Raw genomic sequence first — 103,432 nt, 5'->3', positions numbered from 1 at the left:
ACTACCCCCCCCCCCCCCCCCCCCCCGTTTTAAAATAAAACCCTATAACAGAATGTGATAAACTTACCCATCGTGCACAGGAGGCGGGCATTCAGGGTGCGCCGTCTTCTTCATCCACGCCTCCTCTTCCTGCGATGTCCTCGGGTTCCGTCTTCCTCCGGCACTCGCGAACTGACATTGCTAAAAAAAAAATGGCCTGGGCGCATGCGCAGTAGCATGCTGCTTCTACTACGGCTGGAACCAGATGTCTTCCAGATTAGTTGCTTCACTCAATTCTTCCAACTGAGATTCAAAAAACTCTTCTAACATTGTCACATAACGCTCAGCGCTGACAGTGACGGTTCGCCCATTGTCCTCGAAAAAGCAAGGACCAATAATCCCAAACTGGGATACTGCACACCATACAAGGCCTGAGTATCCACAAGCATAAATGCAAACATCTCCAGGCCAGCAGTTTTTAGATGAGGCTTTTGAAGGTTTGGGCATGTGGTTAGCTTGCGCTGTACTTCTGCCTGCAATGAAACACCTGGGAGATGGGGAGTGGCTGGGAAGGGGCGCATGATGGTGCAGTCAAAAAGGGCGGATGAGGGTGAAATCCCCAAAGTGTCAGAGACAGATGTGTAGGTGTCAAGGCTGGTGGTCTGGACTGCAGCACCAGCACTGTAAACAGTGGAAGAGGCAGTGTCGGCAACGTCTGGCGACGATTGTCCTGCGTTTGCTCTCTCCCACTGAGCCCAGGGCTTGCCTTCCAAATGACAGCGCACGCAAGAGGTGGTAAGGTTGCTCTTTTCAGAGCCCCTACTCAGTTTAGACTTGTAAGGTGTGCAAACCGCACTAAACTTGTCATGTAACTGACATGTAAATGATGGGTCTATCCATTGGCCGTTCATTTTGATGAAAGTCAGCCTGTCAGCTGACAGCCAGCTGTGCTTATCCGTGATGATGCCACTGGCTGCACTGAAAACCCTTTCCAATAGCACACTGGCGGCAGGGCAGGAAACCTCCAAGGTGTATAGTGCAAGTTCCAGCCACAAATCCAACTTGTAGACCCACTAAGTGTAGGGCGCAGAGGGATGGGAGAGGACAGGACTGTGGTCGGCCAGGTACTCCCACAACATGTGCCTATTCTTGTCCCTCCTGGTGACACTAGGCCCCTCAGTGGCGGTAGTTTGGCCAGAGGGTGCCACTAGCCTCCTGTGTGACAATGATATCATCTGCCACTTCGTCATCCTCCTCCTCTTCTTCCTCTGTCAATATACACTGTGAAGCGGAGAGGAGTGTGCACTGACTATCGTGCTGGGATGGTTCTGCTCCTATGCCCGACTCCTCAACGTACATTGCATTATCCCTGATGGTGATGAGGGATTCTCGCATCACATACAGGAGCGGGATTGTTACACTCACTAGTGCGTTGTCACAGCTGACCCTCTTGGTGGACTCCTCAAAGACACGCAGGATCTCGCATAAGTTTCTGCCAACATGGGCGAGTTTTGCGCGAGTGACTAGTACACAGAAAATCTTTGGCCTTGCTGCCTTTGGACATGCCTCTGCCTTGAGCCACCTTTTTTCCTGCTTAGCTTGCCTCCACATCTACACTGCTTTCCCCCCTAGATATCACCCCTGTCCATGACTCTGCCTCTAGCCACCTTTTTTGCTGCTGCGCTTGCCTCCACATCTACACTGCTTTCCCCGCTATACATCACCCCTGCCCATGCATCTGCCTCTATCCACCTTCTTCTTCCTGCTTAGCTTGCCTCCATATTTACATATAATTTGTGCGATTTTTTTGCTCTCCTGTACCAGAACAAAGGATGAGATTTGATAATTATACCGGGGATCGAGGATTGCAAAAATCCATTATTGTTTGCTCTCAATGATGTGAACTATACCTTTGTCTCTTGAAAAGCAACCTAACATGAAGTCAGCCATGTGTGCCAGTGTGTTACTTGGCATGAGTTCTAATGAGCTTCAAACCAGCACAGTTGGGGAATCAGGGTGGATTGAGCCTCTAACCAGCAGAGTTTGGGGGAATTAGGGTGGATTGAGCCTAGTAGGAGCAGAATTGTGCAACGCTAATGGTGGAGGAGTATGAGGAGGAGGAAGAATTGTAGAGGGTGAGCACACACATGAAACTTCATGTCGGGGTGCTTGACACTGCAGGACATGAAAATGATGGGTCTATCCAGTGGCTGTTCATTTTCATCAGGGGCAACACTGTCAGCTGACAGCCGGCTGGGCTTATCCGTGATTATACCACCGGCTGCGCTGAGGACTCTTTCCACGCTGGCGGCTATCGAAAGGACCTCCAATGCATACAGTGTAAGTTCCAGCCACAAATCCAACTTAGAGACACAATAAGTGTAGGGCACAGAGGGATCGGAGAGGACAGGGCTGTGGTCGGCCAGGTACTCCTGCAAAATGCACCTATACTTGTTCCTCCTGGTGACACTAGGCCCCTCAGTGGCGGTAGTTTGGCCAGGGGGTGCCATTAACGTGTCCCAGACCTTGGAGAGTGTGCCCCTGGTGGGTGTGGACCGGATGGCAGTTGTTAGCCTCATGGAGGAAATCTCCACACCATCGAGGGATGTTGCCAACAGGGGCCAGTTTTGCATGTATGGCTAATACACGGAAAATCTTAGGCCTTGCTGCCTCTGGCCTGGCGTCTGTGAAGCATCTGTCCCGTGCCTCTGGATATGCCTCTGCCTCTAGCCACCTTTTTTGCTGAAGCTCTTGCCTCCACATCTACACTGCTTTCCCCCTCAGACATCACCCCTGTCCATGCCTCTGCCTCTAGCCACTTTTTTTCCTGCTTAGCTTGCCTCTACATCTACACTGCTTTCCCCGCTATACATCACCCCTGTCCATGCCTCTGCCTCTAGCCACCTTTTTTCCTGCTTAGCTTGCCTCTACATCTACACTGCTTTCCCCGCTATACATCACCCCTGTCCATGCCTCTGCCTCTAGCCACCTTTTTTCCTGCTTAGCTTGCCTCTACATCTACACTGCTTTCCCCGCTATACATCACCCCTGTCCATGCCTCTGCCTCTAGCCACCTTTTTTCCTGCTTAGCTTGCCTCCACATCTACACTGCTTTTCCCGCAATACATCACCCCTGTCCATTTCGGGTCGGTGGCCTCTTCGTCCACCAATTCCTCTTCCAATTGCTCAATCTCCTTTTACTGCAAACCACACATAACCACAGCTTGCCCTGATGTCAACTGCGTCTCGTCATCATCACTGAGGCCCAGAAATGTCGGTTGCGGGACAACAACCACAAAATTGGCAGAAAATGGCGGATGCTCCAGTATTTGGGCATCAGGACACACAAAGTCGTCTGGTAGCTCCTGGGATTCAGGAAGTGGTTCAACAGAGGGAGAGATAGTAAAAGGAACCGAAAATAGATCCTTGGAGGGGCAAGGGTGGGATGACTCTGTTGGGAAGACTCGGCATGTTGGGAGGAAGGAGGGGCAGACTCTTGGGTATGAACACAACTGCAGTTAGTGGCTGACTGGCTGGTGGAAAAGCAGCTGGAAGCATTATCCGCTAGCCATTGTAACACCTGTTACTGGTGCTTGGGCCTGGTCTGTGTTGTACCCTGCACCCTGCTTAACATATGGTATACTGTTTCAGCGTGTGGTGACCTCGCACAACACCTAGTGCTTCAGGCAGATGTAGGCGTTACTGGAGTGTATTAAGGCTAGCAGCAGCTACTGTAGACTTGCCAAAGTGGGCACGCAAGGGCAGCACTTTCACCAGTAGCTCTTGTAAATTGGGGTACGTTTTTAAAAACCATTGCACCACTAAGCTGAAAACGTGGCCCAGGCATGGATCGTGTTGGAGGCTGGCAAGCTCCAGAGCCGCTACTAGGTTCTGGCCATTATCACACACGCAAACATGCCTGGACCCAGGTGCAGCGGCGCAAAACACATTGCCATCTCATCCAGGATGGCATCTCCCCATGCCAGTGTTGCCGCGTTTCCAGCTCGTAGCTGGGGTCGATTTAACGGTGGCGGCGGCAGTGGACGAGGGTGGTGTTTCAGCACTCCTGCCAGGAATATTGGGCGGGGAGACAAGGCAAGCCGCCACAGTTTGCGACCCGGTCCCAGCCTCAACTACATTCAGCCAGTGTGCCGTTATTGCGAAGTAGTGTCCCTGGCCGCATGCACTTGTCCACGCGTCGGTGGTCAAGTGGAACTTTGTGCAAAGCACAGAACTTAGTGCCCACCTGATGTTACGGGACATGTGCTGGTGCAAGACTCAACTCACCCCAAGGGCCAAAAACACTGCTGGTGAAATTTTCAGTTCCAAAGGACTATGTGTTTAGATTTGGCTCAGTCACAGCTCCAGAACATGCCTTGAAAGGCAAGGTTTCCTTTAGTGTCTCCATCTCAACAGGATGATGATGAAGCTTGGTTAAATCTGGTGTCGGAAGGGAAAGTGGTTTCTGATCTACATCTAAAGTACTGGAGCATGTTGTTTGGACTATTAACACCTGATCAGAACCCTGTAGAGGTAATGTAGAGTCCGATATTAGAGGACCATTACCGCTAGTAGTGGTTGCAGCCAATTCTCCCCCTTTGCGGTCCTCTAAATAAAAGTTACCCCCAGGACTTGATGCCAAAATGTTATCAATTTGACAGTCAAAATCAAGGTCATTGTCTGGGTCCTCAGTCCAATCCACTGCATCAATCCAACGCAATGAGAGTGATGGTTTTGGAACCACCGTTTTAGGGGCTAACAATTTTAAAGGGGTTAACACTCTGCTGGTGCAAGGCTCAACTCACCCACAGAGCCAAAAACTCTGCTGGTGCAAGGCTGAACTAAGTTAAAGGGCCTCAATCTCTGCTGGTAGCTCAGCTTAAGGGCCTCTAACTTATTTTGGAAGGGCTCATGTTAAGGGCCAGAATAGTGAATTTTGGGAAGGTCTTACCACATCACACACACACACAATGACAGTTCAGGGTGGGGACTGAAGGATTTCCCATTGCCTATTCCATCTGTGGTTGTCATGGGCAACGTGATTTAAAGAGGTGCTTGGTAATGTTTCTTTATCTTAAAATTTGGGTTTCTGTCCATACAAATGGGGGAGGAAAGAAGGTTTCCAGGTATTTTCCCACTTTGATACCGAGTATTTTTTGACTGTGGAAAGTGTGTAGTTGTTAGGCTGTGATGTTGGGGTAACAGAGGGACTTTGGTGTGTTAGATACCCCCAGACATGCTTCCCCTGCTGTCCCAGTTGCATTCCAGAGGTGTTGGCATCATTTCCTGAGGTGTCATAGTGGACTTGGTGACCCTCCTGAGGCGAATTGTGGGTTCTCTTGAAACGAATGGGTTTTCCCCATAGACTATAATGGGGTTCGATATTCGTAATAGTCGAATATTGAGCGGCTATTTGAAACGAATATCGAATATTTCACTGTTCACTCATCTCTATTCTCCAGCAGTTGCCTTTGGCGTATGCTTGATGGGTCTTCTTACGAGATTTTCTATACACAAGGATGATATATTGGTGTGTTAAATCAATTTTATTTTTGGATAAGAGACATTTCTTAATCATCACTTGGAGATCTGAATTAGTTTTCCTTTGTCTTGTATGACATGACTTTCCTTTCTCTGTAACTTGTATTTTTTATACTGTTAAAAGTAGATGGAGAGAAGCAAATCAAACAAATGAGTCACAGATATTGAACTTGATGATGTATTTTTAGAAGACCCCCTTGTGTAACAATAACTGTATCTAAACTTTTCCAGTAATTGTTGACTAGTCCTGGACATCAGCTTGATGGAGTTTTAGCCCATTCCTACATACAAAGAAGCAATAACTCTGTTACATTGGTGGGTTTCCTCCCATGAGCTGCTAGATTCAGGTCCTTCCATAGCATTTTTATTGCATGAACATCAGGATTGTGACTTGGCCATTCCAAGATTTTAATTGTATTGTCCTTTACCCATTCTTTGGAAGAACAACAAGTGATTATGAAGATAATCTTGTTTCCCTTAGTCCTAACAGCGGCACAATGTGGGGTATTTCTGCCCCTGTGTGCTGGTAGGACAGGCGGATTTTTAATTAGCCAATCAAAAGCGTGGCTGGCCCTATAAGAGGGCACAAGAACCTCCCCTCTGCGTGTCAATACAAAAGTACCTCCATATTTATACACAGTTTTATACATAAGATATGATTCCCAGGGTGGGAAATCTTGTGCCGCTGTTAGGACTAAGGGAAACAAGATTATCTTCATAATCACTTGTTCCCTGTCGTCCGTACCAGCGGCACAATGTGGGGATATAGCAAGTAGGCCCAGAAGATGGGCGGGATTATTCCATGACAGAGCTCAAAATGGTTTGGGCAAAGGCAGAGGAATCGGACACCCGGTCCCTCAGGCGGTAGTGCCGAATGAACGTGGACTCAGATGCCCAGGAGGCAGCTGCACAAATCTGATCCAAGGACAACGCACTCCTCTCAGCCTGAGAGGTGGACACTGCCCTAGTCGAGTGGGCATGAAGAAAAGGTGGGACCGGACGCCCTTGGGCGGTATAGGCGACTTTTATGGTATCGGAGACCCAGCGGGATATCGTGGCCTTGGCGGCCTTGGCGCCTTTATTCTTCCCCGTATAACTGATTAACAGGTTTTCGGCCTGCCTAAAAGGGCGAGTACGCTGCAGATAAATTTGCAGACATCTGATAACATCCAGCCTGTGCCATCTTTCCTCTTCAGATGAAGAGGGGAAGGGAAAAAATGCTGGAAGAGAAATAGTTTGGTTCCTATTTGCAGCGGATGGAATCTTGGGACGAAATCCTGGGAGGAACCTAAGCTGCACATGGTCCGGAAAAAATATAGTATATGGCTCCTCGGCAGACAAGGCTTGTAGCTCACTAACTCTTTTGGCAGTTGTAACTGCCAATAGTAGAGCCATTTTGCCAGTTAGTAACTTAAGTGAGACTTCTTCCAGGGGTTCGAATGGTTGGTCGCAAAGAGCGTTCAGGACCGGAATCAGGTCCCATTGGTGGACAGGGGTGTTCACCACCGGTCTCAGCCTAGTTGCCCCTTTAATAAAGGTGCTCACTAAAGGATCCTGAGACAAACGCCTCCCCAGATAGGCGGACAGGGCCGCTACGTGTACTTTGAGTGTGGCCGCAGCCAGACCTCTGTCTAGTCCGTCTTGAAGGAAGTCCAGGATCGCCTCAGTCGGGGGACCAGTGGAGTCCACTTGATGCTGCAGACACCAGGCATTAAAGATGTTACTAATTCGACGGTAATTCCTGTTAGTCGAATCCGCTCTGGCGCTGGATAGGGTCTTCAAGACGGCTTGTGACAGTCCTCTATTCCTCAATAGGGACTGGTCAACCTCCAGGCTGTCAGGTTGAGTCTCCTCAGATCCTGGCATCTCAGCTCTCCTTGGGTTACCAGATCTGGGAGAGGGGGAAGCCTCCAATATATGCCCTGACTCATTAGTATGAGCTGAGCAAACCAAGCCCTTTTTGGCCAGAACGGGATTATGGCTATTCCCGAGGCTTGGTCCTGTCTTATTTTGATCAATACCTTCGGTATGATTGGAATTGGAGGGAATATGTAAAACAGCCTGAACCTCCATGGGATGGACAGGGCATCCACTGCCAAGGGATTGTCCTCCTGGTATAGGGAGCAGAAGGTCCCTACCTTGGCATTGAGTCGGGTAGCCATTAGATCGACCTCCGGGAGACCCCATCTCTGGACGATCTGTTGAAAAACGTCTGGATTGAGAGACCATTCTCCTGATACGGTAATACCCCGACTCAGATGATCCGCTACTATGTTCAGGGAGCCCTTTATGTGAACAGCGGATAACTGGGCTAGGTTCTTCTCTGCCCAGGCAAATATAAGATTCGTCTCTCTCAGTAAGGTTGGTGACCTGGTGCCCCCTTGTTTGTTTATGTAAACTACCACCGTCATGTTGTCTGACCTGATCTTGACAGACTTGCCTCTCAACTCCGGGGCAAAGTGCACTAGGGCCAAGTACACAGCTCTGAGTTCCTTGAGATTGGAAGATCCCAGCTCCGGACATCTCCATCGTCCTTGTACAGTCCTGTCCTGGCAATGGGCTCCCCATCCCCACTGGGATGCATCTGTTGTCAACAGGGTCCACAATGTTGGGACCGTGGACCTTCCGTCTTTGAGGTGTATCCACCATCTGAGGGAAAGACGGGTAGCGGGAGAAAGGCAGATCTTCTTGTGCAGTCCCCGTGGAGACCTGTTCCAGGTTGTCAACACTTCCATCTGCAGGGGACGCAAATGCCATAAAGCCCAAGGGACTGCTCTGGCCGAGGATGACATTAGGCCGAGGACCCTCATGGCGGTGCGGATAGTTACCCGCCGGGTGTGTAATAGAAACCGTGCACCGGCCTGGATCCTTTCTTTCCTTGGGCTGGAGAGGAAGATCTGCATCGTTTCTGAATCCACTATGAACCCGAGGAACTTCCTCCGTGTGGAAGGAACGATTTCGGACTTCTCCCAGTTGATGATCCATCCTAACTCTTGTAGGAAACTGATGGCAAGGTTGAGCTGCTGGAGGAGAGCAGCAGGAGACTGAGCTTTCAGAAGCCAGTCGTCTAGGTAAGGAACGATGAAGAGGCCCTGTAGTCTGAGGGCCGCAGCAACCGGAGCGATCACCTTGGTAAATACCAGGGGGGCGGATGTGATGCCGAACGGCAGAGCTGTGAATTGAAAGTGCTCCCTGTGGCCGGCCATAGAAACGGCAATCCTGAGGAATTTCCTGTGGGAGTGAGCAATAGGGACATGAAGGTAGGCGTCCTTCAGGTCGAGGGTAACCATCACGTCTCCTGGCTGGAGAAAAGCAGACACGGAATCCACGGTTTCCATACGGAATGACCTCTTCTTGATAAAGCGATTGAGATACCTCAGGTCTATTATCATTCTCCAGCCCCCGGTGACTTTGGGGACCAGAAAGACGGGGGAGTAAACTCCCAGACCGAGATCTGAGGCTGGGACCTTCTCAAGGGCGCCTTTGATGACATACTCGGCGACCAAGGCCTCTAAACTGGCCTGTTGGGAAGGTGGAAGGGTTCTGGTGACAACAAACCGATCTGGAGGTGGAAGGTGGAATTTGATAAGATAACCGTGCTGTATAATTCTTAGCACCCATGGATCTTGAATATGGGTGACCCAAGCTCTGAAAAAAACTGAAAGACGTCCTCCCACAGGAAGGGGGGCCACAGGGAGCTGCCCCGCGTCAAAATTCCGGCTTCCTCTTGGTGTCCTCCCTGGAAGCACCACGTCCGGAACCTCTAGGACGATATCTGGGACGCCTTTGCTGGGTTGGGCGTCTATAATTAGAGGCGGAACCTCTGCCTCTAGAGGGGGCACGTCTGCCCCTGGCAGCTTGAGGTAAGGACTTCCCCTTACCTTCAGCTAATCCCTCTATGATAGTATCCAAGCCCTGCCCAAATACTCTTCCTGGCTCAAAAGGGAGCGCGCAAAGAGCAGCCTTGGATGCAAAGTCTGCACGCCAAGGCTTTAGCCACAGGGGTCTGCGGGCCGCAGTGGACAACGCCATCGACTTGGCTGAAATTCTCAACTGATGGCGAGAAGATTCTGCCAAAAAATCTGCGGCCCTATGAATATTCTTCATGGAAGCCAAGATGTCATCCCTGTCCACACCGGAATCAATATCCCGCTCCAAGGTGGCTAGGCGGTTACGAAGAAAATCGCCCACAGTGGTAGAGGCTATGGCTACTGAGGCTTGGGCAGAGGAAGCAGAATAAACCTTCTTTAGGGTGGCGTCAGCCCTGCGATCCAAAGGATCCTGAAGATTTGATCCATCTTCAAGGGGCACCAGGGTTCTACGAGACAACTTCGCCACGGCTAGATCCACCTTCGGGGGAGGCCCCCAGGAATCCCACTGAGTTGAATCCATAGGGAACAGGTGCTTAAAGATCCTGGATAATGAATGTCCTTTTTCTGGCTGCTTCCACTGCTGCACCATGAGGTCGGTCAGCGTGGCGTCCGCATGGAAGGCAATATGTCCCCCAGAGGCAGACGTGGAGGCTTCCCCGTCAACATCTCGGCCCACTGTAGACCGGATGGACTTCAGCAGCCTGCCTGTTTGTTCATAGTGGAACACAGGTCTGCTGGAAACTACAGAGTCGTCCTCGGAGGAAACATCCTCTGCCACCCGTAGATGTTCCAGGGGAGGGAGGGACGAGGAACGATGCTCTGTGCATGGTTTCTTGGCGAGCTGAGACAAGGTAGACTGTATGCCTTTGAGGGAATCATCCTACAAAAATAAAGAGAGAGTACAAGCAAGGGAATTATCCTTACCCAAGCGATGCCCAACTCACCATCTCCTTGACCCAGGCCATCATATCTCTAGGAGAAGGCTCCTCAGGTGGGGGGCCTCTGCAACCACGACAACGGGCCCACTCATAGCCTAAAAATAATAGGCGGGTTATAGGGCCGGTAGTACCCCAGAGGGATAACCTCTTAAGCCGCTACCTACCATCAGGGAGCGGTGTGTCACAGTCAAAACAGGAAAGGTGCTTCCTTTTGGCAGTAGATTTCCTCCTATAATCCCCAGGGGGGGTAGTGGAGGAAGACATATCCTACAGAGAGACCATAGACCATGCAAAATTGTCACCAACATATTCTACCAAATATCAAAAGAAGGGGTAGATCTTACCGTGTCCTAGACCGGACAGCAAGGTGACAAGAAACTGAAGGTTTGGTTTGGAGGCAAAAGGAGACTTGAAGCTAAGCAACAACCTCTGATGCACAGCCTTCCGCCTTAGAAAGGAGAAGGTAACTAATAACCGGCCGGCCTGACCTTTAACCCGGCCGGCCGGAAATGGGAGGGGCCATAATCACATGTACCCTCCAGGAAGAGAAAAAGGTTACCCCCCCCTCTTCATACAGCCCCAGCAGGGGCGCCTACCCCCTCAATTCCTGGCCCGGACGTGAGTGCAGGCTAGATTCTGCAATAAGCAGAAAGCCGGAGTAAACATCCTTCGCCGGCGCCAGGACTTTCAATGGCGCCGCTATACTTCCGGGCACAACAGGAAGTGTGCGCCCGGCAAATGCGGACGCAGGAAACTCTCCGCCGGGAACCTAGTTCCGGCAGAGCACGTCCGCGAGCGACAGCGAGAGAGCCCCGCGGCAGAGTGCCGGGCCAACTCACCAGCACGAGATGTGCTGACAGGTGAGCCAGAGGGAGAAGGAGGGGAGGGAGGGAGGGAGGTAGGAGGGAAGGAAAGGAGCCACGCAGGCTAAAAAAAAAACTTTTTTTCCCCAGACAGGGGAAGGAACCTTCAATCAAGAAGGTCAGAAACTGAAAAAAGAAGAATTATGCTCCAAAGGTAGGTAACCCATAGAGCCTAAAATAAGAGGACACAAGTCCTCCCCACCTGTCCTTGACCACACAGGACAGAAAAAAACACGCAGAGGGGAGGTTCTTGTGCCCTCTTATAGGGCCAGCCACGCTTTTGATTGGCTAATTAAAAATCCGCCTGTCCTACCAGCACACAGGGGCAGAAATACCCCACATTGTGCCGCTGGTACGGACGACAGGGAACTTGTGTGTTTTGGGTTGTTCTCTTGCTGCATGATCCATTTTCTTCTGAGATTTAGCACCTGCTAAAGATGTTCTGATATTTTCCTTTAGAATTTGTTGTTATAATTCAGAATTCATTGTTCCATTAACCCTTTCACTGCCAAGAGTTTTGAGATGGACAAATCAACATTAAAAAAAAGCATCCAACCCCCCCCCCCATACCTACCGTATATACTCGAGTATAAGCCGACCTTTTCAGCACATTTTTCATGCTCTCCTCGGTTTATACACAGGTCAGGGTCCACAGAGCACAGAAAACTGGAAGGACCTGGAAGGGGGAGGTGCTTTAGTGCTACTGCTCTGTGATTGGTTTGTCATGAGGTCACGTGACTGATGTTATCAAAGGTCCTGTAGCCACTGGTAAGTAACATCTGCAGATAAGGTTGAGTCTAAATCATAGTAGCTCCGCCCATACCAGAGTCCAATCACATGGTCATGACGTCATCAGTGGTCCTTTAGCACACTAGGATTTAGCATCTACCCTGCAGTGAGATGGATTCATTGTGTCTTATGGAAGATGTCTGTTGTATGGAGGAGAGGAAGCTACAGTAACGTGACACACACAGGGACCTTCCTTTAGTTACTCTGCCTAGTAATGTCAGGCATTTGGGGTTATTAATTTAGTTTCTGTAACTCCATGTGCCGCACATTAATAACAGTTAACCCCATCATGTCCCTCATATTAACCCCTGTGTGCCCCCTATAAGGATTACTAATATGTGAGACACATGAGGGTACTAATGAAGGACCTTAATTATGAAGATACCTAATTGTTACCTCCATATGTCCTATATATCAGTAACTCTTATGTGAGGCACACAGGGGTTAATGTGAGGGACATGATGGGGTTAACTGCTATTACTATGATCCCCATGGAGTTACTGAGCTGCAATGCTCATGACCAGACTCTTTATCTGCAATGGTGGATTCCCCCCCCCCCCCTCAGCTTATACTCGAGTCAATAAGTTTTCCCAGTTTTTTTTGTGGTAAAATTAGGGGTCTCGGCTTATATTCGGGTCGGCTTATACTCAAGTATATACAGTATATATTTTCTTATAGTAGACACCTGCAGCATTGTCAGAATGCCACTTGGTATTGTATACAAACAGGCACCTTCATGCAATTTTGATTTAATGTGAATGTTTTATGAAAAAATGCAAATAAATGTATATTAGTTGCTAAAAGCAGAAACCAAACAAAAAATTAAATGCACAAAACCTCCTAAAAAATCACCAGACCTGGAAGGAACAAAAATCTGCTTTGAAGCTGGAAATGTTAAAAAAGTATCATCCTATAAAATGTAGGGATTACACACCGTGAAAAGTAAGTGAACCCCTAAACCCTATATATTTTTGGAAAGTAGACAACCTGAAGATTACATATGTCTCAATGGGTCATCAATAGCCACATCCACCTTCATGCAACTTTGTGACAAACACAAATAATTTTTTGAAAAAAATGCACTAAAACACATACTTGCACCTAAAACTCATGTTCAATCTCAGATTCATATACAAAATACTTTTATAATAATAGGAACAATAGAAGAAGCGTGGGGTGGGTACTCACCAATCTAGTCCAGAAATCTTCTTAAAAATCTATTCCTTTATTAGGTTCATTTAAAAACATTATTTAAAGCCTGTATAAGTCGTATAATGGCGGTATTGCATCTAAGGCTTGAAAAAGCGTTCAGGTGAACGCGAAACGCTGTTCCTCTCTTTTTTTCACCTAAAAATGCTTTTCCTTCCTCCTTAATTTGTTTTTAAATGCACCAAATAAAGGAATTGATTTTAAGAAGATTTCTGGACTACAGATTGGTGAGTGCCCACCCCACACTTCTTCTATTGTTCCATACAGTACCCTGCGACTTTTCTTGGGGTATGTTGAGCACCACCTGCATCTTCTGATATATACTCTTGATTCAGTTTAAAGAACTTTAAACTAGAGTATGTTGGCTTCTTTCTGTACGTATTGAGAACTAGCAGTGCCATTCCTTTTCTTCCCTTTTTTTGCTTGTTCATTTAAAATAATAGCTTATGGTGTATACAATGTGTATATATACTATATGTACTGCAAACATCAACTACAACAAGAGCTTGGACTCCCAAAAGTCTGAGGAGAATCTCATTTTTAACATGATACCAAGCACTTGATGATAGAACTTATAGTTTTGGAGCGATTCACTGTTGAAACGCTGTCGGGAATTGAGATCTGCAGTTGGATCTCAATGCCAAATAGCGTTTTCAACAGTGAATCACCCCAAAAGTAAAAATCCTATCATGAAGACCTTGGTATCATTTTAAAGATGAGTTTCATCAAGATATGTTCATGCAGTCTAGAGATATTGGCATTAGTAGAGAGGATGTAGTAGCTATGTCCTCCGCTACTGAAGTGCCACCCTGGGAGCATGTAGAGCTGACGTCCTTGGCAAAAAAAAGGGTTAATGATAATGAGTTGTCTTGGCCCAGATACAGAAAAAAAAAATCCCAAACCATGATCCTACCACCACTGGTTTCATGATGTAATGCTTTATTTTGGCCTCATACATACACACAACATTGTTCCAAAAGTTTTCTTATTGATCAACGATTCATGGGGAGGTCTTAAATTACCTCCATTGAATAAACTCTGGGGTAGATTTAACCAATAAATAGTCCTAAACCACAGTGTTTGATAAATCCGGTTTATTGTTAAGACTGTCTAGTCTAACTCTACACTGCTTAAAATTTCTTGGCACATGAAGTCACAACTTAGGACATGGCCCTTTCCCCACATTTTCAAAATGAGAGAGGCTTCTCCTCTGTGTGAATTCTGAGATGTTTAACAAGATTTGATTTGTCTCTAAAATATTTCCCACATTCTGAACATGAATATGGCTTCTCTCCTGTGTGAGTTCTTTCATGTTTAACAAGTTGACCTTTACTTGTAAAACATTTGCCACATTCTAAACATGAAAATGGCTTCTCCCCCGCGTGAATTCTCTGATGTATAACAAGATCTGATTTTTGGGCACAATACTTTCCACATTCCGAACATACAAATGGCTTCTCCCCTGTGTGACTTCTTTCATGTGTAACAAGTTGAGATTTACTTGAAAAACATTTCCCACATTCTGAACATGAAAATGGCTTCTCTGCAGTGTGAATTCTCTCATGTTTAACAAGATCTGATTTCTGGTTAAAGCATTTCCCACATTCTGAACATGAAAATGGTTTCTCACCTGTGTGAGTTCTGAGATGTCTAACAAGATTTGTTTTGGTTCCAAAATATTTCTCACATTCTGAACAAGAAAACGGCCTTTCCCCTGTGTGATTTTGGTAATGTATAACAAAATCTGATTTCCGTCTAAAACATTTCCCACATTCTGAACATACAAATGGCTTCTCTCCTGTGTGAATTCTGAGATGTCTAACAAGATCGGATTTTTGGTTGAAATATTTTCCACATTCCGAACATACAAATGGTTTCTCCCCTGTGTGATTTCTTTCATGTCTAACAAGTTTTCCTTTGCTTATAAAACATTTCCCACATTCTGAACATGAATATGGCTTCTCCCCTGTGTGAATTCTCTCATGTATAACAAGATCTGATTTTTGGGTAAAATATTTTCCACATTCCGAACATACAAATGGCTTCTCCCCTGTGTGAATTCTTTCATGTTTAACAAGTTTTCCTTTGCTTGTAAAACATTTCCCACATTCTGAACATGAAAATGGTTTCTCCCCTGTGTGAATTCTCTGATGAACATCATAATCTAATTTATGTCTAAAACATTTCCCACATTCAGAACATGAATATGGCTTCTCCCCTGTGTGAGTTCTCTGATGTATAAGGATATATGATTTTTGTGTAAAACATTTCCCACATTCTGGGCATGAATGTTTTTTCTCCCCTGTGTGTAGTTTCTGATGTCTAAGAAGATGCGATTTTTGGCTAAAACATTTCAAGCATTCTGAACATGAAAACGGCCTCTCCCCTGTGTGAACTTTCTCATGTTTATGAAGACTTGATTTGTCAATAAAACATTTTCCACACTCTGAACATGGATATGGCTTCACTCCTGTGTGAATTCTCTTATGTTTCACAAGATCTGATCTCTGGTTAAAACATTTCCCACATTCTGAACACGGATATGGCTTCTCTCCTGTGTGAATTCTCTCATGTTTAACAAGATCTGATCTCTGGTTAAAACATTTCCCACATTCTGAACATGGATATGGCTTCTCTCCTGTGTGAATTCTCTGATGCATGATAAAATATGATTTTCTTATAAAACATTTCCCACACTCTGAGCATGAATATGTTTTCTCTCTGGTGTGTTTTCTTTGATGTATATCACTGCTCTGGCTCTTGTTTTGCTCCTTAGTCAGTGATGGATCAGAAGATCGGATTTGTATAGAAGGATCAGATGACAGATCTTTGCTGTGAAGGGCTGAGGGTATATCTGGGATAATGGCTTGTTCTTCATTTGTATCTTGTGTGGTACCACCATCATCTGCATTATATTCTGAAGACATGAGATGTTCCTCTGAGGTCCTGGTACAGTCATCTGCCAAGAAGAAAACCGGATTTGAATTATTTTTAAAATAACATTTCTAAATAATAATTTCCATAAAAATTACAAAATATACAACAAAACTGAACTAAGTAGTGACAAAACAGATGACAATCTATCAACAGACCTCAGAGGAAGGACCAACAGATGATGATGTTGGGCCTCTCAGAGTGCTATTAGGTGGTGTCCATCTCACACACTCCCTGACTACTCACAGGCAGATTTGGAAACATCCAACTGTGTCATCAATCTTTCTGCTTATGAACCAACCAAAGCAGAACTTGGGGTGCTTTCTAAAGGACTTGCATTTTGTCCTTCTAAAGCCCTAGTTAAAATAGAAGTATGTAGTGACATGGATAAATACTTCAGGAGACAGCGCCTGAGGGAATATTTTCATGACACAGAGGAAACGCAACCTACTCCTGCAGATGGTCTAATCTTGGAAAAAAAGGAGACATCTGATTGGACACCTCCGACTGGACGTAATAACCATCTGGAAATTACATAGAGTTTCAGACACATGGTCAAATCCACTATCCTGGACACAGACAAAAGACGGCCGTCTAACATCAGTGCCCAGGAGAGGAGGGCCATACAAAATCCCTGAGAAATAACAGACACATCATCATTAAACCAGCGGACAAAGGTGGCGCAATAGTCATGATGAACACATCAGACTAAGTAAAGGAACGACATAGACAGCTGATTGATACGCACTATTACCCCAAATTGGATTCAGAACCTAGAGGAATACTCCAGAGAACTAAAAAAGATCATTTCCGGCCTATCTGATGGAGCCAAAAGCCTAAGTGGCCTCATACCAGCAAGTCCATGGACAGGGACTTTTTATTTGCTTCCAAAAATGCATAAGCCTGGAATCCAGGGAGACCGATTATTTCATGTGTGGGCACCCTCACTGAGCAAATTTCTAGATGGGTGGAGGGTATTCTTAAACCCTTAGTGAAAGATACAGCCAACTACCTTCAGCATACAACAGATCTATTGAATAATCTATCAACCATAGGTCCCCTTCCAGAGGGAACCATCCTGGCCACCATGGCTGTAGAATCCTTGTACTCCAACATCCCACACCAGGATGGTGTAAATGCCTGCCCGGTCTTCATGGAAAAGCGAGGTATGAATGCTGAAGCTGTGGTGAAACTCACAAAATTCATCCTCACCAATAATTACTTCTCCTTTGGTGACTGCATCTATCTACAGCAGACCAGTACAGCAAAGGTAAGCAAAATGGCGCCACAGTACGGTAATCTTTTCATGGCCAAGCTTGAGAGCGACTTCCTATCCACCTGCACCACCAGGCCTCTGGCCTACTATCGCTTCATTGACGATATCCTAATCCTTTAGACTGAGTCTGTGCCAAAACACTTCGGCAATCAAAATATATCATAATATCATCAATGACATGGAGATTTGGGTTTTAAGGGGGGAATTTCAAATCTAAGAGAGACAGGAGAATATGGGAATATAAACTCATGACCATTTTTGACACATTCCAGAGGGGGTTAAATCTGTCACATGGATTTATATCCTTCTACAAGAGCTAGACTAATCAAGGGGACCATAAGACACAGAGGGCCGTCCTATGAACTCAATTTGTTTTTTTAACTTCTCTATTTATTTGTGTGTACTGCTTTCCATCACCTGTCGCCTTTATTCCTGTGTCCTCTTGTATATAAATATGCATGCCTTCAGAAATTGTGTCATACCATGCCTGAGGAAGAGTAGTCTCGAAAGCTTGCAATCTGTCATCATTTTTGTTAGCCATTAAAAAGGTATCAACTACTAAAGACTCTCAATTTTTATATTTCATGTCCACTGGCTAATACGGTACAAAGATTTATTTTTCCTTATCATAGACAGGACATAGGGGAGGGGCAGCATGGTCATGTATGATGGCTTTGGAGCAGCTGTTAGGGATTGTTCACACGGGGCAAGAGGGGGCGGATTTTGGCGCTGAATCCTCTTAAAATCTGCTCCCTCACAATAGAGGTCTATGCAGGCTGCCAGCGTTCTTTTTACCACTAGCGGTTTGTCCCTGATAGCGCAAAAAAGAAGCGAGCTGCCCTTTCTTCAGGTGGATTCTGCAGCTGATTCAGCCCCGGCGTCCGCCTCGTGGCAGCAGCCTCCGGACTAGGCTCATTCATTTGAGTGGGAAGTCGCGACTGCCAGAAACTGCGACAGATGTGGCAGGCGCATTTTGGTCCTATTCTTCCCGTGTCAAAATCAGGACCAAAATACACCATCCCGTGCCCCGTGTGAACAGGGCCACGGCTGGATTACTTAGAGACATGAGAAAAATAGGACAAGACCTTTATAGTTTATACTTAACCACTTCAGTACCGGGCCAATTTGTGGTCCAGGACCAGACACATTTTAGGGTTTTTTGTATGTGCGGTTTTGATGGTTTTAACATTTTTCTCATACGTCTCAGTCAACTAATTTTTGCATCTTTTTTCGGGGACACATAGGGCTTTGTTTTTATATTGTCTTTTAGTGGTGACTACTCACTTGGGCAGTCACCTGTAGGAATCTCCTCCTTACACTCCTCATCACCCCTCACATATGTCTCCAGAGCATTAATGTTGTTCAGATCTTCACCCGGATACAGAAGCTGTGAAACAAATATTGTAAAAGTCACCAGATGGATGGAGAAGTCACATGGGATGTTTTATAGGAGAAGAAAAGATCATTCATTATCATGACCACCAAAAGTGACAGCAGGAGTTATCTGACCAAATAGCTGCAGGTCTCCTGGATAAATCCACCATGTTGTCATCTACCTGATCATCCTGGAGGACATTTTCTTCCTTACAATCCTGTGGTAGAAGAGGACTGGGACATCTCTCTGTTGCTCCACTGTTCAACCAGCAGCCTCCATAGCCAGAAAACTGTGAGAAGCTCCAGACAACATGTCATGTCTATGGTCAGCTTTATCCTGCCATCTCCACCTTTCTCATTACACAAGTAGAAAACATCTAATACTGTGGGATAAAACCAGACTGACCATGAGACCTTCACAGCCCTTCTACAGGGCAGAGGAAGATCTCATGTCACCTTATCTCCATCTACCTGATCATCCTGGAGGACATTTTCTTCCTTACAGTCCTGTGGTAGAAGAGGACTGGGACATCTCTCCGGTGATGTTCTCTTACTGGATGGAACTGGAGGAAACACATACATGGACTGAATTCATTCTTTCCATACAGATAATGAGAGGCCGTGTGTATTTAGTCATGTCTATTACCTGCTGATGTGAGGGGCTGCTGATCCTCCATCATCACCTCCTTGTACACATCTTTGTGTCCTTCTAAATACTCCCACTCCTCCATGGAGAAATAGACAGTGACATCCTGACACCTTATAGGAACCTGACAACACAATGATACAGTCATCAGCAGATCCCTTCATAGCGCTCCTGTATAATGTCCCAGCATTCCCAGCAGTGTCACCTCTCCAGTCAGCAGCTCAATCATCTTGTTGGTGAGTTCTAGGATCTTCTGTCTATTGATCTCCTCATGTATCAGGGAGTGAGGTGGAGGCCCCGGGATTGGGCTCAGGGTTCTCCCCCATCCTTCAGATACAGGAGCCCGACAGCGCCCACTAGAGGTCTTCTTCACTACTGTATAATCCTGTTTATGGAGAGACACATTAATAAATATCACTCCATCCATTCCCAGAGTCCCTCACCTCTCCAGTCATATCATCTGTTATTACTATAGATAAGAATGCTGTAATGTGACATCATCAGAATCTCTCACCTCTCCAGTAAGCTGGTGCAGGATCTCCAGGGTGAGGGTTAGTATACTTTTGGCCATCTTCCCTCTGTCTCTATCCATCCTTTATAGGCTAATTAGAATAATGATCTTATATAGATGATGTCCACAAGATCTTATACGTTTGGAACCTGAATGGAAAGCAGAGGAAAATCACAGAAGCTGCCACTATGTAGATACAAAGGTATACTGACACATAAAGCAAGAAGTCTACAATGCTAAATTTACATAAATAGATAAACAAGTCTGAATGTAACACAACATTATCCCCTACAAGCGGTGCAGACCAGTCACCACCATAGTCCCCTCCTCTACTAACCCAAGGAGATGTAAAGTGAATGACAATACCACTAACTTCATACAGGCTCAATATCTTGACAAACAGACAAAATCCACGATCAATAACGGCTCATCCATCTCACCAGGTAAGGTATTAACCCCTTTCCGACATGCACCGTAATAGTACGGCGCATGTCGGGTCTGTAACTATGGCGACCGCCTGGGAGCCGGGCGGCCGCCATAGCCGCCGGGTGTCTACTGCTTTAAGCAGTAGACAACCGGCTCTAATGCCTCCGATCGGTCCCCGGACCGATCGGTCCCCGGACCAATCGGAGGCATTAACCCCTCTGGCGCCGCGATCAAAGGCGCCGCCATTTTGGCCGGGATCGCCGGCTCCTGAAGCATGCTCCAGGGCTGACGTCCCATTGCCATGACAGCCGGGAGCCTTGTACAGGCTCCAAGGCTTGTCTGCAAATCCTTTCTTTTGCAGGCTGGTCTATGCAGCCTGCAAAAGAAAGGATGCTTTTTGCAATGCATTGCAATGCATTAGCATTGTAATGCATTGCATTAGTGATCAGACCCCCTGGGGTTCAACACCCCTAGGGGGTCTAATAAATGCAAAAAAAAAATAAAAAATAAAAAGTTAAAAAAAATATAAAAAAATATAAAAAGAATTAAAAGTTCAAATCACCCCCCTTTCCCTAGAACAAATATAAAAGTAGTTAAAAACTGTGAAACATATACATGTTAGGTATCCCCGCGTCTGAAATCGCCCGCTCTACAAATCTATAAAAATATTTTTCCTGTTCGGTAAACGCCGTAGCGGGAAAAATAGTCGAAAGTGCCAAACCGCCGTTTTTTCACTGTTTTGATTCTGATAAAAATTTGAATAAAAAGTGATCAAAGCAATAACATTTCCCGAAAATGGTAGAACTAAAAAGTACACCCGGCCCCGCAAAAAAAGACGCCCTATGCATCCCCATACACGGACGTATAAAAAAGTTACGGCCGTCGGAATATGGCGACTTTTAGAAAAAAATTTTTTAACACCGTTTTGGAATTTTTTTTAGGGGTCAAAATGTAAATAAAACCATATAAATTTGGTATCCCTGGAACCGTACCGAAACACAGAATATAGGGGACATGTCATTTTGGCTGCACAGTGAACGCCGTAAAACCAAAGCCCGTAAGAAAGTCGCAGAAATGCATTTTTTCTTCAAATCCACCCCATTCTGAATTTTTTTCCTGCTTCCCAGTACATTATATAGAATAATTAATGGTGGCATCATGAAGAAAAATTTGTCCCGCAAAAATTAAGACCTCATATGGCTCTGGGAGCGGAGAAATAAAAAAGTTATGGGGTTTTGAAGGAGGGGAGTCAAAAACGAAAAACGAAAATCAAAAAATGCCATTGGCGGGAAGGGGTTAAGGGCCCATACACACGGCCAAAGTCTTTGTGTCTGTGTGACCCGGCCCATCCATAGTATAGGTCAGTGACGGATGACACAAGGATACAGATCCGCGTGTTCTCCGCACTATTGCGTGTCCCTGCACAGATGTGTGTAGTAACCACAACATTACCGTTACCGATGGCTGAGGTTATTCCCTGCAGCAGCATCCGGAACCACTGAGAGGCGACCCCAGGTCAGAGAGATGGCAGTGAAGGGGTTAATGATACGTCCATGTGCAGCTGTATACTGTATATAGGGGAGAGGACACATATATATACACACATATGTAACCCCCTCACAGGAGTTACTAATGGTTATTTGGCCATAGAAGTGCCTTACATGTTATGATAGATTGTATGTGTTGCCATGTTTATTCTGTATTCATTTGTGTAATGTTGTTCAGCTATTGTTCTCTGGTTTCACTTGTCCTAGTGAGCTGTGGTCTCCATACCAACACACACTATGGTGGGTGGATCTGTAGCTGGAACAGGAAATAGTCATAGCAGGGACAGGAAGTAGTATTCTGTAAGCAGCCGGGGAAGGAGAAGTGTGGCAGTGGCCATCTTGTGTGTCAGACACTGTGCTGTGAGGATTGCCACAGCAGCAGCAGGGCAGAGAAGCTGTGACAGCGCCCCCATCACTATCAGTAAGAGGACAGGATTATATCAGGCTAAGCAGAGCTATAACCCTGGCAGCCTGCACCAACCTCTACAAGGTAACTGAACCCCTGCAGTAGACCAGAATCTGGACCTGCAGACATCTTAGACTCTCTGCTAATACATGGGAAGGTGTCATCCAGCTACAAGCCCCTGTGCCACAGCTCACTGCTACAGGACAAGTAACCAGCAGATTCCTGTTACAATAAAGCAGTGAGCACTTCTACTGATCCTGGCCTGGACATTGCCTTCCTCGCAGCTAAGCCCTGGGCAAATGCTCTTTGTTGGAGTAGAGCACTGGCACCCACATCACCATCTCCAGCCCAGGGACCAGCGGGTGTCTCATTACTCCAACTGGCGTCACATCTAACTGACTCTGCCTATTACCCTGTGCACCTCTCCTGGGAGTTCTGGTGCCTATAAGGTCATCGTGACAGTCCAGCTTCCTGCACGGTTCTCCTGGGTTGAACGCAGTTGGCGTCACAAACAGGATTGCTGTGCCATTGAAAAAGAAGGGAGGCACTTGAGCTGCTGGCAGGAAAAAGGATCTGTGACTGCGACATTGTGCAATGTCGCCATCTTGGCCCTGCATCGCACGCTATTCCTGAATCTACAGCACAGGCAGCTTCTTTAGGAGCAAAGAAAAAAGGGATTTTGTCAGTTTTAAACACCAAGGATCCAGAAATGAGGAAGTGTAGTGTTTCAGCCCCCACAGCTGCAGTAATGCCAATCACAATGCCTTATTACCCAGGCGTGCCATGGCTGCCACTCTATGTAGGCGAGCCAAATACCCTAAAGGACTTTAAAGAAAAGATGCAAGCAACTTTCAAAGTTTATCCCCTCACTGCTGAGCAGAAGGTTGCTATGTTAATGGGTCAGATGGGAGGAGCAGCCCTCCATGAAGTTAAGTCCTGGGATGTTAAGGAGAAACGAACTGTTAAGCAAATATTTGATAAACTGTGCACCATATTTGAAACTAAGACTCAGAACTAAAAGCTCGGTTCTTTAGCCGCAAGCAGAACGCCGGTGAAAGTTTTAGAGACTATGCTCTGAGCTTGGATGAAGCTCTCCGCCAGGTTGCGCAACTAGATCCTCATGAGCTTCACAATTATGATCGCACACTGAGGGAGCAATTCATCGAGGGTGCTACACCTGATGCAGTTAAAATGCAACTACGTATGCTTAACTCTCAAGACCCTGACCGACCCTTCAACCTATTTAAAGAGACAGCCATCCAAATCCTTAAAGTGGACACAATGCCAGAGGAGCAGCATAATGTGCCCTCAGCTTCTACAGCACCTCTGCCCTGTCTAATCCAACAACCCATTGCTCAGTGCGCACAGATCCAACCTTCTAACTCCAACATTGAACTCCAAGGACAAATCGCTGAACTTTCAAAGAATCTAATTAAGCTTTGCAAAAAAGTGGATGACCTTCAGCCGACACCACCGAGGTCTCCATCATCCCGGCACTGGCAGGAACCTTCGCCACATCAGTATTCACGCAGACCGTTATTCCGACCCGGTTGCAGGGTCACGGACCAGTTTGATTCATCCGGAAGGCCCATCTGCCGAAGTTGTCATCTACCTAGACATGTTGAACGAGAATGCTAGCTTTTAAACTAGGCCGTCCTGGGGCAGAGGACCTACCCCCAGGAGACAACCACCACCATGGTCCACTAGCACCTGAATGGGGCCGACGTTTCATTGGAGACCGTCCTATCCTTTCCATCAATATGAACAACATCCCACTGACTGCTCTCTTGGATACGGGATCACAGATGACCACCATGCCCCTTGCCCAGTTTAAAAAATATTGGTCTCGAGATCAGCTACAACCATGCAATCCTCATGAGCATGTGACTCTAATTGCCAGCAATGCACAAGAACTTAAACAGGTGGGATAATTCCTAGCCACCCTTAAGATTGGCAAAACCGAACTGAGGGATCAAGGGATTGTCATTGTGGATGTTGCCAAAGACAGAGACACTCCCTCCATCATTATTGGGACCAATGTCCTAGTTAATTGTTTTGAAGAACACCATTGCTGCCTTGTCTGACACTCTTCAAATAGCTGCTCCAAAAGAGAGACACATCTACCATAAGGCCATTAAGGTTTTGGTCCAACAACAACAGGTCCAACTTTCCCAAAGTGAGATCGGAAAAGCTAGGGTGACTGACGCTAGACCCTTCATCCTACCACCTGGTCATGTGATGATGGTCTGGTGCCGGGCCAGGTTTGTTGTCAAAGGCAAGGATTACTCCGTGCTCATCGAGTCAATGCCTATGATCATACAGTTATTGCTGCCCGTAGTTTGGCTAAGGTGACCCATGGACGAGTCCCTGTACAATTGTTGAACTTTGGGGATTCTGAAGTTACACTACCTCGGTATACAGTGGTTGCCAAATTATCCAGAGTTCAGGATGCCGATTGCCTCCAGAGAGTCCATTGTGAAGCTCAGACCACCAATTCACAACCTACAGATAACCCCACTGGGGAGCAAAAAGAATGGTGGCAAGAGATTCACCTTGGAACCCCTGAGATGCCTTCATCTCAGCTGGAAGGGGTATTGCGGGTAGTTCACGAATTTGAACACATTTTCAGCAAGTCCCCTATGGACTTTGGGCATGTCACTGCAGTGGAACACACAATTCAAACTGGTGATCATCCTCCCATCAAGGAAAGACATAGGCCCATTCCCCCAGCACAATACCAACAAGTAAAAGGCTTACTCCAAAACATGAAGGATTCCGGTGTCATAAGGGACAGCCGAAGCCCTTAGTAGTCGTCAAAAAGAAGGACGGTACTATTCGCCTTTGCGTGGATTACCGCAAATTGAATGATATCACCCACAAGGATGCGTATCCACTGCCCCGGATAGAGGAGTCCCTTGCAGCTCTTCAGTCTGCAGCCTACTTCTCTGTCCTGGACCTTACCAGTGGATACTGGCAGGTCCTTATGTCCCCAGCTAATGCTGAAAAAACTGCCTTCACAACACCAATGGGTCTGTTTGAATTTGACCGGATGCCATTTGGGTTGTGCAATGCGCCTGCCACATTCCAACGGCTCATGGAGTTCTGTTTAGGTCATCTAAACTTTGAGTCTGTCCTGTTATATCTGGATGATATAATTGTTTACTCCAGGACATATGCAGAGCATTTGGATCACGTTGCGAGAGTGTTTTCAGTCTTTGGATTGCTATGGTCTGAAACTCAAGCCTTCCAAATGCCATCTCCTAAAATCTGAAATCCAATACCTGGGACACATTGTGAGCGCTGATGGGGTGTCGCCAGATCCTCAGTACACTGAATGGAAACGCGACTGGCCAACTCCTGAAACGGTAAAAGACATCCGTAGATTCCTTGGGTTCGCCGGTTATTACCGCCGATTTGTAAAAAACTTTGCCCGGATTGCTGCACCCTTACAGGCTGTACTGGTAGGTCAGCCTACCACCCAATCTGGTAAGAGTCCAACTATTCAATGGACCCCTGAAATGCAAAAAGCATTTGATGAATTAAAAGCGGCCTTAGTCGGTCCAAATGTCCTTGCTTACCCTGATTACAGTAAACTGTTCATTCTGCAAACAAACACAAGTAAAACTGGACTTGGTGCTATCCTTTCCCAGAAACAAGAAGGTTTGATTAGACCCATTGCATTTGCCAGTCGTTCACTTTGGGTGACTGAATGTAATGACTCTAACTATAGCTACTTTAAGTTGGAGTTTCTGGCCTTGGTTTGGGCGGTTACCGAAAAATTCCATCATTATCTCACCGCCACTCCTTTTGTTGCATACACAGATAATAATCCTCTGACCCATCTTAGCACTGCCAAATTGGGAGCAATTGAGCAGCGTTGGGCTTCACGTCTTGCCAATTATCAGTTTACCTTAAAATTCCGTGTAGGGAGAGAGAATGTTAATGCTGACATTTTGTCTCGGTTACCCCAAGAGTCAACTAATGACCTAGATGACCCTGACATATGGGAAGAAATTGAACTCCCTGACTTCTATGACAAAGTCACTCAACGTGTTAACCAAAATGTCCGGACCAAATATTGTAATCTTCAGACCGTGCACGTTGAGCCCCTCCATCATATGGATTGGGAACAAGTCCAAAAACAAGATCCAACATTGCAAAGATTAAAAGACCTTTTAAAAGATTCTAATTCAATAGGTCCAGATAATGCAAGCCCTGAACTTCAAAGTCCCTGGCGAAAGCGCGGTCGTTTAACCTATCTGCAGGGAAAACTGGTCCGCCGTTATGTAAATCCTCGTACCCATGAGCGAGTGTTTCAGATTGTGATACCAAGACAAGACGCTCCTTTGATCTTGGATGCGTATCATAATCAGTCAGGACATTTCAATGCCCAAAAGACAGAACGAACCATTAAGGATCGTTTCTACTGGGTGGGAATGCGCCCTCAAATTGAACAGTGGTGCCGGGATTGTGCACAATGTGCTTTGCGGAGAGGATCTAACCAACCGGCCCCTCTACAGGGCATTGTCACAGTCAGACCACTAGAGTTGGTAGCATTTGACCACGTCAAGTTGACACCAAGTCGGTCAGGTTACACTTATGCACTAACAATGATTGATCATTTTTCAAAATTCATGGTTGTAGTCCCAGTAAAAGATCTCACTGGTAAAACAGCAGCTCGGGAATTCCAAAGACATTTTGGGCGACCCTACGGTTATCCTGAAAAGATCCTTACTGATCAGGGTCCTGCATTTGAGTCAGAGCTTTTTCAAGAGTTCTGCAACCTCTATGGGTGTCAAAAGATCCGCACTACAGCCTACCATCCCCAGGGTAATGGGCTTTGTGAAAAAGCCAATCAAATCATTATCAACATGCTGAGAACAGTTGCCCGTGAAAAACGATCTGAGTGGCCAGAGCTATTGCCAGAGATCACTGAGATCTAGAATAACACCAGACAGGATTCCACAGGGTACACTCCTGCATACCTCCTTAGAGGACAGTTAGGACAGCTCCCCGCTGATCACCAAATGGGAGTGATTACAGAGGTTAGGTCCCCACCTTTACCAAATGACACTTGGGTATGAGAAAGACTAAGGGTTTATAGAGATCTTCAGGAACTTGTGTGTAAATCTCTGGACCAGGCTAGACACAAACAGGCTCTCCAGTATGACAAAGGAGCAAATGCTCAACCCTTGCAACCTGGAGATAAGGTCCTAAAAAGGCGACATGTTAGGCATCATAAGTTAGAGGATCGTTGGGAAGACAAAGCCTATGTTGTCCAAGAGGCACCACATGATAACCCTAAAATGTGTAAAATTGTTCCAGAGGATGGAGAAGGTCCATCGCAGTTAGTGTCTCGAGATGATCTCAAAGTCTGTCCCTCCTCTTATACAAGTCCTAGAGTGACTCGTTGGTTACCGGCTACTCCACACGCTCTGTCACAACCAAGATGGACATTACCCTGTATACCCATTTCTGGCCAACATGGTAAAGAATTAGGACTTGCTCTGGCTTCCCCTAACTTATTCTTCTTTGTGAGACCTACGGTTACACCGTTGCAAAGAGAGACTCCTTCTGTGTCAAGGGAAACAAGTGACTCCATTTCCTTAGAGGACTTTGTGTCAGAGACTCCGGATACTCAGGTACTCCCTGACAGAGAGGAGGCCTCAGAGCCTGAAACAATTTCTCAAAGGAGATCCCAAAGGGTAAACAAGGGTAAACCCTCAGTTCGCTACAGCCCTTAAAGGAACTTGCCAAGATCAGCCATAGTAGACTGTGCATTTCAGCTGATCATCTGCCTTGGAAACTTTGTTTATCTTCAGTTCATCAAATAAGCCATATACCTGGTGCCATAGTGGCGACACCATGCTTGGACTGCCCAAAGTTCTACCTCTATTTTTCTAATTTGGTTCTAACCCATTTAACGTTTATTCCATTTACTTTGGACTATGGGATATTTAAGCCATTGACGGTTTTCTGTGTTATTGGTAGCCCGAGGAGGTGCTACATTCAAGAAGGGAGAGGTGTATCCCCCTCACAGGAGTTACTAATGGTTTTTTGGCCATAGAAGTGCCTGTTACATGTTATGATAGTTTGTATGTGTTGCCATGTTTATTCTGTATTCATTTGTGTAATGTTGTTCAGCTATTGTTCTCTGGTTTCACTTGTCCTAGTGAGCTGTGGTCTCCATAGAAACACACACACTATAGTGGGCGGATCTGTAGCTGGAACAGGAAATAGTCATAGCAGGGACAGGAAGTAGTATTCTGTAAGCAGCCGGGGAAGGAGAAGTGTGGCAGTGGCCATCTTGTGTGTCAGACACTGTGTGCTGTGAGGATTGCCACAGCAGCAGCAGGGCAGAGAAGCTGTGATAGCGCCCCCCATCACTATCAGTAAGAGGACAGGATTACATCAGGCTAAGCAGAGCTATAACCCTGGCAGCCTGCACCTACCTCTACAAGGTAACTGAACCCCTGCAATAAACCAGAATCTGGACCTGCAGACATCTTAGACTCTCTGCTAATACATGGGAAGGTGTCAGCCAGCTACAAGCCCCTGTGCCACAGCTCACTGCTACAGGACAAGTGACCAGCAGATGCCTGTTACAATAAAGCAGTGAGCACTTCTACTGATCCTGGCCTGGACATTGCCTTCCTCGCAGCTAAGCCCTGGGCAAAAGCTCCTTGTTGGAGGGGGAACTGGCACCCACATCACCATCTCCAGCCCAGGGACCAGCGGGTGTCTCAGTACTCCAACTGGTGTCACATCTAACTGACTCTCCCTATTACCCTGTGCACCTCTCCTGGGAGTTCTGGTGCCTATAAGGTCATCGTGACAGTTCAGCCTCCTGCACGGTTCTCCTGGGATGGTCCACCTGTGCAGCTGTATACTGTATATAGGGGAGAGTACACATATATAGACACACATACCTCCACCTGTGCAGCTGTATACTGTATATAGGGGAGAGTACACATATATACACACATACCTCTACCTGTGCAGCTGTATACTGTATATAGAGGAGAGTACACACATATATACACACATACCTCCACCTGTGCAGCTGTATACTGCATATAGGGGAGAGGACACATATATATGCACACATACCTCCACCTGTGCAGCTGTATACTGTATATAGGGGAGAGTACACACATATATACACACATACCTCCACCTGTGCAGCTGTATACTGTATATAGGGGAGAGTACACATATATACACACATACCTCTACCTGTGCAGCTGTATACTGTATATAGAGGAGAGTACACACATATATACACACATACCTCCACCTGTGCAGCTGTATACTGCATATAGGGGAGAGGACACATATATATGCACACATACCTCCACCTGTGCAGCTGTATACTGTATATAGGGGAGAGTACACATATATACACACATACCTCCACCTGTGCAGCTGTATACTGTATATAGGGGAGAGGACACATATATATACACACATACCTCTACCTGTGCAGCTGTATACTGTATATAGGGGAGAGTACACATATATACACACACATACGTCCACCTGTGCAGCTGTATACTGTATATAGGGGAGAGTACACACATATACGCACATACCTCCACCTGTGCAGCTGTATACTGTATATAGGGGAGAGTACACACATATACGCACATACCTCCACCTGTGCAGCTGTATACTGTATATAGGGGAGAGTACACATATATAGACACACATACCTCCACCTGTGCAGCTGTATACTGTATATAGGGGAGAGTACACACATATACGCACATACCTCCACCTGTGCAGCTGTATACTGTATATAGGGGAGAGTACACATATATACACACACATACCTCCACCTGTGCAGCTGTATACTGTATATAGGGGAGAGTACACATATATACACACATACCTCCACCTGTGCAGCTGTATATAGGGGAGAGTACACATACCTCCACCTGTGCAGCTGTATACTGTATATAGGGGAGAGTACACATATATAGACACACATACCTCCACCTGCGCAGCTGTATACTGTATATAGGGGAGAGTACACATATATACACACATACCTCCACCTGTGCAGCTGTATACTGTATATAGGGGAGAGGACACATATATATGCACACATACCTCCACCTGTGCAGCTGTATACTGTATATAGGGGAGAGTACACACATATACGCACATACCTCCACCTGTGCAGCTGTATACTGTATATAGGGGAGAGTACACATATATACCCACATACCTCCACCTGTGCAGCTGTATACTGTATATAGGGGAGAGGACACATATATATGCACACATACCTCCACCTGTGCAGCTGTATACTGTATATAGGGGAGAGTACACACATATACGCACATACCTCCACCTGTGCAGCTGTATACTGTATATAGGGGAGAGTACACATATATAGACACACATACCTCCACCTGTGCAGCTGTATACTGTATATAGGGGAGAGGACACATATATATGCACACATACCTCCACCTGTGCAGCTGTATACTGTATATAGGGGAGAGTACACATATATACACACATACCTCCACCTGTGCAGCTGTATACTGTATATAGGGGAGAGTACACATATATACACACACACATACCTCTACCTGTGCAGCTGTATACTGTATATAGAGGAGAGTACACACATATATATACACACACATACCTCCACCTGTGCAGCTGTATACTGTATATAGGGGAGAGTACACATATATACACACATACCTCTACCTGTGCAGCTGTATACTGTATATAGGGGAGAGGACACATATATACACACATACCTCCACCTGTGCAGCTGTATACTGTATATAGGGGAGAGTACACATATATACACACATACCTCCACCTGTGCAGCTGTATACTGTATATAGGGGAGAGGACACATATATACACACATACCTCCACCTGTGCAGCTGTATACTGTATATAGGGGAGAGGACACATATATACACACATACCTCCACCTGTGCAGCTGTATACTGTATATAGGGGAGAGTACACACATATATACACACATACCTCCACCTGTGCAGCTGTATACTGTATATAGGGGAGAGTACACATATATATACGCACATACCTCCACCTGTGCAGCTGTATACTGTATATAGGGGAGAGTACACACATATACGCACATACCTCCACCTGTGCAGCTGTATACTGTATATAGGGGAGAGGACACACATATACGCACATACCTCCACCTGTGCAGCTGTATACTGTATATAGGGGAGAGGACACATATATACACACATACCTCCACCTGTGCAGCTGTATACTGTATATAGGGGAGAGTACACATATATACACACATACCTCCACCTGTGCAGCTGTATACTGTATATAGGGGAGAGGACACATATATACACACATACCTCCACCTGTGCAGCTGTATACTGTATATAGGGGAGAGTACACACATATATACACACATACCTCCACCTGTGCAGCTGTATACTGTATATAGGGGAGAGGACACATATATATACACACATACCTCCACCTGTACAGCTGTATACTGTATATAGAGGAGAGTACACACATATATACACACCTACCTCCACCTGTGTAGCTGTATACTGTATATAGGGGAGAGGAGGAATCCTGTTGGAGAAAGGACCTGGAGATGAGATCATGATCATGTGATCAGTCACAAGCTTGGGAGGAGCCAGGATTCAGGCTGTGCTGCTGGAGGAGCTACAGGACCTTTGGTGATGTCATGACCATTGTGGGAGGAGTCAGGCTCCAGTCTGTGCTGTTGGAGGAGTCTCGGCGTTTTGTTTTTATGCCTTCCCCGCCAGTATGTGAGAATATCATCAGGGACCAGGACCATTGGGAGCCGGAGGATTGTCATCAGGGACCAGGACCATTGGGAGCAGGAGGATTGTCATCAGGGACCAGGACCATTGTGCCGTAAATGATTGCTGATACTGAAGAATTATTAAAAAAAAAAAATATATATATATATATATTCACACACACTTGTGATGCCATAATATCGCATTAGATAGAAGTTATCTACAAGTCTGTGTATACCTATATACTCCTAATTAGTGATTGTAACCATATGTGGTTCAGATCCAAAATTAATTTTGGATTGAATACATATGTTACAAATTGGAGTTTGAATTGTTTTAAAAACATAGTTTAGAATACTGTCAGGGCTCCTAGGAACCTATCTATAAAACATAGTGTATGACACTGTCAGGGCTCCTAGGAACCTATCTATAAAACATAGTGTATGACACTGTCAGGGCTCCTAGGAACCTATCTATAAAACATAGTGTAGAATACTCTTAGTACTCCTAGGTACCTACCTCTAAAACATAGTGAAGAATACTGTCAGGGCTCCTAGGAACCCATCTATAAAACATAGTGTATAACACTGTCATGGCTCCTAGGAACCTATCTATAAAACATAGTGTATGACACTGTCAGGGCTCCTAGGAACCTATCTATAAAACATAGTGTATGACACTGTCAGGGCTCCTAGGAACCTATCTATAAAACATAGTGTAGGACACTGTCATGGCTCCTAGGAACCTATCTATAATACATAGTGTATGACACTGTCAGGGCTCCTAGGAACCTATCTATAATATATAGTGTATAGCACTGTCAGGGCTCCTAGGAACCTATCTATAAAACATAGTGTATAACACTGTCAGGGCTCCTAGGAACCTATCTATAAAACATAGTGTATGACACTGTCAGGGCTCCTAGGAACCTATCTATAAAACATAGTGTATAACACTGTCAGGGCTCCTAGGAACCTATCTATAAAACATAGTGTATAACACTGTCAGGGCTCCTAGGAACCTATCTATAAAACATAGTGTATGACACTGTCAGGGCTCCTAGGAACCTATCTATAAAACATAGTGTATAACACTGTCAGGGCTCCTAGGAACCTATCTATAAAACATAGTGTATAACACTGTCAGGGCTCCTAGGAACCTATCTATAAAACATAGTGTATGACACTGTCAGGGCTCCTAGAAACCTATCTATAAAGCATAGTATATAACACTGTCAAGGCTTCTAGGAACCTATCTATAAAACATAGTGTAGAATACTCTTAGTACTCCTAGGTACCTACCTCTAAAACATAATGAAGAATACTGTCAGGGCTCCTAGGAAACCATCTATAAAACATAGTGTATGACACTGTCAGGGCTCCTAGGAACCTATCTATAAAACATAGTGTATAACACTGTCATGGCTCCTAGGAACCTATCTATAATATATAGTGTATAGCTCTGTCAGGGCTCCTAGGAACCTATCTATAAAACATAGTGTATAGCACTGTCAGGGCTCCTAGGAACCTATCTATAATATATAGTGTATAGCACTGTCAGGGCTCCTAGGAACCTATCTATAAAACATCGTGTATGACACCGTCAGGGCTCCTAGGACTTTATATAGCCCATTTCTAATTCTCTAAGGCAAGCAAAACCAAAGTAATGTCATATTAACAGTAACATGTATGTTTATGGAGAAATGGATGGTAGGCAATGGATATAACAGATGCAGCAGAGATGATTCCTGTGGACCAAAAAGAGGAGACTGAGCCATCCCAGAAAATAATTACATCATCAATGTACCGAAGCCATAATATTATATGGCTTGTCCACTCCTCCATTATCTCTGAAAACACCAGGCGCTCCTCCCACCAGCCCAGGAACAGGTTTGCATATGTTGGGGCCACTGGGCTCTCCATGGCTGTTCCCCTGAGCTGGTGGAAGAAGCGCCCATTAAACACAAAGTAATTCCTTTCAAGGATAAACTTCAAGAGACGAAGAGTGAATTCGTTATGTGCTATGGAGTGGTTACTAGAGTTGAGCTAGTACTGTTCGGATCAGCCGATCCGAACAGCACGCACGCATTGAAATGAATGGAAGCACCTGGTGCTTCCGGTTTGACGGCAGCCGGCCGCTTAACCCGCCGCGTGCCGGCTGCGTGCATTGATTTCAATGCGTGCGTGCTGTTCGGATCGGCTGATCCGAAGAGTACTCGCTCAACTCTAGTGGTTACTCCTCTGGTCCAGGTAATGCTGAATAGCCCCATACCTCAACTCGTGGGGTATAGAGCTATATAGGGCTTCTACGTCTAAACTCACCACCTTTGTGCCAGGAGGTAGGACCAGATCTTCTATCTGCCTCAGGACGTCCATAGTGTCCCGGACATAGGAAGGCAACGCTAGGACAAATGGTCTCAATATTACGTCCACATATGTACTTATGTTCTGCATCACACTTCCTATGCCCGAGACTATTGGAAGCCCCTTCAGCAGGTCCACCCCCTTATGGACTTTAGGTAGCGAGTAGAACGTGGCCACCTGAGGTTTTGTGGGTAACAAAAACTGGTGTTCCGTTTTTGTAATTAAACCATTTTCCAGGGCCTGGGATAAGATCCCTGCCAGCTCTCTCACGAAAATATCTGTTGGATCTTGATCTAGAATCCTATAAAACTCCTTATGTTTGAGGATGTCCTCACACATGCCAACATAAGTAACTCTGTCCATTAGGACGATGTTACCCCCTTTGTCGGAGGATTTAATAATAAGGTCTTCATCAGATTCTAGATCTCTTAGAGCCCTCATGTGCGTAGGAGAAAGATTTTTTTTGTCCTTTTTTTGGGGCTCAGGTTTTGGATCTCCTGGATGATTATTTCCTCAATGGCATCTATATGTCCCGTATCAAATAAAGGGGGGGGATTTAGTACTTTTAGATCGAAGGTTGGTGTGTGCCAGCGGCACTTCTTCTCCCTGCCCCTCTCTATACAGATCCTCCAGAATCTCCAACCCCGGTAGGTCCACAATGCTCTCATGTATTTGGCCCATCTTAGTTTACGGCAGAAAAGATGCATGTCTTTAACCCAATTAAACTCAAACCCATTTGTTGGAACAAACGAAAGTCCTCATTGTGCTATCTCCTTGTAGGCTAGCTAGACACTGCATTGTAGCAGAGCCAGGCATTACATCGCCTTATTTAGGTGCTACAGAGCTGTTTAGTTTTCTTGCAGGCTAGCTAAACAATGTATCGCTCGATCTAATTATCTACCACAATATTAGTTTCCTGAGGATTCCCTTCAATGGGAGGAAACGAGTACAGACGAGAGGCAAGTTTAGATAAGGGTTGGTTCACACTAGTGCTTGTATTCCGTCCGCAAGTAGTCCGCATGGAGACCCACCCGGACAGAATGCAATCGCAATTGCAAGCGATGTGCTTGCAAAGCACATGGAGTCCATAGACTATAATGGGCTCCATGTGCTTGCCGCACACGAATGAATTGTTCGGGAAGTGCGCGGCAAGCACACGGAGCCCATTATAGTCTATGGGCTCCATGTGCTTAACTGCACAGCGCTTGCATTAGCATTGGTATTCCGTTGGGGGGGGGGGGGGTCTATCAATTAGTCTCTCGATAAGAGACTAATTGATACATACTATATCTAGTCCAGGCAGAGCCTTCACTTCACACGGGGCACTACTTAAGTGGAGAGATTAACATCAGTCCCTCCGTATTATGTCTCCCTGTTTGGAGCCATACCTTTTTTAGACACTGAGATGTAATCAATCTGTGTCTCACTTTGGAGTTGGCAACTCCTACAGCATTTGTACATGTTAACCATTTGTGTTTACTATATCAAACCAATGGTTTCTATGCATCCTTGAACACACTTAAAGGGAGGATTGCATAATACTTCTTCAACAGTGTGTACTTGGAGCTAACGAATGTGCTAGTTCTCTAGACTTCAGGGATATACTTCAAGAATTCTTTACATTTAGATTGATTTCTATTTACAATATAGGACTTTGTATACAGAGAATCGTAGTCAATATAGCCAGTAGTGGACTCTATCTAATTATGTTAGGTTCACTTTAAGTCTCATTCATGAGAAGAGGAGGCACATTTTTTATTATATATATTTTTGTACCCTGGGTTTTGTATTTTAATATCAATAAAGGATTGGTTTTATTTTTTGCCATTAATTTGGGATTTATAGCAACTTGCCTCTAAATACCAAAGCAACAAACTTTTCCAAAATCTGTGTCAATCTCAAGACGTTGGTTTTGACTGTATAACAGTGTGTTATATGAGTGTCCAGAGGATTGCCTATTTTAGTCAAAGAGCTTACCCACGTAGTTTAGTTTACCTTACTTCCTATGACAATTTTATGAAGCTGAACTTGGGGGTTCAGAGCTGGTTCTGACCCTGGGCCACATGATTGGGACCAGCCCATCACTTCACCCAATCTCTCCTCTCCTGTGAGGGCTGGCTGACTAATGCAAACCCAGGAAACATGTTGGGTTCCTACATTACAGTGTCATATATGCCAAGGGATGGACACTGACTCCATGAAACTACAATGGTCCTGTCCTGTTACTTGTATCTTCAGGAATGAAATACCCAACCTTCGTTTTGCGGTGAATTATCTCCAGCAGTTACCTTTGGCGTATGCTTGATGGGTCTTCTTGCAAGATTTTCTATACACAAGGATGATATATTGGTGTGTTAAATCAATTTTATTTTTGGATAAGAGACATTTCTTAATCATCACTTGGAGATCTGAATTAGTTTTCCTTTGTCTTGTATGACATGACTTTACTTTCTCTGTAACTTGTATTTTTTATACTGTTAAAAGTAGATGGAGAGAAGCAAATCAAACAAATGAGTCACAGATATTGAACTTGATACTTTATTTATAGAAGACCCCCTTGTGTAACAATAACTGTATCTAAACTTTTCCAGTAATTGTTGACTAGTCCTGGACATCAGCTTGATGGAGTTTTAGCCCATTCCTACATACAAAGAAGCAATAACTCTGTTACATTGGTGGGTTTCCTCCCATGAGCTGCTAGATTCAGGTCCTTCCATAATATTTTTATTGCATGAAGATCAGGATTGTGACTTGGCCATTTCAAGATTTAAATTGTATTGTCCTTTAACTATTCTTTGGTAGAACAACTTGTGCGTTTTGAGTTGTTCTTTTGCTGCATGATCCATTTACTCCTGAGATTCAGAACCTGCTAAAGATGTTCTGATATTTTCTTTTAGAATTTGTTGTTATAATTCAGAATTCATTTTTCCATTTAAGGGGTTGTCCCATAACAAGAATCCTATCTATACTGCTAGTTTATGTGGATTTAAGACTTTTCCTAAATACATTGCTTTATCAAAACTGCTTTGTCTGGCAGCTATCTTAATTTATTCACTTCATTCTTTACACTGCGTTTCTATGACAACGAGGGCCAGTGCTGAGCTTATCTGCTCATTTCCCAAGTAACATAACTGCCTGCTCTCAGGGAGGGAGATAGGGAGTCCGTTACCTCTGAGCCAGCTGACTCAAATCCAGCTCTGCTACATCAGCTTCATACTGTGGTAATGCATTTACAACCAATCCCTCATTACTAATTGCAAACATAGCAGATAGCAGAGCAAGTGAAACCCCACCCACCAATGTCCCGAGAAAACCAGGAAGTGAACAGAGCACAGAGCCTGCAGGTTGGTGAACAAGGGAATGGGAATACCCCTTTAATGATAACGAGTTGTCTCGGCCCAGATACAGCAAAAAAAAAAAAAAAAAAAAAGCCCAAACCATGATACTACCACCACTGGTTTCATGATGGAATGCTTTATTTTAGCCTCATCCATATTCACAACATTAACCAAAAGCCTTCTTATTGATCAACGATTCATGGGGAGGTCTTAAATTTCATCCATTGAATAAACTCTGGGGTAGATTTACCAATAAACAGTCCTAAACCACAGTGTTTGATAAATCCGGTGTATTGTTAAGACTGTCTAGTCTATCACTACACTGCTTAAAATTTCTTGGCACATGAAGTTACAACTTAGAATATGCCCCTTTCCACCATAGGCCATGGCCTTTTCCCACACTCAAAATGAGATTGGCTTCTCCTCTGTGTGAATTCTGAGATGTTTAACAAGATTTGATTTGTCTACAAAATATTTCCCACATTTTGAACATGAATATGGCTTCTCTCCTGTGTGAGTTCTTTCATGTTTAAGAAGTTGACCTTTACTTGGAAAACATTTCCCACATTCGAAACATGAAAATGGCTTCTCCCCCGTGTGAATTCTCTGATGTATAACAAGATCTGATTTTTGGCCACAATATTTTCCACATTCCGAACATACAAATGGCTTCTCCCCTGTGTGACTTTTTTCATGTCTAACAAGTTGAGCTTTACTTGAAAAACATTTCCCACATTCTGAACATGAAAATAGATTCTCCCCTGTGTGAATTCTCTCATGTGTAACAAGAGCTGATTTCTGGTTAAAGCATTTCCCACATTCTGAACATGAAAATGGTTTCTCACCTGAGTGAGTTCTGAGATGTCTAACAAGATTTGTTTTGGTTCCAAAACATTTCCAACATTCTGAACAAGAAAACGGCTTTTCCCCTGTGTGAGTTCTCTGATGTGTAACAAAATCTGATTTCCGTCTATAACATTTCCCACATTCTGAACATGAAAATGGTTTCTCCCCTGTGTGAATTCTCTCATGTATAACAAGTTGAGCTATACGTGTAAAATATTTTCCACATTCTAAACATGAATATGGCTTCTCTCCTGTGTGACTCCTCTGATGTCTAACAAAATCTGATTTTTTGTTAAAATATTTTCCACATTCCGAACATTCAAATGATTTCTCCCCTGTGTGAATTCTCTCATGTATAACAAGATCTGATTTTTGGGTAAAATATTTTCCACATTCCGAACATACAAATGACCTCTCCCCTGTGTGAACTTTCTCATGTTTATGAAGACTTGATTTCAAACTAAAACATTTCCCACATTCTGAACATGGATATGGCTTCTCTCCTGTGTGAACTCTCTTATGTTTCACAAGATCTGATCTTTGGTTAAAACATTTCCCACATTCTGAACATGGATATGGCTTCTCTCCTGTGTGATTTCTCTGATGTACAATAAGACTTGATTTAGCAGTAAAACATTTTCCACACTCTGAGCATGAAAATGTTTTCTCTCCTGTGTGATTTCTTTGATGTATATCACTACTCTGGCTTTTGTTTTGCATCTTAGTCAGTGATGGATCAGAAGATAGGACCTGTATAGAAGGATCAGATGATGGATCTTTGCTGTGAAGGGCTGAGGGTATATCTGGGATAATGACATGTTCTTCATATGTATCTTGTGTGGTACCACCATCATCTGCTTTATAATCTGAAGACATGAGATATCCCTCTGAGGTCCATGTGCAGTCATCTGCCGAGAAGAAAACTGATTTGAATTATTTTTAAAATTAAATTACATTTCTAGATAATAATTTCCATACAAATTACAAAATATACAACAAAACTGAACTAAGACAGTAGTGACAAAACAGGTGACAATCTATCAACAGACCTCAGAGGAAGGACCAACAGATGATGATGTTGGGCCTCTCAGAGTGCTATTAGGTGGTGTCCATCTCACACACTCCCTGACTACTCACACACAGATTTGGAAACATCCAACTGTGTCATCAATCTTTCTGCTTATGAACCAACCAAAGCAGAACTTGGGGTGCTCTCTAAAGGACTTGCAATTTGTCCTTCTAAAGCCCTAGTTAAAATAGAAGTGTGTAGTGACATGGATAAATACTTCAGGAGACAGAGCCTGAGGGAATATTTTCATGACACAGAGGAAACGCAACCTACTCCTGCAGATGGTCTAATCTTGGCAAAAAAGGAGACATCTGATTGGACACCTCCGACTGGACGTAATAACCATCTGGAAATTACATAGAGTTTCAGACACATGGTCAAATCCACTATCCTGGACACAGACAAAAGACGGCCGTCTAACATCAGTGCCCAGGAGAGGAGGGCCATACAAAATCCCTGAGAAATAACAGAGACATCATCATTAAACCAGCGGACAAAGGTGGCGCAATAGTCATGATGAACACATCAGACTAAGTAAAGGAAGGACATAGACAGCTGATTGATACGCACTATTACCCCAAATTGGATTCAGAACCTAGAGGAATACTCCAGAGAACTAAAAAAGATCATTTCCGGCCTATCTGATGGAGCCAAAAGCCTAAGTGGCCTCATACCAGCAAGTCCATGGACAGGGACTTTTTATTTGCTTCCAAAATTGCATAAGCCTGGAAACCAGGGAGACCGATTATTTCATGTGTGGGCACCCTCACTGAGCAAATTTCTAGATGGGTGGAGGGTATTCTTAAACCCTTAGTGAAAGATACAGCCAACTACCTTCAGGATACAACAGATCTATTGAATAATCTATCAACCATAGGTCCCCTTCCAGAGGGAACCATCCTGGCCACCATGGCTGTAGAATCCTTGTACTCCAACATCCCACACCAGGATGGTGTAAATGCCTGCCCGGTCTTCATGGAAAAGCGAGGTATGAATGCTGAAGCTGTGGTGAAGCTCACAAAATTCATCCTCACCAATAATTACTTCTCCTTGACTGTATCTATTTACAGCAGACCGGCACCGCAAAGGGAAGCAAAATGGCAGCAGAGTACGCTAATCTCTTCATGGCCAAGCTTGAGAGTGACTTCCTATCCACCTGCACCACCAGGCCTCTGGCCTACTACAGTTTCATTGACGATATCCTAATCCTTTGGACTGAGTCTGAACAACAGCTGAAAACCTTCCATGAACATTTCAATCAGTTCCATCCCACCATCAACCTGACGCTCAATCACTCCTTCACTGAAATAAACTTCCTGGACGCAGTCATCAAGATACAGAGCAACAAAGTTAAGACATCGCTGTATCGGAGGCCGATTGACCACCCAACCCACCTATGATGGGATAGTTTTCATCCCAAACACATAAAGAACTCCATTGTCTACAGCCAGGCTATCAGATACCATTGCATATGTTCAGACCCTGTAGATATGGACAAACACCTTGGAGGCCTCAAAAATACATTCTTGAGGCAGGGTTACCATCCAAGAACAGTTGAAAACCAAATAGCCAGGGCCACCAGAATCCCAAGATTGGATTTATTAAAATACAATAACAATCGGATTTATTAAAATAGGAAAACAATTGGGTGCCCCTGGTCGTCACATATAACCCACACCTGGAGATGCTGAGAGGAATCACACGAAAACTACATCCACTATTGCAAAAAGACGACCGTCTAAAATCCATATTTCCAGACTTCCCTCTCCTGTGCTATAGACAGCCACCAAACCTCAAGAATATGGTTATTAACATATCACTGTCACCTCCAACTAACACAGCAACATTTCAATGTGGACAGAAAAAGTGCAAAACCTGCCCTCACATACTGACCACCGAAAAGATAAAGATCCCCAACTCTAATCAGGACTACAAGATCCCAGGTACCTTCGCCTGCGGCACTCCTAATGTGGTGTAGTTAATAATATGTACCAAGTGTCCTGCTGGGGGCTTTTATGTAGGAGAGACAGGGCAGAAACTCAGAATGTGGATTAACTCACACTGTTACATGATTACAGAGCAGAGAATGGACCTCCCTGTGCCAAAACACTTCTGCAATCAAACTCATAATATCATCAATGACATGAAGATTTGGGTTTTAAAGGGGAATTTCAAATCTAAGAGAGACAGAAGAATATGGGAATATAAACTTATGACCATTTTTGACACTTTCCACAGGGGGTTAAATCTGTCACATGGATTTATGTCCTTCTACAAGAGCTAGACTAATCAAAGGGACCATAAGACACAGAGGGCCGTCCTATGAACTCATAATTTGATTTTCAACTTCTCTATTTATTTGTGTGTACTGCTTTCCATCACCTGTCGCACGGAACAATTTATTCCTGTGTCCTCTTGTATATAAATATGCATGCCTTCAGAAATTGTGTCATACCATGCCTGAGGAAGAGTAGTCTCGAAAGCTTGCAATCTGTCATCATTTTTGTTAGCCATTAAAAAGGTATCAACTACTAAAGACTCTCAATTTTTATATTTCATGTCCACTGGCTAATACGGTACAAAGATTTATTTTTCCTTATCATAGACAGGACATAGGGGAGGGGCAGCATGGTCACGTATGATGGCTTTGGAGCAGTTGTAAGGGTTTGTTCACATGGGGCAAGAGGGGGTGAATTTTGGTGCTGAATCCTCAAAATCTGCTCCCTCACAATAGAGGTCTATGCAGGCTGCCAGCGTTCTTTTTACCACTAGCGGTTTGTTCCTGATCGCGGAAAAAAGAAGTGAGCTGTCCTTTCTTCAGGTGGATTCTGCAGCTGATTCAGCCCCGGCGTCCGCCTTGTGGCAGCAGCCTCCAGACTAGGCTCATTCATTTGAGTGGGAAGTCGCAACTGTCAGAAGCCGTGACTGACGCGACTTCCTGCGTCAAAATCAGGACCAAAATACACCATCCCGTGCCCCGTGTGAACGGAGCCACGGCTGGATTACTTTGAGACATGAGAAAAATAGGACAAGGCCTTTATAGTTTATACTTAACCACTTCAGTACCGGGTCAATTTGTGCTCCAGGACCAGACACATTTTAGGTTTTTTTTGTATTTGCAGTTTTGAGGGCTGTAACATTTTTCTCGTATGTCTCATTCAACTAATTTTTGCGTTTTTTTTCGGGAACACATAGGGCTTTATTTTTATGTTGTTTTTATTTTCGAATGTGTTTTGATTTTTTTTTTATATCCGGGAAAACATGTCTGGTTTTCATTTTTTTTTTTTTTTTTTTAATTCAGTAACAAAGAGCTACTGAAAACTTTATAAGTTTTTCCTCTCCGTTATGATAATTTTTATTTTTTATGGTGTCGTCAGGGGCTATAACCTTTAATAATGGCGTTTTATTGGCGCATTATTTTACTTTTTTTTTTAAAATTAAATTTACTTTTTTTTTTTTTACTTTTTTATATATTTTTTTCAGATTGTGTTCCCATAAGCTCATAGGAGACCTTTGGGGACATCTGATCACTTTTTTCTTTGTTAGGGAGGCTGATTTCCCCTGCAAATAGGGCTGGTACATTTAGCCCCAGTTGCAGGAGAAATACAGCCTCCTGCATGGTAGTATAGAGCTTACAGAGCTGATCTGGGTCCTGAAGGAAAAATAGCAGCAATTCACTGCATTTCCAAGTTCATATAGCTGATAAAAACCTTGAATTTTTTTGTTTCTTGAAAAATAGCAGCAATCCACTGCATTAACAAGTTATATATATATAGAGAGCTGGAAAACAGCTTTTCTTTCTGGTGTATAGACCATCAAAAAGGGAATAGTACATCCAAAATGCGCAAAGCTAGCGCAAGGGGACAGGGACGAGGACGGGGGCGTGGAAATGCAGATGTTCAGCAAGGTTGCGCTCAACCAACAGCGTCTACTGCGCCTACAGCTCTGCGGCAGCAAGCATTACGCTTCTCCACAGTCGCTGGCTTGACCACATTGAGTAGGCTGCAGGGTACAAACCTAAGTAGGCCCAAGCACCAGGAAGAGGTGTTACAATGGTTGGCGGACAATGCTTCCAGCACATTCTCCACCAGCCAGTCAGCCTCTACCTCAACTCCTCCTCCTACCCAACAGACTGCTCCTTCTTCCTCACAACATGCCCAATCTTCCCAGCAACCTAATCCCACCTTTACCACCTCCCAGGAGCTGTTTTTGGCTCCATTCACTGTCACTCTCTCTGTCCCACCACGTCCTGAATCACCAGAGGTAACAGATGACTTCCCTGATGCATAAACACTGGAGCATCCGTTATCTCCGGTTGTTGTTGTTGACCAGCAATCGTCCCTCAGTGACGACGATGACGAGACACAGTTGCCATCAGGGCAGCCTGTTGCCGTCGTCGGTGCACAAGAGGAGGAGGAGGAGGAGCCGTTGGAGGATTTGGAAGAGGAGGTGGTGGACGATGAGGCGGGGAGAGCAGTGGAGATGTGGAGGGAAGTGCAGCACCAAAGAGGGTGGCTAGAGGCAGAGGCATGTTGAGAGGCAGGGGACAGCTGCTTCATCGAAGCCAGGCCACAGCCAGCAGGGCCCAAAATGTTCCCTCTTGTAGCCAGCCTAGAAAAACTCCCCCATCGAGGCCACGGTCTTCAGTGGTGTGGAATTTTTTTTTATGTCTGTGCTACGGAGAAATATAGTGCCGTTTGCACACTCTGCAACTCAAAACTGAGTAGGGGCTTTGAAAAGAGCAACCTCACAACCACTGCCATGCGCTGTCATTTGGAAGGCAAGCACTGGGCTCAGTGGTACAGTGCAAACGCTGTACTATCGTCGTCCGGCGTTGCCGCCACTGCCTCTCCCACTCTTGCCAGTGCTGGCGCTGCAGTCCAGACCAGCAGCCAGGAAACCTCCACATCTTCCTCCACCACTTTGGGGACTTCTCCCTCATCCTCCCCTTTTCCTGCCTCAGTTCCTTCTCCTGTCTTAGCTCCTTCTCCTGCACCATCATGCGCCTCCTCAAAACAACCCACCATCTCCCAGACTTTTGAGCGCAGGCAAAAATACAGCACTACCCACCCCCATGCACAAGCCTTAAACGCGCACTTCTCCAAACTGCTGGCCCAGGAGATGTTGCCGTTCCGGCTTGTTGAAAGTCAGGCCTTTCATGATCTGATGGCAAGTGCGGCACCTCGCTATGCTGTCACTACTTCTCCCGCTGTGCCGTCCCCGTCTTGCACCAGCACGTGTCACGCAACATCCGGCGGGCCCTAAGTTCCACAATTTGCACAAAGGTCCACTTGACCACCGATGCGTGGACAAGTGCATGCAAACAGGGACGCTACATTTCACTAACGGCACACTGGGTGAATGTAGTTGAGGCTGGGAGCGGTTCACAATCTGGGGCGGTCTACCTCATTTCCCCACCCAACATTCCTGGCAGGGGCTCTGAACCACCACCCTCCTCCACCACCACATTGACCCCAGCTACCAGCTGGAAATGCTGCAGCACTGGCGTGGGGAGACGTCAGCAGGCCGTGCTGAAGTTCATAAACTTGGGGAACAGACAGCACACTGCCTCAGAGGTGAGGGATGCCCTCCTTGATGAGATGGCAACATGGCTTTCGCCGCTGCACCTGGGCCCAGGCATGGTCGTGTGTGATAACGGCCACAACCTGGTAGCGGCTCTGGAGCTTGCCAACCTCCAACACGTTCCATGCCTGGCATATGTGTTCAATTTAGTGGTGCAATGGTTTTTGAAAACATGCCCCAATGTAGCCGAGCTACTGGTGAAAGTGCGGCGCTTGTGCGCCCACTTTCGCAAGTCCACATTAACCGCTGCTAGCCTTCGAAGCCTCCAGCAATGCCTCCATCTGCCAGAACACCGGCTGATGTGCGACGTCCCCACACACTGGAACTCGACGTACCACATGTTGAAAGGAGTGTGTGAGCAGCAGAGACCCTTGATGGAGTACCATCTCCAAAACCCAAGGGTTCCTCAGAGTCAGCTTCTGCAGTTTCTGCACCATGAGTGGCCATGGATGGCAGACTTATGTGAGATCTTGCGTGTCTTTGAGGAGTCAACCATGAGGGTCAGTTGTGATGACGCAATTGTGAGTGTCACAATCCCCCTCCTGTGTGTGATGCGAGAATCCCTCATCGCCATCAGGGATAACGCATAGGACGCATAGGAGTCGGACATAGGTGCTGAAACATCCCAGCAGGATAAGTCATGGCACATTCCTGTCCGCTTCACAGCGTACATTGAGGGAGGAGGAGGATGAAGTGGCAGATCTCATTGTCACACAGGAGGCTAGCAGGGAAGTTCATTGCGTCCCATTGCTGCAGCGCGGTTGGAGCGAAATGGAGGAGGAGGAAATGGAGAGTGAGCATTCCGGTGGGGGCAGCCAAATGACGCCAAGTAACACTCTGGCACACATGGCTGAATACATGTTGGAGTGCTTTGCAACTGACAAACGCATTGCCAAAATCCTGGAGAGCAACGACTACTGGATTTTTGCAATCCTCGACCGCCGGTATAAAAATTTTGTTTGTAATTTTATTCCGGTAGAGGGGAGGGCCAGTCGCATGAGTGATTGACACAAGCAACTAGTGCAGAATATGATGGAGATGAGTTCCTCCAACAGGCGACAAACTGTCATCCGGTCCACACCCGGCAGGGGCACACTCTCCAAGGTCTGGGACACGTTAATGGCACCCACTCGCCAAAGTACCGCCACTGAGGGGCCTAGTGTCACCAGGAGGGATAAGTATAGGCGCATGTTGCGGGAGTACCTGTCCGACACCAGCCCTGTCCTCTCCGATCTCTTTGCAGCCTATACTTATTGGGTCTCCAAGTTGGATTTGTGGCTGGAACTTGCGCTATACGCATTGGAGGTCCTTTCCTGCCCTGCCGCCAGCATGCTTTCCGAAAGGGTCTTCAGCGCTGCCTGTGGCATAATTACGGATAAGCGCAGCCGGCTGTCACTCTAGAGCTCACTCCAAGGGCCAAAAACACCGCTTTCTAAAGGCTCTACTCATGCCAAGGGCCAAAAACACTGTTATTTAAAGGCTCCACTCACTCCAAGGGCCAAAAACTCTGCTTTTTAAAGGCTCAACTCACACAAAGGGCCAACAAATCTCTGCTGGTGCAATGCTGAACTAAGTTAAAGGGCCTAAAACTCTGCAGGTAGAAGGCTGAAGTCACCTGAAGGGCCTCAATCTCTGCTGGTAGCTCAGCTTAAGGGCCTGTAACTTAATTTGGAAGGGCACATGTTAAGGGCTAGACAAGTGAATTTTGGAAGGTCTTACCACATCACACATACACATCCACAATGACAGTTCAGGGTGGGGAATGAAGGATTTCCCATTGCCTATTCCATCTGTGGTTGTCATGGGGAACGTGATTTAAAGGGGTGGTTGTTACTGTTTGTTGAGCTTAAATTGGGGTTTGTGTCCATCCATTTGGGGAGTAAAGAAAGTTTCCAGGTATTTTCCCACTTTGATAGAGGTTTTTTTGAATGTGGAAAGTGTGTAGTTAGGCTGTGATGTTGGGGTAATAGAGGGTCTTTGGTGTGTTAGATGCCCCCAGGCATGCTTCCCCTGCTGTCCCAGTTGCATTTTAGAGGTGTTGGCATCATTTGCTGAGGTGTGATAGTAGACATGGTGACCCTCCTGAGTCAAATGGTAGGATCTCCTGAAACTAAGCATTCTCTCCCATAGACTATAATGGGGTTTGATATTCGTTTGAATAGTCGAATATTGAGATGCTATTTGGAACGAATATCGAATATTTTACTGTTCGCTCATCTCTAGTAATAAACCTTCCCTCCCTTCTCTCTGGGAGATCCGGCTGAAGTTACAGCTGGCTCCCAGTTTCAGCAGCTGCACGATCTCGTACCGACACGTCCTGTCAGAACAAGGCAACCATTTTTCGGACACAGTCTATGGGCGGTCTGGAGGTGGTTAAGCTACATGAAAAACAGCACCAAAATGGCATACTCTGGTATTGTAAATAACCTATTGTGACTGCCAATACTAACATGGGGTCACTGGGGATCTGAAAAAAGGCCATGCAAAAGCATTTGTAGCAGAATGACCAGTGGGAGGCACAGCAAGCTGTCACTGACCACTAGGAACTAGGTATGAGTCTAATAGGATTAGGGCTATACCCATAGGGGGTACAGAGGTACCAGGCCACAGACCCTAATGGGGGCCCTAAGGTCCCTCTGCCACATAAAATATACCCTATTCTAAATGGTATAAGATAGGTATGGGACACACGGTAGCTTAGTGGTTAGTAATGTTACTTTGGAGTGCTGGAATCCTATATGGGACACTGACTGATAATGTCTGTAAAGAACTGGTGCTATACAGGTAAGAGAAATAAAATAAATAAAAATAGGTTGGTGCCCCATTACAGAATTAGTATTACTGCCCAGGAAGTTCAAGTTACACCTCTGAATGGGAGCGAATGGTTAATAAATAGAGATGAGCGAACAGTGTTCTATCGAACTCATGTTCGATCGGATATTAGGCTGTTCGGCATGTTCGAATCGAATCGAACACCGCGTGGTAAAGTGCGCCATTACTCGATTCCCCTCCCACCTTCCCTGGCGCCTTTTTTGCTCCAATAACAGCGCAGGGTAGGTGGGACAGGAACTACGACACCGGTGACGTTGAAAAAAGTAGGCAAAACCCATTGGCTGCCGAAAACATGTGACCTCTAATTTAAAAGAACAGCGCCGCCCAGCTTCGCGTCATTCTGAGCTTGCAATTCACCGAGGACGGAGGTTTCCGTCCAGCTAGCTAGGGCTTAGATTCTGGGTAGGCAGGGACAGGCTAGGATAGGAAGGAGAAGACAACCAACAGCTCTTATAAGAGCTAAATTCCAGGGAGAAGCTTGTCAGTGTAACGTGGCACTGACGGGCTCAATCGCCGCAACCCAGCTTTCCCAGGATCCTGAATGGAATACACTGTCAGTGTATTCCCGTATACCCGATATATACCCCCGATACCCGTTCCAACGGTGTGCCCCCCCACCTTCACCCCAGAAATACCCTGCAAGTCCCCTAGCAATAGAATTGGGGCTATATACACCCACTAATTTTGCTACTGCCATATAGTGCCAGTTTCTGACTGGTAATTCAAAGAATATATTGTGGTTACGTGCACCCACAATTTTTACTACTGGTATACAGTGCCATTGTCTGACTGGGAATTCAAAGAATATATTGGGAATACAAATACCCTCATTTCTTGCTACTGCCATATAGTGCCATTGTCTGACTGGGAATTCAAAGAATATATTGTGGTTACGTGCACCCACAATTTTTACTACTGGAATACAGTGCCATTGTCTGACTGGGAATTCAAAGAATATATTGGGAATACAAATACCCTCATTTCTTGCTACTGCCATATAGTGCCAGTTTCTGACTGGTAATTCAAAGAATATATTGGGGTTACGTGCACCCACAATTTTTACTACTGGTATACAGTGCCATTGTCTGACTGGGAATTCAAAGAATATATTGGGAATACAAATACCCTCATTTCTTGCTACTGCCATATAGTGCCAGTTTCTGACTGGTAATTCAAAGAATATATTGGGGTTACGTGCACCCACAATTTTTACTACTGGTATACAGTGCCATTGTCTGACTGGGAATTCAAAGAATATATTGGGAATACAAATACCCTCATTTCTTGCTACTGCCATATAGTGCCAGTTTCTGACTGGTAATTCAAAGAATATATTGTGGTTACGTGCACCCACAATTTTTACTACTGGTATACAGTGCCATTGTCTGACTGGGAATTCAAAGAATATATTGGGAATACAAATACCCTCATTTCTTGCTACTGGTATATAGTGCCATTGTCTGACTGGGAATTCAAAGAATATATTGGGGTTACGTGCACCCACAATTTTTACTACTGGTATACAGTGCCATTGTCTGACTGGGAATTCAAAGAATATATTGGGAATACAAATACCCTCATTTCTTGCTACTGGTATATAGTGCCATTGTCTGACTGGGAATTCAAAGAATATATTGGGGTTACGTGCACCCACAATTTTTACTACTGGTATACAGTGCCATTGTCTGACTGGGAATTCAAAGAATATATTGGGGTTATAAATACCCTCATTTCTTGCTACTGCCATATAGTGCCAGTTTCTGACTGGTAATTCAAAGAATATATTGTGGTTACGTGCACCCACAATTTTTACTACTGGTATACAGTGCCAATTTCTAACTAGGAATTCAAAATGCGCAAGGCTCCCGGAAAGGGACGTGGACGAGGCCGTGGGCGAGGTCGGGGGAATGGTTCTGGGGAGCAAGGTAGCAGTGAAGCCACAGGGCGTCCCGTGCCTACTCCTGTGGGGCAGCAAGCATTGCGCCACTCCACAGTGCCAGGGTTGCTTGCCACATTAACTAAACTGCAGGGTACAAACCTTAGTAGGCCCGAGAACCAGGAACAGGTCTTGCAATGGCTGTCAGAGAACGCTTACAGCACATTGTCCAGCAGCCAGTCAGACTCTGCCTCCTCTCCTCCTATTACCCAACAGTCTTGTCTTCCTTCCTCCCAAAATTCCGAAGCTTTACAGAACAATAACCCAAACTGTCCCTGCTCCCCAGAGCTGTTCTCCGCTCCTTTCATTGTCCCTCAACCTGCCTCTCCACGTCACGATTCCACGAACCTAACAGAGGAGCATCTGTGTCCAGATGCTCAAACACTAGAGTCTCCTCCATCTCCGTTCGATTTGGTGGTGGATGACCAGCAACCCACCCTCATCGACGATGATGTGACGCAGTTGCCGTCAGGGCATCCAGTTGACCGGCGCATTGTGCGGGAGGAGGAGATGAGACAGGAGTTGGAAGAGGAAGTGGTGGATGATGAGGACACTGACCCGACCTGGACAGGGGGATGTCAAGCGGGGAAAGTAGTGTGGATGTTGAGGCAGGTGCAGCACCAAAAAGGGTAGCTAGAGGCAGAGGCAGAGGTCAGCAGCTTAGGCGAAGCCAGGCCACACCCGGAATCTCCCAAGATGTTCCAGTTCGTACCCAGCCCCGAAAAACTCCCACCTCGAGGGCACGTTTCTCGAAGGTGTGGAGTTTTTTCAAGGAATGCGCCGAGGACAGATATAGTGTTGTCTGCACAATTTGCCTCTCGAAATTGATTAGGGGCTCTGAGAAGAGCAACCTGTCCACCACTTCAATGCGCCGTCATTTGGAATCCAAGCACTGGAATCAGTGGCAGGCAGCAACGGCAGGACAAAGGCCGCCTGCCGTTCACGCCACTGCCACTGCCTCTGCCACTGCCACTGCTGACTGTGCTGGCGATGCACTCCAGAGGACGAGCCAGGACACCACTTCATCTGCCTCCGCCACTTTGTTGACTTCTACCTCATCCTCCCCTGGTCCTGTCTTATCTCCTTCTCCTGCACCATCAAAGGCACCATCAGGCGTTTCTTTACAACAACCCACCATCTCTCAGACATTGGAGCGGCGGCAGAAATACACTGCTAACCACCCACACGCGCAAGCCTTGAACGCCAACATCGCTAAACTGCTGGCCCAGGAGATGTTGGCGTTCCGGCTTGTTGAAACTCCCGCCTTCCTGGACCTGATGGCAACTGCGGCACCTCGCTATGCCGTCCCTAGCCGTCACTACTTCTCCCGGTGTGCCGTCCCCGCCTTGCACCAGCACGTGTCACTCAACATCAGGCGGGCCCTTAGTTCCGCGCTTTGCACAAAGGTCCACTTGACCACCGACGCGTGGACAAGTGCATGCGGACAGGGATGCTACATTTCACTGACGGCACACTGGGTGAATGTAGTTGAGGCTGGGACTGCTTCCCAAACTGGCCCGGTGTACCTCGTCTCCCCGCCTAACATTCCTGGCAGGGACACGAGAAGAACACCCCCCTCCTCCTCCTCCTCTACCGCCTCCTCCTCCGCCACCGCCTCCTCCTCCGCCACCGCCTCCTCCTCCGCTGTTAGATTGACCCCAGCTACGAGTTGGAAACGTTGCAGCACTGGCGTTGGTAGACGTCAGCAGGCTGTGCTGAAGCTGATCAGCTTGGGGGACAGACAGCACACTGCCTCCGAGGTGAGGGATGCCTTCCTCGATGAGACGGCAATATGGTTTGAGCCGCTGCACCTGGGCCCAGGCATGGTCGTTTGTGATAACGGCCGGAACCTGGTAGCAGCTCTGGAGCTTGCCGGACTCCAACATGTTCCATGCCTGGCCCACGTCTTCAACCTAGTGGTGCAACGTTTCCTAAAGAGCTACCCCAATGTTCCAGAGCTACTGGTGAAAGTGCGGCGCATGTGCGCCCACTTTCGCAAGTCGACAGTAGCCGCTGCTAGCTTAAAATCTCTCCAGCAACGCCTGCATGTGCCACAACACCGGCTTTTGTGCGACGTCCCCACACGCTGGAACTCAACGTTTCAGATGTTGAATAGAGTGGTTGAGCAGCAGAGACCTTTGATGGAATACCAGCTACAAAACCCTAGGGTGCCACAAAGTCAGCTGCCTCAGTTTCACATCCATGAGTGGCCATGGATGAGAGACCTTTGTGACATCCTACGGGTCTTTGAGGAGTCCACAAGGAGGGTGAGCTCTGAGGATGCGATGGTGAGCCTTACAATCCCGCTCTTGTGTGTTCTGAGAGAATCCCTGATTGACATCAGGGATAACTCAGATCACACAGAGGAGTTAGGGATAGCATCCGATCCGTCACAGCTGGAGAGTAGGTCCACACATCTGTCCGCTTCACTGCGTTTAATGGAGGAGGAGGAGGAGGAGGAGGAGGAGGAGGAAGAAGAGTTGTCCGATGATGTGATGGTGATACAGGAGGCTTCCGGGCAACTTCGAATCGTCCCATTGTTGCAGCGCGGATGGGTAGACATGGAGGATGAGGAGGAAATGGAGATTGAACTTTCCGGTGGGGCCAGAGGAGTCATGCCAACTAACACTGTGGCAGACATGGCTGAGTTCATGTTGGGGTGCTTTACAACCGACAAGCGTATTGTCAAAATCATGGAGGACAACCAGTACTGGATCTTTGCTATCCTTGACCCCCGGTATAAAAACAACATCTCGTCTTTTATTCCGGTAGAGGGGAGGGCCAATCGCATCAATGCTTGCCACAGGCAATTGGTGCAGAATATGATGGAGATGTTTCCAGCATGTGACGTTGGCGGCAGGGAGGGCAGTTCCTCCAGTAGGCAACCAAGTTCTCACCGGTCCACACAAACGAGGGGCACACTGTCTAAGGTCTGGGACACCTTGATGGCACCCCCTCGCCAAAGTGCCGCCACGGAGGGTCCTAGTGTCACCAGGCGTGAGAAGTATAGGCGCATGTTGCGGGAATACCTTTCCGACCACAGCCCTGTCCTCTCCGACCCCTCTGCGCCCTACACGTATTGGGTGTCGAAGTTGGACCTGTGGCTTGAACTTGCCCTATATGCCTTGGAGGTGCTGTCCTGTCCTGCCGCCAGCGTCCTATCTGAGAGGGTGTTCAGTGCAGCCGGTGGCATCATCACTGACAAGCGCACCCGTCTGTCAGCTGAGAGTGCCGACCGGCTCACTTTGATAAAAATGAACCACCACTGGGTAGAGCCGTCATTTTTGTGCCCACCTGTGTAAAGCACCCCAACATGAAACTCCATGTCTGTACTCAACCTCTCCAATTCCTCCGCATCCTCATACTCATCCACCATAAGCGTTGCACAATTCTGCTAATACTAGGCTCCCTCCACCCTGATTTCCCCCAACTCTGCTGGTTAGAGGCTCCCTCCACCCTGATTTCCACCAACTCTGCTGGTTAGAGGCTCCCTCCACCATGAATTTGCCCAAACTGGGCTGTTTAGAGGCTCCCTCCACCATGAATTGGTCCAAACTGGGGTTTTTAGAGGCTCCCTCCACCATGAATTGGTCCAAACTGGGGTTCTTAGAGGCTCCCTCCACCATGAATGTGCCCAAACTGGGCTGTTTAGAGGCTCCCTCCACCATGAATTTGCCCAAACTGGGCTGGTTAGAGGCTCCCTCCACCATGAATTGGTCCAAACTGGGGTTTTTAGAGGCTCCCTCCACCATGAATTGGTCCAAACTGGGCTGTTTAGCGGCTCCCTCCACCATTAATTGGTCCAAACTGGGCTGGTTAGAGGCTCCCTCCACCATGAATGTGCCCAAACTGGGCTGTTTAGAGGCTCCCTCCACCATGAATTTGCCCAAACTGGGCTGGTTAGAGGCTCCCTCCACCATGAATTGGTCCAAACTGGGGTTTTTAGAGGCTCCCTCCACCATGAATTGGTCCAAACTTGGCTGTTTAGAGGCTCCCTCCACCATTAATTGGTCCAAACTGGGCTGGTTAGAGGCTCCCTCCACCATGAATTGGTCCAAACTGGGTTTTTTAGAGGCTCCCTCCACCATGAATTGGTCCTAACTGGGGTTTTTAGAGGCTCCCTCCACCATGAATTGGTCCAAACTGGGCTGTTTAGCGGCTCCCTCCACCATTAATTGGTCCAAACTGGGCTGGTTAGAGGCTCCCTCCACCATGAATGTGCCCAAACTGGGCTGTTTAGAGGCTCCCTCCACCATGAATTTGCCCAAACTGGGCTGGTTAGAGGCTCCCTCCACCATTAATTGGTCCAAACTGGGCTGGTTAGAGGCTCCCTCCACCATGAATTTGCCCAAACTGGGCTGTTTAGAGGCTCCCTCCACCATGAATTTGCCCAAACTGGGCTGTTTAGAGGCTCCCTCCACCATGAATTTGCCCAAACTGGGCTGTTTAGAGGCTCCCTCCACCATGAATTTGCCCAAACTGGGCTGGTTAGAGGCTCCCTCCACCATGAATTGGTCCAAACTGGGGTTTTTAGAGGCTCCCTCCACCATGAATTGGTCCAAACTTGGCTGTTTAGAGGCTCCCTCCACCATTAATTGGTCCAAACTGGGCTGGTTAGAGGCTCCCTCCACCATGAATTGGTCCAAACTGGGTTTTTTAGAGGCTCCCTCCACCATGAATTGGTCCAAACTGGGGTTTTTAGAGGCTCCCTCCACCATGAATTGGTCCAAACTGGGCTGTTTAGCGGCTCCCTCTACCATGAATTGGTCCAAACTGGGTTTTTTAGAAGCTCCCTCCACCATGAATTGGTCCAAACTGGGGTTTTTAGAAGCTCCCTCCACCATGAATTGGTCCAAACTGGGCTGGTTAGAGGCTCCCTCCACCATTAATTGGTCCAAACTGGGCTGGTTAGAGGCTCCCTCCACCATTAATTGGTCCAAACTGGGCTGGTTAGAGGCTCCCTCCACCATGAATTGGTCCAAACTGGGCTGTTTAGCGGCTCCCTCCACCATTAATTGGTCCAAACTGGGCTGGTTAGAGGCTCCCTCCACCATGAATGTGCCCAAACTGGGCTGTTTAGAGGCTCCCTCCACCATGAATTTGCCCAAACTGGGCTGGTTAGAGGCTCCCTCCACCATTAATTGGTCCAAACTGGGCTGGTTAGAGGCTCCCTCCACCATGAATTTGCCCAAACTGGGCTGTTTAGAGGCTCCCTCCACCATGAATTTGCCCAAACTGGGCTGTTTAGAGGCTCCCTCCACCATGAATTTGCCCAAACTGGGCTGTTTAGAGGCTCCCTCCACCATGAATTTGCCCAAACTGGGCTGGTTAGAGGCTCCCTCCACCATGAATTGGTCCAAACTGGGGTTTTTAGAGGCTCCCTCCACCATGAATTGGTCCAAACTGGGCTGTTTAGAGGCTCCCTCCACCATTAATTGGTCCAAACTGGGCTGGTTAGAGGCTCCCTCCACCATGAATTGGTCCAAACTGGGTTTTTTAGAGGCTCCCTCCACCATGAATTGGTCCAAACTGGGGTTTTTAGAGGCTCCCTCCACCATGAATTGGTCCAAACTGGGCTGTTTAGCGGCTCCCTCCACCATTAATTGGTCCAAACTGGGCTGGTTAGAGGCTCCCTCCACCATGAATGTGCCCAAACTGGGCTGTTTAGAGGCTCCCTCCACCATGAATTTGCCCAAACTGGGCTGGTTAGAGGCTCCCTCCACCATGAATTGGTCCAAACTGGGGTTTTTAGAGGCTCCCTCCACCATGAATTGGTCCAAACTGGGCTGTTTAGCGGCTCCCTCCACCATGAATTGGTCCAAACTGGGCTGGTTAGAGGCTCCCTCCACCATGAATGTGCCCAAACTGGGCTGTTTAGAGGCTCCCTCCACCATGAATTTGCCCAAACTGGGCTGGTTAGAGGCTCCCTCCACCATGAATTGGTCCAAACTGGGGTTTTTAGAGGCTCCCTCCACCATGAATTGGTCCAAACTTGGCTGTTTAGAGGCTCCCTCCACCATTAATTGGTCCAAACTGGGCTGGTTAGAGGCTCCCTCCACCATGAATTGGTCCAAACTGGGTTTTTTAGAGGCTCCCTCCACCATGAATTTGCCCACACTGGGCTGGTTAGAGGCTCCCTCCACCATGAATTGGTCCAAACTGGGGTTTTTAGAGGCTCCCTCCACCATGAATTTGCCCAAACTGGGGTGTTTAGAGGCTCCCTCCACCATGAATTTGCCCAAACTCTGCTGGTTAGAGGCTCAATCCACCCTGATTTTCAAAACAAATGTTGGTGCCAACCTCAACTTACTACAAGGGCCAAATTCACTGCTGGTGACAAGCTCTCCTCACTGCAAGTGCCAAATACACATGTTTCAAGGTGTTTTCCTACTGTCAGAGAGGTGGTATTGAGTGTGTAAAGTGTGTAGTTGTTAGGCTGTGATGTTGGGGTAATAGAGGGTCTTTGGTGTGTTAGATGCCCCCAGACATGCTTCCCCTGCTGTCCCAGTGTCATTCCAGAGGTGTTGGCATCATTTCCTGGGGTGTCATAGTGGACTTGGTGACCCTCCAGACACGGATTTGGGTTTCCCCCTTAACGAGTATCTGTTCCCCATAGACTATAATGGGGTTCGAAACCCGTTCGAACACACGAACATTGAGCGGCTGTTCGAATCGAATTTCGAACCTCGAACATTTTAGTGTTCGCTCATCTCTATTAATAAATTCTAAAATTAGACAAAAATACATTTTACTTATTAGTACTGAGAGCAGATGATGAAAATAGGTCTTATTCACACAGTAATATCTCATGTCCATATTCCTGCTGTATTTTTATGTCTATGTTATAAATGGATGTGTCTTACCAGTTAGACTGATGTCACAAGGAAAAATTCAACACAGAATTGTTATAGTTGGTGAAGTAATAGAGTCTGTGACTGTTCTCTGTTTAGTGGTGACTACTCACATGGGCGGTCACCTGTAGGAATGTCCTCCTCATCACCCCTCACATATGTCTCCGGAGCATTAATAATGTTCAGATCTTCACCCGGATACAAAAGCTGTGAAACAAATATTGTAAAAGTCACCAGACGGACGGAGAAGTCACGTGGGATGTTTTATAGGAGAAGAAAAGATCATTCATTATCATGTCCACCAAAAGTGACAGCAGGAGTTATCTGACCAAATAGCTGCAGGTCTCCTGGATAAATCCACCATGTTGTCATCTACCTGATCATCCTGGAGGACATTTTCTTCCTTACAATCCTGTGGTAGAAGAGGACTGGGACATCTCTCCATTGCTCCACTGTTCAACCAGCAGCCTCCATAGCCAGAGAACTGTGAGAAGATCCAGAGAACATGTCATGTCTATGGTCAGCTTTATCCTGCCATCTCCACCTTTCTCATTACACAAGTAGAAAACATCTAATACTGTGGGATAAAACCAGACTGACCACGAGACCCTCACAGTCCTTCTACAGGGCAGAGGAAGATTTCATGTCACCTTATCTCCATCTACCTGATCATCCTGGAGGACATTTTCTTCCTTACAGTCCTGTGGTAGAAGAGGACTGGGACATCTCTCCGGTGATGTTCTCTTACTGGATGGAACTGGAGGAAACACATACAGGGACTGAATTCATTCTTTCCATACAGATAATGAGAGGCCGTGTGTATTTAGTCATGTCTATTACCTGCTGATGTGAGGGGCTGCTGATCCTCCATCATCACCTCCTTGTACACATCTTTGTGTCCTTCTAAATACTCCCACTCCTCCATGGAGAAATAGACAGTGACATCCTGACACCTTATAGGAACCTGACAACACAATGATACAGTCATCACCAGATCCCTTCATAGCGCTCCTGTATAATGTCCCAGCATTCCCAGCAGTGTCACCTCTCCAGTCAGCAGCTCAATCATCTTGTTGGTGAGTTCTAGGATCTTCTGTCCATTGATCTCCTCATGTATCAGGGAGTGAGGTGGAGGCCCCGGGATTGGGCTCAGGGTTCTCCCCCATCCTTCAGTGACAGGAGCCTGACAGCGCCCACTAGAGGTCTTCTTCACTACTGTGTAATCCTGTTTATGGAGAGACACATTAATAAATATCACTCCATCCATTCCCAGAGTCCCTCACCTCTCCAGTCATATCATCTGTTATTACTATAGATAAGAATGATGTCATGTGACATCATCAGAATCTCTCACCTCTCCAGTAAGCTGGTGCAGGATCTCCAGGGTGAGGGTTAGTATACTTTCGGCCATCTTCCCTCTGTCTCTATCCATCCTTTATAGGCTAATTAGAATAATGATCTTATATAGATGATGTCCACAAGATCTTATACGTTTGGAACCTGAATGGAAAGCAGAGGAAAATCACAGAAGCTGCCACTATGTAGATACAAAGGTATACTGACACATAAAGCAAGAAGTCTACAATGCTAAATTTACATAAATAGATAAATAAGTCTGAATGTAACACAACATTATCCCCTACAAGCGGTGCAGACCAGTCACCACCATAGTCCCCTCCTCTACTAACCCAAGGAGATGTAAAGTGAATGACAATACCACTAACTTCATACAGGCTCAATATCTTGACAAACAGACAAAATCCACGATCAATAACGGCTCATCCACCTCACCAGGTAAGGTATTATGGGCCCATACACACGGCCATAGTCTTTGTGTCTGTGTGACCCGGCCCATCCATAGTATAGGTCAGTGACGGATGACACAAGGATACAGATCCACGTGTTCTCCGCACTATTGCGTGTCCCTGCACAGATGTGTGTAGTAACCACAACATTATCGTTACCGATGGCTGAGGTTATTCCCTGCAGCAGCATCTGGAACCACTGAGAGGCGACCCCAGGTCAGAGAGATGGCAGTGAAGGGGTTAATGATATGTCCATGTGCAGCTGTATACTGTATATAGGGAAGAGGACACATACAGTCCTATGAAAAAGTTTGGGCACCCCTATTAATCTTAATCATTTTTTGTTCTAAATATTTTGGTGTTTGCAACAGCCATTTCAGTTTGATATATCTAATAACTGATGGACACAGTAATATTTCAGGATTGAAATGAGGTTTATTGTACTAACAGAAAATGTGCAATATGCATTAAACCAAAATTTGACCGGTGCAAAAGTATGGGCACCCTTATCATTTTATTGATTTGAATTCCCCTAACTACTTTTTACTGACTTACTGAAGCACAAAATTGGTTTTGTAACCTCAGTGAGCTTTGAACTTCATAGCCAGGTGTATCCAATCATAAGAAAAGGTATTTAAGGTGGCCAATTGCAAGTTGATCTCCTATTTGAATCTCCTCTGAAGAGTGGCATCATGGGCTACTCAAAACAACTCTCAAATGATCTGAAAACAAAGATTGTTCAACATAGTTGTTCAGGGGAAGGATACAAAAAGTTGTCTCAGAGATTTAACCTGTCAGTTTCCACTGTGAGGAACATAGTAAGGAAATGGAAGACCACAGGGACAGTTCTTGTTAAGCCCAGAAGTGGCAGGCCAAGAAAAATATCAGAAAGGCAGAGAAGAAGAATGGTGAGAACAGTCAAGGACAATCCACAGACCACCTCCAAAGAGCTGCAGCATCATCTTGCTGCAGATGGTGTCACTGTGCATCGGTCAACTATACAGCGCACTTTGCACAAATAGAAGCTGCATGGGAGAGTGATGAGAAAGAAGCCGTTTCTGCACGTACACCACAAATAGAGTTGCCTGAGGTATGAAAAAGCACATTTGGACAAGGCAGCTTCATTTTGGAAACAAAAATTGAGTTGTTTGGTTATAAAAAAAGGCGTTATGCATGGCGTCCAAAAAGAAACAGCATTCCAAGAAAAACACATGCTACCCACTGTAAAATTTGGTGGAGGTTCCATCATGCTTTGGGGCTGTGTGGCCAATGCCGGCATCGGGAATCTTGTTAAAGTTGAGAGTCGCATGGATTCCACTCAGTATCAGCAGATTCTTGAGAATAATGTTCAAGAATCAGTGACGAAGTTGAAGTTACGCCGGGGATGGATATTTCAGCAAGACAATGATCCAAAACACCGCTCCAAATCAACTCAGGCATTCATGCAGAGGAACAATTACAATGTTCTGGAATGGCCATCCCAGTCCCCAGACCTGAATATCATTGAACATCTGTGGGATGATTTGAATCGGGCTGTCCATGCTCGGCGACCATCTAACTTAACTGAACTTGAATTGTTTGTCCAAAATACCTTTATCCAGGATCCAGGAACTGATTAAAAGCTACAGGAAGCGACTAGAGGCTGTTATCTTTGCAAAAGGAGGATGTACTAAATATTAATGTCACTTTTCTGTTGAGGTGCCCATACTTTTGCACCGGTCAAATTTTGGTTTAATGCATATTGCACATTTTCTGTTAGTACAATAAACCTCATTTCAATCCTGAAATATTACTGTGTCCATCAGTTATTAGATATATCAAACTGAAATGGCTGCTGCAAACACCAAAATATTTAGAACTAAAAATGATTAAGATTAATAGGGGTGCCCAAACTTTTTCATAGGACTGTATATACACACATACCTCCACCTGTGCCGCTGTATACTGTATATAGGGGAGAGTACACATACCTCTACCTGTGCCGCTGTATACTGTATATAGGGGAGAGTACACATATATACACACACATACCTCCACCTGTTCAGCTGTATACTGTATATAGGGGAGAGTACACATATATATACACACATACCTCCACCTGTGCAGCTGTATATTGTATATAGAGGAGAGTACACATATATACACACACATACCTCCACCTGTGCAGCTGTATACTGTATATAGGGGAGAGGACACATATATACACACATACCTCCACCTGTGCCGCTGTATACTGTATATAGGGGAGAGTACACATATATACACACACATACCTCCACCTGTGCCGCTGTATACTGTATATAGGGGAGAGGACACATATATACACACACATACCTCCACCTGTGCCGCTGTATACTGTATATAGAGGAGAGTACACATATATATACACACCTACCTCCACAGCTGTATACTGTATATAGGGGAGAGGACACATATATACACACATACCTCCACCTGTGCAGCTGTATACTGTATATAGAGGAGAGTACACATATATATACACACATACCTCCACCTGTACAGCTGTATACTGTATATAGGGGAGAGGACACATATATACACACCTACCTCCACCTGTGCCGCTGTATACTGTATATAGGGGACAGGAGAAATCCTAGTGGGCTAAAGGACCTCTGATGACGTCGTGATCATGTGATCAGACTCTGGTATGGGCGGAGCTATTGAGGACAGTGCCGTGTTACACAGGAAGAGGAAGCGTGGTCAGGGTGTGTGTGTGGTCAGGGTGTGAGTGCGTCCATACTGTTGCTCACACAGCCTTCTACCCCTCTTGCTCTCACACAGCCTGCACCTCCATTCCTCCTCTTGGGCACACACAGCCTGCACCCTAACTCCACCTCTTGCTCATGTACAGCCTGTACCCCTATTCTCTCCTCTTGTTCACACAGCTTGCACCCTTATTCACCGCTATGGCTTATGCACAGCCTGCACACCTTTGTACCCCTCTTGCTCGCTCACAGCCTGTACCCCCACATGTCTCAACCGGGCACCTCCACATAGCCATCACTTATAAATGTTTATAAAATAAGGCTTTGTTTGGAGCCTTCAGTAACAGTTATTTGATGGCCCCCTCAGTGCCCCCCACACTCAGTAGAATGTCCCCTTCGGTGCCCACATGTTATATTATGGCCTTTACTCTGCCTCTACATGTACGCAGCCTGCAGCAGAAGTGCCAATATTTTGTAATGCATTGTGTTATTGTTATTATTATTGTTTATTTATATAGCACCATTAATCCCATGGTGCTTTACATTTGGGGGTTACATACAATACACAGAATATACAGGTAGATATAATACTAACAATGACCGACTGGCACAGTGGGGTAGAGGGCCCTGCCCGCGAGGGCTTACAATCTATGAGGGAAGGGGGGTAGAGACAGAAGGAGAGGGGGAGACTGTACAGATGGTGGTGCGGTGATAGTGTTATTGGAGGTTGTAGGCCTTCCTGAATAGGTGAGTCTTCAGGGCCTTCTTGAATCCTGTGATTGTGGGGGTCAGTCTTATGTGTCTTGGTAAGGAGTTCCAGAGTATGGGAGATGCACGAGAGAAATCTTGGAGACGGTTGTGTGAGGAGCGGATGAGAGCAGAGCGGAGTAGGAGGTCATTGGAGGATCTGAGGTTGCGTGTGTGCAGGTAGTGGGAGATTAGGCCCGAAATATATGGAGGGGACAGGTTGTGGATGGCTTTGAATGTTAACGTTAATAGCTTGAACTCAATTTGCTGGGCTATAGGTAACCAGTGGAGGGACTGGCAGAGGGGAGCAGCCGATGAAGATCGGGGGGGTGAAGTGGATTAAACGAGCAGCGCAGTTTAAGGTGGACTGGAGGGGGGCGAGGGTGTTAGCTGGGAGTCCATGGAGAAGGGTGTAGGAAGGGAAGTAGTCTAAGCGGGAGATTATGAGGGCCTGGACGAGCATCTTGGTAGTTTCAGGGGTGAGGAAGGAGAGGATTCTATGGATGTTCTTGAGCTGGAGGCGGCAGGAGGTGTTGAGGGTTTGAACGTGTGACTTCTCTGGAATGCTCTACCCCGGACAATCAGATTAACTCCCAATTTCTACAGCTTCAAACGCAAACTAAAGACACATCTTTTCAGACAAGCCTATCACAATGTCTAACGTAAACTCTTAACCCTCCTCTATCCCCGCTCCCACATTTCCCCACATGATATGAGACCATCTCAAGATAACTTTATCTGTCCATGCTCCATCCACATGTTACAGGACATGACTGGTGACTGCTCATAAAGTTTTATGTTTGTGTAATGAGTCACCTCTATTACAAAAGTGTCTGACCTCTGCATAAGCAATGCCGCCCCTGCTACCTCTTGTATCACCCCCTCTACCTCATAGATTGTAAGCTCTTACGAGCAGGGCCCTCAGTCCCATTGTGTGAAATTACTTTCTTTGTAATGTATCTTTCTGTCTGTATTTGAACCCTACAAATTGTACAGCGCTGCGGAATATGTTGGCGCTATAGAAATAAAATTTATTATTATTATTATTATAGGTCAGAGTCCAGGGTTACCCCAAGGCATCGGGTCTGTGAGACAGGGGTAATTGTGGTTCCGTTAACTTTGATAGATGGGTCAGGTGGAGGGACCACATGGGCTGGGGTGAAAATGATGAACTCCATTTTCTCCATGTTCAGTTTGAGAAAGCGGGAGGAGAGGAAGGAGGCTACGGCCGCTAAGCAATCTGGAACTCTGGCCAGCAGGGAGGTAATGTCAGGTCCAGAGATGTAGATTTGGGTGTCGTCGACATAGCAATGGTATTGAAAACCATGAGATTCTATGGAGTTGGCCTAGGCCAAGGGTATAGATGGAGAACAGGAGGGGTCCTAGGACGGAGCCTTGGGGTCACCTACAGAGAGAGGGTGAGGAGGTGGTGTGCGAGTGGGAGACACTGAATGTGCGGTCAGTGAGGTATGAGGAGATCCAGGAAAGGGCAGGTCTGAGATACCAAGGGATGAGAGAATTTCTAACAAGAGGGAGTGGTCAACTGTGTCGAAGGCAGAGGAGGACAGAGTAATGGCGCTTGGCTTTGGCGGTTAGAAGGTCATTGGTGACTTTTGTTAGGGCAGTTTCAGTGGAGTGCTGGCGTCTGAAGCCTGACTGAAGTCTGTCAAAGAGCAGGTTGGACAAGATAATAATTCTGATCTCTACTTTTTTTAGCAGTCCCATAGAGATGAATGGAGCAGTAGTACAAATGCAGGACCCCTGTTCTGATTATCGTGGGGGCCCTTGTGGTCAAGATACATTACTGTGGGGAATGGCCACTGTAATAGGTAATAAGCTTAAAATAAAACCCTGTAAAGGGCACTATGCCATGAAAAGTATTTATCTTCTGTTCACAGGATAGGCAACAAATATCTGACCAGTGGGGTTTGACGGCTGCGTTCCTCAGCAGTCCCAAGAATTGAGGGGGTTCTTTTCACCTGCTTTTCATTGAGCCTGACCAAAGCCAGGCTGAATGTAGGTGTATCTGGTGGTGGACGGTGCCCCCATTCATTTCAGTGTAAGCGCCAGAGTTCACTGAATGGTGGACATTGGCTATCTCCGGTACACCCTCTGAAGAGAATGGGGGTGCTATCCACTACCAGTCATGCCTCAATGCACAGAAGGGGAAATGAATTTCCTGTTCTTGGGATAAGCTGCCACTTTACAAGTCTCCAGTGCTTTCTCTCAAACCATTTTCTAGTGCTGACCTGAAGTGTGTTTTGGGTCATTGTCCTGCTGGAAGAGCCCTGACCTCTGAGGGAGACCCAGCTTTCTCACACTGGGCCCTACATTATGCTGCACAATGTGTTGGTCGTCTTCAGACTTCATAATGCCATGCACACGGTCAAGCAGTCCAGTGCCAGAGGCAGCAAAGCAACCCCAAAACATCAGGGAACCTCAGCCATGTTTGACTGTAGGGACCGTGTTCTTTTCTTTGAAGGCCTCTTTTTTTTTCCTGTAAACTCTATGTTGATGCCTTTTCCTACTTTTGTCTCATCTGACCAGAGAACATTCTTCCAAAACGGTTTTGGCTTTCTCAGGTAAGTTTTAGCAAACTCCAGCCTGGCTTTTTTATGTCTCTGGGTAAGAAGTGGGGTCTTCCTGGGTCTCCTACCATACAGTCCCTTTTCATTCAGACACTGATGGATAGTACGGGGTGACACTGTTGCACCCTTGGACTGCAGGGCAGCTTGAACTTGTTTGGATGTTAGTCGAGGTTCTTTATCCACCATCCGCACAATCTTTCATTGAAATCTCTCGTCAATTTTTCTTTTCCGTCCACATCTAGGGAGGTTAGCCACAGTGCCATGGGCTTTACACTTCTTGATGATACTGCGCACGGTAGACACAGGAACATTCATGTCTTTGGAGATGGACTTGTAGCCTTGAGATTGCTCATGCTTCCTCACAGTTTTGCTTCTCAAGTCCTCAGACAGTTCTTTGGTCTTCTTTCTTTTCTCCATGCTCAATGTGGTCACACAAGGACACAGGACAGAGGTTGAGTCAACTTTAATCCATTTCAACTGGCTTCAAGTGTGATTTAGTTATTGCCACCACCTGTTAGGTGCCTCAGGTAAGTAACAAGTGCTGTTAATTACACAAATTAGAGAAGCATCACATGATTTTTCAAACAGTGCCAATACTTTTGTCCACCCCCTTTTTTATGTTTGGTGTGGAATTATATCCAATTTGGCTTTTTGACAATACTTTTTGTGGTTTTCCATTGAAGACAAATTAAATGAAGATAATAATACCAAAGATTTTGTGATTGCAATCATTTTCTGGAAGAAAATGAGTATTATCTGACAGAATTGGAGGGGTGCCAATACTTTTGGCCAACACTGTATAACTCTGCTACTGTGGTGGGTTTCCTCCCAAGAGCTGTTAGATTCAGGTCCTTCCATAATATTTTTATAAGATAAGATAATCTTTTAATAGTCCCACATTGGGGAAATTTCAACATGTTACAGCAGCATAGTAATACAGATACAGGATAATACACAGTAATATATTACAGACGTAGACACACATAAGCTGAGAAGAGAAGATATACTAGGATTCCATAGCAGCTAAGGAAAAACGGAAGAGAAAGAGGAAGACCTAATGGTCATCGTCATAATCATTAGTTGTCTGTCTTGAGTGATCTTCGCTTGGTCTGATGTAGATTATACAGCCTGGTCGCGGTTGGAAGGAAGGACCTGCGATAGCGCTCCTTCTCACACTTGGGGTGAAGCAGACGGTCACTTACAGTGCTGCCAAGTCCCTTCAGGGTCCCATACATGGGGTGGGATTTGATCTCCCGCATGGAGGTCACCACAGACAGTATCCTTCTGTCACCCACCACCTGTACTGGGTCCAAGGGGCTCTCCAGGACAGAGCTGGCCCTCCTGATCCGCCTGTCAAGTCTATGTCTGTCCCTGGTTGATATACTGCTCCCCCAGCAGGCCACACCGAAAAATATGGCTGAGGCAACCACAGAGTTGAAGAAGGCCCTAAGAAGTGTCCCCTGGACTCCGAAGGCCCTCAGCCTCCTGAGCAGGTAGAGTCTGCTATGGCCCTTTCTGTGCAGCACCTCCATGTGATCAGCCCAGTCTAGTTTATTGTTGAGGATCACGCCTAGATACTTATAGGTCCTGACTATCTCAATACATATTCCTTGGATCTCCACTGGGGTCGGAGCACCTCTCCGTTTACTAAAGTCCACCACCATCTCCTTGGTCTTCCCATTCAACAAAATCCCAGTTTAAGTCTCTGTATTCCCTATCGTCGCCATCAGTGATAAGGCCTACTATAGCAGAGTCATCGGAGTACTTCTGTAAGTAACAGCTGGATGAGTTGTGCCTAAAGTCAGCAGTGTACAGTGTGAAGAGAAATGGGGCAAGAACTATACCTTGTGGTGCCCCCGTACTACAGATCACAGTGTCAGACACACCGTCTTGGGCTCTCACATACTGAGGGCGGTTTGTCAGGTAGTCTAGTATCCAGTTGGACAGGTGGTGGTCCACACCATCAAGGTTCAGCTTCTCCCTCAGTAGCCCTGGCTGAATGGTGTTGAACGCACTGGAGAAATCAAAGAACATTATTCTCACAGTATTCCCGGGTTTCTCTAGGTGAGAGAGAGCTCTATGAAGAAGGTGGATGATGGCGTCATCCACCCCAATGCCTGGCCGATAGGCAAACTGGAGGGGGTCCAGAGCGGAGCTCACTAGGGGGCGTAGGTGTGTCAGGACCAGTCTCTCTAGGATCTTCATCAGGTGAGATGTCAGTGCTACAGGTCAGTAGTCATTGTAGCCCATCGGGTTGGGTTTCTTTGGGACTGGTACCACGCTGTTAGGATTGGGTCCCGCAGGGTCCACTCTCAGCGCACAGTGCCACCTGCAGGTCAATCTAACCCTCGGCCTCATGTAGTGAGGTGTCTGGAGTGTAAGTCCAGATTTCGGCCCACTGAACATGCTCAGGCCTATTGGAGTCGCTCACAGGCTAAGTGCCACTTCTTGCCTACTGAGCATGAGCAGTGAGGTCATGGCCACTGCCCTGTTGGGCGGGGACTCCCTTTTAAAAAGTGTGAGCCAACGCCCGCCCGGCGCTCACACTTTGAATCAAATTACTGAAGGTTGTGCATGACAGTAGTTCAGGGAAAGGCTCCAGTTTCCAGGCAGGTGTTCAGACTAGGCCTGTAGTTAGTACCCTGTAAGCCCTGAACTGACAGCTCTATACCTGGGTTAGGAGCAGTAGACTCTGTTCCAGCCCATAGAGTTGCAGTAGGCTTGGGTCTCAATTAGCCACTTTTACTGTCGCAACTTCCTTCACTCTCCTGGCTGTTTGCAGGAGAATGTTTAGTTGCTGACCTGGGGTGAGTTAACCCTTGGCAGCCTTGTTTGCTGTTCCAGCTGTACTGAGCACCTGTCCAGTGATGCTAACTGGCAGGGCTTTCCTGCAGCCTGTACACATTTAGTACTGCGTCTCGTGTCTGCCAGTGGAGTTAACTGGTAGGGCACTATTCAGACACTCAGTCGCCCATCATTGGGCCTGTGGACCTCACTGCAGTGCCTTGCAGACTAGAGGTTCTGTTGTTTAAAAATATTATTTTTTGATTAATACACAGAACCGTAACACACGCAAGATGTTTTCCACAGTTGAGGTACCACTCCCAGCTTTACACTCATATTGTACATGTGCGTAATAATTCCACCTAGCTGGTCACTGCACATTTTAAGAACTCTTGCGCTTATAACATCAGGTCCTCCCACTTTGTCTGCTTTAATCTTCATTTCCTTACACACTAGAGACTCCTGCAAGGTCAGATAGTCATATTGCAGTTTACCACCGGTCAGTGGGGGTTGGGTCTTGGTGTGTGAGGAGAGGGGGGTTGGCTGACATGCTGGTGGAGGGAGCATTGGCTTGGAGTCGAATCTATTGAAGTATAGATTAAGCTCATTAAGCCACTTCCTGTCCCCTACTGTTCGATGCCCTGTTTTTTTTTGTTGTGTCCTGATATTGTCTTAAGGCTGTCCCACACCTCCTTGCATGAAGATCAGGATTGTGACTTGGCCATTTCAAGATTTTAATTTTATTGTCCTTTAACTATTCTTTGGTAGAACAACTTGTGTGTTTAGGGTTGTTCTCTTGCTGCATGATCCATTTACTCCTGAGATTCAGCACCTGCTAAAGATGTTCTGATATTTTCTTTTAGAATTTGTTGTTATAATTCAGAATTCATTTTTCCATTAAAGGGGTTGTCTCATAACAAGGATCCTATCTATACTGCTAGTTTATGTGGATTTAAGACTTTTCCTAAATACATTGCTTTATCAAAACTGCTATGTTTGGCCGCTATCTTAATTTATTCACTTCATTCTTTACACTGCGTTTCTATGACCACGGGGGACAGTGCTGAGCTTATCTGCTCATTTTCCAAGTAACATAGCTGCCTGCTCTCAGGGGGGGGAGGGAGGGGCTGAGTGCTCGGCAGAAGCTCTGAGTTGTTTATGTCTGACAAGTAACGGAGCTCCTCAGATAGGGGAGGGGGAGGTGAGAGCTCCGGGATTTCTAAACTGAACTCTATCTTCAGCTCTTCCACTTATCAGCCAGTTTAATTGACTTTGGCTGATAAGGGCTGAGATAGGGAGTCCGGTACCTCTGTATGTAATGCAAGCTGACTCAAATCCAACTCTGCTACATCAGCCTCTACATCAGCTTCATACTGTGGTAATGCACTTACAACCAAGCCCTCATTACTAACTGCAAACATAGCAGATAGCCGAGCAAGTTAAACCCCGCCCACCAATGTCCCGAGAAAACCAGGAAGTGAACAGAGCACAGAGCCTGCAGGTTGGTGAACAAGAGTTATGGGAATACCCCTTTAATGATAACGAGTTGTCTCGGCCCAGATACAGCAAAAAAAAACAAAAAAACGCCCAAACCGTGATACTACCACCACTGGTTTCATGATGGAATGCTCTGGGGTAGATTTACCAATAAACAGTCCTAAACCACAGTGTTTGATAAATCCGGTGTATTGTTAAGACTATCTAGTCTATCACTACACTGCTTAAAATTTCTTGGCACATGAAGTTACAACTTAGAACATGCCCCTTTCCACCATAGGCCATGGCCTTTTCCCACACTCAAAATGAGAGAGGCTTCTCCTCTGTGTGAATTCTGAGATGTTTAACAAGATATGCTTTGTATCTAAAATATTTCCCACATTCTGAACATGAATATGGCTTCTCTCCTGTGTGAGTTCTTTCATGTTTAAGAAGTTGACTTTTACTTGTAAAACATTTGCCACATTCTAAACATGAAAATGACTTCTCCCCCGCGTGAATTCTCTGATGTATAACAAGATCTGATTTTTGGCCACAATACATTCCACATTCCGAACATACAAATGGCTTCTCCCCTGTGTGACTTCTTTCATGTCTAACAAGTTGAAATTTAATTGTAAAACATTTCCCACATTCTGAACATGAAAATGGTTTCTCCCCTGTGTGAAATCTCTCATGTGTAACAAGTTGAGCTTTACTTGTAAAACACTTCCCACATACTGAACATGAAAATGGTTTTTCCCCTGTGTGACTTCTGTAATGTATAACACAATTTGATTTCTGCGTAAAACATTTCCCACATTCAGAACATGAATATGGCTTCTCCCCTGTGTGAGTTCTCTGATGTATGCGGAGATATGATTTTAGTGTAAAACTTTTCCCACATTCTGAGCATGAATGTTTTTTCTCCCCTGTGTGTAGTCTCTGATGATTAAGAAGATGCGATTTTTGGGTAAAACATTTAAAGCATTCTGAACATGAAAACGGCCTCTCCCCTGTGTGAACTTTCTCATGATCATGAAGACTTGATTTCTCAGTAAAACATTTCCCACATTCTGAACATGAATATGGCCTCTCCCTTGTGTGAACTTTCTTATGTTTATGAAGTTTTGATTTCAAATTAAAACATTTCCCACATTCTGAACATGGATATGGCTTCTCTCCTGTGTGAATTCTCTTATGTTTCACAAGATCTGATCTTTGGTTAAAACATTTTCCACATTCTGAACATGGATATGGCTTCTCTCCTGTGTGATTTCTCTGATGTACAATAAGACTTGATTTAGCAGTAAAACATTTCCCACACTCTGAGCATGAAAATGTTTTCTCTCTGGTGCGTTTTCTTTGATGTATATCACTGCTCTGGCTTTTGTTTTGCATCTTAGTCAGTGATGGATCAGAAGATAGGACCTGTGTAGAAGGATCAGATGACAGATCTTTGCTGTGAAGGGCTGAGGGTATATCTGGGATAATGGCTTGTTCTTCATATGTATCTTGTGTGATACCACCATCATCTGCTTTATAATCTGAAGACATGAGAGGTCCCTCTGAGGTCCTGGTGCAGTCATCTGCCGCGAAGAAAACTGATTTGAATTATTTTTAAAATAACATTTCTAGATAATAATTTCCATACAAATTACAAAATATACAACAATGCTTGTGATGCTTAAGAACCAACCAAAGCAGAACTTGGGGTGCTCTCTAAAGGACTTGCATTTTGTCCTTCTAAAGCCCTAGTTAAAAGAGAAGTGTGTAGTGACATGGAGAAATACTTCAGGAGACAGCGCCTGAGGGAATATTTTCATGACACAGAGGAAACGCAACCTACTCCTGCAGATGGTCTAATCTTGGAAAAAAAGGAGACATCTGATTGGACACCGACTGGACGTAATAACCATCTGGAAATTACATAGAGAGTTTCAGACACATGGTCAAATCCACTATCCTGGACACAGACAAAAGACGGCCGTCTAACATCAGTGCCCAGGAGAGGAGAGCCATACAAAATCCCTGAGAAATAACAGACACATCATCATTAAACCAGCGGACAAAAGTGGCGCAATAGTCATGATGTACACATCAGACTAAAGGAAGCACATAGACAGCTGATTGATACGCACTATTACCCCAAATTGGATTCAGAACCTAGAGGAATACTCCAGAGAACTAAAAAAGATCATTTCCGGCCTATCTGATGGAGCCAAAAGCCTAAGTGACCTCATACCAGCAAGTCCATGGACAGGGACTTTTTATTTGCTTCCAAAATTGCATAAGCCTGGAATCCAGGGAGACCGATTATTTCATGTGTGGGCACCCTCACTGAGCAAATTTCTAGGGTGGAGGGTATTCTTAAACCCTTAGTGAAAGCCAACTACCTTCAGGATACAAGAGATCTATTGAATAATCTATCAACCATAGGTCCCCTTCCAGAGGGAACCATCCTGGCCACCATGGATGTAGAACCCTTGTACTCCAACATCCCACACCAGGATGGTGTAAATGCCTGCCCGGTCTTCATGGAAAAGCAAGGTATGAATGCTGAAGCTGTGGTGAAGCTCACAAAATTCATCCTCACCAATAATTACTTCTCCTTTGGTGACTGCATCTATCTACAGCAGACCAGTACAGCAAAGGGAAGCAAAATGGCGCCACAGTACGGTAATCTTTTCATAGCCAAACTTGAGAGTGACTTCCTATCCACCTGCACCACCAGGCCTCTGGCCTACTATCGCTTCATTCAACGATATCCTAATCCTTTGGACTGGGTCTGAACAACAGCTGAAAACCTTCCATGAACAATTCAATGAGTTCCATCCCACCATCAACCTGACGCTCAATTACTCCTTCACTGAAATAAACTTTCTGGACACAGTCATCAAGATACAGAGCAACAAAGTTAAACATCGCTGATTGACCACCCAACACACCTAAGATGGGATAGTTTTCATCCCAAACACATAAAGAACTCCATACCAAACAGGAAAACAATCGGGTGCCCCTGGTTGTCACATATAACCCACACCTAGAGATGCTGAGAGGAGTCACACGCAAACTACATCCACTATTGTAAAACGACAACCGTTTAAAATCTACATTTCCAGACCTCCCTCTCCTGTGCTATAGACAGCCACCAAACCTCAGGAATATGGTTGTTAGCAGCTCACTGTCACCTCCAACTACAACATGAACATTTCCATGCGGAAAGAAAAAGTGCAAAACCTGCCCTCACATACTGACCACTGACAGGATAGAGATCCCCAACTCTAATCAGGACTACAAGATCCCAGGTACCTTCGCCTGCGGCACACCTAATGTGGTGTAGTTAATAATATGTACCAAGTGTCCTGCTGGGGGCTTTTATGTAGGAGAGACAGGGCAGAAACTCAGAATGTGGATTAACTCACACCGTTACATGATTACAGAGCAGAGAATGGACCTCCCTGTGCCAAAACACTTCTGCAATGAAACTCATATCATCAATGACATGAAGATTTGGGTTTTAGGGGGAATTTCAAATCTAAGAGAGACAGGAAAATAAGGGAGTATAAACTCATGAACTTAAATCTGTCACATTGATTTATATCCTTCTACAAGAGCTAGACATCACATCCCCAATCAAAGGGACTATAAAACTCAAAGGGCCGTCCTTTGAATTGATAATTTATTTTTTAATTATGTATTTATTTGGTGTGTACTGCTTTCCATCACCTGTCGCCTTTATTCCTGTGTCCTTTTGTGTATAAATATGCATGGCTTCAGAAATTGTCATACAATGCCTGAGGAAGAGCCCTGAGTCGTCTCGAAAGCTTAAAATCTGTCATTATTTTTGTTAGCCAATGTATCAACTACTGAAGACTTTCAATTTTTATATTTCATGTCCACTGGCTAATACGGTACAAAGATTTATATTTCCTTATCATAGACAGGACATCGGGGAGGGGCAGCATGGTCATGTATGATGGCTTTGGAGCAGCTGTAAGACTGAATTACTACATGAGAAAAATAGGACAAGACTAGAGATGAGCGAACAGTGTTCTATTGAACACATGTTCGATCGGATATCACGCTGTTCGCCATGTTCGAATCGAATCGAACACCGCGTGGTAAACTGACTAAAAACTCGATTCCCCTCCCACCTTCCCTGGCGCTTTTTTTGCACCAATAACAGCGCAGGGAAGGTGGGACAGGAACTACGACAACAGGGACATTGAAAAAAATACTAAAAACCCATTGGCTGCCGAAAACATGTGACATCTGATTCATAAGATCAGCGCCGCCCAGCTTCGCGTCATTCTGAGCTTTCACTTGGTCACAGACGGAGGTCTCCGTCAATTTAGATAGGGATTAGATTCTGCTAGGCATGGATAGGATAGGAGAGGAGAAGAAAACCAACAGCTCTTTTAAGCGCTACATTGAAGGGAGAATCCAAAAAAAATGATTGTCACAGTGTCTACCCACTAACACTAATGTGGGATTCACAGGCTGCATCAGCGCTACCCAGCTCTCCGCGGTGGGGATAATACTAAGTGGGATACACTGAAAGTGTATTCCCACATACTCTACATATCCTTAATCCACGGTGTACCCCCCGGAACTAACTGGCATACACTGAAATGCGCAGCCCATATACCCTCAATCCACGTTCTAACAGTGTGCCCCCCACCACCACCCCGTAGCTAACTGGTATACACTGAAATGCTCAGCCCATAGGATGTGGATTAAGGGTATATAGGGCATGACAGTGTGCCCCCCCCCCCCCCCCCCCGCACCTAACTTGTATACACTGGAATATTCACCTGGGTTGTCAGTGTTAATTCCCCAAATAATTTGGGGATACATACACCCTACATCTCAGGCTCTTGCCATATTCACCCAAGTTGTCAGTTTTAATTCCCCAAATAATTTGGGGATACATACACCCTACATCTCAGGCTCTTGCCATATTCACCCAGGTTCTGAGTGTTCATTCCCAAAATAAATTGGGGCCTTCATACCACCTTCATTTGTTGCTATTGGCAAATAGTGCCAGGTTCTGAGTGTTAATTCCCCAAATAATTTGGGGATACATACACTCTACATCTCAGGCTCTTGCCATATTCACCTGGGTTGTCAGTGTTAAATCCCCAAATTATTTGGGGATACATACATACATTTTAATTCTCAGGCTAATGAAGCTTCACTAAGGTTGTGAAAGTGTGTAACCCCCCCCCCTTCCCCCAAAAACCTTGGCATACATACATTCTAATTGTCGGGCTATAGAAGCTTTAGCCAGGTTGTGACTGTGTGTAACCCCACCAACACTAAGTGGGATATACATTAATTGTCAGACTATGTACGCTAAACCCAGCATTCCACGGTGTGTCCCCACAAAACCTAAGTGGGATACACACCAATTGTCAGACTATGTACGCTCAACCCAAGGGATACAGGTCCAAATTATACACCCAATTAGTGTAATTCGTAGAGGGATTGGAGAGGACAGGTCTGTGGTTGGCCAGGTACTCACGCAACATGCGCCTATACTTATCCCTCATGATGACACTAGGCCCCTAACTGGCAGTAGTTTGGGCAGAGAGGGGGGGGGGGGAACATTAACGTGTACCAGACCTTGTACAGTGTTCCCCTGGTGGTTGTGCAGCGGATGGAAGTTGTGAGCCTCATGGAGGAAATATCCTCTCTGACGCCCAAGAGGGTTAATGGAAACATTCCCATCATGTTCTGCACCAGTTGCTTGTGCCAATTATTTTTGCAATTTTTTTCCTCTCTCCCCTAATATAACAAAGGAACAGAAATTTGACCTGTACCGGGGGTCGAGGCTTGCAAAAATCCAGTATTATGTGCTCTCCATGATGTGAAATTTGTGTTTGTCTCTTGAAAAGCAACCAGACATCAAGTCAGCCATGTGTGCCAGTGTGTTACTTGGCATGACTTTGCTGCCCCCCAACTGTAAGGGTCACTCTCCATTTCCTCCATTTTCCACTCCCCTTCACACCATCTGTGGTCAAGCAATGGGATGCACTGAAGTGCACCCTCAAGCCTCGTGTGGGACAGGGACATCAGTTGCCACTCCATCCCCCTCGTCTTCCTCCGCCAGCCAACGGTGCGAACATGAGAGGAGTGTGCTCTGAATGTTTTCTGCCTAACAGAGTCTACTTCTCACTTACAAAAATGGCCACACTTTGACCAGTATATCAGGCACAATGGTGTAGGTTTCAAAGAACCATTGCACCAACAAGTTGAAAACGTGGGCAACGTCTGGCAAGCTCCAGATCTGCTACTAGGTTCCGGCCATTATCACAGACGCAAAAATGCCCGGCCCCAGGTGTAGCAGGGAAAAACACATTGCCATCTCAGCCAGGGTGGCATCCCTGACCTCGGAGGCACTGTGCTGTCTGTCCCCCAAGCTGGTGAGCTTCAGTACATCCTGCTGACATCTCCCCACGCCAGTGTTACAGCTTTTGCCGCTAGTAGCTGGGGTGGAGGTTGCAGCGTAGTAGGCTTTCAGTTAACTCTTGCCATGGTGTTTTCTCACTTTGATAGAGGTTTTTTTGAATGTGGAAAGTGTGTAGTTGTTAGGCTGTGATGTTGGGGTAATAGAGGGTCTTTGGTGTGTTAGATGCCCCCAGACATGCTTCCACTGCTGTCCCAGTTGCATTCCAGAGGTGTTGGCATCATTTCCTGTGGTGTCATAGTGGACTTAGTGACCCTCCTGAGACGGATTTGGGTTTCCCCCTTAACGAGTATATGTTCCCCATAGACTATAATGGGGTTCAAAACCCGTTCAAACAGTCGAACAGTGAGCGGCTGTTCGAATCGGATTTCGAACCTCCAACATTTTAGTGTTCGCTCATCTCTAGACAAGACCTTTTATACTTTAGACTTAAGTTACATGAAAAACAGCAGTAAATGGCATACTCTGGTATTGTAAATAACCTATTGTGACTGCCAATACTAACATGGGGTCACTGGGGATCTGAAAAAGGCCATGCAAAAGCATTTGTAGCAGAATGACCAGTGGGAGGCACAGCAAGCTGTCACTGACCACTAGGAACTAGGTATGAGTCTAATAGGATTAGGGCTATACCCATAGGGGGTACAGAGGTACCAGGCCACAGACCCTAATGGGGGCCCTAAGGTCCCTCTGCTACATAAAATATACCCTATTCCAAATGGCATAAGATAGGTATGGGACACACGGTAGCTTAGTGGTTAGTAATGTTACTTTGGAGTGCTGGAATCCTATATGGGACACTGACTGATAATGTCTGTAAAGAACTGGTGCTATAAAAGTAAAAGAAGAAATAAAATAAATAAAAAAAAGGTCGGTGCCCCATTACAGAATTAGTATTACTGCCCAGGAAGTTCAAGTTACACCTCTAAATGGGAGCGAATGGTTAATAAATTCTAAAATTAGACAAATACTTTTTACTTATTAGTACTGAGAGCAGATGATGAAAATATGTCTTATTCACTACTCACCGGGGCGGTCACCTGTAGGAATGTCCTCCTTACACTCCTCATCACCCCTCACAGATGTCTCCGGAGCATTAATATTGTTCAGATCTTCACCCGGATACAAAAGCTGTGAAACAAATATTGTAAAAGTCACCAGACGGACGGAGAAGTCACGTGGGATGTTTTATAGGAGAAGAAAAGATCATTACACCGCACAACAATGATTTTGCTACTGAGAAAAAAAACCACGTGACTTATACTAAAATGAGTGCGCGGATTCTAAATATGAACTCGGAATTTGCCTCACACGTCTAGATTTTAAGTTATACATGTAAAGCCTATTCAGCTATAATATTAATGCATTCTATATTGGAAATGTTCCAATGGACATGCCCAGACCTGTCCGGCACCAAAACTTAAAGGGGCTCTATCAGCAAAATCATGCTGATCGAGACCCACATATGCGTGAATAGCCTTTTTTTTTTAAGCAATGTCAGTTCGCGAGCGCCGGACATTGCAAAATTTCCTGACATGTTACAACAATTCTGAATCTGGATTTGGAATCTGCACACTCAATTTAGTATAGGACAAACAGTTTTTGTCCAGTAGCAGAAGAAAAGATTTCTTTTTTTTGTTGTGTGGTGTTATCATGACCACCAAAAGTGACAGCAGGAGTTATCTGACCAAATAGCTGCAGGTCTCCTGGATAAATCCACCATGTTGTCATCTACCTGATCATCCTGGAGGACATTTTCTTCCTTACAGTCCTGTGGTAGAAGAGGACTGGGACATCTCTCCAGTGATGTTCTCTTACTGGATGGAACTGGAGGAAACACATACAGGGACTGAATTCATTCTTTCCATACAGATAATGAGAGGCCGTGTGTATTTAGTCATGTCTAGAGATGAGCGAACAGTGTTCTATGGAACACATGTTCGATCGGATATCAGGCTGTTCGATGTGTTCGATTCAAATCGAACATCACGTGGCAAACTCCAAAAAAATTCGATTCCCCTCCCACCTTCCCTGGCGCTTTTTTTGCACCAATAACAGCGCAGGGGAGGTGGGACAGGAACTACAACACCGGAGGCATCGAAAAAAATCGGAAAAAGTCATTGGCTGCCGAAATCAGGTGACCTCCATTTTAGACGAATAGTGGATTTCAAATCCGGGTCATATGAGAATGTGAACTTTGTGACTAAGAGACAGGGATAGCTGTACAGGCAGGGATAGCTAGGGATAACCTTTATTTAGGTAGGAATGTTATTAAAAATAACTTTTTGGGGCTCTATCAGGTGTGTAATTGTGATTTTTGTGACATAAACTTTTTCCAATAGGAATGCATTGGACAGCGCTGATTGGCCAGAGTACGGAACTCGACCAATCAGCGCTGGCTCTGCTGGAGGAGGCGGAGTCTAAGATCGCTCCACACCAGTCTCCATTCAGGTCCGACCTTAGACTCCGCCTCCTCCGGCAGAGCCAGCGCTGATTGGCCGAAGGCTGGCCAATGCATTCCTATGCGAATGCAGAGACTTAGCAGTGCTGAGCCAGTTCTGCTCAACTACACCGCTACATCTGATGTGTGTGCACACTCGGCTCTGCTACATCAGATGTAGCGGTGTAGTTGAGCAGAACTGGCTCAGCACTGCTAAGTCTCTGCATTCGCATAGGAATGCCTTGGCCAGCCTTCGGCCAATCAGCGCTGGCTCTGCTGGAGGAGGCGGAGTCTAAAATCGCTCCACACCAGTCTCCATTCAGGTCTGACCTTAGACTCCGCCTCCTCCGGCAGAGCCAGCGCTGATTGGCCGAAGGCTGGCCAATGCACACTCAGCTCTGCTATATCAGATGGGCTGACCGGCACATCAGATGTAGCAGAGCCGAGTGTGCACACTCGGCTCTGCTACATCTGATGTGCCGGTCAGCCCATCTGATGTAGCAGAGCCGAGTGTGCACATCTGATGTAGCAGAGCCGAGGGTGCACACTCGGCTCTGCTACATCAGATGTGCACACTCGGCTCTGCTATATCAGATGTGCCGGTCAGCCCATCTGATATAGCAGAGCTGAGTGTGTGAATGGAGACTGGTGTGGAGCGATCTTAGACTCCGCCTCCTCCAGCAGAGCCAGCACTGATTGGTCGAATTCCGTACTCTGGCCAATCAGCGCTGGCCAATGCATTCCTATGGGGAAAAGTTAGCTTGCGAAAATCGCAAGCTGACAGGGATTTCCATGAAATAAAGTGACTTTTATGCCCCCAGACATGCTTCCCCTGCTGTCCCAGTGTCATTCCAGGGTGTTGGTATCATTTCCTGGGGTGTCATAGTGGACTTGGTGACCCTCCAGACACGGATTTGGGTTTCCCCCTTAACGAGTATATGTTCCCCATAGACTATAATGGGGTTCGAAACCCGTTCGAACACTCGAACAGTGAGCGGCTGTTCGAATCGAATTTCGAACCACGAACATTTTAGTGTTCGCTCATCTCTAGTCATGTCTATTACCTGCTGATGTGAGGGGCTGCTGATCCTCCATCATCACCTCCTTGTACACATCTTTGTGTCCTTCTAAATACTCCCACTCCTCCATGGAGAAATAGACAGTGACATCCTGACACCTTATAGGAACCTGACAACACAATAATACAGTCATCACCAGATCCCTTCATAGTGGTCCTGTATAATGTCCCAGCATTCCCAGCAGTGTCACCTCTCCAGTCAGCAGCTCAATCATCTTGTTGGTGAGTTCTAGGATCTTCTGTCCATTGATCTCCTCATGTATCAGGAAGTGAGGTGGAGGCCCCAGGATTGGGCTCAGGGTTCTCCTTCTTCGTTTACGCAGAGGAGCCTGACGGCGCCCACTAGAGGTCTTCTTCACTACTGTGTAATCCTGTTTATGGAGAGACACATTAATAAATCTCACTCCATCCATTCCCAGAGTCCCTCACCTCTCCAGTCATATCATCTGTTATTACTATAGATAAGAATGATGTAATGTGACATCATCAGAATCTCTCACCTCTCCAGTAAGCTGGTGCAGGATCTCTAAGGTGAGATGTAATACAGTTTCAGCCATCTTGTCTTTATCTCTATTCATATTTGATAGGCCAATTAGGTAAATTCTCTGATATATATCTACTGCTCGGATTTTGTATTGTAGTCACTTGAATGAAAAAAAGATGAACCAATGTAAAATCACACAAAATACCATTTAGAAATACAATGACAGTGTCTGGCCTTAGCTTTAAAGGGATCCCATCACTCAGACACAATTTTTTCTAAGTACCATGTCGGAATAGCCTTAAGCAGGGCTATTCGTCTCCTACCTCCTGGTTTTTCTCGGTATGCAAATGAGTTCTCTCTCAGCACTGGGGGCGTCCCCAATGCTGCGAGAGAACTCTTTCCAGCGCCGCCTCCATCTTCGTCAGCAGTGTCCTCTTCAGCCTCTTCTTCTGGCTGTGGCTTGTAACTTCTAGGCCTCGGGCAGAGCAGACTGCGCATGCCCACAGGCCAGAGTCAGATGAAGATTATGAATGATGGGTGGCAGTCAATTTCCATTCTGGCCTAATTCTAGTCTGTACACTTAAATTCCACTCTCAGATGCAATGACCAGGCCTAGTAGCTAAGCCGTCTCCATATTATCTTAGTGAGACAGGCATATCATATGCTGCTAAGGGGTTAAAGGGACAATCAAAATAGTATCCTTAGGATGTGTCTCCCCCCATGCCGCAGTCACATCAGGTATCTGGGTAAGGGGCAGAGAACCGGAGTGATTTCTATCCAAAACCTTATCCCCTGATCTGTACCCAGCTCAGCCATGATAAAGAATCAGCAGCAGCATCCCCCCCTCCTTCCCGCACAGTCCACACAGCAGCCATGTCTCCCCATCATCCCCTGCACACCACTTACTCCAGGCTCCAGCAGACGGAATAGCTCCAGGATCTGAGCCTGCAATGTCCTGGCATGTCCTCTCAGCCCCTAACACTTCTGATTGGCCAGGCTGGAAGACTGACACACAGCCTGACCAATCAGGGAGAGAGAAATCCCTGAACCACCAATTATTATTACCAGCACCGCCCTCCTGCTGTGAACACTGGCCGAGAGGCCACCCCGGGTCAGAGAGGTGGTAATGAAGGGGTTAATGGTACGTGGCCAGTAATCCTGACAGACAGTGACGGTGACTATACATATATATATATATACATCACCACGTGTACAGCTCTGTGTAACACCTTGGCTAAAGGACCTTTGATGATGTCATGATCATGTGATGAGTCACATGTGTGGGAGGAGTCAGGTGAGCTGCATTAGTACAAGCATTAGTCACTTAGCAACATCTGGTTGCAGCTGCTACTTCTCGACTGAACGTCATGTCGTGTCGGCATCAATGCGAGACTTCACCTCAGAATTTTTCCAAAAGAGAAGCGATGGCCGACCTCATGTACAATCCTGACAGAGAATAACAATCAATTATCTCTATGAAGGAAAAGGGAAATTCTCTGGAATTCTGCAATAAACCGAGGAAGAAGTTTTAGTTTTTTTCTTAAATGTTGGGCTGAATGGGATAATATTATCCAGCCCGGGTATTACACTGGTCAAGAGGGTGAAGAAAAAGTAAAACATCCCGGTGAAAAGCCGACATTTTAGGAACATGCGAGGAGCGCGTCTCTATTTCTTAGGCTCTGTGGTCGGAGACTTAGACAACGGCTTCTGATTCTTTCTGAGAAATTTCACCCTTTTACGTTTTTCCATTGTCACAGACCAAGAGCTTTAACATTTTTTTTACTTTTTCTGCCAATGTAACCGTATGAGGGTTTGGGTTTTTTTTCCGCAGGACTAGTTGTAGTGTTTAGTGGCACCATTTTGAAGCACATATATCTCATCTATGTAACGTAATCATTTACTAGTTTTGCGAGTCAAATTCTGCTTTATAATGGTACAATTTAATATTCTATACGATGTACTGGGAAGCTGGAAAAAATCAGAATGGGGTGGAATTGGAGAAAAACTGCATTTGTGCGACTTTCTTATGTGCTTTGCTTTTATGGCATTCTCTGTGCAGCCAAAATGACATGTCACCTGTACTCTATAGGTCGTTACGATTCCAGGGATACCAAATTTATGGTGAGTTCACACAGGGCCAGGTAGCTGCGACTGAAAGTTGGTGCACTGCATCAGTATCCAGCCGTGCACTCTGTTCCGGATTAGGCCCAATGAATGGGCCTAATCGGGAGGAGGGAGTGTCTTCAGGCTGCAATCGCGAGGCGAAACGGCCTGAAGAATGACCACCTCGCTTCTGAGCACCTCCCATTGATTTCAAAGAGACCCATCTTTTTGGTCAGGATTATGAGGCGAATACGGCTTCAAAATCCTGACCAAAAAACTCAGTGTGAGCTTACCCTTATGTAATTTTTTTCCCCTTTTGACCCCTTAAAAAAATCCAAAACTTTGCCACATTCTGAAACCTGTAACTATTTTATATTTCCATGTACAGGTATGCATATGGATTACTTTTTATTTGTGCCATTTGGATCTTACAGGGTTCACCATATAGGAAAAATATTTTTATAAGTTTGTTTCCTCAAAGACCATGTCAGAATAGCCTATAGAAAGGCTATTCTTCTCCTACCTTTCTTTTTCTGCTCCATGCCACCGTTTCTAAGAATTTTTGGTTTTCTTCTTTATGCAAATGAATCTTCAGAAAGCACAGGGGGTGTTCCACCTGTGCTGAGAAAGCATAGGGGCGTCTTCAGTGCTCAAAGAAGATGCTCTTCCGAAGATTCAGCGTCACCTCTTCTTCTGCAGACTCCTCTCTGCTGCGTCATCAGCTGTGGAGTCTTCGTTCGGGATCCAAATCCTTAAAGAGAATGTTGTCACAAGCCCACAAAGACCTGTGGAGAACAAAGATGAGAAACGGGCTGTGCAAAGCTAGATGACCCCAGATGATGACGTGGAGTGTTTGAGAGAGTGGCCAAACGTGAGAAACTGCCAGCTACTGACTGGGCAGATGTCATTGCACCCTATCTGACCGGTGAACCCCAGAAGGCCTATTATGACCTCTGCCAGAAAGATGTCCAGGACTATGACAAACTAAAGGCAGAAATTCTTGCTTGGCTGAGGGTAACCAATGCTGTCCATGCCTGGCAAGTGCATACCTGGAGCTACCATATGGACAAGCCTGCCAGATCCCAGATGTACGACCTGATTCACCTGGTGAAAAAGTGGCTGGAACCAGACATCTGTACCCCTGCAAAGATGGTGGAGAAGGTGGTCCTAGACCAGTTTACCAGAGCTCTTCCTCCTGCGTTGCAGCGATGGGTTGGACATGGAGACCCCAAAGATGCCAAACAGCTCGTCAGCCTTCTGGACAGGTACCTGGCGACTGAGGCAGAACTCTGTGATGACCCAACAGCACGACCATCCCCCAGGAAAACCAAGCAGAGGGTACCTCCTGGTAAGACTGTTCCAATATTTGAGAGCGGAGGGAAAAGAGCTCATGATGGGTTTTCCAGGCAGTCCACCAGCCCAAGAAGGGACTCTGCTGGAGAAACCAGGGCTGGTACAATGTTGGAGATGCCATGAGCGGGGACATATTGCTGCTCAGTGTCCATTTACCTCTGAGCCAATGGACTGTGACGTTGGTAAGCGTCAATCCTTATTTGCAGTTCCTGCCTGTGCTGCGGCGCCAGGACTAGAGACTGAGCTGCAGGTCTGCAACGTTGTACTGAGTGGCCATTCTGTCCAGGCATTGTTGGACTCTGGTAGCCTGGTCACTCTGGTGCATGCCAGCTTAATAGCTGGGGACTTTATCCCAGACAAACGTATGAGGGTTTGTTGCATCCATGGGGATATCAAGGACTACCCCATGTCCAATGTCAAAATAGAGACTATATTAGGATTTGTTTATTATGAAGTGAGTGTTGTAAAAATCCTGATGCATAATATGATTTTGGGACGTGATTTTCCTTTGTTCTGGGATTTGTGGGGAAAAGGTAAAACCACAAAACCAAATGTGGAAACCCCGCCTACACCCAACGTGCATGAGGAGGGCGACACCTTTCTGTTACAGGTCCTAGCTGGAGAGGAGGAGGATGCCTCTTATACCTGAATTAGAAGTTTCACGTGATAATTTTGGTACTGCACAGATGAGAGATCCCACTCTTGCTAATGTTTGTGATAATGTGACAGTTGTTAACAATGTGCCTCAGGAACCTGATGCTGACCACCAATTCCCACGTTTTGCTATGAATAATGACTTCTTGTATCAGGTTGCAAAAAGTAATGGGGAAATTGTGGAGCAGCTTCTTGTACTAAAGCCATACCGCCGTGTGGTACTTGATATGGCCCATAATCATGTGCTTGGGGGACACCTAGGGGCGGAGAAAACACAGGAGAGGATTCTCCAAAGATTTTTTTGGCCAGGCGTGTACAGGGAAGTGAAGGACTACTGTGCGTCCTGTCCTACATGTGTCACGTTCGTGTCTATGTCTAGACCCAAAATCCAGACTGCACCACTAAGGGAACAGGGGAAAGAAACTTTCCCTGACGCTACGGCGGCTAGCTAGGCCCTTCCTGCGGGTGGTGGTCAGCTGTTCCCAAGCTAGCCTTGGCCCCGACAACTCCTGGCTCTCTAACACGTAGGCCTAGCCGACAGGGCGAGAGCTACAAGAGAGTTAGGGCCTGGGGATACTAAGGTGGTCACCCCTACCGAAACCAAGGTGCAGATGCAGACAAAACAGGATGGGATGTGCTGGACAACAGACACGCAGCACAACACAATACGCAACGAGAGAATGAGGAGAGGGACAGTGGAGAGGTGAGGAAAGGGACTGGGACAAAACAAACTGGAACCCAAACTTCCTCACAAGCACCAAGACAGTGGCAGGCAATCAGAACTGTAGGACAGGGCAGAGTGGAAGTGTGGAGGGACAAACCAGACTCACACACAAAGCAACACTCACACCACTTCAAGTCAGCTGAAGTTCCAAAAACATTCCTCCCCCCTGAGCCATGAATTCTATGTAGGATACAACGAAAATCGGCAACTAGTGAAGCCAGCCCTCCTCCTAATAAAGGCCCCAGAATCATCCCATAGGATAATGACAACGACCAACACCTGAGGTTCGCTCCAGAGAACCTCAAGCATACTCTAACGGCCGATACCAAATGCACAAACAGAATGGTCTAATGGCAAGGAAACCACCCGAAAACCACAGAACCCCGGATCAAATCCCCACCAGAAAAATACACAATTTTATTACCAGAATTCAGGTCGTGACAAATGTCAGGTACATGCCCCAGCCCCACATTTCTGTAGTCCATTGGTTCCCCTGCCCATCATTGAAGTGCCTTTTGAAAGGATTGGTATGGACGGTCCAATAGTCAAGTCAGCTAGAGGTCACCAATATATTCTGGTTGTCTTAGATTATGCTACTCGCTATCCTGAGGAGGTTCCCTTGCGTAATACAACATCAAAGAGTATTGCCCGTGAGTTGTTCTACATGTTCTCAAGAACCGGCATACCTAAAGAGATACTGACTGACCAACGCACGCCCTTCATGTCAAAGGTTATGAAAGAGCTATGGAAGCTGTTTAAAATTACCCACATATGGACCTCTGTGTATCACCCCCAGACAGATGGGTTAGTGGAGCGCTTTAATAAGACTCTCAAGCATAAGCTTAAAAAGGTGGTAGAAAAAGATGGTCGTGACTGGGATTGCCTGTTGCCATACCTGATGTTCTCTATTAGAGAGGTTCCACAAGCGTCACAGGTTTTTCCCCTTCTGCAATTTTATAAGTGCAAGTTTATTGTTCATAAAATTTTGAAATTTATTCTGAGGAAAATTAGCTGTAAAATCAACTATAATTTACTGACATGTCTAAGCACTTTTACAACGTAGGTCCTCATTCATTGGCTACTCGGCTCTTTTTCACATGTCTCTTGTATTCAGGCATTGGATTGTCTCTGGTAACTGTATTGATGGGGTCCATTTACCCTGATATTTTTTTCCACATTCGCAATTTCCTAGTGAAATCGCTCACCATGTTCATCGCTCACCGCACCACAGTTTGGTGCAAAGAAGTCTAGATGAGAGTGCAAAAATTTAATCTTTAAAGACATGTTATATCCCAGGTGTTTATATGCCTTGAGATTTTCCACCAGCTCCTCATAGATATTTCCCTTGGTATTTCCCAGTATACAATAGTACTACTAACCGATATGCTTCCCGTGCAGCCTTTTCCTTGCCATGCAGCAGACAGTGAAACTCATCATTTTGAAGAAGCGCACAAATCTGAGGACCAATAAAAACTCCTTACTTTATCTTTGCTTCACTCAACCTTGGAACCTTACATAGAAGATACTTGGATGCCTCTTCATTTTTATCCATCGCCTTTTCATAGCTGTTCATAAGGCCCAGCTTGATATGCAACGGAGGTAGCAGAATCTTTGTTGGTTCAACAAGTGCTGGATGCATAACATTTTTAGTCCCTGGCTGCAGTGGCCAGTCTCTTTTCTTGTAGTAGTCTGATTTTGGACGACTATCCCTTGCAGCAGCTTTGTGTGTCCACCCTGGACACAAAGCACTAGCACAACGACCTTCAAGTCACCACAGAGGCACCACAGATGTTGATCATAGTTCATGCATCTCAAAAGCTGTTTCATGTTGTTATTAGAAATGAGCGAACACTAAAATGTTTGAGGTTCGAAATCCGATTGGAACAGCCGCACACTGTTCGACTGTTCGAACGGGTTTCGAGCCCCATTATAGTCTATGGGGGGAAATGCTTGTTTCAGGGGTACGCAACATTCGATCAAATTCTACTCACCAAGTCCATGAGTGAGGGTCGGGCTGGATTCTTCTCCCTGCGCAGCGTCCCCGTGTCCTCTTCCGGCCTTGAATTCACTCTGCTAGGCATCGGGCCTAGGCAGAGCCAACTCTGCATGCCCACGCTACAAGAAAATGGCCGCTTACAGTGTAAGCGGCCATTTTCTTGTAGTGCGGACATGCGGAGTCGGCTCTGCCCAGGCCCGTTGCCTAAGCAGAGTGAATGCAGAGCCGGAAGAGGACGCGGGGATGCTGCGCAGGGAGAAGACTTCTAAAGGTAAGAGAAGAACCAGCGTTGATTGGCAATGTATAGCATTCCGCCAATCAATGCTGGTTCTGCATCGAATCTTAACTTCGAACAGCTAGTAGTATTCGATCGAATACGAGTATTTCGAATACCGTAGTATTCGATTGAATACCTACTCGAGTGGTGTTCTTACACCTGGTGCTCTTAGTGGCTGCCTGATACAGTGCTCCAAGCTGGGAGCAACCTTCATCTTTCCTTTCTCACTCTTTTTCTCTGTATCTTCAAGAGTCCTGTAACCAAGCAAACTAGCACTATGAATTAGCAACTATAAATCGAAGGGAAGACCCTGTGGAGTATTTTATTTCTATTGTAAAGCATGGACAATGACTCAAGACCTGGTTCAGCTGGTTTCCTGTGTGTACACATGTGCCTGTTTACCATCCCCCAGGAGCTAAGGACAGCATGGACACCATGCGGCATGGTGAAGAAACCTACATGGAAATGCGGACTTCTTCTTTCAAGGAGATGATTTTTGGCGTCTATTGCTGATGTGTGAAGATGCCTACAGCTGACTTTCTATTACTGTGGACACGTGGGACTCTGTTACAACCTGGGAACCTACCATCACCCACCTACCCCAGGAGTTATGGAAGCTTGGCAAGAGAGCAGTACCCTGTCTACCTGGATGGCTTCAGACCTCTCTGGGCAGCAGAACACAGTGGTAAGAAGAAAGGAGGAGGAGGAGGGCTTGTGATGAAGGACATTTGGGGCATTTTTTGTGGTTAATGGACAATAGTGCTGATACAAGATACCAAACTATCAGCTGTGAGCAGGAGATCTCACTACGTACCAACGAACTACCACATGTTATCATGATAGCTGCATATGTCCCCCACCTCTGCAAAAATGTTTTCTGCTTGTTATATCTATATGCTGTGACCCCCCCTCCTCGTGTCCTCCAACCACATTCAGCTGTATTATAAACATCAATCCGCACAGAGAACTAAATGATCCTGCAGTGTGTCTGTGTTTCTTTCCTTTTTAGTTGCTATGATTCCTAGGATTCCTCTATCGGCCATGAGCTTGTATGTGTTTCTCTCTTGTTATATACTACTGTACCATCTATGAAACTGTATCACTGAAATTTCCACATTGTGGGACTATTAAAGGATTATCTTCTCTTATCTTACTCGATCGAATACTACTCGCTCATCTCTAGTTGTTATATGTTTCCTTCATGTGAATTGCATAACCAGTTGTAAAGGATGGTAGTGCTTTGCCATTGTGCAGTAAGACAGCTTTAAGACTCAGCTTGGATGAATCAATAAATAGCCTACACTCATCTGGGTTATAGCTGATATTGAGAGCTTCCATTAAACTGCAGAGGTTATTGCATGCAACAAGATCACCCTCCATGAAGAAGAATTGGACAAGATGCTTTTGACGGTCCCGGAACAAAGAAATCTGAACGTCATCTGTTAGCAGATTCCACTGCTGAAGTCTGGGACGTAAGAGCTCTGCTTACTCTTACTGTTGGGCAGATCTAGATCTCTAACAAGATGGTTTAATTTAATTCACTTTACAATATAAGGTGAGGTTCGGGGGAGATTGATGAAAGAAAATCTTGATCATGCGCGGTAGATGGTTAATGACCACATGCTTCTTCTTTTTCTTCCTCAGTGGAATCAAGTGAGATTGTTTCTGGTGCTTTTGTAACTGGCAATCCTTCTGAATGAGCTATTGGACATATCGCAGACGGAATATTTGGATACTGTGAAGTCCACTTCCTTTTATTTGAAATTCCTTTCCCAATTAGAGACACCTTGCAGAAATAGCAATTGGCAGGATGGTCAGTTGGCTTTCTCCAGACCATTGGCACTGCAAAAGGCATAGATTGTCTTTTCCCGTTCAACCTTGTGTGAGGTTTGATGAATATCTATTACAGCATAGGTCTGGAGCCCAACTCATGTCCTAATCTCGTATTTTTCAGCCAAAGTACAGGTGGTAGGCTTTCCTAACCATGGGAGTCAAACTTTGCTTTTGTGACTTCGTCACATATACAGCAGAAATGATCTGCTCTATTAATTCAAGTCCAAGTAGCAAGTGCTGGATGGCTGATAGAGGGAGAATATATAAAGTTGTGTGATGTAAGTTTAATTAGGATTGCATCGCCTGAACTTTATTGGCATTTTTCTATTGGTCATTCTGAGTTGATGCAACTGTAGTAGATGATGCAATACTGATGATGCAAACGTGAAGTTATAAGGGGAACTGAGTATCCTGAGCGCCGAAACCTGGCAGTAGCGCTCCGGAGGGAAGCACTACTACGCAGGCGCGGGATTTGAAGCCATCACGCCGGAAGAAGAGGACGCTGAAGGCGTGGAAGAGCCAGGACCAGAGGGCGTCGCTGAAAGAAGAAAGAAGGGGTAGGAGTTCCAGAAGATGACGTTGGCATAGTGCACAACCACCCACCATGCACGTTCCGGTATGATTTACATATATGTTTTTATAGTTTTATTTTAAAAAGGGAGGGGGATTTAAAAAAAAGATTACCGGTACCTGAAGAGTCTTTTTAAAGGCTATTCATGTATATGTGGGGCTCATACAGCAAAATTTTGCTGATAGAGCCCCTTTAAGCAACACAATGTAACTCCAAGCAACACTGATTGACAATCAATTTCACCTGCTGTTGTGCAAATGGAATAGACAACAGATGGAAATTATTGGCAATTATCGAGACACTCAATAAAGGAGGGGTCTGCAGGTGGGGACCACAGACCACATCTCAGTACCAATGCTTTCTGGCTGTTGTTTTGGTCACTTTTGAATGTTGGTTGTGCTTTCACACTCGTGGTAGCATGAGACGAACTCTACAAAACACACAAGTGACTCGGGTAGTGCAGCTCATCCAGGATGGCACATCAATGCGAGCTGTGGCAAGAAGGTTTGCCGTGTCTGTCAGCATAGTGTCCAGAGGTTGGAGGTGCTACTTAGAGACAGGCCAATACACCAGGAGACGTGGAGGGGGCCATAGGAGGGCAACAGCCCAGCAGCAGGACCGCTACCTCCGCCTTTGTGCAAGGAGGAACAGGAGGAGCACTGCCAGAGCCCTGCAAAATGACCTCCAGCAGGCCACAAATGTACATGTGTCTGCACAAATGGTTAGAAACCGACTCCATGAGGATGGTATGAGGGCCTGATGTCCACAGATGGGGGTTGTTCTCACAGCCAAACACCGTACAGGACGCTTGGCATTTTCCACAGAACACCAGGATTGGCAACTTCACCTCTGGTGCCCTGTGCTCTTCACAGATGAAAGCAGGTTCACACTGAACACATGTGACAGACATGACAAAGTCTGGAGATGCCGTGGAGAGCGATCTGCTGCCTGCAACATCCTTCAGCATGACCGGTTTGGCAAAGGGTCGGTAATGGTAAGTATTCAATGAGAATATTTCCTTCATTCAGATCTAGGATGTGTTATTTCAGTGTTTCCTTTATTTTTTTGAGCAGTGTATTAAAGACTGTGAAAAATATCAAAAGCACCTCTTTATCATGAAAATTAGAGCCAATTTCAAAATTTGAACATCATTTTTTATCTCTGCACCCCAAAATTACAGTATTTTTCGGACTATAAGGCGCACTGGACTATAAGACGCACCTAGGTTTTAGAGGAGGAAAATAGGGAAAAAATATTTGGAAGCAAAAAATGGTAAAATATTTAATATATGGAGTTGTAGTTTTGCAACAGCTGCAAGGCCACATTGACAGGTGACCCTGCAGCTGTACGGGGACGCATAGAGTGTTTTTTTTTGCGGGGCCAGAAGTACTTTTTAGTTATACCATTTTGGGGACTATCTATTGCTTAGATCACCTTGTATTGAAAAAAACCCCGGTGGTTTATGATATATGATTTTCTACTTTTATATATATATTCTAGGGACAGGAGGTGATTTAGAACTTTTATTTATTTCATATTTTTATTATATATTTTTAAAGCTTTTTTTTTTTTTACTATTTTATTCCCCCCCCCGGGGGCTTGAACCTGCGGTCACTTGATTGCAAGTCCCATAGACGGCAATACAAGTGTATTGCCGTCTATGGGACATTCTGTATATTACTATTACGGCTGGTCATAGACCCAGCCGCAATACTAATATAGCAGTGACAGGCCTGGGAGCCTCATTAGGCTCCCGGCTGTCACCCGAACAGGTCGGCTCTTGCGATATCGCCGCGCAGGAGCCGGCCTGCAACTTCACAGGTACGGGGCCGGTGGGGACCGGCCCCGGGGGAGAAGGGGCCGCTGATACAGACTACAGACCCGGCATCCGCTGTACTAGAGAGGCGGATGCCGGCGAGGGATAGACGCCATCACAGGTGCCGGGGCCTGAGACATCGCTGCGCTCCTCTGCCCTGCATGAAGCCAGCGGCGGGGGGACGGAGGAGCGGAATAGCATCACTCCTGCTGGCTTCATGCAGGACAGAGGAGCGCAGCGATGTCTCAGGCCCCGGCGTCTATCCCTTGCCGGCATCCGCCTCTATTACGGCGGGTGCCACATTCGGACTATAAGACGCACCCTTCTTTTCCCCCCAAATTTTGGGGAAAAAAAGTGCGTCTTATAGTCCGAAAAATACGGTAGTTAAGATCAACTGTTTTCATATCTGAGCTAATTTGGCTGTAGACCAGTGTCACCCTTATGGACTGTTCTCTACATAAAACATATCTGGTCTGTCTAGACTGCATGGTTTTTACCCTGTGGTTTTACCTTTGTTTCTGGGGCTGCAACGCTCTGGCTGGTACTCCTCACATCTGGTGGACCTGCCATCTAGCCTTTCACTTTTTAGATGTCAATCCACAGGATATCTCAAAGACTTCTGGGATAGTCTATCCCACTAACCACACCAATCTATTATACTCACTGTTAAGCCATCTGCCCTTCGATATACACAATATAAATTCATTCAGTATATATTAATGGCAGTGAGAATCCATATGGCTTCCAATTGGAAGAAACCAAGTCTTTCCCCCTATGCCCAACAGCAGCACAACTGGGGTATTCCTGCCCCTATGAGCTGTTAGGACAGGTGAAACTTTTAATTACCTAACAGCTTTGACCCCTATAAGAGGCCGGAAGACCAACTCCCCCTTGTGTTTTTTTCTGTCCTGTGGGACAGGACAGGTAGTAGAAGGAGAGGTGTTCTGGCCTCTTATAGGGGTCGGGGCTCCCTCTCCCCTGAGCCTTACCTTCGGCTTGATTTTTTTCTTTCTGGTCCCGCGCTGTGTCCCCTGCTGCCGGCTCTCCCTCCACATGCATCCTGGCTCCGGCGCACGTGTGCGCGCGCGCGCTGGGTGCCGGAGGGAGGAACCCAGGTTCATCCGGCCGCGGGGGGGAACCTTTCTGCCGTGGCCGGGGTTCCGGCAGCGGTGGCCCTAGAGTGGGCGGCCACTTCTGGCTGGCCCCGCATGCGCGGTAGGTCGCGGCTGGAGCTGGCCGCGGCTTAGGGTCTTTTTATGTATTTCTGGAGGTGACTCCTCCAGTTCACTGGCTGGACCTTAGGGCTTGGTCCACCCCCCTCCCTCCACCTCGGCTGCAACAGGGGAGGGGGGAGTGGAGACCCCTTTAGCTTATCTGGGTGGGGCTTCTGGATCCGACCCCTCCCCTTAAACCCCCCCTCCATCTCCTATCCTTTGCTTGTCGCTCCGGTTACAGGCCCTTACTCAAGCACCCTGTGTCAGAGTAGTGATTACTTTGCTGATTGCTTTGTTGAGACAAAGTTCCTACTTCATAGAGGTCTGGTGGAGGGGGAGGGAGTGACTGGGTTACCTGCTAATTTTAAGGAGATTGATTGTCTGTTTCTTATCTTCCTAGAATGTCATCTTCATCCTCTTCCGCCCTTCCTCCTAGGAGAAAGAGTGCGTCAAAGAGGAAGCATCTGGCCTGTGCCAAGTGCAGGATCCCGCTACCAGATTCTTGTGAATACAGGTTTTGCCAGGGGTGCAGAGCTCCTCCCTCTGAAGCCACCCCCATCCGAGAGGTAGTGTCGTGGGTCAAAGACTTTGTGTCGCATTTCATGAGAAAGGTGGAAGACACTGTTTCCCACCTGGCGAAGAGGCCCTGCCTGTAGTCAACTGAGCCCTCTCTTCCCCCCCTGGAGAAGCTTCAGATCAGAGAGGTGGATTCTTCCTCCGAGGATCCGGAGGATGCAGAGAAGGAAATTTTCCCAATAGAGAGGATGCCTAAGCTATTTAAAATTATCAGGCCTAGAGATCGAGAGGCTGGCGAGGGGCCGAGCCACAGGTCGAAGACCTTCAAAGGCAACTCGGATCTAATCCGGACCATGGAGGGAGAGTGGAGATGTCCGGGATCCCTGGGTCATTCAAACAGTGCAGGACGGCTACAGGATAGTCTTCACATCTCCTCCTGTAGACAGATTTGTAACAACTCGCCCTTTTCAGGGCCCCAAACAACTTCATCTGGAGAAATCCGTCCAATAATACGTGGGCAAAGCAGCATTGGAACCTCTTCCTCGAGCGGAACAAGGCCAAGGTGTCTACTCTCCGGTTTTCCTGGTACCCAAGACTTCAGGCGGATGGTGAATGATTATTGATCTCAGGTACCTGAATCAGTTCATCCACAAGGTACGTTTCCACATGGAAACCATCAAGTCTGTGCTACCCTTTCTACAGCCCTGAGATCACTTCGTCCCCCTGGACCTAAGGGATGCATACCTCCACGTACCTATCTTTCCCGCACACAGGAAATTTCTAAGAGTGGCAATATACGTAGAGGGAAGACTACTGCACCTTCAATTCACCGCACTCCCATTCAGCATATCATCAGCCCCCCACACCTTCACAAAGGTGATAGCTCCAGTCGCTACCACCCTGCGCCTCCAAGGGATCTTCATAGTCCCATATCTGGACGACTGGGTTCTCAAGGCTCAGTCAAAGGAGGTCCTCACCACGCAGGTACAGACCATAGTAACTTTGCTAAGCCAGCTGGGCTGGCTAATAAACTGGCAAAAGTCAGTCCTGATTCCATCTACACGAATCCAGTTCCTGGGTTTAATTTTAGACTCTCTCAGCATGACGATCTCTCTGCCCTCTCCTCGCAAGGAAAAGATTGCTCGAGTGGTTCATCATCTCTCCGTCACCAGGAAGGTCACTATCAGGACGGTCATGAAAGTCCTAGGCTTGATGTCCGCCTCCATAGAAGCAGTCCCCTGGGCCCTGTGGCACATGCGCCCACTGCAGAATGAGATCTTGAGAGTGTGGAATCACAGTCCTTCGGGACTACAGAAGCCGATCCAGTTAACCATCAGTACCAGGCGCTCACTAGCCTGGTGGTCCCATCTACGCAATGGGCAGTCCTCGTCCAGGTTCACCTGAACCCTGTTGACAACAGATGCCTCCCTCACAGGATGGGGAGCTCATCTGAGGGAGACCCCGGAGCAAGGTACATGGAACCATCCGGAGAGAATGCGCTCATCCAATTGGCACGAGCTTACGGCAGTTCACCGAGTACTTCTGACATTTGCGCCTGTTCTGCAGGGGAAAGCAGTCAAGATACGGACATACAACCTGACGGCAGTCCATTGCATCAACAAGCAAGGGGGAACCAGGTCCTCCTCTCTTCTGCAGGTCACCAACTTGATCTTCCTCTGGGCAGAACAGAATCTTCTCCAGATGTCGGCAGTACACATCCAAGGTTGTCTGAACATCCTGGCGGATCAACTCAGCAGAGGCTTGACAACCTCAGGAGAATGGTCTCTAAACCAAGACATCTTTCACCATCTCACCAGGATGTGGGGTCTCCCCAAGGTGGATCTGATGGCCACCCAATACAACACCAAAGTAGAAAGGTTTTTCTCCCTGTACCGGGAAGACAACCCTTTGGCGGTGGATGCCCTGTCAATACCTTGGAGGTTCAAACTGGTGTACGTTTTTCCTCCCATTCCGATGATTCCGAAGGTATTGGCGAAACTCAGGCAGGACCAGAATTCGGCAATAGTGATCATGCCGTTCTGGCCAAAAAGGGCATGGTTCACCGACCTCATCCTTATGAGTCGGGGGAACTACTGGAGGCTTCCAACAGTCCGAAACCTGGTAACTCTAAACAGCCGGCCGTGCCAGGGCCTGGACAAGTTCAACCTCACTGCCTGGAGGTTAACAATGCCGTATACGGAGAAGGAGGATTGTCCCAGGGAGTGCTAAGGACCCTAGCACATTCAAGAGCAGAATCAACTAATCAGTGCTACCAAATGATCGCCGGATATTCCAGAGTTGGTGCACAGGTAAACAGCGCGACCCTAACAGAAATTCAGTCTTGGAATTCCTTCAAGACGGCCTAGAAAGGGGGCTAGCTCCCACTATCCTGAAGGTCCAAGTTTCAGCTCTGTCTGCTCTCCTGGAGACCAGGTTATGACAAGATCCTCTTATCAAACAATTCCTAAGAGGGGCTACTATGCTCCGCAAACAAGTGTGTCCCTACCTCGGACCTAGCGGCGGTTCTACAGGGGCTCTGTGCTCCTCCCTTCGAACTCCTATCTGAAGTGGATTGGAAGTACCTGTCATACAAAGTAACTTTCCTGCTGGCAATAACCTCCGCCAAAAGGGTTGGTGAGTTACAGGCCCTAGCGGCCTCTGAACCCTTTATAACCTTCTTTCCAGAAAGAGTACAGCTGAGGTTCATCCCAGGATTCTTGCCAAAGGTACCCACTCTTCAGAATATCAACCAGATAATTGTCTTACCAGTCTTTTTTCCCTCTCCCACCTCTGAGTGGGAGGAGAAGATGCACAAGTTGGACGTGATGAGAGCATTACGGATGTACTTGGAGCACACTGCGCCCTTCCGGAGATCAGAGATCTTGCTAGTCAACGTGTTTGGCCAGAGTAGAGGTGCCAGAGCATCCAAACCAACTCTGTCAAGATGGATCAAGGAGACCATCATCTGCTCCCTACGTGCTCAAGATCTTCCGGTACCAGACTTTGTCCATGTCCATGCCCATGCCACCCGTGCAGTGGCAACATCTTGGGCCAAAAAGCGATCCCTTTCCTTGGATTAGATATGTGCCGCGGCTTCCTGGAGTTTGCATCTAACATTCGCCAAGCATTATGGACTGGATTGGCGGATGACGGAGTCTACATCATTTGGACACTCTGTGTTGGCATCAGCCTGCCAGGATCACCCACCCTAGGGTAAAAGCTATACTTGCTAAATCCCCAGTTGTGCTGCTGTTGGGAGTAGCGGAATGAAAGATTATGAATGATAATCTGTTTTCCCTTAGCCCAAACAGCAGCACAAGGCTCCCTCCCTATGCTGTATTTTGTACTAGGTTGTATTACTTTGTATAATTTCTGTGAAATATACGTGGTACTTTATACTTGCTACTAACACAAGGGGGAGTTGGTCTTCCGGCCTCTTATAGGGGTCAAAGCTGTTAGGTAATTAAAAGTTCCAACAAGACGGATTGAGGGAAGGGAGGATTTACAGCCCACTTACTTGAAACTTCTACTAGTGAATAAAGTCCAACTGGGTCCAGTATCAATGCTTAATCCAGAAATGGGTGATGCATGTGAATAAAGCCCATCGGCCGTGGGACGAGTTCAAAGTTGAATATCGGATAAAAGGATTCCAGCTGCACTCCAATTCCATAAAACATAGCTTTTATTCACATCGACTTAAAATCCAGGGTGAAATGCAGGTACTCTTGTTATCACAAGACATCCATGTCAATTGAAAGGAAGAAACAGCTGACGCGTTTCGAGGTAGTAAAAAACCTCTTAGTCGTAGCCTATTAAATTAAAAGTTCCACCTGTCCGAACAGCTCATAGGGGCAGGAATACTCCATTTGTGCTGCTGTTTGGGCTAAAGGAAATCAGATTATCATTCATAATCTTTCATTCTTTGACAGAGGTCATTGGCTGTGTAGACACAATGATGCTCCATGAGAAAAATCAATGCCATTATCTCCATGTCCCGCCCTTATTTTGATAAGGTCTGGTTTCTTTGGGTTAATAGATCTGGGTTTACATTATTTCTAATTGTATAATTCTTTGTACATTTTGAATTATTTACAGTTTACATTATTGTCCTTTTTCTACCTGTACAATGTGTACTTTTTTGTACTGTTATACGATAAATACTTTTGAAACTGTAGATTGAACTTAGAAAATCAAAATTTTTACAAAAATTACATTTTTTGGGAAATTATAGCCCCAGAAACTCCACCAGTATGGAACCTTGTAAACATCAAGGATGTTGTTGCTTAACCAACCATAATAAAAATGAAAAGAAAATTGAGTTTTATTGGTTTTGTTCTACGTTCTACAAAAAAGTTAATTCAAACTTGCTCCACAATCATTGCATCGATTACTCAATTCCAAAAAAATTGTTAAATTTGCTTGGACACCAGAGACTCAGCATACGGGTACAGAGGTAGCAAACCTAATCTTTTCAAACAACTTTTGAGTCATTAATAAAAGTTATAAATATATTTTATTAATGGATTTTAGCTCCTGTCCTTGAAATCCATTTAATGTCCCTTAATTGTTCTTTCCCGTTTCTCTATTGCCAGAGAAAATCGTCTTACCGCTTCTTCACTCTGAGAATAGGTATAATAGAGAACAACTGCAGAGGGTCACGTCAAACTGGTATATCGAAGGCATTATAAAACCTAGAACTGTGGTTTTGGTGTCATATGAAACATGAGATTCTTAGACTACGTAGCATCCCTTCTGCCAAGGGAAGTTGTTATGGTGACTTTATTAGAAGAGTTCAAGGCCTAGATGCTTGGAGAGTAATAGCATTGCAGGGTATAAAACAAAAATATTAATTAAATAATAAATACTACTAATAATACTAATATAATACAACTTCTCTGATATACAGGAAGATCTGATTTCTAGCTAAAAAAAAAAATTCCTTCACTCTCAAAATGAAAATGGTTTCTCCTTTGTGTGAATTCTGAGATGTATAACAAGATCTGATCTCTGGTTAAAGTATTTCCCACATTCTGAACACAAAAATGGCTTCTCTCCTGTGTGAATTCGATGATGTCGAACAAGATTTGACTTCTTGCTAAAACATTTCCCACATTGTGGACATTGGAAGGGCTTCTCCCCTGTGTGAATTCTTTGATGTGTAACTAGATCTGATTTCTGGCTAAAACATTTCCAACATTCTGAACATGAGAACGGTTTCTCCCCCATATGAGTTCTCTCATGTTTCACAAGATGTGATTTATTTGTAAAACATTTCCCACATTCGGAACATGGATACAACTTCTCTGTTTGCGTTCGTTGATGCGCTTTAGAGATATGACCTTTTCCATATTCTGAACATGAAAATGTTTCCTGCTCCTCTGTGTGACTTCTGAAATGTCTGACAAGATCTGATTTCTGGCTAAAACACTTTCCACATTCTGAACACGAAAATAGTTGCTGCTTTGTGTGAATTATCTCATGTTTAACAAGTTGTGGTTTACTTGTAAAACATTTCCCACATTCTGAGCATGAAAATGGCTTCTCCCCTGTGTGAATTCTCTCATGTTTAAGAAGATTTGATTTGTCTCTAAAACGTTTCCCACATTCTGAACACGGGAATGGTTTCTCTCCCGTGTGAATTCTGTCATGTTTAACAAGATGGGATTTATTTGTAAAACATTTCCCACATTGTGAGCATGAATATGGCTTCTCCCCTGTGTGAGTTCTCTGGTGTATAACAAGAGCTGATTTCTGGCTAAAACATTTCCCACATTGTGTACAAGAAAATGGCTTCTCCCCTGTGTGAATTCTCTGATGTATAACAAGGGCCGATTTCTGGTTAAAACATTTCCCACACTGTAAACATAAAAATGGTTTCTCCTCCATGTGACTTCTTTGATGTATAACACTCCTTTTGAGGCTTTCATTTTGCAATAAATCAGAAGATAGGACCAGCATAGAAGGATCAGATGATAGATCTTTGCTGAGGAGGGCTGAGGGCATATTTTGGATAATAACATGTTCTTCGTATGTATCTTGTGTGATACCACCATCTTCTGTTTTATAATCTGAAGATATGAGATGTTCCTCTGACCTCCAGGTACAGTCATCTGCTAAGAAGAAAACTGATTTTATTATTTTTAAAACAACATTGACAACATTAGTGACAGCAGATGACCATCTATCAGTAGACCTCAGAGCGAGGACCAGTAGATGATGATGTTTGGCCACCAGGCTGTTCCCCTCTTCCATCTTGCAGCCACCATATTCCAAGGTTCATGTGTCACTGCTCTTGTCACCTCTCTCTTCTAGTGAAATGTTCAGTGGAGAACCATAAAGTCTCCTGTGAGTCAGTGCTATTACGTGGTGTCCGTTTCACACACTCCCTGACTACATGCATTTCAGCTCAGCAGTTAAGATGGAGGTAGACATGAGCGTACCTATCTTGAACTCCTTAGGTCTTTGTAACTCTCTAACACAAACATAGGCTTAGTAATGTGAAAGTGACAGCAAAAGGTATAAAGTTATGTGTAGATGGATGATAAGAAGAGGTAACAGTTTTCACTGCAGCCTTGCAGCGCTGGAGTCCTGGGTTCGAATCCCACCAGGAACAACATCTGCAAGTAGTTTGTATGTTCTCCCCGTATTTGCATGGACTTCCTCCCATTCTACAAAGATATGCTGATAGGAAAAAAAATGTCCATGTGCTCCTAGGGATATTGTCACTCCTTAGGGAGAGACCACCATATAGGTGTGTGGAGACTTGTTAAGCCTTTAGCACTCCACTTTGCAAGGAACTATGGGAAGAATATGCAAATCCGCCTTCCATGATGTAATTAGGAAGACAGTTGCTGCCTCATTGTTGCAAACCAATAGAGGGCGCTCACTGGAATGTGCAAGCCTGTCTTAAGACAGGATTCCAGTGAAATAACCCAATAATGGCTGCTCCCTTTAGCCTCATGCCCGACCTTCCAAGAGGCCTTGCAAAGTGGAGTGCTAAAGGCTTAACAAGTCTCCACACACCTATATGGTGGTCTCTCCCTAAGGAGTGACAATATCCCCCGAACCCTGTCTAAGCCTCTCACCTCTACCAGGTTATAGTCCTCTCTACATCGGGCTGATGAGATCCAACCAGATCGAAACAGCTGTCCTCGATTGAGAGACTATAACCTGGTAATAATCCCAGCGTCATTGCTAAACAAAGGCCTCTTGGAAGGTCGGGCATGAGGCTAAAGGGAGCAGCCATTATTGGGTTATTTCACTGGAATCCTGTCTTAAGACAGGCTTGCACATTCCAGTGAGTGCCCTCTATTGGTTTGCAACAATGAGGCAGCAACTGTCTTCCTAATTACATCATGGAAGGCGGATTTGCATATTCTTCCCATAGTTCATGTGCTCCTAGCGTACTTAGTGTGTTGCCTTGTTCTAAGGACTTGCGCTTGTTCACTACAGTACTATTTAACCCTAGCTAGGCTATGGTGTTTGTTTCTTGAAATACTTAGTTTATGTTTTCTCTCTTTCTGCAGATGACTTCCTCTCCCAAAGAGGACGAACCTCCCAGGCGCAAAGGGTCATCTAAACGCAGGCATCTTGTTTGCAGAGATTGCGACATCCCACTCCCTGATGGGTACGAATTTAACAGATGTCGCCAGTGTCGTGCCCCTCCGCCTGAAGAACCCGCTCTCCGCGACATGGTCACGTGGGTAAAGGAATTTGTCACTGATTCCATGCTGGAGATGAAGTAGGCCTTTGTCAGCTCTGCCAAAAAACCTCGCAGAGAACCACGGCCTTTATCATATCCTTCGGAGGAAGGTTCTAATACCGTGGATGCCTCTTCTGACGAAGATTCTGACACTCCCAGAACCTCTTTTCCCGTGGAGAAAATGTCAAAACTCCTCAGGTCCATCCACCCAGGCGGGCGTGATGTTGACGAGGGGGAAGCCGCAGACTCCACCTATAGAAGGTCCAGGACCTTCCAAGTGGAGCCCGCCCTGGCCAAAGCTATGAAAGAGGAATGGAAGCGTCCTGAGAAGACATTCTTCCAATCAAAAAGATTTAAGCTAATGTTTCCCCTGGAGGAAAGTGCTCAAACCAGCTGGATGTCACCACCAAAGGTAACTTTGCTGTAGCTAAACTGTCTCGGCGCACTGTAGTTCCATCGGAGGATGGATCAAACCTGCCGGACGCCATGGACAGAAGCGTCAAATGCATCTTGAGGCGCATTCACACAGCTGCGGTCTCTCAGGCCTCCATTGGTATAGCCTCCTCTGAGGTCTGCAACCATCTACAAGCTAATCCGGCGAGATTGCAGAGAGACCTTGATGACGGAGTCCCTCGAGACGACCTCCTGAAATCCTTTTCTTCTTTGTCTCTGGCTATGGAGTTCCTGACTGAAGCTGCCACGTACCAGGTGAAGGTGGCCGCCAAGGGGATGGCTTTATCGGCTGCGGCCAGAAGACTGCTCTGGTTAAAACCATGGAAGGTTGATAATGCTTCCAAGTACATCTGAGCCCTCCCTTTCGAACCAGGAAGGCTGTTCGGAAGTCAGCTGGATGAGATTATGGAGGGGTTGGCGGACAGTAAGGGGAAATCCCTGCCGCAGTCCTACGGAAGCAAACCAGGAACATCTCGAGGGAAGGTTCCCAGTGCCAATCGTCTTCCAGGCCGCAGTATAGGAGATCAGGCTTTCAGTCCAGAGGGTCTGGCCGCCGTTTTTCCACGGAGGGGCCAAAGAAGCCCTCCTTTTGACAACCATGGTACCCCTCCAAGGGAGAGATCCCCACCTGTCGGAGGGCGCCTACAAAAGTATTTTCCAGCCTGGCGTCAGAACATCCAGGACCCTTGGGTCCCACAACTAATTCAACACGGTTATCACATAGATTTCGTGTCTCTTCCCCCCGCCAGGTATATCGCAACCCGTTCTTTTTCAAGTCAAAAGCAAGCGAGTCTGGAAGGAATGATTCAGGAATATCTAGACAAAGAGGCCCTGGAACCAGTCCCGATGGCAGAGAGAGGCGTAGGCGTATATTCTCCAGTCTTCCTGGTGCCAAAAGCATCAGGGGGCTGGAGGATGATCATCGACCTCAGGTTTCTGAACCGGTTTATCCGCAAGTTACACTTCCGGATGGAAACAATAAAATCAGTGATCACCTTTCTCCAGCCCGGCGACGTTCTCGCTACTTTGGACCTCAAGGATGCCTACCTGCACATCCCCATTTTTCCTCCTCACAGGAAATATCTGAGGATAGCCGTTCTAATGCACGGCCGGCTGTGTCACTCCCAGTTTGCGGCTCTACCGTTTGGTATCACCACGGCACCCTATGTCTTCACAAAAGTCATAGCCCCGATCGCCGCCTGTCTCAGACTTCAAGGGCTATTTATAGTCCCATACCTGGACGATTGGCTGCTAAAGGCGCACTCAGAGGAGTTGCTAAAAAGCCATCTGCACGTCACCACCACTCTCTTACAGAGCCTAGGCTGGATAATCAATTGGGGCAAGTCAAACGTGGAACCCTCTACAAAGAAAAAATTTCTGGGGTTCGTACTGGATTCTATCCAGATGACAGTGTCTCTTCCTTATCAGATGAAGGAGAAGATCAGATTAGCTGTCAAACAGACGCCAGGTGTCGATCCAAACAGCCATGAGAGTGCTGGGTCTTATGTCCGCCTCAGCGGAGGCAGTCCCGTGGGCAATATGGCATATGTGCCGTCTTCAGAGCGAGGTCCTCAAGAAGTGGAACCGCAGCCCTCTGAGTCTGGATTCACGTATCCATCTATCCCTCAATTCCCGTCAATCACTCAGATGGTGGACCCATCTAAAGGATGGAAGGTCCACGGTCCAGCTGGTCTGGATCCTGTTGACAACGGATGCATCTCTTACCGGTTGGGGAGCCCATCCAGGCGAGATGTATGCAAAAGGGATTTGGAGTCGGTCAGAAAGGACCAGGTCTTCCAGGTGCGAAATCAGAGCCATCTACCTAGCACTGCTATATTTTGCCCCCTCCCTTCGGGGCAGGGCAGTGAAGATACGCTCAGACAATTAAACCGCAGTCCTCTACCTGAACAAGCAGGGAGGTACCCGGTCACTCGCCCTTCTGAGAGAGACAGATCTCATTTTCTCCTGGGCAGAGAAGAATCTTACCCATCTCACGGCAGTTCACATCAAGGGAGCCTTGAATGTTATAGCAGACCAGTTGAGCCGGGGTCTGACGGTGTCAGGCGAGTGGTCCCTGAACAAAGAGGTATTTCACCAAATAACCGACATGTGGGGAATTCGAGAAGTGGACCTAATGGCCACTAAATACAATGCCAAGGTGGAGAAATTTTGCTCCCTCTATCGGGAGGACGATCCCCTGGCAGTGGATGCCCTGTCGATTCCATGGAGGTTCAGGCTGGCGTACATCTTCCCTCCGCTTTCCATGATACCAAGGGTATTGATGAAAGTCAGACAGGAGAAGGCATCAGTGATTGCAATCATCCCATTCTGGCCAAAGAGGGCATGGTTTACCCAGCTCATTCAGATGAGTCGAGGGATATATTGGACGCTCCCCCCTCGGCACAACCTGGTCACTCAGGGTGCCAGAGTATGCCAAGACCTCAACAGATTCAACTTGACAAGTTGACCGGTCCATACCTGGACTAGAATTGCTACCCACAGCCATCAGGAATACCATAGCTCATTCTAGAGCTCCAGCCACTAACCAGGCTTACCGCAGGATCTTCAATATCTTCAAGACCTGGTGTACAGGGAAACGGGTATCACAGGATAGCCCTTCTATACAGACCATTTTGGAATTCCTGCAGGATGGCTTGGATAAAGGCCTTACACCGGCCACATTGAAAGTGCACGTAG

General features: G+C 46.0%; 2 pseudogenes; both read right to left on the bottom strand.

Moving 5' to 3' along the window:
• Positions 1–14,286: 14,286 nt before the first annotated feature.
• LOC142210381 (uncharacterized) lies at positions 14,287–80,512 on the bottom strand (annotated as a pseudogene).
• Positions 80,513–97,499: 16,987 nt separating this feature from the next.
• LOC142209938 (uncharacterized) overlaps positions 97,500–103,432 on the bottom strand; it is an 8,219-nt pseudogene continuing 2,286 nt past the window's right edge.

The sequence above is a fragment of the Leptodactylus fuscus genome, chromosome 6 (genome assembly GCF_031893055.1).
Source record: "Leptodactylus fuscus isolate aLepFus1 chromosome 6, aLepFus1.hap2, whole genome shotgun sequence".
Lineage (NCBI taxonomy): Eukaryota > Metazoa > Chordata > Amphibia > Anura > Leptodactylidae > Leptodactylus > Leptodactylus fuscus.
Note: the sequence above shows the minus strand (reverse complement) of the source record. Positions and strands in the feature narration are given on the sequence as shown.